The sequence below is a fragment of the Diospyros lotus genome, chromosome 14 (genome assembly GCF_014633365.1).
Source record: "Diospyros lotus cultivar Yz01 chromosome 14, ASM1463336v1, whole genome shotgun sequence".
NCBI lineage: Eukaryota > Viridiplantae > Streptophyta > Magnoliopsida > Ericales > Ebenaceae > Diospyros > Diospyros lotus.
Window position 1 is genome coordinate 136,403 of NC_068351.1, and position 121,896 is coordinate 258,298.

At 38.7% G+C, this 121,896-nt stretch overlaps 7 protein-coding genes across 9 annotated transcripts; 5 read left to right on the top strand and 2 right to left on the bottom strand.

Moving 5' to 3' along the window:
* The first annotated feature begins 17,841 nt into the window (after window positions 1-17,841).
* LOC127790288 (protein SCARECROW) lies at window positions 17,842-22,281 on the top strand. Its single transcript, XM_052319701.1, has 2 exons — window positions 17,842-20,511; window positions 21,457-22,281. Exons 1-2 carry the CDS (start codon window positions 18,572-18,574, stop codon window positions 21,956-21,958), a joined length of 2,442 nt encoding a protein of 813 aa, XP_052175661.1. The 5' UTR covers window positions 17,842-18,571; the 3' UTR covers window positions 21,959-22,281.
* A 1,105-nt stretch (window positions 22,282-23,386) lies between these two features.
* LOC127790289 (cell division control protein 2 homolog C) lies at window positions 23,387-42,620 on the top strand. Its single transcript, XM_052319702.1, has 5 exons — window positions 23,387-24,245; window positions 24,379-24,472; window positions 24,917-24,986; window positions 41,413-41,551; window positions 42,110-42,620. Exons 1-5 carry the CDS (start codon window positions 23,727-23,729, stop codon window positions 42,200-42,202), a joined length of 915 nt encoding a protein of 304 aa, XP_052175662.1. The 5' UTR covers window positions 23,387-23,726; the 3' UTR covers window positions 42,203-42,620.
* A 1,061-nt stretch (window positions 42,621-43,681) lies between these two features.
* Window positions 43,682-45,203, top strand: LOC127789662 (uncharacterized). Its single transcript, XM_052318605.1, has one exon. It carries the CDS (start codon window positions 44,215-44,217, stop codon window positions 44,854-44,856), a length of 642 nt encoding a protein of 213 aa, XP_052174565.1. The 5' UTR covers window positions 43,682-44,214; the 3' UTR covers window positions 44,857-45,203.
* A 2,344-nt stretch (window positions 45,204-47,547) lies between these two features.
* On the bottom strand, window positions 47,548-80,685 carry LOC127789871 (uncharacterized). 2 transcript variants are annotated; one of them, XM_052318924.1, is made up of 9 exons: window positions 80,106-80,685; window positions 79,284-79,974; window positions 60,925-61,001; window positions 60,652-60,817; window positions 53,708-53,796; window positions 53,450-53,614; window positions 53,213-53,290; window positions 51,531-51,634; window positions 47,548-48,469 (listed from the first exon to the last, which is right to left on the bottom strand). In XM_052318924.1, the coding sequence occupies exons 2-9, from the start codon at window positions 79,942-79,944 to the stop codon at window positions 47,722-47,724; spliced, it is 2,088 nt and encodes a 695-aa protein (XP_052174884.1). In that variant the 5' UTR covers window positions 79,945-79,974; window positions 80,106-80,685; the 3' UTR covers window positions 47,548-47,721. The 2 variants fall into 2 exon arrangements, with proteins under 2 accessions (XP_052174884.1, XP_052174885.1); XM_052318925.1 differs by lacking the exon at window positions 47,548-48,469 and adding an exon at window positions 50,059-50,550 and having other exon boundaries at window positions 80,106-80,669.
* A 10,251-nt stretch (window positions 80,686-90,936) lies between these two features.
* On the top strand, window positions 90,937-92,831 carry LOC127790538 (uncharacterized). Its single transcript, XM_052320090.1, has one exon. It carries the CDS (start codon window positions 91,541-91,543, stop codon window positions 92,528-92,530), a length of 990 nt encoding a protein of 329 aa, XP_052176050.1. The 5' UTR covers window positions 90,937-91,540; the 3' UTR covers window positions 92,531-92,831.
* A 2,806-nt stretch (window positions 92,832-95,637) lies between these two features.
* Window positions 95,638-104,940, top strand: LOC127789502 (KH domain-containing protein At3g08620-like). Its single transcript, XM_052318374.1, has 7 exons — window positions 95,638-96,233; window positions 96,444-96,535; window positions 98,696-98,847; window positions 103,081-103,197; window positions 103,324-103,440; window positions 103,620-103,763; window positions 104,287-104,940. The coding sequence occupies exons 1-7, from the start codon at window positions 96,142-96,144 to the stop codon at window positions 104,431-104,433; spliced, it is 861 nt and encodes a 286-aa protein (XP_052174334.1). The 5' UTR covers window positions 95,638-96,141; the 3' UTR covers window positions 104,434-104,940.
* Window positions 104,941-105,680: 740 nt separating this feature from the next.
* On the bottom strand, window positions 105,681-121,573 carry LOC127790025 (putative zinc transporter At3g08650). 2 transcript variants are annotated; one of them, XM_052319246.1, is made up of 6 exons: window positions 121,208-121,573; window positions 120,104-120,775; window positions 117,062-117,346; window positions 115,877-116,005; window positions 108,162-108,259; window positions 105,681-106,718 (listed from the first exon to the last, which is right to left on the bottom strand). In XM_052319246.1, the coding sequence occupies exons 2-6, from the start codon at window positions 120,575-120,577 to the stop codon at window positions 105,905-105,907; spliced, it is 1,800 nt and encodes a 599-aa protein (XP_052175206.1). In that variant the 5' UTR covers window positions 120,578-120,775; window positions 121,208-121,573; the 3' UTR covers window positions 105,681-105,904. The 2 variants fall into 2 exon arrangements, with proteins under 2 accessions (XP_052175206.1, XP_052175208.1); XM_052319248.1 differs by having other exon boundaries at window positions 121,111-121,573.
* Window positions 121,574-121,896: the final 323 nt, after the last annotated feature.

Sequence of the window (121,896 nt, forward strand, 5' to 3'; positions counted from 1 at the left end):
TGTCACCATGGGGAGCACCAGTACTCTTTGTTAAGAAAAAGGATGGGAGCCTGAGAATGTGTGTCGACTATCGACAATTAAACAAAATAACGGTCAAGAATAAGTACCCACTCCCCAAGATCGAGGAGTTGTTCGATCAATTACAAGGAGCCAAGGTCTTCTCGAAGATTGACCTAAGATCAGGGTACTATCAATTAAGGATCAAAGCAGAAGACGTACCTAAGACAGCTTTTCGCTCTCGATATGGGCACTATGAATTTCTGGTGATGCCGTTCGGACTAACCAATGCCCCAGCAGCTTTTATGGACACTATGAATCGGGTTTTCAGGCCATTCTTAGACAAGTTCGTGATCGTGTTTATAGACGACATACTGATATATTCTCCCTCAGAAGAAGAGCACGAATCACATTTAAGAATAATATTACAAACATTACAAGAACATAAGCTATATGCCAAATTTTCGAAATGCGAATTTTGGTTGTACCAGGTGGCATTTTTGGGGCATGTTATATCGGCTGAAGGAATATCGGTCAACCTGGCCAAGATAACAGCTGTAGCAAATTGGAAGCAACCTCGGTCGGTTACTGAAATTAAGAGCTTCTTGGGATTAGCCGGATACTATAGGAAGTTCGTGGAAGGGTTTTCCAAAATTGCGACACCCCTCACCAAGTTAACTCAGAAGGGGGTGAAGTTCGACTGGAGTAAGCAGTGCGAGGAAAGTTTTCAGACACTTAAGGATAAGCTGACAACCGCTCCAATACTAGCTATGCCAAATGGACCAGAAGGATTCATGGTCTACACTGACGCCTCGAGAAACGGTTTAGGGTGTGTGCTGATGCAACATGGTAGGGTCATTGCCTATGAGTCTCGACAGCTTAAAACCCACCAGCGGAACTACTCGACCCACGATTTGGAGCTGGCGGCAGTAGTATTTGCCTTAAAGATTTGGAGGCATTATTTATATGGTGAGAAGTTCGAGATTTTTACTGATCACAAGAGTCTGCAGTATGTCTTCTCACAAAAAGAATTAAACATGAGGCAACGAAGATGGATGGAGCTGTTAAAAGACTACGACTGTACTATTCAATACCACCCCGGTAAAGCTAATGTCGTAGCAGACGCCCTGAGTAGGAAAGAAAACCCCTGTATGGCCGGAATATTGATGGCAGAGTGGAATCTAGTTGAAGCTTTTAGCTTAATGGCGGTAGGAGTAGTTTCCCGAGGAAACTCAGTCTACGCAGTTAGTCTCACGTTGCAACCGGAATCAATGGACCAGATACGACAAGCCTACTCAGAAGACCCTCGAATAAAGATGCGGGTGAATGATCACGGGCGAGCAAAGAAACCAGAATTTGAGGTAAGAGAAAATATCCTTCGTTTTCAAGGAAGAATATATGTACCCCGTGTGAGGGAATTGCGACAAGTAATTTTGGGAGAAGCCCATCGATCCAAATACTCAATACACCCTGGCGCCACCAAAATGTACCAAGACTTGAAAGCTGTGTACTGGTGGCCGAGAATGAAGAAAAGTGTGGCAAGATACGTAAGTTAGTGCGACACGTGTCAGAGAATCAAGATCGAGCATCAGAAGCCGGGTGGAAGTTTGCAATCGTTAGAAATTCCAAAGTGGAAATGGGAGCACATCACAATGGATTTCGTGACTGGGTTACCAAGAAGTCCTAAAGGAAATGATGCCATCTGGGTGATAGTTGACAGATTAACTAAGTCTGCTCATTTCTTGGCCATGAAAGTAAGCCAACCAATCAGCAAAATAGCTCAACAATATGTAAATGAAATTGTCAGGTTACATGGAGTACCTATAAGCATTGTGTCAGATCGTGACCCAAGATTTACTTCTAGCTTCTGGGGAAGTTTGCAGGAAAGTTTAGGTACTCAGCTTAGACTAATTACAGCCTACCACCCCCAGACTGATGGTCAATCAAAAAGGACCATTCAAACCCTAGAAGATATGCTGCGAGCTTGTGCAATGGATTTTCCAGGTAGCTGGGAAGAGCATTTACCGTTAGTAGAATTCGCTTACAATAACAGCTACCACAACAGCATTGGAATGGCTCCCTATGAAGCCTTGTATGGCCGGAAATGTAGATCCCCGATCTGCTGGACTGAAGTAGGCGAACGACAAATCTTGGGACCCGAGATAGTTCAGAAAACGACAGAAAAGATAAAAATCATTCAAGAGAGGATTAAGGAGGCTCAGAGTCGCCAGAAGTCCTACGCAGATACAAGAAGAAGGAAATTGGAGTTTCAAGTAGGCGACAAAGTATACCTGAAGATATCTCCACTAAGAATGGTGATTAGAAGCAACAAGAAAAAGGGCAAGTTAAGCCCTCGATATATAGGGCCATACGATATAGTGGAAAGAATTGGACCAATCGCTTACCAACTCGCTCTACCCTTAGCTCTATCAAACCTCCATGACGTGTTTCATGTATCGCAATTGCGAAAGCATGAGCCAGATCCTTTCCAGATAATGCCAGCTGAAGCTATCGAGATTCAAGAAAATCTCTCGTATGTAGAAAAACCAGTCAGCATTTTGGATCATAGGGATCAAGTCCTAAGGAACAAATCAATTCCCCTGGTGCAAGTTTTGTGGAGAAACCCCGTGAGCGAAGAAATAACTTGGGAACGAGAAGAAGATATGAAACTCAACTATCCATACCTGTTTGAAGACCCTATAGTTAGAATGGGTGAGGAATGATCAAATTTCGAGGACGAAATTTTTGTAAGGAGGGGAGAATGTAATACCCTAAGTCATATTTGAATAAATTAATTTAGTCTATATGATATTAAGTTTATGTAATTAATTTGATTTAACTTAAATTTGATTAGTTTAAGTATGTATGTGAAATGTAAATAAATGTATAAATATGTAAATGAAAATAGTAAAATTTAAGATTTATGTGATTAAATGAAATTATAATATGATTAAAGGAAATCATAATTTATGTAAATATAAGTATATATGCAGGTATGCATATCGTGTATATATATGTATATATATATATAAAAAATCAAAAAATCGGATTTGCAGAAGCAGTGCGCGGCCAGAGCATGGCCGCGCCTGCAAGTTGCTTCTTGGGGGTAAAGGAAGGGTTTTTAATGCTGAAATGACCGGGGTATGGCCTCTGGGACGCGTGACCGTCGATGGGGAAGCGAAACACGTCGAAAATGGGCTATAAATAGCCGCTCCAAGACTGCCTAATCCATCCAAAAATTTCGAGGCTTAGATCGGCCGATTGGGAGAGAGTTTGAGAGATTGGTAAGTAGAGTTTTGATCTTCAAGTCGTGGGCATCGTTTCTGGAAACTTTGGCGACCAACGGAGCAGAGGAAGAGACGAATCGAAGCCTCGCCGGAAATCGCACGACACACTGGAGACGAGCCTTCAATCGGGAAATCGAGGTACCAAATGTTATTTTTTCGAAAATTTAATGCCATAATCGAGTTCTGGGGGTCGAGTTTAAGGGGGGAGGAGGCTTCTTTCGAAGCTTCGGGGGCTGGCAACATCGCCGGCGGCGTTAGAGCCGCTGAAGAAGATGATCCAGCACGGGCGCGTGGCTGCACGCGCCCGCGAGTAGGAAGACGACGCGTGCAGTCCACGCGCCCGTCAGAAAAATAGAAAATAAGTAAAGAAAAGAAAAGAAAAGGAAAGGAAAGAAATAAAGAAAAAAAAAAAGAAATAGAAGAAAGAAAATTTTGTAAAAAATTTTATTAAATCAGAAATTTTATTTATGGCATATTTTGTGAAAAATATTTCTGGAAACGCTAAATTTATTAATTATTAAGTGGATTTTTCTATTATGGAAATAGAGAAAAATAAGATTTTTAATTCCGAAAATTCCAAGAAAATTTCAGAATGTTATAAGTATTATTTAAGAAATATTAGTGAAGATAAATTTAATAAATTGAAAGATTAGGTAATTATTATGTAATAATTACATATTTGGCTATTATGAAATAAGGGAAACTAGGAATTAAAGTTAGAAAATTACAAGAAAAATTCCGGAATACTAAGAATATTATTTAAGGAATATTGGTAAAAAGAAAGTAAATTTTTATGAAGCCTAGATAATTATTATGTAATTTTGGAAGAGATAAAGTTTAGGAATAAAAGAAAAATGGAAGAAATTATGAAAAACTAGCAAATGGTATTCTAAAAATAAATTTATGTTGTAGGGGTCCTTGTGAGCAATGAGATTAAGGGATAGCCGCTTGGCACGTAGTTCGAGACAAATTAGCTGTAAGTATGCTGCCTGAATTTAATACAGTTATAAATGTAAATGCTTTTATTATATTGGCATGCTATGATATGAAATCATCACGTAGACTGCATCAATGGCATGACTATGAAATGCATACATGCACAATGATACGGTTGATCACATGCATATGAGGCCGTAGGGAGTACGAACTGACACCGCTGGCCTATCAAGGGTGCACCCATACACCCCGGCTTCGAAGAGGTGGCCGCTAAAATGATAGGCAGTATGAGGGGTGTAGTTGACACCTACGATGAAAGACATTGCATACACTCATAGTATTACATTTGGTATTCTTATTTGGATTATTCATCATCTAACATGGGTTCGCCCCTGGAACATTCAACGTTCCAGTCGGGACTTGCAGAGATGATTCAGAGAGTGGTGATGTGTAGTGACACGAGACACCAAGATGCGAGTAAATGTACCATGTTATAATATGATTAGTTTAAGATTTATGTATATTGTACCATCATCAAACGCTTTATGTATTAACTTGTATTAAATGCCATGTACAATTATTAAATTATGCATTACCATGAGCATGTTCGATTCAGCTTCCGCTTGTATTTAATTTCTAGTGTAAACATCTCGTCAAGCACTAGATAAGGCCTTAGGGAATTTCGAAAATAATGTAACAAACAAAAAAAAAATATATATATATATATATAGACCAAATTTCCTAAGATATAACACGTCCGAGAAGGCGGGCTGTTACAGTAATCATAGACAAAGACTTATGAAAACTAAACATAGCAACTACATCTCGACGACATCCTTTCCCTTGGCACCACTGCTTTCACCTGGAACGTTTGAATATTCCAGGGACATAATCCAAATTAGATGTTGAATCATATAAGTGAGAGTTCAAAAATATTTTCATGAATATATGTAAAATCATATATAAAACCGACAAATCCTGACATGCCCCAGCCTAAGAGAATCCCACATAGCACTTAACCCTAACCGGGAAAAATACAATCTCTCTAAAGGCGACACAACCACATCGACCCATTGGCAAACACAATCCTACTTAAGAGGGACAACCTCGACATATAAACCCGGGAATCACTCCATTATCGTTGTTAGGCATTACGCTCCTACTCAAAAGCATTCCCAAAATCCAACACAACCCTAGCCCTAAGAGTATCACATCAGCACTATCCCCGGAATTAGCGACACCTCAGTATTAATGCTATTGCTCAAAGGAACCTGGGGTGGTGTCCACTCTTTACCCCGCCACTTAAGCCAACAATCGGGGTGGTGTCCAATCTCTGCCCTGCCACTTGAGTACCATAGGGTGAAGTCCATCTTAACCCCGTCCTAAGTGGGTCATATAACATTAATCCTCTGTAAACATCCCGAGTGCTGTCACTCAAGGGCCACATCACATGTTAACAACCCACGTCCCACATGGGCAACACATAACATGCCAATGCTGAAAATCATAACATGCATAACATAAAATCAACATTTCAATGTATGCAATTTATCGTACGAAATTCAATGCATGTGTAAATAATTGTTTAGACGAACCATCTCACGATACCAACCTCTCACGATAAATCAAAAGTGATCAAAAGTAACAAGAATATGTATAGAAATTGGATTGAACAACTCATAGGAAACCATTCATATGCCACAAACAAGTTTTTCCGGTAGAACCACTCACATTGGACTAAATTCAAGATTTCTTGAAATGCATGCCCGACCTTGATTCTCGTGCCAAGCGATCTATAGTTCATCCTCGAGTTTCAACGATACCCTAGATGTCATATGCATTCAAAGGAAAATCAATATCTATTTTCTCAATTTTCTCATAATTTTTCTCTAATTTCTTCTTATTTTTCTGTCGATAATTTCAAGTAAATATCTCTTCAATCATTTTTCCAAATTTTTCTCCAAAAAAATTTATAAAATAATATTTATAAGCCTCTGGAATTTTTTGGAAATTTTTCAGATTTTTCTCCTATTTTCTCCAATTTCCATAATTACTTTTCCTTGAGAAAATTTATTTCTCTTTGATTTCCTTCGAATATCCTCCATGAAAATCCACCAAAACTCATAAAATAAACTTCTTATCCTTCTGGAATTTTCTCAGGATTTTATAAAATCCCTCATATTTATTTTTCATTTACATTTCCTTTTAAAAATCCAAATAATTATCTCCTCAATAAATTTCCAAGATAAAAATTCATCAAAATAAAATATTCATTTTTTTGAATTTCTGAATATTTTTTTAGAATTTTATTTCCTTTAATTCTATTTTTTCTCAAATTTTTTATATTTTTAGTATTTAAAAAATATAGAAATTACCTTCTATTATCTTCTTCGGCGACGGCGACTGGCGACCTGCTCCGATAGCTGATTCGACGACACAACCTTGAAGCCCTTCTCAAGACGATCACAATGGCACCCTCACATGGCTGAAAAATCCGCTAGAAATAGCCCGAATGGTCGATTTACAGTTCGACTCTGACGAAGCTTTGCGTTTTCGGCGAGTTTCGAAACACCTTCTGTTGTGCCATCAATTTTGAGGGAAAAATTAAAATGAAAATAATAATATATATATTATATATATAATATAATGTATATTATGTATATATATATATAATGGCCAAGGGCTGGCCGCAAGGGCTAGCCCCTCCAGTAGAAGACTCGCGGCAAGAGAGCCACGAGTCTGGCCGCAAGGGCCCACCTTGCGGCACCATGCCGCGAGGCACAGTCGATTGGCTGCTAGCCGCGAGGCTCGCGGCCGTGTGGCCTGCGAGAAGCGGCCTCGCGGCATGCAGCCGCGAGAGAGAGAGGCTCGCGGCACTCAGCCACAAGGCCCAATTGCCTCGCGGCACTCAGCCGCAAGGCCCAATTGTCTTGCGGCAAATGTGCCTCGAGGCACAAGCTGCCTCGCGACAGCCCTTGCCGCGAGGCCCAGCTGCCTCGCGGCAGCCCTTGCCGCGAGGCTCAGCTGCCTGCAGCTACATCGTAGCAACCCTCCCATTTTCTTTGGCTTTAACCCACTGAGAAAACGCCACGTGTCGGCACTAGACATCCTTGAGATCCGTGCCCTATAAATACCGAGCTACAGGGCATTAACGGGGACTTCGAATTTTGGTAAATCTGGTCACTTTGAATACACTTTTACTATTTTCCTGAATAGTCATTGGGATCCGAGACTGACTTTAGCATCGGAGGGCCTTCGCGGGAGAAGATTCCCGCGAGCCTTCTAACACATTTTTTGAGCATCAACAGGGTCAAAGTCTTGCGGCGAACCTAGCGACGAAGGCGAAGTCTTGCGGCGAACCTAGCGGCGAAGGCAAAGTCTTGCGGCGATCCTAGCGGCGAAGGCAAAGTCTTGCGGCGATCCTAGCGACGAAGGCAAAGTCCTACGGCGAACCTAGCGGCGAAGGCAAAGTCTTGCGGCAAACCTAGCGGCGAAGGCGAAACCTTGTGGCGAACCTTGTGGTGAAGCTCGAAGCTTGTGGCAAAACCTTGTGGCGAAACTTGTGGCAAAGTCTTATGGCAAAGTCTTGTGGCGAAACCTTGTGGCGAACCTTGTGACGAAGCTTGTGGTAAGGGCTTGTGGCAAAGGGCTAGTGGCAAGAGCTTGTGGCAAAGGCTAGTGGCAAGAGCTTGTGGCAAGGGCTAGTGGCAAGAGCTTGTGGCAAAGAGCTAGTGGCAAGAGCTTGTGGCCAAGGCTAGTGGCAAGGGCTTGTGGCAAAGGCTAGTGGCAAGAGCTTGTGGCAAAGGCTAGTGGCAAGAGCTTGTGGCAAAGGGCTAGTGGCAAGAGCTTGTGGCAAGGGCTTGTGGCAAAGGGCTAGTGGCAAGAGCTTGTGGCAAAGGCTAGTGGCGGTGAAAACTTCAGACGAATCCTTGTGGCGAGCATCCTAACAGCAAACTCCCTTGTGACAGCATCTCTAACGGCAACCCAACTTCACCCGACATCAAGCTCAAGTGGACCCCACACATCACAAATTTTAATTGTTGTATTTTGGCAACAACAATTTGGCGCCGTCTGTGGGAAACGCAACAAAAAGCCAATTTTAACATAAGATGCCGAGAGGGACAAGATCAGCCAGTTACACCTCAACCACTTCTTTGCCTTTGTTTCAAGTCCTAATTGGAACATTTGAATATTCTAGGGACAAAATCCAATTAGAAGATGAACCTTCTAGTAAGGGTCTAAAAACAGTTACATGAATGCATGATGCAAAAATATGAACAAACCTATGCCCTAGTGTAACTTCCATAGCAATCCAGCCTGACACAGAACCCTAGGTAGACATCTCAGCATGCACACAAGGCAACGGGATACTCTTATATGTTATTCCGGCAACACCCTTGGGAAATTACGGCTACACTATTATGGCGACATCCCATCCCAACACAAGTATCAATATGCCAATAATATCATGCCGAATGAAATACCACAACCATCGATGCAACAATACATGTACATATATGCCAAGATGCACATAAATTACGTATAACTTAGTAACCGTTGTGAATATCATGCTTAACATAGGCAAAACACAACACATAAATTTTTGGGAAAAACCACATGCAACAAAACCAATCTTTTTGCGATAGAACCACTCATCTTGACTTAGCCTCTCAGGCTTCTCGATATGTGTGATCTATCTTGATTTTTGTGTTAGGCTTCAATAATCGTATTATTTCTCAATCTCGAGCCTCAACGACCCCTGACCATCATATTTATTCAAAAGAATATCAACATCTATTTTTTCATAATATTTTTTCCTTGATAAATATAAAATAAATACCTACTCAAGGTTTTTCTCAAATTTTTCTCCACCATAATTCATCAAATAATTTTAAAAAAATAATAATTTTTTTTTCAAAAATTACCCATAAGCCACGCGCCCTCACGCGTTAGTACGCGTGATGATCAGCACGTGCACCTCATGCACCAGTCATTTTCTTCGACGTCGGCCACCGACGATGCTGGTTTTTCCTCCTACCATGCTCTATACATAAAGTTGATCTCAAAGGCACTTTGAGATGCCCGAAACACCAACCGAAAAGCCCTCTATCAATCGTTTAAAGATCTGGCTTCGACTACTGTTGCATTTTTCGGTTAAGGCTCGAAACACCCTTAAACCTCGATGAAAACACTCTAAATTCTCCAAAAAATGATCCCTAAGACATCTAGAGCAAAAGAAATTTATCAAATCTCTCAAAAACACTCCAAAACTTGAGCAATATGATGCTTTAAAATCGACTTAAACCCTCACCTATTTATAGGCGAAATTCGGCCATTTCTTGGCCAATCACCGACCATTTTGTAGCCCATACGCTTCCTAGGACGATGGTATCCAAGCCTTGATGAGATATTGTCGTCCTATCGCCAAATTTTGGCCCATATGTGACAGCTAGATCAGTTATACCTCTGGTAACCAATTCCAAAAATTACACTTTGGCCCCCAGCTTATTTCTTTTACATTTTGGCCATCTCCCTCAAGTTCTTAGACTTTGATATTTCACCACATGAACCCCTAAGTTCCATGCTTCTCAATTGGCCCAACAAATTTGGAAAAATATCATTTTTACCCCATTTTCAACTAGAATTAAAAATTACACTTAGGCTTCAAATGCATGTTTCTATCATAAACGCTTTTGTTTCATCCCGAAATCACTTAAGAGTTGTTCTATTCATGAAATATGAACCTTCTTAGGGTTCCGTTGACTTCCCAAAAGCCGCTTACCATTATTCGATTTTTCAGGCTATAATTTAGTTGTACCAAAAATTATCTCGAATTTGATTTCTTTCGGCATCATAAATCTCGCCTCAAGATGCTCGTCAATGACATACCTTTTTTTCTTAGGTACCGTCGACGTTCAAAATTGGTCGATAGAGATTTGTTAACCCGTACTTGTAAGGTAGATCCGAGATATGGGTAATGAGATATCCGGTCTGATTCGTCAAGCCGACCGCCTGTCCTTGCAAGGTACTCTGAAGCTCAAGTTAGTGAGCGAGTAAGCGAAAATCTTGGATGTTTTTAGGTTCGTCGTAAAGAGTACATACCCTGGCCCTTAAGAGGGCTAGTTGATATATATATAAGCAAAAAGCTTTCTTGCATGCTCCGTACGTGTAGAGGTGATGGGATGGAATAGCCGGCGGGGGTGTCCTTACTGCGGCGAGGTGTCGACGAGGCCCTCATTAATGAGGATGAGATCTCCCATTAATGCGGATGAGATCTGTCATTAATGAGAATGAGATTTGAGGGGGATGTTTGGAAATCCAGTTGCGGCTGTAATGATGTTGTTGCCAGAAGGCCAGGATGGGACTGGCATGGGCTGGTGAGATGGGCCGAGAGAATGGGCCCAAGGGGCCTAGTCAGGGTGACCCTTGGCTTGCTGGTACGCCGCAACACGCGCCTTTTCTGTGATGCGAGCTTACGAGCTAAGCCGATGAGCTATGAAGGTCGCTGGGAACTCGCCCAGAGTGTAGCTGGGGGCCATTTGAATATGCCAAAGAGTTAGAGATGCTACTGGGAGCTCGCTTGCCCCCGACGTTTGACCCCGAGCTTCAGTACTATCCGAGCTCGTTTTACCGAGCTCAGTTTGATCTATTGGGCCTCGGACGTTTGGGCCAAATCATCATGTTAAGTCTGGCCCACACAGAGTGAAGGGAGAAATACCCATAACAGGTACCTAAGCTCTAGGGCACTCTCTGCAGCCGATTTGGTAACTTGTTGCCCTTATAAGCCAATTTTTTGGTATTTCAAACTCACTTAAATTACGTGGCAATATCATGAAAATATGAGATATTACAACCTTGGCGAGAGGCAAGGCCAACTGACAATAATAGTTACAACATCGCGTGAGTGTGGCCCGCGCCCTCGCGTAACACGTTGGGCATGTCTGCATAATGCGAGCCCATGAGGGCCCTACACGCGAGCGCCACCGAGGTAGTTGCGACATGTGTTAGTCAAATGAGCCATGCATTCCAGTAGATGGTTTTCACAGGTCGTACATGTGACCCTTTTGGGTATAAGGGGACGGTTATGGGGCATAACCGCTTGTAATTATGTACTCTGTAACGCCCCATTTTCCCACAACGTGCATTACCTGGAGATTTCAGGAATATTTTTTTTTTATATCATATACACAACATAAGTCTCTCGATACATATACCTTCATCATAATCATTTCCCGTCAATCCCAATCGTACCTTCTTAGCATATCAAAATTTAATAATAAATAAACTAAGACAGGTATTAACAATCACATCAGCGGAAGTAAGATCGAAACCTCAATGATATATAACCGACAATTCCTTTACAATAACCAAATCGATGTTTCACATGAAAATATCAAAATATTACATAACCTCCGAACATTGTAATCATAGACAAAACCTACGAAATCTAAACATAACAGCTACATCTTGGTGATATTCTTTCCCTTGGCGCCACTACTTTCACCTGAAACGTTTGAATATTCCAAGGACATAGTCCAAATTAGATGCTGAATCATCTAAGTGAGTTCAAAAACGTTTTCATGCAGATATGAAAAATCATATACAAAATCGATAAATCTCGACATGCACCAGCCTAAGAGAATCCCACATAGCACTTAACCCTAACTAGGGAAAATGCAATCTCTCTAAAGGCGACACGACCATTTCGGCCCATTGGCAAAACAATCCTGCTTAAGAGGGACAACCTTGACATATGAACCCAAGAATCACCCCATTGTCATTATTAGGCTTTACGCTCCAACTCAAAAGCAATCCAAAACCCAACGCAACCCTAGCCCCAAGAGTGTCACATCAGCACTATCCTCAGAATCGATGTCACCTTGGCATTAATGCTATTGCTCAAAGGAACCTGGGGAGGTGTCCACTCGCAACCCCGCCACTTGATCCAACAATCAGGGTGGTGTCCACTCTCAGCCCCGCCACTTGGGTCCCGTAGGGTGAAGTCCGTCTCAGCCCCGTCCCAAGTGGTTCACCTAGCATTAATCCTTGGTACGCATCCCGAGTGCTGTCACTCTGGGCTACGTCACAGGTTACCAACCCACGTCCCACATGGACGACACAAAACAAGCCAATGTCGAAAAATCATAACATGCCTAAAATCAACATCTCAATGTATGCAATTTACCGTACAAAATTCAATGCATGTGTAAATAATTGTTTGGACAACCATAATAAACCAAGCCATAGGGATGAACATTCACAGTAAACCATTCACATGTCACTCAAGGTCCTTTCGAGTAGAACCACTCACAAGTCAAAACAAAGTTGGGGGCGAACACTCACCTTGACATATTCGGACTGCCTCGATCCTTGTGCACAACCTCGTTATGCGTGCCGAAACGCAGACACTTGAATTTATAGTCAACCTCGAACCACAACACTTCCTAAGTATCATAATTAATAAAGGTAACATTAAAATCCATTTTCCTCAATTATTTCACAATTTTCTCTATTTTCTCCTATTTTTTACCTCGATAATTCCAAAATAATTATTTTCTCAACTATTTTTCCAAATATTTCAACACCATAATTCTTAAAATAATTAATTAAAAATACTGGAGTTGAAATTACCAGAATACCCTTGCTCACGCGCCCTCACGCGCTTGGCGAGTGGCTGGACAATTTGGGCTGGCGCGTGGCAGTCACGCGCCACCGTCTTCAACCTCAAGCCGGTCGCCGGCGGTTGCTCCGATGGCCACAAAACTAGTGCCTTCCGAAAGACCTCGAATAGTCAATCACGATGCCACAAAAATCAGGCCGAAAGGCCACCGAAAAACGGCCCAAATGGCCAGTTGCAAGCGGCGGAAGGCGGTCCGCCTTTAACCCTCGGCCGAGCTCGATCGGCCACCAAACCCACTCCAAAATACCTCAAAACGATCCCAAAATGATCCTTGACTCCTAGAGATCCAAAGCCCTCTATCCAAGCTTCGAAAATCATTTGAAATCGAGATCGATTTGTGCTTTAAACTCGGCCGAAAGCCCTCAATATTTATAGGCAAAAATGACCCTCCACGTGGCCGATCTCCGGCCAAAACTTCTTCCCCATGCCACCTAGACCTCCCTAGGCCACTCCCTGACAATCCTAGGCTGCCAAATGGCCGGATTTTCTGGCCAAAATGTCGGTCAGATCGGCCATGCTTGTACAACTTTCTGAAAATTGCATTTTGGCCCTTTGAAATTTCTCTTTTGTATTTTGGCCCTTATCCTCAAGCCTCTTAATTATCCAACTATACCATTAAGACCCACCAGATTAGTACTTCTCATTTCTCCCTTGAAACTTTTGAAAAATTACCGTTTTGACCTTCATCGGGCATTTTTAGAAAATTACACTTAGGCCCGATTAATTTATTTGACCTCAAATCCACTCGATTCAACCTGAAACTACTTAAGGGTTGTTCTACACATCGAATACTAGTCCTTGACACTCTCCATTGACTTTTTGGACGTCGTTTATAACAATTCGGTAATACGAGCTTATTGGCAGCTGTATTTTTGCTGTATCAAAAATTCTTCCCGATCTCATTTCTTTTATCACTAAAAATCATAATTTAAATCACTTGTCGTTTCTATATAATTTTCCTTGGCTATCTACGGTCCGGGGTACTTCCTCTGACTAATTCGGTCGTCCAAAGCTGTGTTAGTGTGTCCTATAGTCTTATTTTTCCCACAATTCCATTTATGCTCTTTATCAAATGTCATTTTTATCCTCAAATTATTCTCGGGTATTACATACTCTATATATATGTGGCTAGAGGGGCAATTTTGGTAGTTTTTTAAGAGCAAAGCCTAGGTCATTCTTTGTATTCTCGAATCTGAATATAAAGTTGGGAATTTTCCCTTATTCTTTGTGTGCGCTTCCGTTTATATTGTGCATAAATCATGTAGGGTTGTTGGATGATCTAAGTGGGCGAAGTTAGAGCCATCACAAGGTTGTCGACCGAAATTCAAGGCTTGTCTTGTGACAAGTATGGTCTCTTGGAGAGTGCAAAACGACATAGTTATTTTTTCCTTTAAAAGACCCAAAAGAAAGAATGGAGAGTAATTGATGTGACAAACAAAATAGGCCCAAAAAATCCAAGCCTAAAACGAGTTCAAAGGCCTAAAAGATTGTACAAAAGTGCAAAAGGTCATCAGGAGACTTTCTTGATGGAAGACGTCATTGGGAGGCCTTATGGCAAACTTGCTTTTAGGGCTGAAAGGAAGGAGTCACCAAGAGACTCGAAAGTCTCGTGGAGACCTTCTAAATCAAATTCACGTCAAGAGTAGTCAACTCAACTCTGAAGTCCTCACTTTGAATGTCGAAACATAAAATGATGATCTCAATCCCAAAAGAAATAGGGGGCTCAACCATTTGTTAGCTCTCGTCTCTATAAATAGGAGATAACCCCTCATCTCTACGTATGCAAAAAATACTACAACAATTCTTTTAATTCTCTCCCTGTTTTAGTTGAATTAACTTAAGTATTAAAATATCTGCATAGGAAAAAAAGGCCATGAGCCTTCTTATTGCTAGTTTCTATTTTATTGACTCTTGAAGATCTAAAAGGTGATTTCCTAATTATAAATTTAATTTTATTGTTGGAACTAGACATCAACAATTATAGAACAATTACCTTTGATTTTGTACCTCAATCATGATGATTTTCTTAAAGTATGTGGTTGAACTTTGCATATATCAAATTAACTAGAAATTTTTCTTTCTTATGGCCATGGCACGGGGAGTTTTGGTGAAGGTGAGGCACAAATAGAGACAGAAGATAACGTAACACACCGAAGAAGAGAAACTGAAACAAAAATCTGATGAAAACAAAGATGAGCAGAGAGAGGACATACCGGGAAGCTGATTACAGAACTCCTGTTTGTGCTGTGTTTGTGTTGATGCAGTTGCTCGCCCGTGTACCAGCTCAAAGCATTAATATACGTGATTACCAAAATCTTGTTTAGCAGACGAGGGCTAACTTGTTTCTGGCAGTTTTGAGTGTTTTTTTCTATTTTTTGAAGGCAGGCACCATGTTTTTCCATTAAAAGAGTATTATTGAAAACAAAAATGTTAGTTTGACATTTTTTATGATATTTATATATTAATATTTTATATATTATATTAATATACAAGTGTTATTAAAAATATCACAATTAAATATTTAAATAATATTTTCGTATTAAAAAAATACTATATTAGCCAGAGTTTCATTGATATAAAAATGTCTTAAATTCTTAATTACTTGTAAAATAGAATAGATGTTTAGTGTTAAAGTTTGACAGTAAACTATTATTTATCTGTGATTGAGCAATTAAAAAGAAAGAAGACAATAGAAAGAAAAGAAGAAGAGGATTCAGAGAATTTCTCGTTCAAAAGATATAGATCTCAAAAGACTCGATTGAATACAATAAAACTATCAGAGTTTGGCTTTTAGAACAAAGCCGTGCAACAACTAACTAATTTTTGTAATAAACTCGTAACTTTTTACACGTCAACATGACAATCGAACTAAACAAACGAACACAAGTCTAAATATCCGAATTAAACCAATGCTGCTGCAACTGTACTTGCCTTCGCATCTTTAGGAATTGACGAGGAAAAAAAATCATTTATTGGGCTGTTTGTTACAGCTTAAAAGTTATAACTTTTAGCTTCTAATTTCAAAAAAGTTGGGATGTAGTGTTTGTTTTAACTTATGGAATTCTAACTTATAGCTTCTACTAGCTTTTAGAAGAGGTAGAAGCTGGCTTTTTTAAAGTTGGGATATCCTAACTTTTACAATTTTTACTTAAATAATTATATTTTTTTGACAATTTTACTCTTATTTTTAACAAAGAATTACCTTGTCTACGCAATCATAGATTTTTCTTCTCTACCGCCATCTTCATTTTCAGATCTCTTCCTCTTTCTCACCATCTTCCTCTCTCTATACTCTAATTAATTTTTTTATAATACTTAAAACTTATATATATACACTAATTAATTTTTAAATTATCATTCTATAACTATTAAAGGTATTATGGACAATTATATAAAAATAAATTATTTTATAGCTTATGATATCAAACACCACAACTATTTAACTACAACTTTTAAGAAGTTGTAATAAATAAGTTTACAACTTATTCTAAATTTTAGAAATTATAATTTAAAAAATTAAAAATTATAATTTTTTTAATTAAACAACAACAAACGCGCCATTGTATACATTAGTAACATTATGATACCGGTTTGGGTTTTATTTTAAGTGGAGTGGTGCAGATAGCAATCATGGCATAGCCACAAACATGGTCCAGCCCCCAGCGGGTACGTGGTGACGTGCAATTAAGTCCTGAAGTCAACCCAGTCCAAGATGGAGTTGGTCGAGTTTATGTAATTTTAAACATTTCTAGCCTCGTGGATCGTGTCTTCTCACGTGTCGTCCCTGCGACTTGCGAGGAGGAGGAGGCTGAGAGTTGGGGGAAAGCCTGAGAGAGAGAGAGAGAGAGAACGAGAACGAGAACGAGAACGAGAACGAGAACGAGAGAGGCTGTTTCAAGTCTGACAGAGAAGGTGTAAAAGACGCCCAACTTTTACAGACGCGAGCTGCCCCACGCCCTATGCTAACAAAGTCTCGAAAAGTATGGCAATCAGACCCCTTTTTCATAGAGAAGAGTGCTTTCATTTCTCGTGGAAGGAAAAATGTAAAAATATTTACTAAATTTTTTTTTCTTGTTGGTTAGTTGGGTTGTGTTTGCTGCCAGAGCTCGGTCTTCCATGCAAAGCGTATCGCGTCGATCGACTTGGTTGAGCCGAGACACCGACTTTACCTGTGCAATATTAATAAATAAATCCACTCTAAAACCACTTGGATTGTTAGATGCGTAGAGCCAGGATGCAGCGCCAAAATAAACAAAGGAACAAATAAATAAATCAAGGGAGAAAAGCCGATGATCATGATGCCGTTGAAAGCAAAATGTCAAACGCTAAGTTGCATTTTGGGGAACCGCGCCTTGACAACTGCTCCTCCCCCTCCTCGACCACACACACCATGGCTACACCTCCTACTGCTCCCTGTCCTCTCCCTCCTTGTCTTGTTTTAAAATCAGAATATATTTTACTATTTTGCATTACCTTTTCAGGAGAAAGAGCTTCGCTTAGTTTGCCCTTTCCTCCCCCCCCCCCCCCCCCCCCCCTCCCTCTATCATTTCTTCTGTATGTTCGATTCTGCCCCCACCACTCACTAAACACGATTGTTTTGTTTGTAATATATATAATAATAGTTACTGCGTTAACTTAATTAATACCCTCCCTCTTAATAATTCTTCTCTCGTTTCTTCGGACGACCCTTTTCCATTCATCCATCTAATTGCCCAAATTAATATGCCCCCACACCCACAGCAACGTCCTCTCACGATCAAAAGATGGACGCAGAAATAAATGCATGCGAAATGTCTTTTCTTTTTGCCTCTTGGCACATAAAACTTAATTTTAGCTACCCCAGGGATCGGAGGATTTTAGTATTATTAGAGAAAAAGGCAGGACGGACGCCTTTGACGCTAACTTTTTATGAGTCCGCATTAATTATTTGCGGTCACTCAGGCGAGCGAGCAGACTTTCTCAAAAACTCCTTCCGTTCCGGTAAACCCCTCTCTATTTCTGGGGAACTGCTCAATTCATTCCGAGGTTTCGTGTTCTCCATCGCTAAAATGCTACACCGAGGCCTTGTTAATTGATTCAATGTCTAGTCATCCCAAGGTCCCCTGACAAACAGCCCCCAGCACCCAGCCCCAGGTATATGATAAAATAACAATAAATGGAAAGGCCGCCTGCAGGCAGGGAGGTCATGTTGGATTGAGAGGGGGAGAGAGAGAGTGAGTGAGGGGAAAAACAAAGGAATCCCAATGCTCCTGTCTCAGTCCGTGCACCCGTTATCTGCTTGGATCCTCTCCCTCAGACGCGTCACAGGAGGAACTTAAGGATGGTGGTGAGTCGAGTGACTCCAATATTCTTGCAGGATAAAAGAAAATAAAAAAAGCTACAGGCACGCCAACTCCATATCGGATCTAAAACTTCTCTCTGTGCGAAGACCAAGCAAGTACGAGGGTAGCCTCTTCTATTTCCCGTTGTTTCCTTCCTAGCTGCTTCTTATAGCAGCAATATCAACAGTAGAAGTTCTTCTGGGAGTCCATTGACAAGCTAGCTCCGCCTCCTCCTATTGCAACGCACACTACTTGTGGCACATCGTCCTCATCCATTGGATCTCCTCATCGTCGCTCATCTACTGAACCGGCACATCAGGACCTATCTATCTATCAAACGGACGGGGAAGATGGTGAGGAAGAGGGCGGCTTCAGAGATTGAAGTTCAGTCAAGTGGACCGTACCACAGCAGGTTCATCCGCCGAACAGCCACCCCGACGAAAAGCCCTCTCGTCGGCGCCCCCGACAATATGGGTTGTTCTTATCTGGGTCCGGGTCTGCTGGTCGGTGGTATTCATTTGGATGATAATCAGTCTAACTCACATTCCACCCAGGGTCCCAACCACTCCACTATCATGAGTATGACTGTGCTACGTTCTTCCGCGAACCCGAGTGTGACGTCATCCGGGTCTGGGTCTGGGTCTGGGTTTTTCAACGCATACCCATCCTTCCTGGACCCCCTCTCGCCTTCTCCTCCCCATCTTCGACAAGGACCTCCATCCCAATCCCAGTCCCAGGCCCCTTCCGTTTGTGTCTTCTCCGGTCTGCCCTTGTTTCCGCCCGAAAGAAGTCGAAACGCCGACAACTCATCTCCAGTTGTGCTATCTACCGCTGCTACGGTTGCTGTTTCACCCTTCAGTAATATCGGTGCTACTCCTGCCACCGTTGGTGCTTCTAATTCCATGGAGGACTCTGCGGCGACTGCATGGATTGATGGCATCATAAAGGATCTCATCCACAGCTCCACCAACGTCTCGATTCCTCAGCTCATCCAGAACGTGAGGGAGATCATACACCCTTGCAACCCTAACCTTGCCATCCTTCTCGAGTATAGGCTCCGCTCTTTGACAGATCCAGTTGTACCCAGTTACCCCTCCGATGGTACAAGAAAGGAGGCGGAGTCTGGAGGATTGCAGTGGCAACACCAACACCACTACAACCAGCAGCAAGATCAGCAAGCCCAGGGGTCTTCTGCTGGGTTTAAACTCTATCTTGACTCCGCTGGCGGCGGGGGAGTCGAAAACTTGACATCTCCCCTTCCGGATTCCGCCCCCCCTTCGCACCCGATCAATCCGTACCTGAACTGCGGCCTAAAACTACCGACGACCTCCAACGCTGTCATCAGCCTAGGAAACTGTCAAGACCTAGCCCGCAACAATCCGCCGACCAGCCCTTCTTCCCTTACACCGGCCATCCTCTCGTCATCGAATCAAGTAGTTGAGCAGTCGCGGCAGTTACCTCCGTCTCAGACCCAGCAAGAAAAGCAACAGCATAATAATCCTCCTCCAGCAGACCTTCCCGCAACTAGCACTGCGACTGCAGCATCAACATCGTCGACCGCAATCGTCCTCACTCCCAGAGATATGAAAGAAGAAATGCGAAAGCAAAGGAGGGACGAAGAAGGTCTGCACCTCCTGACCTTGTTACTCAAGTGTGCGGAGGCTGTAGCTGTGGACAATTTTGAGGAGGCAAATAAGATGCTGCTTGAGATCTCTCAACTGTCGACGCCTTTCGGCACGTCAGCACAGCGGGTGGCCGCTTACTTCTCGGAGGCCATGTCGGCAAGGTTGGTGAATTCTTGCTTGGGGATATACGCGACCCTGCCGGCGGTGCCGCAAAGCCACAGCCAGAAGATGCTATCTGCCTTCCAGGTGTTCAATGGAATCAGCCCCTTCGTGAAGTTCTCTCACTTCACGGCCAACCAAGCCATAAAGGAGGCTTTTGAGAGGGAGGAGAGGGTGCACATCATAGACCTAGACATCATGCAAGGCCTGCAATGGCCGGGTCTCTTCCACATCCTGGCATCCCGGCCCGGCGGACCTCCTTTCGTTCGCCTCACGGGCTTGGGCACCTCCATGGAGGCCTTGGAGGCCACGGGGAAGCGCTTGTCCGATTTTGCCGATCAATTGGGCCTTCCCTTTGAGTTTCTTCCTGTTGCCGACAGAGTTGGGAATTTGGATCCGGAGAGGCTGAACGTCAGCAAGAGGGAGGCTGTTGCCATCCACTGGTTGCAACATTCTTTCTACGACGTCACCGGCTCCGACACTCATACGCTCTGGCTCTTGCAGAGGTAATAATAATAATTATATAATATTATTATTCAAATGCAATAAATATAATTAATTAATTAATGATCGATGCTCATGCATGCAAACCTTGAACCTTCCTCATGAAACGCCTTAATTTTAGTATGCTGGCTTCTCTAGTACTAGATCTCTCTTTTTTTTATTACTGGGGTAGTAGTAGTGCTGCCTAGCTATCTTGTCCGAACCAACTACTTCTACGCTATCTAATCTACCCACGCATCTAATAATATAGAGCACCTACTTATATAGCTATCGCATCATGTATAGATCTACGTACGTTATCATTGCTGTTTGTTGATGCACCTTCGTTCTAATTAATTTCCTTATAATCCGTCAACATATACCATCAGTATTAGAATATGACAAGAGCCACGGGATGTTGTGTGACTCTGTATGTGAAATTTTGTTCCTATATATCAAGATAGACCCCCCCCCCCCCCCCCCCAAAAAAAAAAAATAAAAAAACAATTCCTACTGGAATGGTGTTGTCTTTTATGTTCCTTTTATTTCACATTATTTAGATGCCCAAGCATGAACTTTACAACTATCCGCGCGCTGATCAGCTAGCTGTGTCACTAATTTCAGAATCCAGATGTTATTTTCTATAACATTTCTATTTGCATACCATCTTCCCAAATGACGAGAGCTGCGGACCCTTGGAATTTAAAGCTTAATATGTTGTTGTTGTTGTAACATCTTCCCAAATGAAATCATTTAATAAACTAACAATCCTTAGTTGGATGAGGGCTCTTGAACTGTCAAAATGATGCTCTTTCATAAATTAAATCATTGATCATCAGTTATGTTTTGTGCTTAATTAATTTCCGGCAAACTAATTAAGCTTTCTGGGCTTACTCTCGATTAAGCTGTAAATAACATGATCTAGTGGTATTGTGACTAATAATGAATTATGTTAATTTTGTGCGTAGATTGGCACCGAAGGTTGTGACAGTGGTAGAACAGGATCTTAGCCACGCGGGGTCATTCTTGGGAAGGTTTGTGGAGGCAATACACTACTACTCAGCATTGTTCGATTCGCTAGGGGCAAGCTATGGGGAAGAGAGCGAGGAGAGGCATGTGGTGGAGCAGCAACTGCTGTCGAGGGAGATCCGGAATGTTCTGGCGGTTGGGGGACCGTCCAGGAGCGGCGACGTCAAGTTCAACAACTGGAGGGAGAAGCTTCAGCAGTCTGGCTTCAAGGGGATCTCACTCGCCGGGAATGCTTTCTCGCAGGCTGCCCTCCTCCTCGGAATGTTCCCATCCGATGGATACACCCTGGTGGTGGAGGACAATGGCACCCTCAAGCTTGGTTGGAAGGACCTTTGCTTGCTCACTGCTTCTGCCTGGAGGCCCAACAGTAGCCCCCCTCCGGCTCCTCCTCATTTCGCAACCCAACCACCACCTCCACTCCTAAATTCACTCACCAGCTGACCACCACCACCACCACCACCACCACAACCCAGACTCCAATTACTACCAGGTGCTACTCTTGTCTTCTTCTTCTTCCTAAATTTGTCTCTGCCTCCTGCAGCAGCACGCGCCTCCTTGCGACTGTTTCCTGACGCTTTCGTGATTAGATTCGAGATAGCCCGTTTCCAAGGTTCTCTACGTGCGTCGTGTGCGTGGGCTTCCAACTTCACGGCTCATATCTGTTATCTCCTTCATCATCATGTATGACCGATCATGTTCAAATATCAAGAGTGAATTTACTTTTTAACTTTAGTTTAAATAATTTTAAAATGTGATTATTTGAAGTTGATTCTTTAAAGTAGTATAACATAGTTTTGCTTCATGTTTATTTAAGTAAACCCACTTAAACTTGAACAAATATATATGTGTGTGTGCAGTTTCCAAATAAAAACTGTAGCAAAGAAACAATCCACCTATAAATGTTTTTTCAGATATCACGGCCCTGGCCCTGGCCCGTGCCCCTGTTTTTAACTTTTAAGAGATACAAATTTTAGTGTAGATTTTCAATTTAGTCAACTGCATGCAATTAGAGGTATGATTTTTTTTTTTGTTTTGTTTTTATTATGTTGCGTTGCGCTTTAATGTCAAATTTCACATTTATTTTTTAACCATTCTAGTTCTAGTTTGAACCAGTTCTATTTTGATAAGTAATATCAAATTTCTGCTGATTAGAGGTTAACGACTCAGTGTGTAATAAGATTACCCTAACAATGACATGATTGGCACATTGGGTGGTTGTTACTATTCATTTTGAGTTTTAAATCTAACAATCATCATATATATTTTCAATTTTACTAGGCATGAACAAAGTGCAAGCAATAAGTAGAAAATAAACTGACTTTTTAAGGTTTATTTTGTTAGAATAAGATGAAAATGAGAATGGAATGAAATAATTATTTTATTTTGTTGTCATGTTTGATATAATTATTAATAGAATGGTTATTATATATATATATATTTAATTGTTATATTTTAAATTTCTGCTTTTACTTGATAGCAAAAGAAAAAAAAAATTGAATATTGACAGACAAAAACACATTATAAATTCTAGCAATTTTTTTTTTATAAAAATGAAATTTATTCCAAAAAGCACATTGATTTGGCTTATCACGCATAGCAGGTAAAAAAATAATTGAAAGTTGAAAGATATATTCTATTATATAAGCAAAGTGTTTGAAATTTTATTAATAATGTGATTTTAAAAATATTTTGTTAAAATTAGTTATATTAATAAAACTTGAAGTTAAAATAAAATTTGAAAATAATTTAACTTTTATTTTAATTTAATTAAAAAAATAGACTACCATTTAAAATTTTCTAACATATATTAATTGCGCGAGGCACTCTCTCTCTCTCTCTCAATGAATATTGATTTAATAAGAATTGGGAAGGTGAAAGGCGAGGGCAAATTCAAATTTCGAAAGAGGGAGGGAAACACGTGCTTCCACTTCCAGAGCCGTTGTGGGGACACACTCACTCCAAGGTCAAGAAGGCACGGCATGCCGATGCGGGGCTTGAAAAAGAGAATCGATTTCAAAGCATCAGAATAGAAGAATTTGGGGAAGGGTTTCCTTACCAATTGGAAGTCTCGAATTACTTCTTACACAGACAACAGAAGAATCATTCATCATCGATCGAGTCCGTATCGGGTGTAGTCTAGATTAATTATCATTGGTAGCAGGGGATTCGTTTGTTTATCATCATCAGTACAAGGACAGAGAACAAGAAAATGGAAAAGTACGAGAAGCTGGAGAAGGTGGGGGAAGGGACATACGGGAAGGTGTACAAGGCGAAGGACAAGGAGACGGGGCAGTTGGTGGCGCTGAAGAAGACGCGGCTGGAGATGGACGAGGAAGGCGTTCCCCCAACAGCACTTCGGGAGGTGTCCCTGCTCCAGATGCTCTCCCACTCCCTCTACGTGGTCCGACTCCTGTGCGTGGAGCACGTCGACAACAAGCACGGCAAACCCATCCTCTACCTCGTCTTCGAGTATCTAGACACCGACCTCAAGAAGTTCATCGATTCCCACCGTAAGGGCCCCAACCCCAGGCCTCTTCCTCCTTCCCTCATTCAGAGCTTTCTCTTTCAATTGTGCAAAGGCGTGGCCCACTGCCACAGCCACGGCGTCCTTCATCGGGATCTTAAGCCTCAGAACCTTCTTGTCGACAAGGACAAGGGCATCCTGAAGATCGCTGATCTTGGTCTTGGAAGGGCCTTCACCGTTCCTCTCAAGAGCTACACCCACGAGGTTCCTGCCCGAGACCCTTTCAGATCCCTTACAACCAACCCCCTTTTTTCTTTTGTTAATCCAATTATTACACACACACAAAGCAATGATTAGTACATGTGATCTTTTCTTCCTTTTCTGTTTGGTCCTGCAGATTGTTACTCTCTGGTACAGAGCTCCAGAAGTTTTGCTAGGATCAACTCATTACTCAACTGCTGTTGATATGTGGTCTGTGGGCTGCATTTTTGGTAATTTCCTCTCTCACACCTATACATTAGGCTTGGGATTTTTGAATTTGTATCCACAATCTTGCCCCTATCCAATCTCACGCTTGTGATTGTTTGTTGTACACTCAATCTATTGCCTCAAAAACATCTTGTTCATATCCATTTTAGCTTTCACACTAATAGACTACCTTTTATCCTATTCCAAAAATCACCACATTAGCTCTGCTCTCAACAAAATAAATGATGCCAGATTAAATATATATTCTCTAATATTGTTGTATTTGTTCCTTTATGGCCAAAACACCTGCTTTTGTATTTTTAGAACAAAAAAATGATAAAAGCTCAAAATCATGCTGGAATAAGACCTGGTTCTCGCCCTTGGTTCATTTCTTATACTTTGCTTTGCATTGTCTTTCTTACTTTCATGGTCATGGATTCCAATTACCATTCCCTGGATTTTTTTAGCTGAAATGGTACGAAGACAAGCTCTGTTTCCTGGAGACTCCGAGTTCCAGCAGCTGCTTCACATATTCAGGTATAATATTTGTCCTATAAAGAAACTTTGGCAGCCTGGTGATCCCAAGTTCCCATCTGATGCTTGCCGTTGTCACTTTTGGTTTTGTTCCAGAGCAGTAATTTTCTCTATATTTTGGCCTATGATGTAACTGTAAATATAATGTCCTCAAGCTATTTGATTTGCCATATAATGGGATCCATCTTTTTAGTAAGTAGGGGAAATTATACTTAATTAAATGTTCATTTTTGAGTCTTATGTACTTTTGCCAAAATAATTTATAAAGTTAATGTGTGTATGTAAATATTCTTCCTCCTATGGTTTTGGAGGTGTTGAAAGTCCTTCAAAGCATTATATTTAGTATTAGTGTCATGACCCAAAATCTAGAAGCCATAAACTCCAACAGGGAATAGTAAGCCTTACATGTAGCACATAATCCTTCAAACATTTAACAACCTCATATACACTACAAAATAAATGCATTTCTATTAACTGATATTAAAGTGCCCACTGGGCTATAAATCCATTACATGCTTACAATATTCAAAGTTCTCACTTTACATACGAAAGGAATATTAACTTCTCTATACTCAACCCGTGAGATGAGATGCATGTGTTGTAGCTAGAGCGTGATTAGAGTAAATAGAGAAGAATTGTTTACCATGACTCCTACTGTCAAAAATGATATCAACCTACAAAGTCTGAAATATTGAGGGGTAAGCTTGACACTGGCTTAGTGAGGAGTAAAGAATATTATAATGGGGGAAATGTAGAATCAATGCATCCAAGAATGATCATCATACCATGCTATGCTCAATAATACTTACAACAATATAGGAGATGACAAATAAACATGCACATATATATGAGTTAACCATCTAGAACCGAAGTTCACATATTCCATTCTCTTGGGGAGGAACAACTCTCACCCACAAGATTCGCTTCGGCGGAACCACTCTTGCCTACAAAGCATCATGGTGGAACCACTGTCGCCAAGTAAGGGTGGACCCACTCTCACCCTAATACATATACGTGGTGCACGAACAACTAACATTTACTGTAGTTAGCATACAGGGTTCTAGTTGTTACTTCTTTTAATACATTTTTCATACCGTCATTTAATATCATCAAATGCCATATACAACATATCACAAGTGTCAATATGCGCACAAGAAACAATATAGATTCCAATTTCTCGTATGCAACTAAGAATAAGATCATGAATAAGATATATAGAATAACCAAATAATAAGACATACGAATGTAATACCACCATAATACAATTTATCCACTCACAATATTATAGAAGATGCAGGATTCCCTTAAATGCCTCTTGGCTGGGGCGCTCCAAAATCACCTAACAAAATTATTAATTTACATAAGAATTAAATAAATACAAAATTTAAATCTCCTAGGATTTGGATCGACTCAAATGCTGCTCGAATAGCCCAAAACCCCAAAATAAAAATAATCTAGGCTAGCCACACTGCCTGTGCCCACTTTTCGGCTACCGTCGGCCGAATATTTCGATGATCAGAACATACCATTAGAAGCGCCTAGTAATGGAGGTCAATATATACAAAAATGAGATAGATCTAACGGTTGGATTTTTGTAGATTTGGTTTTTTAAATTCTTGCCAGATTTGAAAATAAGCTATTTGACAACGCCGACCACATTTTCCGACGATCCGAGACCACCACTCAACTCCTTTACCCTCATAGACCAACACACCCAAAAACCATCAAGATCTAACGGCTAGATCTTCGTAGATCTAACTTTTAAATTTCGGCCAGAATACAAAACACACTATTGCCGCCGTCAGCCGATGTTTTCCGGCGATCTGAGGGAGCCATTCAACACCCCTAACCTCATTGACTAACATATCCAAAAACTAGCAAGATCTAACGGCTAGATCTTTGTAGATCTGAGTTCAAACTTTCGGCCAACACACCCACACACATATACATACACCTCTCATGAATCTATGTTGAAAAATAAAGCTAAAGAAAATAAAAAGCTTACCTTGTTGTAGATCGGGGTTGATTTCACGATGAAAATGTGGTCAGATTTAGGATTCAACAGTTAAATTTTGCAAAATCAATTGAAAGAGAAAATGAGAGAGAGAGAGAGCTTGTTGGAACGACAGAGAAGATGAAGAAAAGGGGGGCTAATTTGGGAGCCCTAAGGCTTTTATATATGGCCTTATGGGCTTGACTTTGCCTTCTTGGGCCTTCTCAAAATAAGGCCCAAAAGTTGGGCCTTACAATTAGGTAATTTCTCAAATTCAAAATCAGATAGAGATTGGGTATCTTAAATGTAACTCAACTTGATTATGAATAGGGAATACAGATAGGTATATGACACTTGTTAATCCCATCAGAATTGTCGATATTAATAAGAATCCCTAGTATAATTGTTCATTGCTCACAATAAAATTATCTATTACTGTGAGATGATGTTACTTAATTATTGTCATTGCGTGTTCAAAGTGTTTAACACAATTAGATAACTAAAGTTTGCAGAGTTTGGGGATTAATTATATGGAGTTGTTAGGATTAAGATGGTTTTCAATTTTGTCCTGTAAAAGCCAGGTCGTCAAGGGGCATTATAGTTTCTCCATGGAAAATTGCACTTACAATGGATTGTTCTCATTGTGCAATCTTGGATGTAAGTTTATTAAGGTAGAACCATGTTAAATTTCTGTTATCTTTTCTCGTGATTTTGTGCGATTGTGCATGATCACATCCGAATACATAAGAAGATCGACATGACCTCTAATTGAAACAATTGTAATGCCTACTCTTTGTTTTGCATCATAGATGTCAGGGTTGCAATGCCACCCTTTGAACTATTAATTGGGCTAAACATCCTAATTTGCAAGTCAAAAAGGACTTGGATTGCTTTGGGTCACAAATTGGATGACTAAAAAATGGTGATCCAATGTTTAAAGGGATTTGGGGGGCTCAAGGTTAATTAAAAGCCATCACAACCTATTTATCAAAAAGAAATACACATGCACATAGAGGGAGGTGTGAGGGGGTTGCTCGAAGACAATGAGGATAGTTCCCTGTCCATGATGAAGAATACGATGACATCTAGATTCTCATAGTTTGTCTTTTATTAAACTTCTCCTTTGCACATTGTGGTCTCTTCATCTTCTATGATTAATGTTGTGTAAAAAAAAAAGAGGACATATATATTTATTTATTTTAGGCCCATTTTTCCTAGGATGAAATATTACAGTTAATAAATTTATACTTTGTTTCAAAGCATAAATTTTTATAAAAAAACAATAGGATATATAATTTGGTTAGTTTAAATTTAGTATTTACCTAAAGAAATGTTCAAAATGTACTACGATTCCAAATAACATACTGACTAAGCCAACCCCCACATTTATTGCCTATCATACTAAGTTACTTACCCGATCCCAATTCCTATATCACGACCCCTCGTATACTGCAATCCTAATAACTATGTTTTGCATAACTTTTACCTTTGTTTCAACAAATGTGCATGTCTTAGAAAACTATCCTAATGGTAAATTTGGGTTATCCTTTCAAATTGATGTGCTTGCCTTGTGCATGCAACCACATAGTTAGCCTTAATCCGTACATGAATTAACTTGCCAATTATTTATACCTATGGCCTTGTCTTCAGTAATCCCACCAAGTTTTTCTATTGTTCTATTCCATCCACTGTCCCATGACAAAACCATCCCTATTATGTCTCATGCATCTTATTTTTAATAAGAATCATTTTGATCTTATTACAACTTTCATTTTTAATTTTTATCTTTTTTTGCATGGTTTCACACTTATCATAGCATCCTAATTTCTGCTATGCTCATATTTTGTACATGTTGGTGTTTTATCGCCTAATTTTGTGTCATATAATAAAATTGGTCTTTTTGTTGTTTTATAACAAATTTCTTTTAGTTTTGACGGAATTGTACTATCTCATAAAATGTTGGAAGCATTTTTTTATTTTAACCATCTTGGCTTAACTATATATAAATAACATCCTCATTGTCTTCCCACTCTTCGGGTGAATTGATCTTTTCTTGGGATGGCTTAATATTCATGTTTTACAATAACATAATCCACACTTATTTTTATTAAACTCATATTCTATATACTCAGTTTTCAATATGCTCAACTCATTTCATTATAGACTTAGATTCCATTCCCCTACTAATCTCAAGCACAAGGGCTCTATTCAAACCCTTGCAACAATGGATTTGCCAAATTTACTTCACATATTAAATGGAGATGATTCCATTAGCCAAAAGCTTAAGCACACAATTGCATGTCATTTTGTATCATTTTTCTCCCCTATATTTTTGTTATAAACACCAATGCCCATAGGTTAATGTTGAGTGGCCAAGCATTCTCCCAATATAACTTTACAATCTTTATGACATAAGTATCTTTCTTCGTTTCAAAAGAAAGTATTTTATTTGGGTAGTTGATAAACCATTTTCATATGTGATCAAGTGTTCGTTCTGCGAGGATGAACTCATATGCCATGATAAAGTTCAAAATAGTTGTACTCATTCTTCCTTTGACCCAACGTGTGGTGCATATCAGCTAACAAATATTCATAGTCTCTACACATACAACAATTTCAGCTGCAACAATCCTATCCCATATTCTTTTCACATCCACTACCCTATCCTTTAAAGTCTTATCAATTATAATCCTCACTCCATTCTGTACTTTATCTTTCCCTGAGTATCAAAGTTTATATTTAAATTCTGCCAGCATTTTATCCTTCTCCCTAACCATTTTTGTCTCTTGGAAGAAAATAATGTTAATTTTTCGCACAATCATCATGTCCACCACTTCTTGAGATTTTCCTATTGAAATTGTAATATTTCTTGATCCAACTCTTAATCTATAATACACGATTAACTTCTTTAGTTGTTTTTGCCCATGATAATGGGAGAACCTTTGAAAATTTAACACTATATTTGGGCATTAATGCAGTGACTCTAGCTTATTTTTCACTGTAATATAGTAGTGCAACATGTTGCTAAGAGTGTCATGCTGAAATGATTTGCTCATTTAGCTAGAATTCATGTTGTTTGATCCTATGAGTTTTGCATTAACTATTACCTACCTAACTGAACCCTTTTCCTTTATCCAAACTTGGGATTGGTTATAAATAGGAATTCATAGGAAGAGTTACTTGTTTGCAAGATTACCATTCAAAAAAGTTGTCTTAACATCCATTTGGGTAGTGTTTGTTAACAAAGATATGGGGTGGAAAAGATTAGATATGGAAAACATTTTGGATGTTTGTCCTTCCCAACGTGTTTGTTAAACTTGTCTGACCTTTCTCGAAAAAACTCTCATGTGACTTCTTATCTAACTTTTTATAGATAAATTTATCCGGCCCCCCTCCAGATAAATTTATTTGATATTTTACAGATAAGCTTAAATTACGCATATCCCCCTTATAGGATAATTAATGTCATTTAATACATTTTTAAAATTTAAATTTCTCTCTTTATATACATATTTTATTATCTAATACAAATTCCTTTCATCGATTTTTTAAATTATTTTATTCAATTTTATATTTTATTATCTATTATGAAATTATGTTTTGACAATTTTTATTTATCTAAGCAGAATTATTGTAATTCCATCAATAATTATTTCTACTTTCATCTTTTTAGAATCTATTTTTGAACATGGATTTAGAAAATAAAACACTATTTTTAGTTTTAATTTTTTTGACAATTCACATTAATCATAAAACACTATTTTAATCATAGATTTGTTGTTGATGTTAACATACAGTTTTGAATGAATTTGGTAATAAGGATATTTTCGTAAAAAAATACTTATCTTAGTGCTTATCATATGCATTTAACAAACATATGGAAAAAAGGTACAATTTTCAATGGATTCCAAAAAATTTAACAAATAGTCTTATAAAAATCTTGGAATGCTGCTATCATGAACTTAGGGTTCATAATAGGTTTGGATTGGCAATCGGAAGGATCCGATTGAGTAGGATTGAGAACAGAATGTTTAGAGAGAAATTTGGACAAAAATGGGGGGAAAGATGTAGAGAGAAATAAGGGAGAGCAATAGAGAGAAACAAGAGGGAGAATAGAGAAAATTGTAGAGAGAGAATCAGATTTCCATTCCATTAACTCAAGCATACCTTTCTCTACATATTAGGGTTTAGGGTTTGTGCTCCTGACAACTCACAAAATACCTCCTACTAACTAATACCCTTCTAACTACTCTTGAGTTGTTTTTCCCTTTTCTTTTGCCTTTTATTTTCTTTCTCCTCAGCAGCAATAACATTATGTCTTGCTGCCACACCAATGGAAATATGAATAAGCAAAACAACAAGGGTCTCAGTCCTTTTAACAAAGAATCCCTTCCCTTTCTTCCTTTCATCTTGTTTCACTTTATCCTTTTGCATCCTACATTGCTCCAGATCAGAAACATACTGCTGGAAGGTTTTAGTGTAATCAATTTCATGCAAGCATCCTCCCTTAAGGTAACTGTTAGGCGGCAGCCCTTACTTTTTGTAAATGGCTTCTAGTGCTAACTTTTGCTGCCAAGCCTTCTCAATTGCTTGTTGTATCGTGGCCAAAAACATCATTCTCACCATAGGCCTCAGCATATTGTTGAGACCATTAATGAATCTTGATAAAAAATAGGACTTGGTCAAAGTTGGATGGGAATTGAGCACATTGTCATGTCCTTAGGAGTAATGGAAGGTCAATATTGTAATAGAGATATAATAATTGTTAAGATATATTTTAACAAGTGGTTAGAAGCACATGGGAGCATGTGCTAGGCTATTAGAAGGCAAATATGCCTATCTAAGGTTGTTGTAATGTGTTTGTTTCTTTATCCTGGAATTAAAGAATTGAAATCTAATTTCTCCTCCTCCGAATTCTCTCCCTTTCTTGATCTTTATCTCCTTTTCTGTTCTTCTAATCCCCCTAACACTTCTTCTAATTTCCCCCTCATTCTTTCAAATCTCCCCCTAATTTCCTCTTGTTCTTGGCCTTAGCCTAATTGAACTCTTTCGATTCCCAAACTGATCCTAGGTTAAGCCCTAGGTTCATGACAAATTGGTATCAGAGCCTGGAATTCAGTAGTTGTCCAATCTGATTTTGAAGTAAACAAGCCGATTTGAAGTTGAGCCTACAATTCTCGGTTGAAGACAAAGAAGAATTCCAGAAACGATTTCATAGGCGTTGTAATTCAAATAATTATCACGACGCTGTACGGTGTCGATTAATTTCGGAACGTGGTGGAGTTAGGCGATCTAGAGTCGGAATTGAAAGACGAAGTAGCATCAGGCTATTAGACGTTTGGGTGAGACAAAGGTGTTCATTCTGGCGAGAAAGGAAGGCACGAAGTGGAAGCAAGTTTGGGGGCAATCGTTGAATCTCAGCAATCACACATAGAGCTTGGGCAATCTTGAATTCGCTGTAATCTTGTGTAGAGAGCGATCAATGCAAATGGCTAACGGCTCGCGGCTAAGACTCCAATCTTGCTTATAATTGAAGGCGAGCAAGCCAGGTGGATTCTTAAGTGGAGCATGTGAACGATGATTGGGTGGCAACCAGTGCAAGGAGGAATTGGACTTGGATTGATAGAGTAGTGATTTCGACATAATCAGCGAATTTTAGCATTCCAGTGAGTCTGGGTGGGCTCTCGGTGGAGGATTAATTCTCAGCCTTCGTGATTTTAGTAGATTTTAGTTTGAGTATTGAACATGAGTCTGCTGTTCTGTCGCGAAATTCAAGAAGCGCAAGTTGCATCAAAGTCATGCAACGCGCCAGCCGAGTGGCGCCAACTGGATCCAAGTCGTGTGTGTGTGTGATAGAGGAAAAGCAAACCCAAGCGATCTTCGTTGTTACTCCTTAGCAACGGATGTTGGCCACTGCCCAGCTTCCAATTCCTCTTACTACTGCTAAATTTTGTGGGGTCTTGGCTAAATTATAAGAGACTAAAGTCCAAGATTGCAAGATTGATTGGGTGGTAGGAGGTAGACAAACAGTTTTCGCCTAGATTGAGAAGACTTAAGGCAACTTGTTTTGTGGCTCCGGTGAAGGCATTGAGCAGTGAATCAGTGAAGAGGAATTTCACAAGCAATAATTCCATTCAAATTCTAGGCTGCTAGTAAGGTAAAGAAAGGGTAATTTCGATTTTGAATTCTGGTTAACTTTGTTTGAATTGGAGAGGTAAAGAAGAGCAGTATGTATATAGCTCATTGGTCTTCAAAGTATGTTGATTGTGAAAATTTGACTAAGGGGAGCAATGCACGTAGGAGACCAATGGAGCCTCCAATGGCAGCCAAAGAAGGCTGCATTTTCAGTTGGCAGCAACAGGGATAAGGAGTAGTGTAGCTAGAAGAATCAAACATGGGGAAAGAAGTTTGAGAATGAGTTTAGCCGAAGGAACAAGTAGTGGGATTCATGAAGAGTGTGAGGAATTTGACTATATGTTCCGCGAGAAGTTGCGGGAGTTTGCAATGAAACTGATCAAAATGTATCATTACAACTTTTCTATTGAATACTTCGATGATTATCGGAGTTTTAACAAAGATGAATTCCTTAAAATGGAACAGTCGAAGGAGAAATTGAGGAGGCGGGGAGCAGATTCACTGCCTACCTCCAATGAGGAGTGGAAGAAGTATACTGGCCTAGGTGGAATGGACAAAAAAGGTAACGATAATGACAGTGCTGGCAGCAATAGCAACATTTGCGGGGGTTTGGTACTGGGTGTGTGGGCTAAAAGAGAATTAAAGGAACACACTGGTTCTTTTGTAAAAGAAGTTCCTGATGAGGATGTTCCAAATGATACTCATGAAAGGCCCAAACTAGAGTTAAATGATGCAGCTAGGAGTTTTTGGAGTTAGAAAAAAATTATTCGATGGAGATTGACAAGATAGAAGAAGAATTAATACATCAAAGGGCAATTACCAAAAGGTTGCAAGAGGAAAGCTAGGAAGTATTTGATCAAGTGACCAATGAAACCAAGGCCAACTTGTTACCCTTGGCATCTAATGAATGGACTGAAGGATTAGGTGGTATGCTGGATCAAAATTCTGGAAGAAATGGAATTGAGAGTGGAGTTCCTAAGGGTATTGTTCCATTGCCTTTGGTTTCAGATAACTTGGAGGGTTCTTTATCAAGTGATAAGAGGAAGACAACACCAGCAAAAGGAAGACTTGCTGATCCTAAACGATGCCATCGTGTTGCTCTCAATTCTTCTCTCATTCTACTCTCTAATTCTCCCTCTCCTACTCTAAATTCCCGCCTAAACTTCCCTACCAAAGGAGAAAACCCTGTCAAATCCAAGGGATACGACAATATATAATGGTCAGTTACGGTTATTAAAGTTGTTTTTCAATTTTTTTAAAATTGTAATTGTGCCTATGACTTTTTTACTCAATTTTTCACTGTGTTCGTTGTGCACGGTTACTGTTTTTTTTTTGTTAATCTAATCATGACTATCCCTAGGGGTGAGCAAAAGTTCGGTTAAACTGAACTAACCGAACCGAAAAGTTCGGTCGGTTCGGTACAGTTTTTCAAAAACAGCGGTTCGGTTCGGTTCGGTTATATTTTTGTTTAAAAATCGGTTCAAAATAACTGAACCGAACCGAACTTGTAGCAAATAGCCTCACTTGAACCGAACTGGCCACAACCCCCCCCCCCCCCCCCCACAAGTCACGCACATAGGCGCGACATTTCATTTTCTTCGTTCTTCTCTCTCTCTATCTCTCTCTCGCATCTTGGTATTTCATCTTCTCTTCAATTCGAGTTCGAGTTCACAGATCTGGCGATAGCAAATACGAAGACAAAGATGAAGGCTCTTCGATGCTTCGTAGATTAGGCACTGGCCGAAGGCTCTTCGATTTCATCTCTTCATTTGTTCTCTCTCCTTCCATCATCTGTCGCCATCGCAGATGCCGAAGAAGAAGACAAAGGCCAAAGACGAAGACTACGCCGATGGTTTTTCGATAAGTTTGCACTATATTTCTCTTTTACATTGAAATTTTGAAACCTAGATCTACTAAAATCCCACCATGTGAGTCACCGTGGTTGGGGGAATCTGATGATCGGTTCCGATCATCGGAATCGCCGGCTGGTTAGGTGGTCGGCAACAACAACAAAGCCGGTCTCTTGGTTAGTTTGTGTCCAGTTCAGTTTTCAGTTTCGATTCGGTTAGCACGGTTTAGGTTTTGGTTAGTTCGGTTTATTGGGGTTGGTTGGTTGGTTTGGTTCGGTTATTGCATTTGGTTCGGTTCTGTTCGGTTCATAATTTTTGGGCGGTTTGGTTCGGTTATAATCGATTGCACACCCCAAACTATCCCTACTTAGAGATGCATGCAGAAAATAGGTTAAAGAATGTAGAAGAAACAAGAACAATTTTATATTCTTCTTTGATTATGCACGGTATTACATTTCCTATTAATAGGGAGGGGGAATACAACATATGAAAGCTACATAAAATGGAAAGATATGTTGTACACTATACAAAGAAAGTAGAAGATACAAAACAAGAATAGGAAATCTCCAAAACAAGACTTCTTTCTAAATGCTAAAGATAAGATATGTTTTGATTTAGGAAAGCTAGATTCAGTGATAATTCCATAATTTTGTGATTTATTTAACATACTCCCTCAAGCTGGTGAATTAATATTTATCATTTCTAGCTTGCTAAGCAAGCTCTTCAAACCTCTTGATAGGCAAACCTTTTGTTTGTAAATCAGCTAGCTGATTTTCTGAAGTAACAAAAGGTATACAATTTTCTCCAATTTCTAGCTTTTCTTTGATAAAATGGCGATCAATCTCAACATGTTTGGTGCGGTCATGTTGCACTGGATTATGTGCAGTGTTGATTGTTGATTGATTGTCACAAAACAATTTCATTGGACCATGACAAGGGATTTCTAGATCATGGAACACAATTTTCAGCCATAGTAATTCACATAAACCAAGAGCCATTGCCCGAAATTTAGCTTCAACACTAGACCCAGCTATTACACTTTGTTTTTTGCTTCTCCAAGACACCAAATTTCCTCCCAAGGCTACACAGTAGCCTATAGTAGATTGTCTATCCACAAGAGAGCCTCCATAATTAGCATCGGTGTAACCTATAACTTCCAATTCATTCCCTGATTTGAACAAAAGACCTTTCCCTAGTGTTGATTTAAGATAACACAAAATTATCTTCATTGCTTGCGTCTGTTCTTCAGTGGGATTATGCATAAATTCACTCACCAAGCGGACAGCAAATGTTATGTCAGGCTTGGTGTGAGGTAGGTAGATTAACCTGCTTATGAGCCTTTGATATCTGCCCTTATCATCCATTGGATTGTCATTTGGTCCGAACCTTAGATTAGGTTCCGAGGGTGTATTTGCTGCCTTGACACCTAGTAGCCTTGACTCTTCCAATGGATCCATGGTATATTTTCTTTGGGAATGAAATATACCATCCTTAGAGTAGGCAACCTCTATCCCCAAGAAAAACTAAAGTCTGCCAAGGACTTTAATGTCACACACGGGCAAAATTCTCCTTCAATAGCTTTTGTTCATCATAATCATTTCAAGTGACAATAATGTCATCTACATACAATTAAAGTTGTTAAAGTACCTTTCTTTGAATGCCTGATGAATAAGGTGTGATCTCCCCTGCTTTGCCAATATCCCATTTCCTTCATAGCCTTTGAAAACCAATCAAACCCGGTTCTTGGGGATTGCTTCAGTTCATAATGGGCCTTCTTTAATCTGCAAACATGACCTACTATTCCATTAGTGAAACTAGGTGGTGGTTCCATAAAGACCTCCTCCTTTAAATCACCATGTAGGAAGGCATTTTTGACATCTAATGCATCAACTCCCAGCCATAACAACTAGCTAAAGGTAGGAGGATCCTCATTGTAGTCTTTTTTGCCACGAGTGCAAATGTCTCCAAATAATCTATGCCATAAGTTTGGGAATACCCTTTAGCTACCAATCGGCATTATACTTTTCCATTGTTCCATCAGCATTGTATTTCACATTAAACACCAATTGGGAATACGGGTTGAATTCAATTTGGTTTAGGCACCATTTCCTATGTTTGATTTTTCTCCAAGGACCTCATTTCTTCATGGATAGCTTGTACCCAATTTTGATTCTGTAATGCCTCTTCTACAAACTTAAGAATAGCTATGGAATCAAGGGAAGACAAAAAATGTGTGTTTAGGGGAGAGCTTGTTATAAGAAATGTAATGGGCTATAGGGTGATTTGTGCGGCTCCTAACACCCTTTCTAATAGCAATAGGCAAATCCAGATCATTGTGTATAGGATCAGCACAAATAGTAGGGTTAGGAAAAACGGAGGACTGAGTGAGTTCCAAACCTGATCGTGAGACAGATGATGGGCCCTGTTTGGCACATGGATTAGGTTGTTCCATCCTCTTGTACACATATGGTGAGCCCTTGAACCTAACAGGAGATGTTCTTGGCTGGACTGATATTGGAGGATCAAACAATGTTGCCAAGTCTCTTGATTTCGTTGACTTGGGGTTAGGAGAAGTAGGTAAACCAGAGGAGATAGAATTTGGAGAAGAATGTGGCTGATGTGACCGAGATTCTAAAAAAGAATCTTCCAATATAGGTAGATCATGATCATCAGCTATAATCTCCCCCCGAGGGCCAAAAGTAGGAGAGTTGGAAAAGGATTGATTTTCCACAAAAATCACATCTTTAGACACAAGGATCTTTTGAGTGGAAGGATGATAGCACTTGTACCCTTTTTGGGTAGAAGAATAGCCAAAAAAGACACATCTAGGGGCTCGAGGGTCAAACTTATCATTTTGATGTTTAGAGACATGAACAAAAGCCACACACCCAAATACCTTGAGAGGAAGAGGTATGAAGACCAATTTCTGGGAGGTGGGAAGAGAGACACTGAAATGGGGTAAGTTGATCTAGCACTCTTGAGGGGACCCTGCTGATTAAATAGATTGCAGTTATCACTTCTTAACTCCAAAAGGATTTAGGAATAGAATGTTGATGCAAGAGAACCTTATCAACATTTAAGAGATGTCTCATCTTTCTCTTATTCACTCCATTTTGCTAAGGGGGTTTCAACACAAGGGGCAATGTTCTAAAAATTGGCCTAGGCGGCCAACGAGGCACTAGGCGATCGTTGGCCACCGCGAATTTGGCCTAGTCGCCCCCTCGGGCGCCGACCCGATTAATCTGCTGTTGGTCGTGCCTAGCTACTTGGGACGCCTAATTTTTTGCTATAAATTTTAGCCGTTTTAGGGCTTCTTCATTTCTAAAACCCCTCATCTCTCAATCGTCTCCCCCTTTTATCTCCCAGTTGCCTCCCCCTTTTCTATCCCAAGGTCATCGTTGCCTCAATGCCTCCAGTACCTCATCGTTGCCTCCAGCTCCATTGTGACCTCCTTTACGCCATCTCCGCTGCTGGTACCTCTTGCAACCCCCCACCCCCCCTCTCTCTCTCTCTCTCTCTCTCTCTCTCTCTCTATGGTTATTGGGTGTTTGTGTTTTTATTTTATTTTATTTTTCTTTTTTATTTATATATTAGATATATATAGGTTTGTTATGCATATTTATACCTTTTACTTGATAAAAATCTACATCTAATATTAATTTTTAATTAGGGTTCTAATTCTATTCATATTGCATATAAGATGATAGATGGATGGATGAATATGCCATTCACCATGTTTGGAATTAAGGAACAAACTACAAGGAATGTAGCAGCACCTATAGCTATCCTACAAGCATCGGCCTTCAACATTTTACAACAATTTAATCTATGTATTTAATTTATCTTTGAAAAAAAAACAAAAAACTGGGAAAAAAAACTATGAAGTTTATGTTGCATTATTGTTGCTTTTGCATTATCCTTCGGATGTGGTTTATTTTTCTCAAACTTAATTCCATTATTTCACTTGTCTTTCCAACTTTGATTTACTTGAAAATAACATCAAATTACATCAAAAAAAAAAAATTTCCTAGGCCCTAGCTTGGCGCTCGACTAGTGCACTAAGGAAAAAGGAAACAAAGAGTGTTTATTGCTAATAGCATAAGACACCCGATGGTGTTTAGACAATTCACATGCATCACATGGAAAAATACTGACATCTACACCTTGAAACAAATTTGGGAACATGGTTTTTAACAAAGGAAAAGGTGGATGCCCTAATCTAAAATGCTGAAGCCAAGCATCAGATTGAGTACAAGTGAGCAGAGAAGAGCAGATTAGGCTAGGTTGATCATCCTCCCTGTGGCCAGATCCTGAAACACACAATCATGAGGTGAAAAAATCGCACAACAATTAAGACTTTGGGTAAGTTTATGAACTAAAAGAAGATTGGTGGAGAGACTAGACATGTAAAGCACATGTTGGGCATGTAGAAAGGGGTTTAAACATACATTCCCTGGCCCAACTATAGGAACAATTTGGCCATTAGCAACTATGATTTTCCTGGAGCTGGTTATTGGTTCATAATTTTCAAACACTTTTAGGTTAGGTGTCATTTGGTCAGTAGCTCTAGAACATTCTCCCTGAAGAGCCTTTAAGAAAGACTTCAGTTTCCCAATCTCCTCTGCATTCAATTCTCCCAGGTCTGAGGAGACAGTTGAGTCAGCTTTCTCAGTTGGCTCCTTTGGTTCTTTGGTAGAGAGGTAGGCTTTTGCTTGGTTCCTAGGCTGCAAGTTCTTGAAACCTCCCATTCAATTTAAAGCATGATGCTCTTGTATGTCTTGGCTTCTTGCAATAAGAACACCAAAGCCCCTCCTTAGTTTGCTTCAATGAGGACTGATATCTGCCTTGCAGAGACTTCATCCATGTACCCTGCACTTTGTTAGTTATCATGGCTGATCCCTCCATGTTACGAACATTAAACATGGCTGTCCTCTTGTGCTCCTCACTTGTTACTGTAAAATAAACTTCATTTAGTGATGGCATCTTTTCCCTGCTAAGTATTTGAGCTCTCACTTGATCAAATTCAGGGTTAAAGCCTGCCAAAAACTCTACTATTCTATCGCTCTCCAGCATAGAAGTCAAAACAATAGCATCCTCACTACACACCATTTGTATGTCTTGATAATGATCCAATTCCAGTCAAAAGCCATTCATCCAATTGTAATACTCAGTTACAGTCAAAGACCCTTGTTTTGTACTACTAATTTTTGTTTTAATTTCATAAACAACTTATGCATATCGCACCTTAGAGTAGGTCTTCTTAACTGTTTTCCAAATATCCCTAGCGGTAGATAAAAACATATAATTTTTGCTTACCTTGTGAAGCATTGCACTCTAAAGCCAGGATATTAACATTGTGTCCTCCACATCCCAAGCAGCAAACTTAGGATCTAAAGCCTTAGGGGTGCAGGTCTGGTGAGATGAGCTATTTTTCCTCGGCCCTTCAGAAAAGTTCTCACCAACTAAGACCACTAAAGATAGTTCCCACCATCTAGATGGTAGGAATGGTGCATTCATGTTAGCTTGCTAGCCGGAGCCCACTGGTAGATTGCTCAATTGGCATTGCTTCTCTTGTGATATGGGAGCAGCGGTTTCAGAAATTTCTGACATTATAGGGAGATGTAGCAGTAGGATAATGAAAGAGAACAATAAAGGCTCACAACTGATAATCAGAGATAATAGGGTCTGATACCATGTAGAAAATAGGTTAAAGAATGTAGAAGAAACAAGAACAATTCTGTATTCTTCCTTGATTATGTATGGTATTACATTCCCTATTAATAGGGAAGAGGAATACAATATAGGAAACCTACATAAAATGGAAAGATATGCTGTACACTATACAAAGAAATTAAAAGATACAAAACAAGAATAGGAAATCTCCAAAACAAGACTTCTTTCTAAATGCTAAAGATAAGATATGTTCTGATTTAGGAAAGCTAGATTAACTGATAATCTGCAATCAATTCCATGATTCCGCGATTTATTCAAGAATGCATAAACACTTTTTGAAAATAACTGAAACCTCTCTGGCGAGTAAATGGAAGAACCAATGACAACATTATCTTTGAGATTCAACTGAGTTCAGAATAAGTGTGTATATTCAAGAGAGTTGTTTTCTCAACTTGAATTGATGCAAGCACCTCTGACTGATGTTTCGTAGTAAAGTTATAAGGTTTACTTTCTAAATACTCCTTGAGAAACAATTATGGTATGCTTTTTTACTGTCTTCAAGGGCCTCTTTTATATGTTTTTGGGATTAATTCAATATAAATGATTGTAGAAGTGCAATTAACACATTTAAATATTTATAGCAGAATTCATGTACCAGAAAATGAAAAAACACGTTGAAAAATTCTTAAAGAAATTATGAACTTAGAATTTGTAAATTGAAAAGCATGTTTTAATTCTAATATAAATGTTTTACAAGCTTTGTTGTGTGCTTTTGAAGGTTGCTGGGAACACCAACCGAGAAACACTGGCCAGGAGTTAGTTCTCTACGGGACTGGCATGTGTATCCCCAGTGGGAGCCTCAAAGCTTGGCACGTGCTGTTCCGTCATTGGGCGCGGAAGGGGTTGATCTTTTATCGGTAACTTCTAGTGCTATAACTTGTGAGCTTCTAAGATATGTAGAACTTAGCTTACATGGAGAACACTTTCCAGTGATAAGTTTCTCTTATCCCTGTTTTGGGTAATTTCGTACATGGCAGTGTTTTTCCAAACCGAAGCTTTTATCTGTTTCTTTTACTGTTGGGGTAGGTGGGTCCCACTTTTTAGAAAACTATTATTATACAGAACCTATGTAATTTTGGGTGTTAATGTTGAAACGTGATTGTATTCTTGGCTTACTCTGAAGACAAGATTTAATTATTTAGGCAACTTGCAAATTGTGACCATTTTGTTTTGTAAGTCTGCCGTACTGGTTGAATTTGGATCAAAACTGGAAGTAGGCGGTAGGCATTAAACTGGTAGCGTGGAGATTATATTTTTTCACGTGCAGGTCTGTAGGACAAGAATTGACTGTTTTACTATTACCATAGACGTGCCTTTGATCTGGTTTTTTACTATTCTTAAGTGACACTGTCTTTAAGTGTAAACGCTATTGCGATAGTAATTCGTCTCCCGGTGCTGGAACTGTCAAAATGCAGAAGATGCTGAAATATGATCCAGCGGAGAGGATCTCGGCCAAGGCTGCTCTTGATCACCCCTTTTTTGACAGTTTGGACAAGTCCCAATTCTGAAGTTGCTTCGCCATGATGTGCATTGGGGACTGCTGGGCCGCTTGCTTCAATCTATTCACCATGATGGCAAAATTTGAACGCTCGGGTTGATGCTTGGTGAAGTCAGTTGTTATCACAATGGACGTCATCATCTTGGTGATTTCTACACTATCTCGTAACACCTTTACTATTACCTTTCGCTTGCATTGATCAACGTTTTCTTTCAGTGCATATGGAGCTCGTGTTTATGGATCCTAATGATCAACGTAGCGTTTGATGTGTGTGTGATTTTTAGTTGCATCAGGTGCTGTAATTGGCAAGCTTATGGTTGCCCACTTCTCTTTGTACCTTTGCTCATAAGGTGTCAACAATGGTGCACCTTTCGGTGTTTTCTGGATTGGTTGATGATGAGTGAGTCCATCATGATAAGAGTTATATATTCAGGACAGTAAGCAAAAAGAATATGAAAAATGGCAAATAAATGGAACATGTAAGACTTAGGGATCATGGTTTGCACCGAACTGAGGGAGAAGATGCATGATTACGTTAAGGTATAATGTTGGTGAGCTTTTTAGGCAAGTTATTCCTATTCTATGGACCTAAGGCCTAGGCTTAGACTCAAAATGGTTCAATTAGGGCTTTTATTATTAAATCAATCTAATATCTTGATTATGTTAATTATCTTGATTTTGGTTGGTTGTTAGAATTAATTTGAAGCAATTCATTGAGCAGTTTCAGGGGCTTGCGGGGTTGGCGTTGAACGTAAAGGGGTGGGAACTGGGAAAGGGACCCAATGTAGGCCCATAGCCAACTTGGTACGAAGAAAGGAATATGAGAGGAAAGTTATAGGCTTACGGGAATTATTATATAATATAGGAATAGGAGATCAATCCAGAGATGCTTTATTTTAATAAAACAATGACAAAACGAATATATATATATATATATAACATGCAATATTCGCTTTCTCCGCTACAAGTGATTCACGCAAAGTGGAAGCAGTGGGGGGGAGGCTTCCAGAGGACGTGAGCAATCAGGAAAACCAAGCGGAGTACAGCAACAGATTCACCACCCTAACTCAAACTGACTTTCTTCTTTATCTGGCCTTCTTCGAACCAAGGAATCACGTTCACGTGCCACGTTTCTATCCAACCAGAACGGGTCAATACATTATTAGACCACGTCTCTCTCTCTCTCTCTCTCTCTCTCTCTCTCTCTCAGTGCAAAGAATCATATAATTTTTTTTTAATGAAATAAATAAATCTTCTTCTTTCTCAATTAAAGAGAAATGACGTGAGAACTAAAATATTCTTCTTTAAATTTTATTAAAAGACAACTATGGAATTGTATTTCATAATTATTTATTTAGTCTCTTGGTAAAAATAAATAAATAATTTTTTTTTCTCTGATTGATTATTTATTTATTTATTCATGGTTCTTTTCTTCAAGAGCTTGTATTGGTGTGGTTCCAAAGAGAGATTAATTCACAGGTCTACTGCTGCGGCTACTACTACTGGCCACCAAAACGCATTTATTAAAAATAGCAAAAACAACAACGGGGAGTGAGTTGGTTGGTTGGGGTTGGGGAGGCGCTGGGAAGTCGGAGATAGAATAGAACCCTTACTTACTACTACTACTGCTACTACTACGCCTGCCCATCCCTCGAAGCAATCCCCCCCGCCCCCATCTTCTCTCAGCAGCATGTTCTTCATCAGCTCCAGCGTTTAGAGGATTTACTATTATTGGATCCATCCATCGGATCAGAACAAACCAACCATCCTCACAACCACAACCCCATCTTCTCTTCTCTCATCACTTCCATTTATCCCCACCCTACCACAAGGAAACCAATTATCCAAAACTCTCTCTCTCTCTCTGCAGTCCGTATGTTGGCTGGGCTATAGACTAGAAAGAGTATATAATCCAATCCCCCCTTCCTTGGGACCAAATTTCTGGTGGATAACGAGGGAGAAACACAATAATAAAGAATATTATTATTATTATTATTATTATTATTATTATTATTATTATTAATGGAGGTAGAATCTCAAGCTTCTTCCAAAGACCAGAAACCAATCGGAGGTCGTCCTGCTGCTGCTGCTGCTCGGAAGAAACGTGCTAGGAATATTTGTTTGGTGGCCATTGCCGTGATATTGGGCCTTCTACTCATACTCCTAATATTGGGATTTACCGTCTTCAAGGCCAAGCACCCCGTGACCACCGTCGACTCCGTCGCCCTTAAAGATTTCAAACTTTCGCTGGATATCGCCAGGCTCAGAGTGTTATTAAACGTCTCCCTTGACGTCGATCTCTCCGTGAAGAACCCGAATAAGGTGGGATTCAAGTACACCAACAGCTCCGCCCTCTTGAAGTACCGGAATCAAGTGGTCGGCGAGGCCCCACTCCCGGCCGCCAAGATTCCCGCTGACAGAACCGTGCCTATGAATCTCACCCTCACCTTGATGGCCGATCGATTGCTTACCAACTCCAAATTGTACTCCGACGTCCTCTCCGGTACGTTGCCCCTCAGCACCTTCACCAGAATTTCGGGCAAAGTCCAAATCTTCAACATCTTCAAAATTCACGTAGTCTCTTACACGTCCTGCGATTTGAACCTCGATGTCATGAGCAGAACTGTGGCTAACCAGACCTGTCACTATAAGACCAAGTTATAGCGAGATCCGACTCCTATTCTGGACACGTTCGTTCGGATCTGATCCCAAAATAACCGCAATACAGAAATCTGGATTTGGAACACTTGGGGCAATGGGATTCATGGTGGTGGCTTGGCTGGCTTGTGGTAATTAAACTAGATAGTTGTAGTTTCTTCCGATGCATTTTTTTTTTGGGGTAGCATTTGATTTTTGATTTTGATAGCAGCAGATCAGATGATACATGGTAAGGTATGGTATGATATGGTATGGTAAGAGTCTCTCTGTGCAGTGTAGTGCTGTGCTGTGCTGTCTTAATTTGTTCCTTGGTTGGCATGACCAGACCCTCTAATAATGTCTAATTATATGTTTGTTGGGCTTGCAGCTTTTTTCACAATTCTATTATCTTCTTTGCGTACGTATGTTGTGTGGGTGGTTGGTTGTTGGATGCGTTCAAAGCCGTAAATTTATCTTTCAGAAAAGAGAACTGTCGGTATTTATGAGATTGAGATGAGGACAAAGCTATCTGTCTATTGTTTTGCAGTACATTGCGAGTGAAGACGGACAAAGCTATCTGTTAATGGTCTTGTAACCTAGTAATAGGCACCTGGTACTACATACAATGTCATCACCCTTTCTAAGGTTTGACAGAGGACTGTTCCCGCCCCCACTCTAACCCTTCTGCACAAACAGGCGATACTCGAACGGGGCCAATATAAAGCCCTAATGAGCCGTTCAAATTTGTCAACGCTGGGCAGAAACGTAGCACTACAAGAGACAGGTTGATCACTAATAAAATTATTTTATTAATTGATATGAGTGTTCAGAGGCTCAAATCAAAGTATAGTAAAATTATTTTATTTAAAAATAATATGCGTCTAACATTACTCATGAAAATTTTCATTTGACTTATGGGTTGTTTTACCAAACACAATCTTACTTGAACTTAATTGAAGTTTAGTTTATGGTCCAACTGTATCAATCTTAAACCTATATGTGCTCCCCCCCGCCCCCTCCGTAGTCTTTGCACGTTGCAGGAGACTCACACATGTTCTACATATCTGATTTCAAGAAACCAGTCATAATCTTCGCACATTGCAGGATTTGTGTTCGCGTCTCGAAAGATACTACTGCAAGTGCAGGGGGTGGGGGGCTTACACTGAAACGCTGTAGTAGCAGTGGACATGGATAAAAACATTAATGCTTGTTGTTATGGTTCAGACTGCTAACACAGTGCAACAATATTCGAGGGATGCACCATCTTACAGCCAAGACCAAAGTGATATCTAAGTTAAGCCGCCCATTCCACCAATCTTAAGCAGACTACAGAGAGAGCAAAAAGTGCAGGACAGATTATGCTTGTGTTAAGCCACGCAGCCCGCATGATTGTGAACCGTAGGCTCAAGCGACAGTTGCAAACAAGGCACTGACATTCCAACATGACAGGTTACACATTCAACCAAAAAACCTACAGACCAGCAAATAACAGACAACATTCCAGCGAAGAAACATGGATCAAGATGGAACCCTTTTAACACAAACATAACGGGAAAAAATGGTCTAGAAACATGATGTGGACCAATTTTCCTTGCAGAGACACAGTAATAGAATAGTAGCCGTACCTAGAATTCTTTCTGGAAAAATCTTTAAGATTAAGCGCAAATTATGTGGAACGTGATATAAAGACTAGTGCATGCAGGAAAGAGTACCAACAATATACTATAAAAAAGCCCCAAAAGATGCAATTTATCAGAAACTGAAAGCGATTTAAAAAGAAATAACCAAAAGCCATTACGATGGATCTTAACAGTGGCGGTTCCAAATAGGCAGGTAATTTCGAAACATGACCCTCCAAGTAAAAAAGCTAAAGGTTTTTCTTAGCCACAAAAAAACAAAAACAAAAAAAAGGAAGCTAAAGGTTTATGGGATTTGAATCATAAAAATAAGAACGTTTATTTTCTACCAACGGAATTGAGTCTACCTGCTAGTGACAAAGACTCCAGCTTCAGTTCTGAAAGTGTGGCTTTGCTAGCATTTTTTACAACAATCTTTATTTTGGGGCTTTGGAGCTAAGCACAGAAACATCACAAGCATGAGAAATCACAGACCAGCCTGCAATAAGTTCCCATTTTGAAGTTGTTGGAGTGACTATGCCAGCAGCACCAACTCCATCACATCCTGCACTTTTCCTGCTGAAGAACCTAAAACAATGTGGCTCTCTAATTATCATTAACCCAAAAGACTTTATAGTCCCACTCTATTGTTTCATAACACCACCTCCACCTCCTCGTGTGATGCCGACAGCAGCAATTCTTAAACTTGATGCAACTGTGTCGACACCTTTGGGAAAAGGAATCCGGATCTATTTTCTTACCAATTGCAAACGTAAGAGATTGTTTACCCAATTTCTTCATTTCCAACAAATTTGGAATATTGCTGTTATAATGGTTAATCAAACAAATTGAGCTCCATTACATGAATCATACGAGAAGTAAACAAAATGAAATTGGGAAATGAAAACATACTAGAGCAGGTACTTCTCGGCAAATCCCGTGCAGTGATATTTCAAAATGATTTTTGCTTCAGAGGCAACAATGCTTACCTTACCAAATTTAATTAATGTCCAAAATGCTATACAATGTTATCCTATGGTATAAACTTGGTCAAAGAGAGGACTGCTTCTTATCAAAACAAACCTCTCCAACATCAAGTGTATAATTGCAACAAAAGGAAAGCATGTTACTGTTTCAAAGGAACAAGACTTACAAGAATGTCAATCCATGACAACCTGAGTGAGCATTACAATTATCAAAATCAAACTATCTGTAGATCTCAAAAAGAGTATGTCATCACCAGTATTTGAAGTTTAACTTTCTGCATAACCCAAGATCAGAATTCGAGCTTTCTGCATAAACTTTGGCTAATGTTCCTTAATTTTCTTGTCCCCTTCCTAGGAGCACCTGGACAGGTTTCAGCAATCCCACTAAGACGAATTGCAAAATTAGGGGTCTTAAGCCCATCAGTACCAGGATCCTGAGGTAAAATTTCAGCAAGAAGCCCCTCGGTCTGCTTTGTAACAATGGCTTCCAAAAGTGTCCCGTACATGGTTTCAAGTAATATTTCATCACCTGGCATGGTTTCAGCATCAGTTTCATAATTTCCATTTAGGGAGAACTTTATAGAAGAGTCAAAATCCAGCCGTCGAGAAACTTTGCTGCATGAATCTTCCATAAACTTCTTACAACGGGGAGCCAGCATAAGCTCATCTGGACCTGGAGCAAATGGGTTAAAAACGCCCTCCTTTGGGGTACTGAGGCTACCATTGACAGAAGCGGACGAGTCATCATTCGGGGGGGAATCAAAGCAGACAAACTTCTTAGAGGAAGAAACCAATGTTAGTGGAGAAGACAGATCAAATAGAAAGTCCCCGATCTCTTTCTGTGAATCTGGAGTTATAGGCCATAGAGAAGCAGCTTCCTCATCAGCGGCTGTGGATGGTCGAGACAGCTCAGTGACATTATACTTGGCTTTCTGAATAACGAAATTCTGTTCTAATTCGTTCATTGATTCCGGAAAAAGGCTTCCCACTTGATCTGGTTGATTCATGGCGTCTTCCGTATCCATTGATCTCTGAGAACTGAAAAAGCAGCAGAACTCTTAGCATACAAGATGAAGAGGGAAGAAGAAAGTAGGGATTTTGTCAGCTAATTTCTCTCTTTTTAAGTTTTTTTTTTTTTTTACTGGGAAGGAGAAAACTGGATAAGAACTTTTTGCAGAAAACAGCAGGCAAAATAATGCGATAAAAGACAAACAAGTCGGAAAACGAAAATTAGTCACGTAATACACAAGAAGTTAAACCCTAGCTCAGAATCACAACGGCTTGAAATCTAGGATTGGAAAAGAATCCACATAAAACCCAATTCGTCAACTACGAGAAAAAGGATGGAAAATTTGAGCGAAGACACTAGGCTAGAATGCAAGTAGCAGAGGCTTCAGAAGGAAAATCTGAACCACAAATAAAAAGTAAAAAAAAGGGGGGCATTTCCATGAAAGGAGATGAGACACTAGCTTACTTAACAATTCTAATAAACCCTAATAACAAAACAAACATCAAGGACAACATGTACACATATAGATTAAAGAAACGAAACGTACAGGAGAGCGAGCTGAGTACAATTCATAATGCCAAGAGGAAAAATTTACGAACTTGATGGGGTCTATTTGTAAAAGAAAATTTGCCAAGAACGTAGAAGCAGAAGCAGTAGCAGTAACAGTAACGTCGGCTGCAGAATGGGCAGGGCCAACGACGATTGACAGATGACTGCGGGTGGACTGGATTTGCAGCAGAGCAGCGTCGAATCGATTAAAAAAAGGGAATGAAGACGAATGGAACGACATATACAAAATCTTCTCTCTTTCTTCCGGTTCTGGACTGCAGGCAGAGGAGTGGATATAAAAAAAATAATAATAATAATGGAAAATAATTTTTTATTAAGTAATATTAATTAAAATTTTGATAAAAATATTTTTTATTTGAGATTGGGACTGCATCTATTTTTCTTTTCTTAGTTTGATTTATAAAATAATTTTAATATTATATATTTTATTAAAAAATATTGAAAACATTCCATAAATAACAACTCAAATACAAGTGGAATTAAAAATAGATAAAAATACATTATTTTTTCATTTTAAAACAAAAAAAATATACACATTCTCTAAAAATTAGATTCACTTATTGACATAACAAAAGAATTTTTATCAGAAAACTGAAGATAATTTTGTGCATTCATAATTGCACTCACACAGTTTGTCATCCCTTTTCTTTCCATCAATTCTGTTGTGATTTAAGGAAGATTGAATGAAAATACTTTGTATGTACACTGTTTCCTTCCTTTCATTTCATTATGTGAAAATGGTTTTTTTTTTAATTAATATCATTTAGATGCACGTAATCGTGCTTTTTATAATCATAAGTGTTGCAATAAGTTAAATTTTATTAACCTGCTTCTCATTTAAATTACTAAAATAAGTTAAAAAATTTACACTCCATCAATATTTTAAATTTAACATAATAATGAGCCTTGAAATTTTATTTTAAAAAGTTAAATAATTTAATTAAAATGGGAGTTTAGGAGGAACAGAAGCAGCAAGCAAAAAGTGGGTAAAATTCAAAATTCGATTTAAGAATCAAATACATCTCCTAAGCAATTGGAAAGGGACAGATGCATAAATTTTTTATTCCAAGCTTTCATTTATGGCAAGTGTACATTGGTATATTGTTGGACCTCCCCCCCCTCATGGTCACTTTGTATATATGGCTCCAGGGACCTGGTCGCTGTTACATACACTTGAAGCTTTTCAATACAAAATATTATCGACATCGACATATATAGCCAGCCAGTGGAGAGCAGTTCAGTTATATCTGCCACTTCACTCTTAACAATGTCCAGCTCCAGCAGCAACCCAACCCACCCTTTCTACACTGCCCAGTATTCGGTCAGATTTTCTCCGACCGTGCTCTTGATATATAATAATCAGGAGAAGGCTGCTTTGGAATAGGATTTAATCCCCCAGAGCAGAAAACCTCCTGGATGTTACCCTAGTTACTTTCAGAATATCTGAAAAAACAGACTAGTTGAACCATCACCAAATGATTTCAGATCTGGAGGTTTCACCAAAGCCCTGCACAGTGGGCATGTTCTTTCCCTCTCAAACCTACACAATGCATAAGATTATGTTAACCTTCTTTACATAATAGAGAAGAAAGCTCATACATAAGCAATGCGTGCTGTGCTAACCTTATAGCAGCCAAAGGATCTAATGCTATGCTAATATTATTGAATGCGGATATTGGCAGTATAACAACCAATTCCATCCATTGGATGAACATTGCTTTTAATGACCAGATTGGAGAGTGCTTGATGTTTATAGTTTTACTGCAATAATCACTGCAGTCCAGTGGGTGAAATTCACATTAAATTACTTTTTGTTTCAGTCGGACAGACCACGAATTGTGCCTATATACCTACGACAGGTAGACAGGTCCTGATGCCATTCTGAAACTAGGATGCTAGGTCTATCTGCTGCTCATATGTTCATTATAGAACTGGCTCAACCACATTATTGCCATGACTCTGATATTGCCACGGCACTGCAACTAAAAAGAACATTGCCAGCCTCCTAAATGGCATCAACATTAAGAAGGCTGTCATAACAAATCCAACACATTGACATTCACATTGTCTGTAGTGACTTTACTCTAGAATCATTCGAAAGATTAACACTCTTCAAACAAATTGTTACCACCAGGTAGCATTACAGAATTACTGATTATAAGACAAACAACTCCCATACCTTTAATGCCACACTCTGAAAATGAATCTTCTAGTGCTAGATTTAGAATACAGTTAATCAACCCCAAAGTACAAACAGTAATGATAGGCTTTAAATTTTCAAGTTCACAAGGGGATAGGCAACTAAAACAGGTCATTGTCCCACTCACTTCTTGTGTGCATGTGGAGAGACACATTTACCACTCACTTCTTGCTGACCCCACAGCGTGGGATAAATGTTTGATATGTTGTTTTAACTAGCAAGCCCAAAACAACCAGAAGTTTCTTAAATATGAAACGCAAGTGCATAACAAAATACACTGAAGTACAAATGCCGAGTAAAAAAAAGGACAGAAAACTAACCACTCTGAAACACAGTCTTCACAAAATATGTGTTTACAACGCAATAAGATAGGAGCACGCATTTTTTCCTGGCAGATAGCGCACAGATCACCAGCTGCACTGACCTGCATTAGATCATATCAGAATGGATGCTTTAACAACTTCAAGAACTAGGTCAAAACGTTATAAAGCAAAAGAAAATGGGCATCAAAATATGACAGAATAATGATAGGAACTATGAAGTTCTAATCATTCACTTTTTCTGCAGCATATCACGGTACACACACCATAGTCATCTAACAATAAAGCAACCCAGAAATCTCATCAATTGAAAGCCTAGAAAAATGCAACTCAACAATAATATAGACCGTTAGAGGAGATGAAAAGAAGATACCACTAGACCTTATACGCAAAGTATCATATATAGGAAGAAAATGTTATTAGATACTAACAAAATCGATTTTAGATGTGCATAGCACAAATGCTTTGCAACTTACCCACAGAAGAGACAAAGAGGAGGATATCAAGGGAGGTACATGGAAATCAATTATGAGGAACAAATTATGTAAGTCTACAATACACAAGTTAATAAGCATTATAAAAAAGATGAAGCCTTTAGTAAATAAAAAATAATTAGCCACAAGTAAATAAGCATTATAAAAACGATGAAGCCTTTAATAAATTAAAAATAATTAGCCACACCTTACAAGTAGCAATATGGAGAAGTACAATCATTTGGCTATGTTCCACGTATGATAGCAAAAATTTGCAACCCATGAAGTATACACAAACAATAAAATGATTCCTGTGGCTGCTACATCTTTTCCTTCAACTACAAATGCCACTCAGAACAGTTACCATCGCATCTAGCCTCTAATCCAAATAGATTACACAATCTTCGTTCTATGTCAAAGGTGATGAAAATTAACTACACAGATTGCTCCAGCAAAATACCTTTCATTACTACAAATCCATTAGTTGCCAGACTCACGCAAGAAAACCAATCAAACCTACTTGCTGGCTCTCTATGGCATCTTGTGTCGACCAAACTAAGTATGGAACTTTTAAGTTCCATAGTTATTTAGATTTCAGCAAGTTTTCTTTGATTGAATATGGAGGAAGAAATGCCATGAATAAGAAAATCATGAGCTTAGACATGATATCAAAGGCAGTTAACTGATTAACTGAATCAATTGGATTTCAGTGTTGATAATGCGAAAAGAAAAAGGTGAGCTTCAGCTGCAAGCTTCCCAGAGCTACAACCATCAGGTACATGAATGAGTATAATAGGTTAAATATCCAGGAAGTGATAACTTCTGTAACCAAATAGCCAAACCAAGTAGTGGAAAGACAAAACATCTATCCTGCCTTGGAAATATTCCCAATGCTTTCCCTAGCAAGCCTCCTGCCATATGTCAATATATAGACAGGTAGTAGATATGCAGAGCCACTTTTCTGGGAGGGAGGGAGGGAGGGGGGCCTTGACTAGAATCCATGGAACAGCATTGGAACAGAAGAGAAGTATCCATCAAGCAAATAACAACTTCCTAGCATCAGATTTAACTAACTATATTAAAGATACACAAGAATTTAGGGGATGATCAGGGGTACTCCATGGAAATATCTATTTGTGACAACCCAAGCATGATATTCAACCCACAGAAGTTGTGCCAAGAGGTGCACGAAAAAAGAAACCACGCTACCTGCTCTGACGTTGCATAAGCGCCATAATGAATCTCTTTGCGGGACAATGCCTTTAAAGCAGCAAAAAAGGATTGGGCCTGAACATTACCATCCAAAAGAGAATTTGAGGGGGGAGCCAAAAAGGAACAAGAACCATTTAAAATCTACTCTACCTACTACATATCGGCCACGAAAAGGAAGTTCAGAGATTCCCAACAATAAAAGGTAAAACCATACAGGCCAGTCTTGTATAATACCTTCTCAACTACAGATGTGAGCTTGAAAGTTAAGTAGAGACCCGTCATTAATGACGAAAAAAGGCTCCCATATTCTTTGTTCAAGAAGAAACGATACCAGACAGGTGCTGGTAACAAGGCACGATAGAGCAGTACCAGATACTCAACCAAAGTTAACATTTGACCCTGCAAAATGAACATAACTGAATTTCAAGACAAGCATTGTGCATATGAAAAGATGAACAAATTTGCTAAATGCACAAGCAAACCTGAACTCACCTGCTTACGGTAATTTCGTCCTCTGCTGTTTTTGTAGTAAATTAGTAATATACACTTTAGAACCATTGCTGCCTGCCGTACCAAGGTATCTGAGACAAACAAAAGCAAGCAGTTAACAAGGCAATGAGAAATGATTAGTGAAGCCACTTTAAAAGAGGAAAAAAGTAGATCACATCTGAACAAAGATCCTTAGGAAAAAAGTGGAAACTTTTTCTTCACAGTGAAAGGTTTTTCAAACGTAGAACATGAGAAAAGCCAATGGTGACAAGTCAACACTGTTATACAAAGGGAAAATACAAGTTCATTGTTTCCAATTTTGAAGCCGAGCAGCTAGTTAGGAGGACAAATCTGCAACACGAGTTTTAATTATTTACTATTTTAATCAGTTTCATATTAATTTCTCTTGGGAAAAACATGGAGTTGAACAGTGCCAGAACCGTGTTTCAGTTTTGACAGGTTTGTAAATAATTTAGAATGTGGGAAAAGAGGATCATCACAATTATCCAAAGAGCATATTAATAAGTTAAAATTATGAGGACCAATGCATATTTTAGCACACACGGAGCCTGTGCCCATTGCCTCATGTAGATAAATGAAATGCCTAACAACACACAAAATTATGTGCAGGAGAAAAGAAAACAATAATTCAAAAAACTTCTCCTTAGTAAATATTCTATTTCATTGTTGAGATTGAAGAGCAAAGTTCAGTAGGCCCAGATAGAGAAGTGCAATGTACAAAAAAGACGTCATTTCCAAGTCGGTTCAAGGGAAAAGCGATCCATTGTAACTCAACATGCTTTTGTAGATATTACCATGAAGTCAATATTACATGGACCTGGATACAGGTAATAGGGGCAGGATGTGTCCGCACATTGCATATACCTCATTTCCAAGTAGGTTCAAGGGAAAAGCGATCCACTGTAAATCAACATGCTTTTGTAGATATTACCGTGAAGTCAATATTACATGGACTTGAATACAGGTAATAGGGGCAAGATGTGTCTGCATGTTGCGTTTACCCAATTCTCTTGCACAAGATTTTAGCACATGGCCAGCTCCCAATTTTTCAAACACTTTCTTCTATATAAATAATCTTTCAAATATTTTTAGGGAAGATGGCATTTATGGACCAAGATATAGCATGTTATAACCGTCGGCAACTAGGGTTTCCCTTGGTAACAGGTGATGGCAGCTAGGGTTTGGTTTTTAACTTGGGAAAGACTGCGGCTGGTATTGATGGAAGGTTTCAATCAGTGTTAATTGATCGATGATTGATTGATTGTCTATACTTTCTAGAAGTAGAATTGTATCTTGTAGATTAGTATATGTTTCTTAATTTGTTTGTATCCTAAAATTGTATAGTTCCTAATCTAGATTTAGAATTCTTTCCTAAGCTAATTTTAGTAACTTCCTAATCTTGTAAAGAGTCTTGTATAAATCAAGCTCTACCCGTGAGTAAGAACTAAGATAAAAGGATTATTTTTCTCCTAATTCTTGACATGGTATCAGAGCTCTAGGGATTGTTTTAAAACTTCCTTGGGACATACAGAGCCTATCCATACCAGTCTTCCCCACCTTTCGTTTGAGGTCCAACCTTGGTTTAAAAATGTCCCATCCAAGATCCTACACCCGATACAACAAACTCCAGCCATACCTCAGAAGTTCCGGTTGCTGGAACTCAAAATGGGGCCTCGGGAGGAGAATTACAGAATCTCTAGGCAGCCTACCATTTGAACAGCAAGAATTACCTAAAGTGATCATAGCTGAACCAGACCTTTCTTAAAGGAAAGGGGAAGCTCGGCCACTTGTTAGGAATAGGCCCGAAGGAGGATGACCCAGCATTTGTAGTATGGGATGAGAAAGATTCTTCGGTGATGTCCTGGCTCTGTAATTCTATGGTTCTAGAAATCAGCGACACTATTATATTTTTTTGACCACAACCAAGGATATTTGGGAGGCCATAAACTTGACTTATTCAAAGGTTAAAGACGCAGCACAAATTTATGAAATACGAACAAGGCTCGAAGACCATCACAGAGTATGCAAATATGTTGCAAACTCTATGGCAGGAGTTGGACCACTTCCAGTGCTTGAAGATGAAGTGTAGCGAGGATGCTACACTCCATAAGAGGTTTGTTGAAAAAGAACGGATATGTGATTTCTTGGCTGGTCTCAACACAGAATTTGATATGGTCAGAGTGCAGATTCTTGGTAAGGAAGACTTGAATGAGGTAATCTCTTTAATAAGAGCAGAAGAAGGGAGAAGGGGTGTAATGTTAGAATCTATCCCTGGTGAGAGTTCTGCCCTAGTGTCTTTGAAAGCTCATTATCAAAATGAAGGCCCAAGGGATGAAAAGAAACCAGTGGATAGGGAGTCTCTATGATGTACCTTTTGTAAAAAATCGAGGCACACCATAGAGAAGTGCTAGAAGCTCCATGGAAAGCCAACCAACGGAGGACCAGCAAGGAGTCAAGTGCATGTGGCAATCAACGGCCAGCAGCCTGAACCAAGAGATTCAAAGCACGGAGAAGAGACGGGGCAGAGATTGAAAGACTCGAGAACTTTTTGGTATCTCTAGAAAAAAAGGTAGAGAAAGGTAGCTGCTCTCTTGCTCCTATAGGTAATTCTTCCTTCTCTTTTTCTTACATGCTTCAAAAACTTTACACCAAAATGGAAAATGCTATTGGTACACCTTTGTGTACACCTTGGGCTACACAAAAGTGTATCAATGACAAAAATATCCCTCTGAGGCGCATAGAGGCGCGTGAGGCGCATGGAGAGGTGCAGGGTATTTTTGTCATTGATACATCTTGTGTAGCCCAAGATGTACAAAAATGATGTACATGTAGCATGACTCCACCAAAATTGTTGAATCCAAGACTCGGGTGCTTCTGACCACATGACCTCCTATCCACACTTGTTTATTCCTATAATCCTTGTCCCAGCTCAAGAAAAATCACAATGGCAGACGGCTCACTCATTACTGTTGCTAGCCAAGGAGATATTCTCCTCAATGATCACCTAACCGTAAAGAATGTCCTTCATGTCCCCAAGTTATTTGCTAATCTTATATCAATCCAAAAACTTATCGAGGATACTAATTGCAGTGTATATTTCTATTATAATGTCTGTGAGATATAGGGACAGGACAAGAAGAGGATGATTGGGCTTGCTAGGGCTAGAGAGAGACTTTACTACCTCGAGGAACCAGGAGGACAGGACAAGAAGGAATTTTCTCCCCTCGTGTTATGCCTAGCCCAATCCAACGAGGACAAGATGTGGTTATAGCATTATAGAATGGGTCATCCCTCTTTTCTTACTCTCAAGTTAATGTTTCCTAATTTAGCCAAAGGTCTGGATTTTAGTCACTTTCATTATGTCGTTTATGAACTTGCCAAACATAAAAGAGTGTCTTTCTCTTCTTCTAATAAAAGGACTAATTTTCCTTTCTCCTTAATTCATAGTGACATTTGGGGTCCATCAAGTGTTCCCAATATTTCTGGGGCAAGATGGTTTGTTTTATTTGATGATGATTGTACTAGGGTGGTTTGGATATATTTATTAAAAACAAAGTCAGAAGTAAGCCATGTGTTTCCTAATTTTTACAACATGATTAAGACTCAGTTTGGGGTGAATATAAAACGGTTTAAGTATGATAATGCTAGAGATTTTTTCAATCAATCTCTATTTGTTTTCTTTCAACAAAAAGGTGTTATTCATGATTCTTCTTGTCCCTACACTCCTCAACATAATGGGGTAGCCGAAAAGAAAAATGGTCATCTTTTGGTTGTTATTCGAGCACTCCTTTTTCACCATAATGTCCCTCAACATTATTGGGGAGAAGCAGCTCTAACAGCCACCTCTCTTATCAACATATTGCCATCTAAAACACTAGAATCTCATAGTCATATTCAACTATTGATGAGTCATTTTCTTGACTTTCATGTGGCTAGTAATTGGCAACCCAAGATATTCGAGTGCACAACCTATGTTCATGTTTCAACAGTCAATAGAGGAAAGCTAGATCCTCATGTCTTAAAGTGTGTGTTTATTGGATATTCACCTACACAAAAAGGCTATCGATACTATCACCCTCTTTCAAAGAGATTTTTTGTATCTGCTGATGTTACCTTTGCTAAAAATGAATCCTACTTTAGATCATCAAATACTCAGGAACAAAATCAAACCTTAACTAATAGGGATTCCTATTTTATTCTTTTTGACCCTAATCTGTTATCCTTGAACCCATCTTCTAACTAGAAGGACTCGGTAAGCATGACACCTAAGGAAGTTTCACCATCTACTCCTTGGCCTCTACAGGTATACTCAAGGAGAAAGAAACCTGAATCTGACCCTATGCAAGCCCCAACATCCACTACAAGTCCCATAAGTCCTGAAGTCTCTATAGGCAGAAGTAACACTGACAATTCTGCCACCATTTCAGAGCCATTACCAAGGATTTTCTCAACCAACTCTCTTGATATAAGCTCTATAAAACCTATTGAACCCACTATTCAATTAGATACCTATGATCTTGATTGGTCCATTGCAGTTAGAAAAGGAACCAGAACAACATCCATTACACCTATTTCTTTCCTTTTCTAAGCTATCACCTACCCACAAAGCCTTTCTTACCAGTTTGCATACTATTCCTATTCCAAAAAAAAAAATTCTAAAGCTATAGGGAATAAGAATTGGAAGGATGCCATGGAAGCTGAAATGGCAGCCCTAGAAACAAACCAAACCTAGTATTTGGTAAAATTACCTAAAAGAAAGCATCCAGTGAGTTGTAAATGGGTCTAAACTATGAAATATAGGTATGATGGATCTCTAGATCGATACAAAGCAATATTGGTTGCCAAGAGATATACACAAGTGCATGGGGTAGATTATTTGGACACATTTGCACCAGTGGCTAAACTAAATGAAATTATGTCCTCATTTCTTTGGCTGCTAACCTAGGTTGGTCATTACATCAGTTTGACGTAAAAAATGTTTTTTTGTATGGTAACCTAAAGGAAGAGATATATATGGAATTGCCACCAAGTTATGGGACAGCCACACAAGGGCCGGTTGTATGCAAACTAAAAAAAGCCTCGTATGGACTGAAACAGTCCCCACGGGCTTGGTTTGAAAGATTAATAAGTGTTATGCTTGGCATAGGGTATAAACAAAGCTAAGGAGACCATACACTTTTTATTCAACATTCGGCCACAAGGGGAGTAACTATATTGATTGGGTATGTAAATGATATTGTTGTTATCGGCAACAATAACAAAGGTATGGCTCAATTAAAAGAGTGTTTGTTAAAGGAGTTCGAAATTAAAGATTTGGGGAGATTTAAAATATTTCTTGGGAATAGAGGTGGCTCATTCTAAAGAAGGCATATTTATATCCCAGCAGAAATATGTGGTGGATCTCTTAAAAGAAACCGGATTGCTAGGCTGCAAAGCAAGTGACACACCTATTGACCCAAATCATAAGTTGGAAGAAGCACTAGAAGAAAATATGGTTGGCAAGGGAGCTTATCAGAGGCTAGTTGAGAAGCTAATATACTTGGCCCATACTCGGCTAGATATAGCCTATGTTGTAGGAATGGTTAGTTAATTTATGCACAACCCAAGAGAAGTCCGTCTTAAAGCTGTGCATTAGATACTCCATTATCTAGAAGGGGCACCTAGGAGAGACATTTTGTTCAAAAAGGGAGGAGCTATGACCCTTGAAGGCTACGCAGATGCTAACTATGCAGGCTCTGTTGTAGATAGGAGATCCACTTCTGACTATTTTACTATGTTGGGAGGCAATTTAGTGACATGGAGAAGCAAAACGTGGTGGCTAGGTCAAGTGCTGAGGCCAAATTTTGGTCCATGGCTCTAGGTGTGTGTGAGTTATTGTGGCTAAAAATTCTACTAAATGATCTTAGGATTGAATGGACAGCGCGTATGAAGCTCTACTGTGACAACAAGTCAGCAATCAATATCACTCATAACCCTGTTCAACACGACAGGACAAAGCACATTGAAGTAGATAGGCACTTCATCAAGGAGAAATTGGACAGCGGGCTAATATGCATACCATACATCTCATCACAAGATCAATTAGCAGATATGCTAACTAAGGGCCTGCCTACACCAGTGTTTAACCGGATAATGAGTAAGATTGGGATGCAAGACATACATGCCCAATCTTGAGGGGGAGCGTCAGCAACTAGGGCTCCCCTTGGTAATAGGTGACGGCAACTAGGGTTTGGTTTCTAACTTGGGAAAGATTGTGGCTGGTATTGATGGAAGGTTCCAATCAGTGTTAATTGATTGATGATTGATTGAATGTCTATACTTTCTAAAAGTAGAATTGTATCTTATAGATTAATATATGTTTCCTAATTTGTTTGTATCCTAAAATTGTATAGTTCCTAATCTAGATTTAGAATTCTTTCCTAAGCTAATTTATTAACTTCCTAATCTTGTAAAGAGTCGTGTATAAATCAAGCTCTACCCGTGAGTAAGAAATAAGACAAAGGGATTCTTTTTCTCCTAATTCTTGACAATAACTTATAAGGAAGTCTCATGTCTAGCTATAAATAAATCAAACTATCTGCACAGACCAGTATGTTAAACTGATGCTTTACAAATTTGTCCATAGGGATACTAGAAAGGTTATCTAAGATTCTCAACACTTCTTGCATGACTCCTACAAAACCTCACATAGAACCCCCAAGAAAAATCTTCACTCTTTTTTCTCTGAAAAGAGAGATGTGTGCAAAGCATTAAAAAAATATAATAAAAAAAAAAGAAACAAAATCATGATTACCCTAAGACTGAAGGAAATCAAAGAAGTACTATGAGATGAAATATAATGCAGCATAATTTTCCTAACAAATCATCGGAAACCATGTATCAATGGAGACAATAGCAATCAGAACAACTCAAGTTACAAGACATACCATTTACCATAATGATGAAGACAGCATGCCAAAAAGGTATAGCTTTTGGAGGAAGCATAATGAGTGGATACAGAAGATCATCATTCCGATACCACCAATATACAATAATGACATAAAGCAAGAATGCCAAAGAGATACCAACTAGAACAGATATTTTCCTCTCTCCCTGCAAATGAGACCATTAGTATTTTAGGGCATTAAAAATGATTGTAATTCCCATATCAGCAAATCAAATCACACAAAATTCACAGCAGGCAAGAACAATTATAGCACCTTCAAAGCTGTTTGCTTCCGTAAAATATCATTTGACTTAAACATCACAGCAGCAATCAAAATGGTAACAAAAAACCCTGCAACATTGAGACCAATCAGTCATCAAATGTATAAAATTATGGTTAAAATCTGAATCCAACAGGGGTTAAAGCTCAATGGCCACAACAAACTAAGATATAAGGATACAGATATGGGCATGAGATACAACAATTTGAAAACAAATTTCTGAAGCCATGTCTATATATACAATATCAATAAATCACCAAGTGTTGAAAAAATAACATAACCTGACAAAAGAGTTATCACTTAGATCTATAAATTTTAACATCATTCAATGTACTAAATATAGGCCTTACAAAAGATAAGGTAATGGATAGAGATGAAAGGAAATCCAGAATTTACGTAACCAACCCCATGGTGGGACAAAGGCTTGGTATGTTGTTGATGTCAATATAGGAAAAGTAACACAACTAAGCCACTTCATACGACTATCTATTACATGACAAATTTAGAAAACATATCAGTGGTGATGTTGCATGAAGCAGATCTGCCTTATCTTTTACCTTGGCCACAATTTGATATTTCTTGAGATGTAGAGATCTATTCATTTAAAAGAAAAAAGACAACAGGCCATTGGTGCATCGTTAAGTTCTCATGTCAGGACTTGACCCATTTCTAAGAGAAAATGGAGCAGCATGAAGCAAGCAGCAGCATTCAAAAAAAAATGCAGCAGGGAAACAAAAGCAGAAACACAGCAACAAACAAGGTTACCAAAAAAAAAAAAAAACAACAACAACAACAACCTGAACAGACACTACAGGGTATGCATAATGCTTCGGATAAGAAGATAGAAATACACTCATAAACAAAGAGTCTTCTAAGGATGCAGTATGGCTTTTGCAAGGAGAAGAAAGAAATACAAGGGGACCAATAGTGGAGGCTGGAGGGGTCAGGATTTCAAAATTTAGCATGAATTCTCGCACAAATGTATCATATCAGAGGGTGAGAGCAATGGAGCCTCACCAGCAGTTTGCGCAAATGGTACAGGAAGACCCATAGCCAAATTTAGTTTCAAAGAAATAGAAGTTCAAATAATGCCACATCCAAACATTTCCAGCAATCATCTTCCTTCTGTAGAAGCTGGTTAAGGAACATGTGAACTCAACAGAGTCTGTAATGAGGTAATATTGCCAGAGCCACCTGGAATGGACGACAAGATATAAAGAAGAAAGTCCAGCTCACTGAACTCTCCATACATCAGAAAATCAACAATGGCTAGGCTATTTAATGGTCACAGTTTCCTGGTAAATGCTCAGAAGCTGAGCACTCAAGCCACTAAGTGTAACTCGCCAGTTCTCAAAGGTTGATTAGTTTGGATGGAGAAATTTTTCTGCTGGCAATTAGCAGTTTTGCAGAAAGTTTCAGCTGACTCAATTTTGCATGACAGTATGTTTTAGCAAACATGCTGCTGGTTTTAGGCCCTCCATAAATATATCAATCAAGTTATGCATCAAGTTGAGCACAAAAAGCATTATGGGTTAAGGTGAGAAGAAAAATAAATGAAACAAATTTGAGGTACTATCTAAATTAGATTTGTAGATTCGAGCTGTCAGGGCAGTAGAGATCACGGTATGAGATCTTATTGTATATACCTTAAACATGCTCCTGGATACAAAACTGAGTGCACTTAGGGTAGTGCATTGACTTAGGAATCACTGACTATCCAGTTCATGTATTTATTGATTTATAGAGTTATTGACATTCACATCTGTTATAAGATCTACTAATGATGAGCTTATGATATTCAGCTATTGTTATTATTCATATTACATGATGAGCCCACTGGTTAGACTGTATATGCATCGACATTGACCTTAAATTGTTTGATTGAGGCTACACCCTAGTGGGGTGCACAACCTTGTTAGGTGATGGTGCTGGTCGCAGCCCCCTAATTTGGGCTTGAGAAATAATACATGAGGCTATTCAGTCATATATGATCCATCTTGTTAATAGTCTATACATGTATGTGGAATGCAAGTTAGATATAGTTTTGCATCAATGAGGCTTGTCATGCTCCAGTTGAGCCCACAGTCCTAATAGCGGATAGCGCCAGTCACAACCCCCACCTTAGGGTTGTGACAGATTTTAACTTGCCAATCATCTTATATATAATTGTATCTTATTTAAGGCCAACGCATGCCAAATGGTTTCCTACTAAATTTTCTTTGGTCAAGTTCTATCCCTTTTACTACACATTTCTTCTATTCCATCCACCCTCTCACATGTACATTTATTACTTTTTGTGCCACACTTCCAAATCATCATAAACACATCTTGTGCATGTTATCTTCAATAGATCTCCCTGCAACCTTATAAAAAATAATCTCATTTCTAATTTTATATTTTCTTATATGATTTCAAATCTGCCATAACATTCTCAGCTCAGTCATGCTCATTTTGTACATGTTAATACTGAACTATCTAATATTATGTGTTATACAACAAAACTACAAACCACAAAATCATCCACACTCCTATTTTAATTAAATTACATTCCATGCATTCCATTATTAACCTGATTAACATGAAACCTTTATGGTGTTCTCCACAACTCAAGCATAATATTTACTTCCTTTTTTTGTCACAGTTAGTAAGACTATGTTAATTGCAAAAAAAAAACACACACCAAGTTACTCATTTTTCAACATGTTTAGTGAGTTCATCAATCACCAGTTGAAAAATAGATGAGGTAAAAGTTTAGTGCATATCCTTAAATACAATCCAATTATAATTGAAAAAAGGAAAAAACTTAGTATTTCCTCCGACTAATATGCAACCCCAGCTCTATTATGCATAGGACAAGTTGATAGGTACCATAAAGGAAATGGGGAAAATTCTAGAAGATACAAAAAATTAAAGAATGAGTACACCATCGGAGGGCAACTAATTGTCATGAACCTAGAGTTCATAATAGGGTTGGATTGGCAATTGGAAGGATCCGATTGAATAGAACTGAGAACAGAATGATTGGAGAGAAAAATGGGACAAAAGTGGGGGAAGAAATCAGAGGGAAATGAGGGAGAATTGCAGAAGGGAACGAGAGGGAGAATGAGAGAGAATTCTAGAGAGAAAAATGAGATATTCAATATCAATTCAAGCATAATTTATTATCCTTAGCTATGACTTATATATAGCCTAACAGCCTCCATATGCACTCATGTGCAATACAACAAATAGCTTAATTGCCTATAGCTAAGGACAAGGCCCTATAACAGAAAACACAAAAAGAAATTACAAAATATGGTAATGCATGTAAACTAAATACTATTATATTTCTTACTATATTCTTTGTGATCCTCAAGATCATGACAATTCCCCCCTTTTTGAAAAAGTTCTTGTCCCTAAGAACTTCAGCAATTGGTCACTGCTCTTACCCAATACCAGCTCTCTCAATCTGTTTCATTCATCTTTCCTTTTTTCTTCTTCTAGGCCTCTTCGTGTTCATTCTTATGTTTTTGTCGAGCCCCTGAAATGAGTTGGAGTTGGATCAAAATTTCTGGGAAATTCCGTTAGAACAGAATTTAGGAAGAGAGAGAAGGGAGATAGAGAGAGACAAGAGAAGAGAATTGAGGAAGAAGATAATTGGTTATTTCATTTCAAAATTGTCCTTTTGTTTCAACATTCCCTTATTTATTCATTGTCAGGTAGGTTAGTTAGTTCTAACCCCCTTTCCCGCCTTTCATTCCCCTCTTATTTATTACAATAATACCCCCAAATCCTAACAACTCACCCCCCCCCCCCCCCCGCCCGGCGGATGAATTAATTCTTGTCCTCAAGAATTTAGAGCAAGGTGATAGCATGAGGAAATCTTGTCAACACATCTAGCAGGTATTCCCAAGTCGACTGGTCTAGTGGTAAATAAGACCATCGGATTAGCACCTGAGTAATAGGGGCAGCTCCTCTATAGATCACCCTTTTATCTACAATTGCCCGAGGTTCAATGGACTCTTCCGATTCCTCTTCCATAAGTGGTAAGACAACAGGGGATAGTCCCTCATTTCCTCCCTCTAATGGTGGCAGTGAAGCCCCATTAGTGGCCGTTACTCCTCTAGACTTCTTTAATAAAGATACGTGGAATATTGGATGTATTCTCACATCTTCTGGCAGCTGCAACTGATAGGCTACCTCTCTTACCTTCTCTACAACTGCATAAGGCCCAAAATATTTGGGGCTGAATTTGGATACTGCACCCTTAGTAAAAGCAGGCTGCAAAAATCGTCTGACCTTCAAAAACACTGCATCCCCCACATTGAACTTTCGCTCACTTCTCTTTTTGTTTGCATAAGGAACCACCCTGCTCCTGGCAGTTGCTAATTCCCTTTAAGCTCCGCTAAGACTTCTCTCTTTTTCTGGAAATATTGTTCTACATCTGCCATTGTAGCAGTAGAACTGGAAATGGCAGGAACTAATTGATGCGGTCACCAATCAAGACCTGGCCCAAAGCCGACCCGACCACGCCGGAACAATATTTTAATACTTCTTAAGTTTTAGAATTCTACTTGGTTTAGGATTCTACTTTATGTTATTTTAATACTTCTTAAGTTTTTAAAATTCTACTTAATTTAGGATTCAATTTCATGTTTTACTTCATTTAGAATTCTACTTCATGTTGGATTAGGATTTATTTCTATTAGGATTCTAGTTGGATTTTGTTTTCCACATATTAGATGGATTTGGATTAGCCAAATACTATAAATATGCCTAGAATCTAGAGTTTGTAATCAAGTTTTAATCAATCAAATTTCAGCAACCTATTTGGGTTTTCTTAGCAAAACAGTCTTGTTTTTGCGTCTTCTTGAAAGCCAAGTTTCGGCCATTGAAGTTTGCTCTTTCAAGGGTTTATTTTGGTGTGTTTTTTTCACACGCGCTATACGCTGCGTCAGGTGGTATCAGAGCGGTTAATCAACCAATCAAATGGCCAATCTTGAAAGTAACGGTAGCAACTAGCCTCGTGACGGTGATCAGGGGTTGTCTGCAGTTTGGAGAGCAATCGAAGAACAGCGGGAAGTAACTCGTATTATCCAGCAGCGATTGGAGCAACATAGCAACCAATTGGGCACCTTACTACGAGTTGTTGATGACAGGAACCTGAATAATGGGGTAAATCAAGCCGAAGCGGGAAGACCACCCATTAATCATGTCCTTATTAATCCTAGAAGACCAGTGATTGAAGATAGCGATGAAAAGGATGATTTTGGTCGAGCAATAGCTAACCCTGGTGGTAGAGGGGTTGTTAGGAGGAATGCACATCAGCACAACCACTGGGGCAACGATGAGTATAAACTAAAAGTTGATATTCCTACTTTTAGTGGAGATCTTGATATTGAGGGGTTCATGGATTGGATCACTGAGGTTGACCGTTTTTTCGAATACATGGAGATCCCAGATGAACGACAAGTAAAATTAGTGGCTTACAGATTGAAGGGCGGTGCATCTGTTTGGTGGGAGCGATTAAGAGAGACGAGATTGAGAGAAGGCCGACAACCAGTTCAGACATGGAGACGAATGAAGCAGCTGTTAAGAGGTAGGTTTTTGCCCCCTGACTATGAACAACATATGTTTGAAGCTTATCAAATATGTGCACAGGGAATGAATTGTGTGAATGAATATACCTCTGAGTTTCTGCGATTGGCGGAGAGAAACCAATTGTCAGAAAGTGACAATCAACAAGCAGCTCGTTACTTGAATGGATTGAAGCTTGGTATTCGTGATAAAATTGGGGTTCAGATGGTTCTGAGTATGCAAAAAGCAAGGAACTTAGCTTTAAAGGTTGAGTTAATGTTGAGTGAGAGATCTCGTAATGACAACTATCGTCGGTATAGTGGGAATGAAAATAAACAACCAGCTTTTGATAAAGGCAAGTCGGTTCAAGGAGCGCAACCCTCCAATCCACCTCATACAGTCAACCCTAATAAGGCTACAACGGGGGGAAACATTCGAGGTACTACTTCTAATCTTCCAAAATCCCCTAATCCTTATGCAAAGCCTATTCTTTTAAAATGTTTCAAGTGCAATGAGGTTGGGCATCGATCTAGTGATTGTCCAAGGAGGAAAACAGTTAACATTGTAGAAAAGAAAGAGGAAGATGTTGCTGAAGAGGAAGTATATTGCGGGCCTGATGGGGAGGATGACGAAGAAGATTATGGACATGGGCAATATACCTGTGTAGTGAGGAAGTTAATGCTATCTCAAAAGAATGAAGATACTACTCAACGGCATAAGCTTTTTCGCACGAGGTGTACGGTGAAAGGAAAAATCTTTGAGTTGATTATTGATAGTGGAAGTCAGGAGAACATCATAGGATGAACGTTAGATGGATCAAAGAAGTTGGTGGCATACATGTGGATGAACGTTGCAGGGTGCCTTTCTCTATTGGTAAGTACTCCGACGAAGTCTATTGTGATATTATTGATATGGATGCTTGCCATATTTTATTTGGGAGGCCTTGGCAATTTGATGTGGATGCTAAGCACTCGGGTAGGAAGAACACATATCAGCTTGAGAAAAAAGGTGTGCGTTATACTTTGTTACCCATAGTGGAAAAAATCAAACCAAAGCTTCTAAAGTGGAGGGGCGAAATTTTCTTACCATTACACATAAACACACTGAGTTTGTGAGGGAGTGTAAGGATACTTGAGAGGTTCACTTATTGGTTATCAAGGGAGAGAGTGTGAGTGAGCTACTAAAGGTGAATCAAATTCCAGTGGAGGTGCAGGGATTGTTGGAGGAATTTCATGATGTGGTTCCTGAGGAGTTGCCTAATAAGCTATACCTCCTATGAGAGATATTCAACACCACATTGACTTGGTTCCTGGTGCTAGCTTGCCTAACCTACCACACTACAGGATGAGTCTTAGGGAGAATGAGATTTTGCGTGAGCAGATAGAGGAATTGTTGAGAAAAGGGCACATTCAGACTAGCATGAATCCATGTGCAGTGCCAGCATTATTGACACCAAAGAAAAATGGGAGTTGGAGGATGTGTGTTGACAGTAGAGCCATCAACAAAATTACTATTGGGTACAAATTTCCAATTCCTAGGCTCGACGACATGCTTGATCAACTTGATAGGGCTGTGATTTTTACCAAAATTGATCTTAGAAGTGGTTATCATCAAATCAGAATTCGACCTGGAGATGAGTGGAAGACAACTTTCAAGACGAGAGATGGGTTGTTTGAGTGGTTAGTCATGCCCTTTGGACTAACCAATGCACCAAGCACTTTCATGAGACTAATGAACCAAGTATTACGCCCTTTCATTGGTAATTCGTTGTGGTGTATTTTGATGATATTTTGATATACAGTAAGTCTATTAATGAGCATGAGGGACATATTCGAGAGGTGTTGAGTGTGTTGAGGGAAAACAAACTTTATGCTAATTTGAAGAAGTGTACTTTTATGAGTGAGAGCTTGTTGTTCTTGAGCTTTGTTTTAAGTAAAGAGGGCGTAAAGGTAGATGAGGAAAAAGTGCGACCTATTAGAGAGTGGCCAACTCCTAAAAATGTCAGTGATGTGCGAAGTTTCCATGGGTTAGCAACTTTCTATAGGCAGTTTATCAAACACTTTAATAGTATTGTGGCTCCAATTACTGAGTGTTTAAAGAAAGGAAAGTTTCATTGGGGTGAAGAACAAGAGCAAAGTTTTACCTTGATAAAAGATAAATTACGTACCGCTCCTGTCTTAGCTTTGCCAAGCTTTGACAAATTGTTTGAGGTTGAGTGTGATGCGAGTGGAGTGGGTATAGGTGCTGTGTTGTCCCAAGAGAAGAGACCAATTGCATTTTTCAGTAAGAAGTTGTGTGAAGCCAGAAGAAAGTGGTCTACTTATGATAAGGAGTTTTATGCAGTAGTGAGGGCTCTTAAGATATGGGAACATTACTTGATTGCCAAAAAATTTGTTCTTTACACGGATCACCAAGCTCTTAAGTACTTGAGTAGCCAAAGGCAATTGAGGAGTGATATGCATGCTAGATGGTCTGCTTTTATTGATAAATTTCCATATAAAATTATACATAAGTCGGGACAACATAATCGAGTGACAGACGCTTTGAGTAGGCGTGTGGATTTGATCAAGACCCTTAGTGTTGAGATTGTTGGGTTTGAGTGCTTGAAAGAATTATATGCGACAGACGAGGATTTCAAACATGTGTGGGAACAATGCATGTCTCAGCAACCATCAGGAGATTTCTATGTGCATGATGGGTTTCTCATGAAGGGAAATCAGTTGTGCATCCCTTGCACATCTCTTCGTGAGAAAATTATTCGGGATTTGCATGGTGGTGGCTTAGCAGGGCATCTTGGCAGAGATAAGACTATTGAAGTTGTTATGGGAAGGTATTATTGGCCAAGAGCAAGGAGAAATGTTTCTATTATTTTGGCGAGGTGTTATATATGTCAAACAGCTAAGTGGCACTCTTCTAACGCTGGTCTCTACATGCCATTGCCTGTTCCCAATGCTATTTGGGAAGATTTGTCTATGGACTTCGTGTTGGGTCTACCGCGAACCCAACGAGGTATGGATTTTGTTTTTGTAGTGGTTGACAGGTTTTCCAAGATGACGCACTTTCTCCCATGCAAGAAGATGGCAGATGCAGTAGCTACAGCCAAACTGTTTTTCAAGGAGATTGTTAGACTATATAGAGTCCCTAAAACTATTACTTCGGATCGTGATACAAGGTTTTTTGAGTCACTTCTAGATTACCTTGTAGAGAATGTTCGATTCATCTTTGAATTTCAGTAGCACAGCACATCCCCAGACTGATGGACAGACAGAGGTGGTGAATCGTACCTTAGAAAATCTGATTCGCAGTGTTTGCAAAGACAAGCCAAGATAATGGGACCTAGTCATAGCTCAAGCGGAATTTGCCTACAACAACGCCATGCATAGCTCAACAGGAAGATCACCATTCTCTATCGTATACATGAAAGTTCCTAATCATGCATTGGATTTGGTAAAATTACCAAAGGTACCAGGTTTCAGTGTTGCAGCTAGTGACTTAGCCGAACACGTTCAAGCAGTTCAGGAAGATGTCACGCAAAAGTTGCACGAGGCGAATAAGAAGTACAAGGCAGCAGCTAACAAGCATAGGAAGCACAAAGTATTTGCGGTTGGAGATGAAGTCATGATATTCTTGAAGAAGGAACGGATTCCTACAGGACAACAGAACAAGCTCAAGCCAAAGAAGTATGGTCCTTACAAGATTACAAAGAAGATCAATGATAATGCTTATGTTGTGGATTTGCCAAATCATATGGGTATTTCCAAAACATTCAATGTTGCTAATATTTCTTTGAATTTGCCGGACGTTGAGTTATCATACCCAGATCATAATTCAAGGAAGAATTCTTCTCAAGTGGAGGTGAATGATGCGGTCACCAATCAAGACCCGACCCAAAGCCGACCCGACCACGCTGGAACAATATTTTAATACTTCTTAAGTTTTAGAATTCTACTTGGTTTAGAATTCTACTTTATGTTATTTTAATACTTCTTAAGTTTTTAGAATTCTACTTGATTTAGGATTCAATTTCATGTTTCTACTTGATTTAGAATTCTACTTCATGTTGGATTAGGATTTATTTCTATTAGGATTCTAGTTGAATTTTGTTTTCCAAATATTAGATGGATTTGGATTAGCCAAATACTATAAATATGCCTAGGATCTAGAGTTTGTAATCAAGTTTTAATCAATCAAATTTCAGCAACCTATTTGGGTTTTCTTAGCAAAACAGTCTTGTTTTTGCGTCTTCTTGAAAGCCAAGCTTCGGCCATTGAAGTTTGCTCTTTCAAGGGTTTTTTTTGGTGTGTTTTTTTCACACACGCGCTATACGCTGCGTCACTTATGGTGGACAATACCCAAACACAACCTCAAAAAGGGTACGTTTAATAGCTGTATGATATGTAGAATTGTACCACCATTGAGCAAGTGATAGCCAACGGTGCCAACTTCTAGGCCTAGCAAAACACATATAGCGAAGGTAGGCCTCTAGACATTGATTTTTTCTCTCTGTTTGTCCGTCCATTTCCATATGATAAGCTATCGATAAGTGTAAACCCACCCCCAAACTCTTGAATAATTCCTGCCAAAATTTACTGGCGAAGATCTTGTCTCTGTCAGACACAATGGTCTTGGGGATTCCATGAATTTTAAACAATGAATCCAACAACAATCTAGCCACTTCTGAAACTGTAAAGGGATGTGTCAAACTAAGGAAATGAGCAAACTTAGTTAAGCGGTCCACAATCACCAAAATTGTATCCTTGCCCCCCAATTTTGGTAAGTCCTCTATGAAATCCATTGAAATGTCCTCTCATGCTTGATCCAGAATTGGTAATGGTTGTAATAAACCTGGTAGAGCCACTATTTCATGCTTGCATCGTTGGCACACATCACATTCCAGCACATATTTCACCACTGTTTTCTTTAATCCCAGCCAATAGAAAAAATGCCTTACCCGATGATAAGTGGCTCTTACCCCAGAATGTCAGTCCACTGCTGAGTCGTGCATGGCCCTCAAAATCTATGACTTCAGCTGGTCATCCTCCCCTACAACAATTCGGCCCTTGAACCGAATGAGTCCCTCAACAAAAGTATAGCCATGTTGTCTGTTAGGTGTTATTGCTAACTGTTGTAATAATGTCTGCAACCAAGGTGTCTAGTCATAGCTCCTCACCACTTCCTTCACCCATTCGGGAGTGACAACTGATATAGCCTAGCAAACTCCATTTTCCTTTCTTTTGGACAACGCATCTGCCACCAAATTCTCCTTCCCTCTTCTATATTCAATTGTATAATCCAATCCCAAAAGTTTAGAAACTCCTTTCCTCTGTAAATGAGTGCAACTGTTGTTGGAGTAGAAATTGAAGGCTTTCGTGGTCCGTTTTAATCACAAACTGATTATTCTCCAAGTAATGACACCATTTCTCACTAGCTACCAACATTGTTATCAGCTCTTTATCATACACACTCAAGCCTAGATATTTTAGGAGCGAAACCTTGGCTTATGTAAGCCAAAGGTTTCCCTTCTTGCATGAGAACTGCTCCCACCCTACTATCACAAGCATTTGTTTCAACAACAAATTGTTTTGAGAAATCCGGAAGGGCTAAAACAAGGGCTTGAGTCATGGCCTGTTTAAGGATTTCAAATACTGCTTCAACTTTAGGATTCCAATCGAAATTGTCCTTTCGCAACAGCTCTATCAAGGGCCAACTAATCACTCCATAATTTTTGACAAATTCTCTATAATATCCAGTCAAACCTAAAAAACCCCTTAAATCCTTCACATTCTTAGGCCGCAGCCAATTCACCATTGCCTCTATTTTTTTAGGATCTGAGGATCTGTACTCACCCCCTTAGCTGAAATTACATGGCCTAGATATTCCACCTCTCCTTGAGCAAATGTACACTTAGACAGCTTGACATATAATTGATGAATTCACAGAACCTCAAAAGTGGTTCGGAGGTGAGATAGGTGGGTTTGTAGGGATGGGCAGTAAACAAGAATATTGTCAAAGAAAACAAGAATAAATTTGCGAAGGTAGGGACTGAAAATCTAGTTCATCAAGGCTTGAAAGGTGACGGGAGCATTGGTCAAACTGAAGGGCATGACAGTGAATTCATAAAGCCCTTGGTGTGTACGAAAAGTAGTTTTAGGAATATCGGCTGGCCTCATTCTAATTTGGTGATAACCAGCCCTTAGGTCTAGTTTAGAAAAGATGGCAACACCATTGAGTTCATCTAATAAATCCTCAATGATAGGAATAGGGAATTTATTCTTTATGGTAAGGGAATTAAGCTACCTATAGTCTATACAAAATCTCCAAGTGCCATCTTTTTTCTTGACAAGAAGGACTAGAGAGGCAAAGGGACTTTAGCTAGGTAGTATGATTGAATTGGTTAGCATGTCCTTTACTTGTTTCTCAATTTTAATTTTCTGGGTAGGGTTATATCGGTATGAGCGAATATTTACAGGTTCTGTGTTAGGTTTAAGATGGATAGCATGGTCTAAAAGCCGTTGGGGTGGTAGGGTAGTCGGCTCTTGGAAGAGGTCCTGGAATTCATGCAATAATAAGTGCAAGGGATCATAAGTGTTTACGTCTTTTAGAAGTTACAGTGTAGCTGCTGCTGTTCCTGTGGATTGTCCCTTACTTCCTCCTCATACTCCATTGCATGAATAGAGTATAATTCCGCAATTTGATCACTTTTCCAGTTTATTAGTTTGTGTAACCTCCTTCCTGATATTACTTTGCATTCCCCCTAATCTAGGCTTCCCATCAATGTCAACTTTTGGCCTTCAACCTCCACTGTCACCTCCAGCTTCTTGAAATCAAAGGTTAGAGGGCTTACATTCTTCATCCAGTCAACCCCCAGCACGATATCACACCCCCCTAACTCCAAGACCCTCAAGTCTGCCACAAACTCTACTCCTTGCATTACCCACTTAAAATTCGAACATTTGTGGTTGTTGTACATTCAGTCCCCATTAGTGACGATCACTGATAGTGGGTTGGTTCTGGTCATTTCACACTTGAGATCTTGGGTTGTTTTCTTGTTCACAAAACTATGAGTGCTTCCGTTGTCAATCAACACCAATAATCTTCGTCTTCCCACCTGCTCTTTAACTTGAATAATCTTCCCCGTAGGGCCCCCTTTCAACGCATGAAAGGAGATTTGTCCTCCATCATCCTCATGTTCTTCCTCAGCATGGGGCTCTTCCTCTGTATCTTCTTCTGCCTTATCTTATTCTGCCTCTTCATCATCAGAAGCCTCCATCTTCAGCATTAATCTCCTACATTGATGGCCAAGTCCATATTTTTCCCCACATTTGAAGCATAGGCCTAATTGGCGCCTCCGCTCCAATGTAGTATTCTTGTTTGTTCCTACCCCATTCCCATTCTTAACGCCTCCTTGATTTGTTCCTCCCACAACCGATTTGAAATTACTTCCTCCGAAATGATTTCCCCCTTTGTTGACTGCCAACCCTCCTTGTGACCATAGCCTATTCTTCTTGAATACTGCCTCCCATGTTACTTCTTGGAGGGGTGCTTTTTCTACTGCTTGTCTTACCGACACTGGCCCCAACATCTTTACTACGGATCTCAAATCATCTCTGAATCCGCTGATGAAATTTGAGACGAATTAGTACTCGGGTAAGCTCGGATGAGCTGCTCCTATCAACGTCTTTAGTTCCTCAAACTGCCTCAGATATTTTAGTTTGTTAAATTCTTCGATCGTGTCCGCCAGATTCCATTCACCAAAACAACCACACAGTTCGTTGGCAAAATTGGTCCACGACACCCATCCCCCTTCTAATTGCGTCCAACTCTGGTACCACGCATCCGCAGTATCATCCAAGTAAGCCGCTGCCATAGTCACCCTTTGTTCTTCTCCTATCCTATACAATTCAAAGAATCTTTCACAGTGTCGTACCCACCAGCAGGGTTTAGATCCATCGAAGATTGGAATTTCCAATCTTGGTGTTAGCAGGTGTCCCCCATCCATCGACCCGTGATTTATGCCATGGGTTTCACGTTCCCATGCAGTCCTTTCCTTCGTTCCCCTCGATCTGCCTGGTCGCAGTAATATTCCATCGCCCATTACGTCTGTCTCCATTCTTGGAACAGACTCTTCTTGCAATCGAAATTGTGGCCATGTCGACATGATGGCAAACATGCGATCTATCTTTTGTCCATAAAAGTCGACCCGTTCTTGACCCTTTTCTAGCTCCTGTATACTGTCTTTGATGGCGACTAAATCTTCCCTCTGGATTGCCATATCCTCCCTTTGGATTGCCATGTCTTCTCGTTGGGCCCTCACGTCTTCTTGCGTCTGCCACATTAATCCATCAAGATTCTCAAGGCGAAGCTCCAATTGTTTCAGGCATGTTCGTTCCGCCATTCTGTTGTTGTTGCTGAACGAACCTTCCGTCACCTTCTAATTGTGCGCCAAAAGCCGCCGAAGAAGGCCTAGCTCTGATACCAGTTGTCCAACCCCTAAAATGGGTTGGAGTCGGATCAAAATTTCTGGGAAATTCCGTTAGAACAAAATTTAGGAAGAGAGATAGAGAGAGACGAGAGAAGAGAATTGAGGAAGAAGAGAATTGGTTATTTCATTTCAAAACTGTCCTTTTGTTTCAACATTCCCTTATTTATTCATTGTCAGGTAGGTTAGTTAGCTCTAACCCCTTTTCCCGCCCTTCCTTCCCCTTTTATTTATTACTATAATACCCCCAAGTCCAAACAATTTCCAAGATCAATTCTAGGCCTAAGTTGACCCAAAACTTCCATAGGGAAAACTTCATCGAGTTCAACCCCAATACAACCACCCCAGTAATAGTTATTCAATCAAGTTTGGTCTCCAATCTATGAACCAGATCAGCCACTTCCAAACTGAAATAGTTAGTAGCTGAACCTTGGAGTCCAACAGAAGGACTATCCATGTTCGTGACTTCCGTTAGTACTTCATTACTATCCAATACAAGTAAGGGGAGCAAATCTACAACCATAGTTGCAGTTATTGTATCCCCATTCACCCCACAGCCATGCTCTGCTGCAAAAATATTAGCAACATTCTAGAAATGCAGCAATGGAAATTTGCAGAGTTGCCTTAGATACTCAAACCAAGGCTGTTCGTGAGCATTAAAATTAGGAGTTGCTGCAACTTCAATTCCAGCTAACGATTTCTCAATGATTGACACCTGACCTCCATCTCGACCTTCTTCCCTAACATGATTTACAGCTAGATTAGGTTGTGCATCACTAGAATCATCAACTTCTTGTTCTTGTAAAATGTGGTCTACCCCAATCTCCTCATCCAATCTTCTTTCATCTTCGAAATCCTGAGTTTCCATTGACTCGTTCGCTTCATTTACAGCGCCAACTTCCTTAATATTGGCTGAAGTTTCAATCGAAATCTCCTGATTACATGCAAATAATTCAGCAACTCCTCCTTCCTTGTGTTTGCTAGAATTTCCCTCTATGTGAACTTCTCTTTTAACAATTTCAGATTGTCCATTTGCCTTTGTTGCCCTATCAATCTGTTCATCACAGATTCTCTTTGGATAATGCCATTCACCACCAATATCATCACTGATGCCGCACTCCTCCTTCTTGATGATTCTGCTAAAATCGGTATACTTCTTCCACTCCACATTGGAAATAGGCAATGAATCCGTTTCCCACCATCTCGACTTCTCTTTTGGCTGCTCTATTTTAAGGAATTCCTCTTTGTTAAAACTTCTGCAATAATCCTCAAAAAATTCTGCAAGAAAGCTATAATGATAACTTCTTAGTTAGTATCATCGCAAACTCCTGCAACTGCTCATGTAGCAGCCGGCCGAATTCATTACTCGTATTATGTATCACACTTCTTGTTTCCTTGTCCAATTGGTTGATCCCCTTCTTATGTTTCCTATTGTTTTCAGCTGAAAATGCAGCCTTCTTTTGCTGGCCTTGAGACTCCATTTGCCCCATGGTCGACTTCTCACCAACAGAACACTGCAAAGACCAAGGAGTAGAAGTCCTGTACATTGAATCCCTCATCTCCCTTTGATATATGCTTCCCAGCAAGCACCTAAGATAAATGATTGCCTTCAATTTCTCAACAAGATGAGCCACTTGCCTTCCAATTCGACTTAGACTCAATGCTAAGGTCACTTATGTCAGTAGTCACCAAAGAAACTGTTGCAAACTCGCCTATGTCGGCCTCAATTCAACAGAATAATGGGACTCCAGATCCTCCTCACTTAATTTACCGGAATTCCGCCCAAATTGTCGGAATTCACCACTAGAATCACCTATATCTGCTTCCACTATCAATAGAAGTATATATTTCTCAGAGTCGAAATCACAACCAAAGTGACTCACGATCGCCCCAACCAGCGCTTCCTTCTCGCGCAATCACCATTTAGCGTTGTCACCTGCTATTAATCGTCAATCCACACTTCCCAGTCGATCACCATGGGTAGTTGTCGGAACCTCCAGTTCCGTTGAGTTCACCGGACTCTGGAATTCGCTACTCAATTAATTCACAAAAGTTGCCGAAAACACCGTCGGGCTCGCCAGGCCAAGTCGCCTTCAAGCCTTCTCAACCTGGACCTTAACTATGGAAACTAATTTCCTAGCCTTCAACTCAAATCAAAATCACAGCCAAAGAACAACTACTGCCCAATTCACTATCCAAGGCTCTCAGCCCAATTTGCGATCGCTACTGATTCCAAAATCACCAAAACTCATTGCTAGTTCAATCGCTACACCCACTCTTGAGTCCAAATCACAACACCCACTATATCGAGACACTCCAGAGTCTAACCCATTGCCTCACGGTTAGCATCGACACCTACCGTGGATTGGTGTCCGTCACGGCAACGAAATTTTATTGGAATTCAGTTGGATCTGCTTGGCTTGTTCGTCCTCAATTCCGAACAAAATCACTAGAATCTTAGCCAAGCCAATCCACCTACCTCTCCTTCAGATTCGAGTTGACACTCACCCCCTCGCATGTCGAAATCAATTCCGAGATTCAACCATAAATCTTTTGGTTGTTTCTCAGTCACGAAAGTGCAATTTACCAAAATAGTAAGAGTTGCACCGGAAGAAGAACTAACTGCTAAGGGACTGCTCCAAGAGTCGCCTCTACCTCATTTTCTCGTCTACGCACTCTAATTATCACCTAGGCCTCCTTTCACTAGAAATCACTTCCAATTTCGAGGATCCGATGCTTCGAACAATAGCCGTCGATAACTGTTGGACCTTAATCAGCAACAAAAACCGGCGAGGAACGATGCTCTAATACATTTTGACGTGAACCTAGGGTTCATAACTGGGTTGGATTAGCAATCGAAAGGATCCGATTGAATAGAACTAATAACATAATGATTGGAGAGGGAAATGAGATAGAAATAAAGGAAGAAACCAGAGGAAAATGAGAGAGAATTGCAGAAGGGAACGAGAGGGAGAATGGGAGAGAATTCTAGAGAGAAAAATGAGAGATTCAATATCAATTCAAGCATAATTTCTCATCCTCGGTCGTGGCTTATATATAGCCTAATAGCCTCCACATGCACCCATGTGCAATGCAACAAATAGCCTAACTGCCTATAGCTAAGGACAAGGCCCTATGAGAGAAAATATAAACGGAAATTACAAAATATGGTAATGCATGTAAGCTAAATACTATCATATTTCCTACTCTATCCTTGGAGATCCTCGGGGTCATGACACTAATGACCCTTTATCTGGCTGAATAACCACAACCTCTAATCCCTCCATCCAAAATATTCAAGGAAAGCAAGAAATAGAGCATACTCCCTCTAAACAAACCCCCCTTAGCATAGTAGTTAGGAAAAGTATTCAAAAAACTATTGCCCCCCTAATTCTGTCTTTTTATCCAATTGTTGAGTATGCATGTATGATTCCTGGAGTTCTCACAACATTACTCTACTGCCTCTCAAACCCACTCCCTCCTCTAAGATCACCAAACATCTTCAATGCCATATCAGAAACTCATTCTCAAGCCCCCTTATTGAAGCCATAAGAAATCAAATAAAGCACTTTAACAAGGAATCCTTTTAAGCACTAAGACCTGTCACAAACTGGATGTAGGCAGACATCCAAGCCCTTGAATGCAGCAGATTATTACTCTTATTTTCAGTTATTAATTTTATTTTCTTGATTGATATTTTGGCACTATGTGTAGCTTTATATACAGTAACCAGCAATTATGTACGGTAACAGCAGTTGCCACTCTCACTCATTCAATACCTGTAAGAGAGGCTATATCAGCCACTCGAGAACTGTTTTGGATTATCATTGGAATATAATAACTCAAGTTTCTCTCTTACTCTTCAATTCTGTCCCAATTTTCTTCCTGTTTCTCCCTCATTTTTCTCTATTTCTCCCTCTCTTTCAATTATATCTTCAAAGAAATCATAGTTAGGACTGGATTCCTGACTTCCCACATGACAGTCTTTTCTAGATTCCTAAACCCCATCATGAAGAAGGAACTGTCCATTTGAAACCACTCCAACCTTCTAGTCAAAGGTTAAACCCCCATTACTACAAAAGCTACAAAAACAGACCAAAAAAATAAAAAGAACAAGTAAATATGGAGTGATCTCAAGAAGGTTCAAGGATAATATTATTTGAACATTTTTTCAACAAATGTAAAATGTCATCCCGACTCATTATCTTGGCAATGCTAAGAGCCTAAGAGATCATTTATGGATGCAAATGCTTGTAAAACAACTGAACAACGAACTTCGTAGCTAAAATGGTTAAGGTGAAAATTTGTGAAAGAGTACCTTGCAAATGCTGTCGGATAAAAACGACCAAGAGAAGCAAAGAAAACGGAAGCACCTGCTCAATCCATCTGGCAGCCTGCTGTATATCATATCTCTGGTAAGAAGAATCCCTTCCATTAGATGCAGACCCATCTGCAGCCTCCCCATCAACATCTCCTCCATTAAGTGACTGGGACACACCCTCCCCTACGCCCTGATCACTCCTCGAATCTCCCTGGCCATCCAGTGTTGAAGAAAGGGACAAGGCAGAAGCTGTTCTACCAATGGGATGAGCATATGCTTCATTCTGATGGCCAAGTGTTGAAGAAGGCAAAGAAGTCTCAATCCTGTCGAGTTCATGATCTTGTTCCCCGGCACCAATTATCCTAATAGAAACCTCCCCAGCGCCAACACCAGACACAGGAGAATCGTTATGAATGCGATCTTGGAAACCAACGCCGATGGTACTGTTCGTGGAGGAGGTATCAGATTCCGCGTGACTAGGAGGGGACCTGGGTCGCAGGAGGCCAGAGTACTCCAACAAGGTAGAAAGCGGTGAACGGAGCAAATTGGAGGCAGACAACTGGACTCCGAATCTTCTAGAATTGATAGTGCTACTCGGGGGAGAACCCCTGAAGGTATCCGAATTAGCAGCAGCAGCAGCAGCTGCAGAGGCTTCCATTTGCGACGAGGCACTAGACCTAACCCAGCCCTGAACAAAATTTGTCAAAGTTGAAAAGCATGATCATAGCCGGAGATAATAGGCGTTGAAGATGCATACAAAAAGAAGAAACATTGCATCGATTAACAGTGCGGGATAATGGAAATGGACAAAGATCTTACCTTGGAGATCGTTTCTTTCTCCGTGGAAGACCTTGTTTTGGTTTTGGTTTTTCCTTTTTCTTCTCTTAAAATAAGAAGAGAGAGCAAATAATCAATCAACGGCCAGAAACCCCAACCCTAGAAAACCGATCAACAAATTGCCTGTCTTTTTGGAATGGATCGCGGCTTGACCACCATAACCTATCTCATGATCTCCAGTTGGCAGGCAGATTGGGAGGTGGCGTTGCGAAACAGAAGAGATGGATGGAAGAAAGCTCCCTTCCCTGCCTCTTTCCAGAGTTAGATATTGAATAAGACCTCCTGCTCCTAACGCTCAGGAAGGACGGAAGGAAAGATCGGCGTCTGCTTCTTTCTTCCAGGCACACGGAGGAGAATCGAAAAAGAGAAACGAGGGTAGGCAGTTTGTTGTGTTGTGGGCATCCTTCTGCCCTTTCTCCTGCGGCTCGCTCGCTCGCTCTCTCCCCGCCCTCCCCTCTGCCTCTATCCCCGAGCGAGAGAGAGAGAGAGAGAAGGCGGGCAACAACACAACAGCACGCGGATGAAATAATAAAAAATAATTTTGATTGATGCCGCTGGCCGCACTTAAAATTCTCTATAAACTAAAATGACTTTGATGTGTATTCATTCATTCGCTCACATTCATTTAGCAGCCTTCAGGCAGGCACGTAGGTAGAGTAGGATTGGGATAACAAGAAACGCGTTCATTGTTATTTGTTTTTGTTGTTATTTGGTCGGCCCTACCGTTACCGTACACTAACTATACCATCGCTTTGTCCTGTTTTTAGTTTTAGAATTAATTATTATATTTATTTTTTAGAAAAATATAAAGACAACATCATTTTACTACTAATTTTTACAAAATAACAAAATCAAAATTTTACAAAAATTAATTTAACCACCCTTCATCCATCAGGGTTAGGCAATGTTGAGAGAAAAATTAATTTGACTAACTAGTGAGATATTAATTAAAATTAAGTATTAATTATATAAACGACTCGCTTAATTTAAAATTAAATTTTAACTCATAATAAATTAACATGTATATAAAACAATGAGTGGAGTGACTATATCACTCACAAAAGGAAATAAGGCTAAAATCCACTAAATCGTATCAAAATTTATAACTTAAAATACTTAATCCCTTAATAGTTTTATTTTTAACCTTCTTTGACATCATTTTATGGTCCCAAAAAAAAAAAAAAAAAGAAACTAGATTTACATGTTAGAAAAAGAACATGCCACAATGCTCCCAATTAATTTTAAACAATTCAATTATTACAAATTAATTAAAAATAAAAATACTAAACTTACCTTTAAATGGAGGTAAATGACTTCAATTAGTAATTAATTTGAAAAGAGAAATGGTAAACACAAAATATAACTAATAATTGCAGTCAGTCTCTAAATTCAAATAAGATTTTAGTTTATCTTCAAAGTAGTGCAAAAGCTAATAAATCCATAAACAACATGAAATCCAATTAATTTTTAAATCATAAAAGTAAATTAGTCTCTAATTTACTTTTACATTATTGAACCAAAATAATCTTCAAATAATTATTTTTTTTAATTTAATTTTCTCGTCTCTTTTCTTCAATAAATACAATTTTTGATTGATTTTTTTTTGTTCCGTAAATACAGTTTTTGATTGAATTTTAAAAATACCATATTTGTGTTTCTATTTCAAAAGTTGGAATTTTTATGTTTTCTTTTTGAGTTAGTGGTTATATTCTCCAACTTTTTTCTTTTTAATTTTCCTTTTCAAATCATTAGTTGGGGCTACTTTTGGTGAGTTTAGTATTTTTATTTTTAATTAATTTATAATAACATAATTATTTGTAATTGTTTGATATTAATTAAGGAACTATGATCATTTGTTTTGACATGTAAATTTATTTTTTAATTTAAAATAATATCAAGAGAATTTTTTTATTAAAAATAGAATTACAAGACAATTATTGCCTTTTAAGTTATAAATTTAAAGGGATTTAGTGAATTTAAAAAATAAATAAACAAAGACACAGCACCTAAACGTGACATCCTTTGCTGCCAATTAAAGTGTTGAGATGGAAGGAAAGGAAGGTAGTGGTGGGCGCATTCAAAAGATATTGAGTGAGGAGGGGCCCGACCTAAACAAAATGATTAAGTCATACATATAATAATAATAATTATTATTATTATTATTATTTATACATCAAATGTAAATAAAATGACATGAATTATATTATAATATATTTTTTTAAGAATATTTATGTTTTTTATTTATCTTTAATACATAAATAATAATTTTAAGTAATATTTAAAAAGTGAATTAGAGATATTAAACTGAAAATAAAAGAGATTTACGGTTCAACGGTGGGATTGAAGTTAATCTTATTTGAATTAGTATGTATTCTAAAGAAATAACATAAATATATTAATTAAAATTGTGATAATAAAAATATTTAAAAATAAAATATATCTTTCAATTTTAAAAAAAATTATAACAATCTTAACACAAATTTATGATAAAGTAAAATATAATTCATGATTATGATGAAACAGAAACTAAGAAAATGTATTTTGTTTAATAACCGTAAGCAGTAGAGGATATAGAGAAAGCAGAGGATAAACTTTCTACATACTCATTGATAAACAAACAGCCTATAAATAGGCTAATACATAACTGAAAGCAACATGAAAATAGGCACTATCCCACGTTAACAAACAAACTGCTATGACTGGGTAAACAACTGCTAGGACCACCCACGTACAAATTATTTAAATTTCCTCAACAATCCCTCCCTTAAACTGATGTTCCAGATATAACATCCAGTTTAATCAAAGTTAAGCTTTGAAGTACAAACACCAAGTAGCTTTCTGAGCTTCTGAAATGCAGGAAACTTGAGAGGCTTCATTAGAATATCAGCGATCTGGTCTTCACTTCTGCAGTAAATAAGATTAATGACTCCATCATTCGTGAGATCCCTCAAGAAATGATACTTCACATCTATATGTTTGCTTCGACCATGCAAAACTGGATTTTTAGAAAGCTTTATTGCTGAACTGTTGTCGCAATAAATCTGAGTAGGTCCATCCTCCTTGAATTGCAGCTCTTTAAGGATTTTCTTTAGCCAAATAGCTTGACAAGCACAAGCTGTTGCAGCAACAAATTCAGCTTCAGTGGATGATAATGTGACAATAGGTTGCTTCTTTGATGACCATGAAACAGCTCCTGTCCCCATCATGAAAACATACCCAGATGTACTTTTTCGATCATCTGAATCTCCTGCATAATCACTATCTGTAAAGCCAAACAGATTTGATTTTTCTCCATTCCTGCTAATCATACTTACAGCATGCATTATATCAGGTCTGGTTGCCGTCAAATACATTAAACTCCCCACTATTTGTTTGTAGAGAGTGTCATTAACTTTTTTTCCTCCATTATCTTTGTTTAGCTTCAAACCAAACTCCGATGGAGTATTTACAGGATTACAATCCTTCATTTGAAACCTGTCCAAAATTTCTCGCACATACTTCTTTTGAGAAATAAAAATTCCACTAGAAGACTGCACCACTTCAATGCCAAGAAAATAATGCATCATGCCAAGATCGGACATGTCAAATTCAGCCATCATGGATTTCTTAAAACTTCCAAACATGGCTGTATTATTTCCAGTGTAGATTAAATCATCTACAAATAAGCAAACAATGAGCATTTTTCCTCCATCTTCAATCTTTATAAAAAGTGTATGTTCATAAGGACATTTTTGAAATCCTTCCTTCAAAAAATAAGTTTCTATACGATTATACCAAGCCCGTGGAGCTTGTTTTAATCCATATAGAGCTTTCTTTAACTTATACACTTTATGCTCATTGCCAAGTTTTATATAACCAGGAGGTTGATCAATAAATACCTCTTCTTTCAAATCTCCATGGAGGAATGCTGATTTCACGTCCAACTGAAAGATAGGCCATGAGTTTTGAGCTGCCATTGCAATCACCAATCTGATTGTATCATGCCTTGCAACCGGAGCAAAGACTTCTTTATAATCAACACCAAACTCCTGCTTGTAGCCTTTAGCTACCAAACGTGCCTTGTGCTTGTCAACCTCACCATTCTCTTTCAGCTTTGTCTTGTAAACCCACTTTACACCAATTGTCTTCTGTCCTTTTGGAAGATCACATAGCTCCCATGTCTCATTTCTTTCAATGGCTGTTATTTCAGCATCCATAGCCTTTCTCCATTTAGGTTCTTTGACAGCCACTTCAAAAATGGTAGGATCACAATCTGAAAAAAGAGCAAAATGTGTAAGTGGGTCATCACCTTGGTTAACTCCAGTTACCTCATAATCAGTCATCCATGCTGGTCTTCTACGAACACGCTGAGGCCTTTGTGATTCAGCTGCAAGTGGGCTTTGATCAACTATTGGAACATTTTGAGGGACTTCCTCTTCTTGCTCATTCTCCATAGATTGCTGCCCTTTCTCATCATCATCAAAATCTGCTGGAATATTTTCCTTAACTCCATTTTGATTCCATGCCCAAGTGCCTGTTTCATCAAAGACCACATCACGGCTGATGATAAGTTTCATGGTGTTAGGATTGTATAGTTTATAAGCTTTTGACTTATCACTAACACCAAGAAAAATGCATTTTTCTCCCTTGTTATCTAGCTTCCTCCTCTTCTCATCTGGAATATGGGCATAGGCAATACACCCAAAAATCCGGAAATGATCTACAACAGGTTTCCTTCCGCTCCATGCTTCCTCCGGTGTCATATTTTGAACAGCAAGTGTGGGACTTCTGTTTAATATATGAATGCTCCAATTAACTGCTTCAGGCCAGAAACTTTTTGGAATGCCACTGGTTGTTAAAAGGCTTCGCACCATATTCATAATAGTGCGGTTCGTCCTCTCGCATACACCATTCTGTTGGGGCGTATAAGCTGCTGTAAGTTGTCTCTTGATTCCATGGTTCTCACAAAAAATTACAAATTCATGTGAGTTATATTCTCCACCACGATCTGTGCGAAGAGCTTTTATTGGGTTGCCAACTTCCTTCTCAACAAGTGCTTTATAGTGTTTAAAAGCTACAAAGGCTTCAGATTTTTCTTGCAAAAAATAAACCCATATCTTACGACTATAATCATCAATGAAGGTAATTATATATCTTTTACCTCCGTTAAAATGTGGTGTTATTGGCCCACAAATGTCGGAATGCACAAGCTCCAATGCCTTTTTTGCTCTCCAAGATTTTCCTTGAGGGAATTGATTACGGTGTTGTTTGCTAACAACACATTCTTCACAAACTTGAGAAGAAGTTGTGATTTGAGGAAGCCCTATCACCATGTTCTTCTGTTGAAGAGTTTTCAATCCGCCAAAATTCAGATGCCCATAGCGAAAGTGCCATAGCCATGCCTCATCTTTTAATTTTGTTGAGAAGCACGAATGAGTGGTGTTGTGGAGGTAAAGTGGGAACATACGATTCGCCGTCATGTTAACTTGAGCAATTAAGCCCAACTTTGCGTCTTGAATTTGGCATACTCCATCTTTGATAAAAATCTCGTATCCTTTTTCTTGTAACTGACCCACACTAAGCAGGTTGGTCTTTAAATCTGGCACAAAAAGAACATTAGCGATAGTGTGGGTGGAATTTCCTTTAGTTTGGACTGTTACCTTTCCTTTTCCCATAACAGAAATTGTGGAATTGTCACCAAACTTAATAGAGCTGCGAAAGGATTCATCCAATTCAGAAAATGCCTCCTTCTCTCCACACATGTGGTTGCTGCAGCCAGTGTCTAAATACCACATGTTTTGTTGAGTTTCTTCCTTCACGTGACACACCATCAAAAGAGACACCTCTTCTTCCTTTTCTGCATAGTTAGTTTGGTCTTCACTTTGTTTATTCAAATCAGTTTGACATTCTGATTTATAATGGCCATACCTATGACATCTGTAACATTCAACATTGGACTTGTCTGCTGACTTTGATCTATAAGTTGTTAAGTGGTGGCCTCCACGTCCTCTGCCTCTTACTTGAAATTGTCTCTCTTGATGATGATGATTCTGTTGTTGGTTCCTCCAATCATTATTGTTTCTGCCTCCTCTACCTCGACTTCTACCTCTGCCTCGTCCTCTATCAGCTCTACTGGGTGTAGAGTGACTTTCTGATACGGCCTTCAATGCTTGTTCTTCTTTTTCCTGCTGGTTAATCTTTTGCTCATGAACCAGCAAAGAACTTTGTAATTCATCAATTGATAGTAAACCAACATCATTAGCTTCTTCTATTGAACAGACAACAAAATTAAATTTTGATGTCAAGGATCGAAGAATCTTTTCAACAATGAGAACATCCTCTGTCTTGTCGCCATGGATCCGCATCTTGTTAACGATTGCCATCGTTCTTGAAAAATAGTCTGTAACTGATTCTCCTGACTTCATTCGAAGCATTTCAAACTCCGAACGAAGTGCTTGAAGCTGCTGCCTCTTAGCCCTTGCTGTACCTTGATACTTCTTCTTCATGGAATCCCAAATATGCTTGGCGATGTCCTTGCAAAGAATGGTTTCCAAGATTGACCGATCAATGGCTTGGAAGAGATAATTCTTTGCTTTAAGATCCTTTAACTTCAGCATGTCAAGCTCTATCCTTTGTGCATCTGTTAGCACAACACTTTCTGCTGGTTTTGCTACTCCAGAAACAACAACACTTTCTGCCGGTTCTGCTACTCCAGAAACAACAACCGTCCAATATTCTTTGGACCTCAAGAAGTTCTCCATGAGCATGCTCCAATGGTCATAGTGACCATCAAAGCGTGGAATGGCTGGCTGTACAAAACTTTCGGAAGCCATCAATTTCACTTCTCGGAACCAAGCTCTGATACCACTGATGAAACAGAAACTAAGAAAATGTATTTTGTTTAATAACCGTAAGCAGTAGAGGATATAGAGAAAGCAGAGGATAAACTTTCTACATACTCATTGATAAACAAACAGCCTATAAATAGGCTAATACATAACTGAAAGCAACATGAAAATAGGCACTATCCCACGTTAACAAACAAACTGCTATGACTGGGTAAACAATTGCTAGGACCACCCACGTACAAATTATTTAAATTTCCTCAACAGATTAAATATTTAAATTATAAATATAAAATTAAACAAAAAATTATCCATATATTATTAAAATGAGAGATGATATTCAAATATTTAAAAATATTATTATATTTTTTAATATTAAAAATACACTAAAAGGAAAATATATATATATCTTAAATATTAATCGGTTGAACCATTTAGTTCAATCAGTTCACTAATTCAACCATGATTAATATAAAAAACCAACTAATTATTTAATAATCAATTTTTAACCATGAACAAATTTAATTTTCTGACCGATTCCCAATTCAATCAATTTAATGTGTCAGTTCAATTCTTATAACACTGATTTTAAATATATAAATATATAACTCCCACATATTATATATTAAATATTAGATGGACACAAAAACAACAAAGGGACAAACAATAAAGTTTTTTTTTTTTTTTTTTCATATATGCTACATTGATTATTGTTGCCCTACTATTACACTAATGGTATGATGTCGTGTTGGATATGCAAACTAAAGTTTTACATTGACTAGACACGAAAAGGATCAAGATTATATAAGTGTGGATAATATATCTATTGGTATCAGCATTTTAAGTAAAATTTAAAAGTAAATTCATTAAAATTTAGGGTCAAAGTGGACAATATCATACTAATATGAAATTTTGAGAGGTCCATAGCCCTAACAGTGGTATCAAAGCCCATGCCCCAACCTTAACCAAGAGAATGTGTGGAGGAAATTCTCAAAATGCCAAACAAAGATGGTGAGCCTCAATTAAATTCATGATTGGATCGGTAGTTGAGCTTTATTTGGAACGGGCTCTTGAGGTAAGGGATATTTTGAAACTTCACGAACGTGTTGTTAGCCCATGGTGAAAATGAGTAATTGATCTCGATGGAGCAAACGGATAGATAATTATTGGAAGGGAAGCACCCAAAATAAATGCCACGGTCCTTTGAGGGGAGGATTGTTGGGTATAAAAATTAAAGTCTTATATTAACTAGAGATAAAAAGAATTAAGAACATATAAGTGCGGACAATATCAAATATCAATGAAGATATGAGGCAGCTTGCATAAAATTCAAAAACAAATTTATGAGAATTTAGGGGTAAAGTAAAATATCAACGTGAAGATTTGAGAGGTGCATATTCGTGACACATGAGCCTTCAGTACTCTTACCAAACTGACATTACCTAAAAGTACAATATAATAGCATTAATCATAATAAATAATACTGGTAGCTAGCTAGCTTTGGCAATTGGGAATGCTGGCCAGTGGCCACTCGTTGGTCAGGAGCTGCATTTCCTAGTCCGGTGGTATATACTTAATTTATTAGTAGTCTCTGCACTGCTGGCATAGCTTGGGTTGGGTTGGGTTGGGTTGGAGCAGAATGGCCATCGGAACTCCTCAGGCTGAGCTTTCTCCATCCAGTATCCTTCTCCAGAAAAAATAATAATCTTTATATATATATAAAAGTTAGATAGTTTGGTAAAGAATTTTTTCCTCAAAAAACTTATATTAATTACTAAAAATATTCATTACTGCAAAATTAATATTAAATTTCCAGTTTTTCAATGTTAATTATGGATTTTTCAGTGAATTATTTTGTGTATATTAAATATTTAATTAATATATACATAATAAAGTAAGATTATTTGCAAAATAATTTTGTCCCCAAAATTTATATTAATAATAATTAAATTATCTTTATATTTATATTATTATTATTATTATAAAAGTAGGATAGTCCGCAAAAAAAAATTCGCCCAAAACTTGCATTAATAATAATTAAATTATTATTGCTAAAAGTAATAGTAATTAATAATTATTATAAAATTAATAATAAAATTTTCAATACATGAGTTTTTCAATACTAATAATGAGTTTTTCATATATTATTATGTGTATATTAAATATTCAATTATTAAATAATTTATCGTGGACACAATTAAATAGATGAATATACATATGCACGTAGATAATTTTTAATCTGTAATAATGGATATATCAAGAAATTACATAAGATGTAGCCAGAATATCACTTTTATATTGATTTTTCATAGTTTTTCCGACTTACTTGCTGAAAAATTATTAAAAGTCATTTATAATGTGTATATTATTTATCCACCCGTTTAAATATTTAATTAGTTAACTTCGTATGAATTTTTCAATGCATTATTATGTGTATATAAATATTTAGTTATTAAATAGTTTGCCAAGCATTTTTTTCCTCCATAGTCTCTAAAGTATTTTTTACCTCTAAAATTTGTATTAAATTAAATATAGTAATAATTAATAATTAAAGTAAAAAATTAAGTATGAGTTTCCAATACTATTTATAATTTTTATTTATAACTTAATTTTAAACTCAATTAATTAAAAATATTTATAATATTATTTTTGATTAATTCTTCAATTAATCTCTCAATCAATTAAAAATAAATATTATTTTTAAAGAATATAAATAGACAACTTAAACTATTAATTAAGTCATTAAAAATTGTCCATTTGTATAAAATAAAAATAATTTTCATTTAGTACTTATTATTTGAAAGCAATTGGAGACCTCCTATAAAGTATTTTGGAATTTTTCACTATCAATTAAATAAATATTATTAATAAAAAATTTGAATAGACAATTTAAATTATTAATTATGTCATGTATAGATATATAATTTCTCAATGAATTAAAAATAAATATTTTTTATAAATATTATTAATCAAAAATATTTATAATATTATTTTTGATTAATTCCTCAATTATTAAAAAATAAATATTAATGTATGAGTTTTTCAATGTTAATTAAGATTTAACATATCACATTTGCAAGAATATGAAAGAAAATTAATACATAGTGAAAGAAAAATAAGTCAAAATTCATATTTTCAAAATTTTGTTATCACTGCAAAAATTAAATTTTAGGATCAGAAATTAAAAATTTCAAGTAAATTTTTAATTAGTATTGAAAAATTCATACTTTCCCACCTTTAGGAGTTTTAATTTATATTTATATTTATAATTTATAAATAAATATATAATATAATAAATAATTTTATTTTAATAATTAATCAATCACTACTTTTAATTAAATGCAAGATTAATGCATGAGTTTTTTAATACTAATTAAGATTTAAGATATTGTATTTTCAAGACTAATATATAAATTTTTAATATTAATTAAAATTTAATTTTTAAATTTATTGTGATTACACGTTTTGTGCATGGCACGGGTGAACCAATGGCGGAGCCATGCCTTGGCCAGCTGGGCATTGGCCCCATCTGATTTTTTGATTTTTTATATATATTATTATAGATAATTATAATTTTTATAATTTGACCTAAGTTATAATTATGATTTGGTCTGGACTAAATTTTTTTTTTTTTGACTCTGGCACTGGGGTGAACACTAGTTATAATAAATAGATGAAAAGAAAGAAAAAGAAGTGGACCTGCGAGCTAGCGACCACTGCGCGCAAATTAAGATTCAAGGGCGTTCCGGTCCACAAGGGGACTAGTTGAATGTAGATGAGCTGGCGTGATTAATGCTATCTAATACTTGAAGCCCCATTAAATACTCAAAGACGGTTCTTTTTGTATATATATTATTATTATTACTTCTATATATGCACCTCATGATTGCGAGTGCTGTTTTGCCAGAGAATGTTTAATTTCCAGCATTTCACACTGCTGCAGCCTGCAGCCTGTTAATTTTTCTCATTAATATTTCCTGAGGCAGATATCTGTATATATGGATGTTTAATATCAAATGCATATATGCCTTTGCAAACACAGATTCAGAAATGCAACGCTGCTTGGAAAGATAGATTCCTGCAGTGCAGGGATTCCAAAGAAGAAAAGTGAGATGTGAGCCACCGCAACGGCTTAAAATTAACCCTCTCGGTCTTGGCACATGCATGTTTGGTTTCTTGTTCGATACACCTTTCCTTTTTGCAAGTGCCCGTTGGATTTCAGATTTAGAAATTAGAATCCCGCCATTTGTTGGTTGTGAAGCTTCTGCGACTACTACTGAGAGACAAGACAGACAGACTACTTCCAAGTTCAAGAAGGTGTTGATTTTTTTGGATGACCGCACTTATGCGACTCCATGTGCTCGTGCTCTTGATTACACAGGTGTTGATTTCTTAAGAAGTGTTGATTTCTTACTCTGCATCTCACTAATCAGTTCTACAGGTGCAGCTAGCTCGACTTCAGAGCTACGCTTAAGCGTATAGTAGGACGTCCGGCTGAATTTTCTTTGTAATATATATCTATATATCTACATATGTATATGTATAAACACACATAATTACGTAGTCTACTCCAAATTAAGTACTAAGCGTGCAATGATGATCGATGCGATGGGGCTTCTTCCCACGAGTATTACTCTGGTGTTGCTTCTTGTCATCACTCGGATGTTCAGCAGCAGCTGGTTGCCAAATACCAAAGCTCAATCCACTACAAGTGCAACGGCCCTTGATGCACTTCTCCAGGACTACGCTTACAGGGCATTCGTCCGTGTTCGTCCTCTGAGGACGGGCATTGCCTACGATGGAACTGTAGTACTGCCATCCAACTTAACAGGCATTACGATCTCAGCAATGAGGCTCCGAAGCGGTAGCTTGAGAAGGAGAGGCGTTCCGGCATACAAAGAATTCCGTATTCCTGTGGGAGTTGTCGTGGAGCCATATGTAGAGAGGCTACTTCTTGTCTACCAAAATTTGGGGAGCAATTGGTCCACGGCGTACTACCCTTTACCCGGTTACACATACGTAGCTCCATTGTTGGGTCTGCTCGCTTACGACGCATCAAACCTATCAGCCAAGGATTTACCCGAATTGGATATGAGGGCATCGGATCAACCCATTTCAATCAAATTTTCAGACGTGAAATTGGTGCCTGGTGGGTCCTCAGTGGTTCCGAAATGTGTTTCGTTTGGCTGGCATGGATTGCCTAACTTCACCAATGTTGTATCTGGCAATATGTGTTCGACGTTCCAACAGGGACATTTCTCTATTGTGGTTGAGTCCATTGCGCCCACTAGTCCGACTCCAAGTGGCCGTGGAGGAAATAATAAGAATAATGGTAACAAGCGCTGGATAATTGCCGGGTCAGTGCTAGGAGGAGGCTTAGGCTTGTTGGTTTTGATGGGATTCCTGCTGCTGAGGTGCTATCGGAGGAAGAAATTGCGAGAGATGGAAGATGCTGCAGATGCAGGGGAAACTCTGCGCATGACTCGTGTTGGAAACACGAAGGTCCCATCTGCAATGCTTACGCGGACACAGCCGACCACAGAGCCAGAGCCAGAGCCAGAGGGCGAATATGTCCACGAATAACTAGTACGTACTCACGCACGCACGCGCCCTGTATTCTCCAATTCACATTCACATTCCATATTATTCATTCATGCGTTTAATATACGCATACATTCAGCCATTCCCACTGGTGTTTCCTTGTGATGCTTGTTCAGCCGTTCCCACTGGTGTTTCCTTGTTACGTTTGTTCTTCCCCCCCCCCCCCCGCGCGCGCGCGCAGAAATATATAGAAAAATGTTACTTGTACAAATAATTAAATTATTAAAAAAATGATCGAAAACACTAAATAACAAAAATATTCTCACTTAATTTATCGTCGTTGTCTCTGAATAAAATTTCGGGTTTCATGAAATTCTCCTTGATGATTGATGATGAAATTTGATTTATGAAGTTCGATATAGTCATTAAACTTCTTATCCTGCCATTACATATAAATGTTATGTACGGTTATTGTGTTGTGTAATAATCAATACTAGTTTTTGGAGGGAATTATTGTTTTTAAAAGTAATTTTATTTTGTTTTGTTTTTTTAAATCACCATGGATCAAAACAAAGTAATAACTTGCCCGTGGCAGAACACACCCTTTTCTAGCGAAAACAAGTTCAAATGCATCAATTGTCGAGTTGGAGGCGAAGCTCGAATGATTAGGATCATAAGCTGACATTGGGAAATTAATTCAAACTGTTGCCGGGCAAGCAGTGGAAATCTTCGTGGGAGCCAACAAACTATTATTGGTCGGCTTTCAGCGTCAAGCAAGTAAGGGAGAGTAATCTGGACATTATTGGAATAGGGGGAGAGAGAGAGAGAGAACTAAAGTGACCATCTATTGTTTTTGTACAACAGCAGCACTGAAAGATCCAACCAACGACTTTAGGAATAAAAATAGTGAGTTGAAGAATTTTCTCGGTACAATTTAAAACCAAAGAAATGAAACAAATATGTGTACGTTCAAAGGAGGCATAACGAGATTGAAGATTCTGTCTTTCATTTAATCCTTCTCTCGGTACTTCTAATTTATTGAACCCAGATAATACTGTTGGCCCATTGCCTTGTTGTACTCGTCAACTCTTCACTTTCATTCTATCTCTGGAGACCAAGGAGGATCCATCACCTCACCCCAAACAATTAATAGATTTTTCCTCGCTCTTGAATTTTTTTTGTCTCAGGCCGTTCATTATTTGCATCATATTAATTGTCCAACGGTTCATATACGTAGTGTGGTCATGCCATCGTAACTTGAGTTTTTGGGACTTTGAGACGAGACGTGAAAATGGAGCCCGAATTGTATAATAAAATATAAAAAATAAATAAATATTTATACCATAAGAATATATATATTTTTTAAATTATCAATTAAAAACTACCATAAACGAAACGAAAGATACTACCATAAACGAAACGAAATGAAGAAACAATTAACCGCTGAAAATTGGAGTAGATATGGAGTTAGAGCATCTGAGAAGCAGATTTTATCTGATGATCCAATCGACAATCAAGAGGTAGCAAGCCACCGGCCACAACCCACAAGGGCGAGCGACGGAGGGCGATGGCGAGCCAGCGACCGAGCAGAGCAACGAGAGGCGATGTTTGCTGGGCGAGCGCCCGAGCAGCGAGCCACCGACCACGAGGGCGAGGCAAGTCGTTGAGGACGAGCCATTGCCAATTGAGCAGCGAGAGGCGAGAAAGTGAGGGCGAGGAGCAGCAAAAAAAGAGAGAGGCAGCGAGCTACTGGCGACAGAGCAGTAGCGAGAGGCAAGAGCGAGGACGAGGCACGGCGGAGCTAAAGAGGTAAGGCTAGGGCAACGAGCAAATTAAAGAGAGAGAAGGAAAAGGGTCGCAAGAAGGGGGTGGGCGGGCGGGCGAAAAAAGCATGGAATCCTGAGTTGTGAAATTTTTATGGCCCCTAATTGTGAAATTTGCATGGGTCATTTTCAATTTATTGGCAATAAATTATGAAATTTTTATGAAACTGAGCCAGCAGCTGCCTCATGGAAGGTCGCCGGGGGGGGGGGGGGGGGGGGGGGGGAAGAAGCGAAATTTCTTTGAGTGCAGTTTGAACACCAAAGTTGAAATTAAGGCCGGAAGACCAGTCTATCTATACATGTTGGCTGGCTAATATCAAAATTAATTTAATTAGAAGAGAGAGAGAGAATCCAAGGCAAGCAACCAAATATATATATGTTAGTTTGACTGATTCAATATAAAGGAGGAGCTTAAGCTTACTGACTGAGATAGTGATGGACGCGTTAGGGTAAACGTAAACGATCAATCAATTAATCAATGCAACTGGCGCCACCATAGGAGGGATGATGTTGACTCTGCTGATGATCTGATTGTATATGGAGGGAAGGAGTCAGCTAAGGGAGGGACCTCCCCAGCAGCAGCCCCTCCCTGTCCCTGGCTTGCTTTCTATTGTCTAAAATGGCTGTGGCCATGCATTCCACGTGTTCCTTCCTCATTTTTGTATTATACTTTTATTATTAATTAATTAATTTATTTTCTTAAAATTATCACCTCTCATCATATTTTTAATTTCGATAAAAGAAATAAATCACAAGTAAATCAAGAAATTAAACACATGATTTACTAGTGAGAATTACAACTTATCGTGACCCAATCGCTTAACCTTAATCATAATTTGTCCTCTATTCTATACAAATACAACATATAACTGAATTAGTATTTAATTTTTTAAAAACCTAAAAATGATTAGGCATGGAGAATGATTTCAGCATTTGCTTACAATAATAACTTTCAAAATTACAATAACTAATTAACACACAACATCTTGTAAGTAATAATTGTATTTAATTTCAATCGTTTTCAGTTTAACTGTCAGGTAAAATTACATACATACAATAGGATAATGCAATATCACGTTTGTCGTTTGTGATGTGAAATAAAAGGTGATTCGATTGAAATTATAAAAGAGATCCTCCCCCAGTCCCCAGTAAGTACGTCGCATGAAATAGGCCGGCGAGTAGAGACTAGTACTGTAGTGGGTTGAGAAGTCTTCTCCGTGACTTCATCCCCTCCCCCCCCCCCCCGGCGTCAGACCAGGGTTAACATTTTCTTTCCATTTCCCAGCGTCTGTGGAACTTTTGCTTTAACCATCTACATAATTATTATTGTGTATTATTGTTATTATTATATATCCCCACCCCACCAGTCCACGCCATCATCCCAGACAGACTTCAAGTTATTTGTTTTTTATAAAACAATAAATCTGCTTAAAAAGCAACGACATATGCAGAGAAAGGGATCGATTCGTAGGTAGAAGTAGAACATCTCTGTTGTTGAACAGTGGTACTGCTGGTCGCGGTAAATCTTTTTGTTATGTGCGTGTGTGCGCGCCTCTCTCCCTCTCTCTCACTCTCTGTAGACTCCCAACAGACTTAACAATTTAAAAAAAAAAAAAAAAAAACAAGAGAAGAAGAAGAAGAAGAAGAAAGTTAAAAAAGATAATTTTGGCCCTCCTCCTCCTCCCTTCTGCAAACTTGAGAGAGCAAGCGACCCAATCTCATCCCCGTCTTTTTATGCTAGCCCTTTTTCTTCTTTGGACGGTCTACAACTGGCCAGGAAGATCCTTTCGGCATTCCATTTGAGTGCGTTGGTGAGGCAGGAGAAGCGACATGTCAGGTCTGTACAATCCCAATTTTTCTCCTGCTACTGCCAGAGCTCTTTCCCCACAGATTCGAACTACTCCGTCGGATGTTGTTGACAGGTACGATGTCCTTTCCACTCGTGCTATACTGCTATTATCCCTTTCTTTCTTTTGGATGTGTAGTGGATGCTTTTGGTTGTCCCTTCCTATATTTATCTGGAATCGATCGACTTGGATTTCATTCATTCGTTCATTTGTTTCCTTTCTTTTCTTTTGCTGCACATCCATGTCATAGCTTTCCTACCTACTTGCTTGTGTGTGTGTGTGTAGCAATCAGTACTTATCGGAGCTGTTGGCAGAGCATCAGAAGATTTCACCTTTCATGCAGGTCCTCCCAGTATGTAGCGGGCTCTTGAATCAAGGTCCGTCCTTTTACTTGGTACCATATCTGAGTAATATGGATATAATCTTTTCTGCCTTTCCTTTTTCTCTTTCGCTCAATATGGGGGGTTTTAACTGCATTATTACTTGGCAAACTACTTCCTTTGCTTGCCTGCGCTAGGTAGGTACATTCCCCCCCCCCCAGAATTTGTTTTAGCTTCATCCACCATGGTTAATTGCTTTATCCGGTAATTGGTTTTAGAACATCGACAATGTTTATGTAGAGTTGGAATACTAAAATAGAAATTTTCAAACTGGTCCAGAGCAAACGGATCCAGTAGATGCTTTTAAACTGGCTAGTTATTTTCTTGCTGCTATACGAAGCTCAATGGAATATGAGAATGCTTGGGACCACTTGCATTATTTCTGTTGCTTTGTGCCTCATTTTTGTTTCCTATTTCTATATATTAAGAAATAAAACTAATCTATGTTTTGAAGGCACAATTGTCTTCATATTCTCTTTAGTTTTACTTTATTTTTTGTAAACCTGATATTTTCAGGACATGGAAGCAGTTTTAGATGGTATCCTTTTGATGGTCTATTTTCAAGAAGTTTTCTCCATTACATACTATGGAACAATCCCTGCCCTTTTCCAGGATTTTTTTTCGGAAAAAAGAGAACGTCCTTTCAAAATGATGCCCATAGGGTCCTAATTTTTCTACATTCTTCAAACTTATGTAATGGACTGCTCCTAAGAATTCTGTAGTTTGTTTTATCCGGCCATACTTAGTCAACCCCAAGTAATTGGGAAAGTTCTTAGTTTACAAACACGCGAACTTAGAGACGTATGTTTAACTTCTCATAAAGGTCTGGTAACCATTTTGGTATGGGACACCCAGAATGTTGTCAAAGATAGAAGGAGAAGAGAAGAATTGGGGAAGAAAGAGAAGAAGGAGAAGTGCAGAGGGAGAAGGAAGCCACAGAGAGAGGGGGAGAGAGAGATTAAAAAAAATCAATAATTTTATTTTCAATCAATCAAAACATATGTTTGGATTACGCTAATGAGCCAAATATATAGGCTTAGTAACATGATTAAAGCTCTTTGAAAACTACTCTCTCTATCACCTGATCCACTAAAAGTCCTAATAAAACAAAAATGCCTTCAGATAAACGTGAAATTAGTATCTTTATTTGTTTTGGTTCCTATCACATTTGCTCCTAGGACGTTTGGTAGCATAATTACCTGAAATTATGAAATTGTGATATTCTTAGTTGAGTTGACTTTATGGGAACACACTTGACTTTTCATATGATATTTAGTAACCATTTACGATGGAATTGAGTGAACCTGTGACATATTCCATAGAGGGTTCGTATATAAAACCTGGTTGTTAAGGTTCCAAAATTTATTGTGATGGGCTTAAATGCTTTTGGCATTTGTGTTTTAGAAAATTTTACCATCCAAAACACTTGCCAGTATTTGACTTTTCATGTGAGGCTCGGTAAATATCTGCTTCATTTGGCTATTGAAGTTGTAATATATGTCATAGCAGGGATTCGTATATGAAAACGGTCAGTAATGTTCCATTATTTATATCATGTTGGATTTAAAATGCTTTGGCTTTTGAGTTTCAGTATGTTCTTTTATCCAAAGCACTTGTTAACTTAAAGGTGATGTAAAAACTGGTATAGCTTCGTAATAAAACTACAGTTCCATAGCTGGATGCGGCATTCACTAGTTTGGGTTCTTTCAGGTTTTCAATTAATAATGTTCTAGAACTTCTGTGTCTAATATACCCACGAGTGCTATGGTGGGTTTGAGTGGAAAATAGATGGATTTACTTAAAAGGATCTGCTCATTATCCTTATTATTCTCCCCATTCTGACCAGTAACCTTAAGGTTGAGAGGCTAAAAATCGTAAACTGATTCATCTTGCATTAGCTGGTATTGAAAATTAAATAATACTTTTACATGTGGTGGACTGGACTGTGGATCATCCCTAGTTACTTGATTTATTGTGCTATTTAGCTGAATTACCCCTTAGACATTTCTACTTCATCTCCAGCATTTCCTTATTAATTTGATGGTTGAATCAGTGAATTATTCAGCTGTGTGTATTCAGTTTTAAACACATATTTCAAGTGCTTTTATTTTTGTTCTGACTGTTAGTGTCTCATGTTCGTCACTTCTTTCTCATCAGAGATTTTACGGGTTTCTGGAATAATGCCTAACCAAGGTTTTGGTGAACTTGAGCGACTACAGCATAGAAGCCCCAGTCCCATGGCTTCTTCAAATCTTATATCAAATGTTGCAGGGACTGGACCGAGTAGTTGGAATGCCCTTCCTCAGGAGGTAACTGGTCTTTTTAGTCCAGCATCTATTTGTGTCAGCATTTGTTCGTTTTTTAGATTACAATTTCCATAGCTCTTTGTCATTCATTTCATTGATATTTACCACTTTTGGTTGTGTAATGTTGGATGCATGCTTAAGTAGCTATTAGCCTATGACCAAAGGAGACACCCGTATGAGGTTTTTTTTTATGATCCTACCTCAACATTATTACCCATAACTTCCTTTCTTTGTTGTATTGCTGAATATAGAATAGCTTCCAGTATACCGATCCTGGTTTATTCTTCTCATTCATCAGTATCGATTTTATAGCTTTGAGCCCCAATGTTTCTTTTGGGTATGTGCTTCCATATCCAAAAGTTTAGGCAACTCATGGACTAATTGCAAGCTTCAGGCTGTATCAGTTTATAGGTTATCAAGAGATGTGAAGGACAAATTTTCCTAATTTGAACTTTTATGATGTGTTCTATTAGATGGCTATGTTACTCAGCATGTTACAGTACTGTTGCTGACTCGAATACAGATATAATCAGATGAGGTGTTGCATAATTTCATTTTGCATTCCTTTCTCAAACTGAATTGCGTTTATCCAAGCTTTTGTTAGTTAATGTGATCATGTGAAGATTAGTACCCATTTTCTAACATGTTAATCATCTCCATCTATGACCATATTTTCTGTAAGGACATATATCCCATGTCATTCTTCAGAGTCTTGCTCTACCTCTTTTATTGCAAAATTCCCCATTCCATCTAATTTCCTCACAGACGTATCTATAGGTCTTCTTCTCAGATGCCTATATCATCTTAAACACATCTCACATCTTGTCTTTAATAGGCAGCACTTTAGCTTTATTATGAATATTCTCATTTTTCATTCTTTTTTCCTGTATGGCTGCACATCTATCTTAACATCCTCAACTAATTATGATCATGTTTTCCACAAGTTGTTGCTAAACTATTCAACATTCCATGCCAAACAATATGCCCTAGATTTCTACACTATTCTCTGTCTTTATTTTTCACGTCCAATGGGAAAAACTTACAATTTATGAATTGATATGTGCATTCCAAAACATTCCACACTTTCTTAAAATGGTTCATCCAACAATCTGAAGTGATCCCGTAGTTTTTCATATTTATTCTCTTAAATGGTTTTATAAGAGGATAGAAATTTGGGCTCGAAAAATTACAGAATATTTTGCCAAAGGCTTCTGGGAATGTATTTTGACATAATTTATTTACGAGAAAATAGACTAATTGTATTATTTTATTGACAAACTAGTTGAGAAAGTATTGATATAGAACTATGATAGTAAACTATACAAGTCTTCCTTGTCATACCACATATGCCAGTCCTCTTCCACATTAGGAACGATCCACTTCCAATTAACGTTGGCTAAAATACTGTTACGTGCCATGGAACCACCTATTTCTCAAATCAAAGGATTCTCAAACTTTTATGTTAAGGTGTGTTTGATTGCATTACTTAGAATTTAATTCTAGGTAATGATTGCCTAGAAAACAAAAACCACCCCACCCCCTTGGAAAATGAATTCCATGGAAAGAAGCTTCAAATGCTTGTACCATACACATATTTTTCATAGAAAATTAAGAGTGTTTGATTGTTTCCATAGAAAATATATATAACAATTACACATTTTCTATGGTAAATGTGTGCAATCAAACACACTCTTAGAAAAAAATTTAGTCTTCATAAAAAAATGGATTAATGAAGTTGTTGAGAATAATATGATCCTTTTGTTCAGTGTGGAGAGGGAATTAGACAAGTGCTAATTGTCATATGTTACTGGACATCGGGAAGCATTGGCCGTCCATGCAAAGATTAGTTTTTAGGTAGAATCACACACAAAGGGAGAAAGGTTAAACTGCTGGTGGACAAACTATTATATCATAAGTTCTCAGCAGAAGCAGCTGTATAATACAGTACAGGACCAAAGCACACATTCAGCATTTCCTAGATGAAAAATTAGGCTCCTAGTTTGAATTTTTTATCCTCCTGAGGTTTCCTTCAAAATTCAGCTAACCAAGGGTATCCAATTTGAAATGTTACATTTGATGCTCCACTGATGAAAATTAGGCAACTAATTGATGCTCCAGTTGCTTGATGTCAAAATTCCAATAACCATACCTCCATCAGAATCAGTAGCATGCTGCAAGCTCTTATAATTGCTACGGCTTTAGACTTGAGACAGTTGTCATTGAGGAATATAGCGATTAAGGACGGGAAGGAGAGAGGGAATTTCCTAGTATTTATTCCCTTTGGACCCAGGGTAATAGGAGTGGTAAGTGGAAACCAGCAATAAGTGCGAACTGAAAGAAAAATAGGAAGAAAGAAAAACAGGAGGAGGATGCCAAATTGCATCAATGGGATTCTAGTTATTGTTAGGTACATTCATATTCTGTATTCTGTTATCCTCCATGTGGAGCATGACAAACGTGTCTCAACCTTACACAAAAGAGTTACTACACTGCTACATGCTGGGGAAGCAATGTCTCAACAAATTCTGGAATTTGTTTTCAGCCATTGCTTTTTGTTGCTTTTTTCCCTCCTTTTCCTACTAACCTTGGTGCTTCTGTTTATTTGTCTTCTTGCAGATATATCTGGCTTGCAAGTTTATGGATTTAGGTATATTTTCTCTTTATCTAGTGTTGGCAAAAGAAAACTGAGAGCACAAACCACAAGTTCAACTGAAATTTTGGTGGATATTATCTGTACTAATGAGTGTCAATCAGCCTTCGATAGTCTAGGAGTTTGATAAAGGTTCTCTTGGTTCCTCTTTAGGTAACTTGTCTAAGAATAAATTATTGGACAAAGGAAACTGTGAATTTGATCATTTTATCAATTCCTATAAATTTAATCTCTTTGTTTGATGTCAGTTGTGTGTTTGGGAGTCCTTCAAGCCCAATTCTGTTTTCACTGTTTCTGCACCTTCCAATCTGCCTGCTCGTTATGATATCACGGTTGGTCCATTCTTTTGCACATAGTTTATGCTGACATGGTCAGAGGTTAGGAGGAGAACAGCTCCATTTAATTGGTGTAATAACCACATATCCTTGGTTTGGAGAAGTGATCTCTATCCTGAAATGCAATCAGACCGGCAATATATCTGATTTCATTGCCTTCTGATTTCTATTCACCAGCAGGCTAAGCAAATCATGTAATATGACATATCATCTGACAGACATGCATTCCATGGCTGAATTGTTTTTGTACCTTTCTCCTTACTGTCATTGGGGGGGGGGGGGGGGGGGGGGGGGTGGGCATTGCTGAATGAATTTGCATAAGTGATAGTTTTGCTCATTGAAATATCTTAGTTAAAAACCAAAGGTTATATCAAGTGCTCATTAGAAATAGATATAAGAGAAAATGTGGGAGCTAATAATCTTTGGACTCCATGTATATATGACCTCTAAAAATATCTTGGCTATGGAAAGTGGCATATAGCTTTACTCTTCGGCAATGATCATCAGGGTTCTACATTTCTCTGTTTTCTTTCCCATAAGAAAAAAAACTAGTTTATTTAGTGGGTAAAATATTTGATAGCTTCGTGGAAAGTCAGCATCAGATGGGTTTTTCTTAATTGGAATGGACTGTTATCTTTCTCCTTGCTTTTCAAAACTAGCAAAACACATGTTCGGCTTTCAGGAGTGTTAAAAGTTGTGAAACCATGATATTCGACTCTACCACTTATAGCCTCATAGTACCAGGTGATGCAATATGTATACAAGGTTCCTTTGCTTGCAAAGTGAGCTGACTGACTGAAAACAAGGAAACTTAAACTGACTCTTTAAAGCTGTGGTGTGATTCTGTAAACAAGCAAAGGATTGAATTTTCTTTCTTCAAGTTTGTGAGCAAAGCTTTAAATGAGTTGGTTTATTGTCTGATTTATCATGAGAAATTATGATTATTCCTGTGTAGTTATAGCATGAGTGGCAAGAGTTATGCTGTTACTTGTTTTTACGTGTGGCTGACATTGTTGCTACTTGACGGTGTAAAAGATTCTGAATAGAAGTTGAAGTCCATCATCTTTGGATATTTTAGTATTTGATCTTTTTTGTTACTTTGGTTTTATTAGTTACTTGCTACCAAGGAATTGATTTCCTTGTATTTTTTCTGCATGTAAGATTTTTGTTGTCTGGTCTGCTTTCCTTTACCCATTAACAAGGGAAAGATAATATTATAGTTATGGTATTAAACTCTTAACTGCACAACAGAGGCTAAGTGGTCCCCCTGGGATGACAATGGATTGGCAAGGAGCACCAGCAAGTCCTAGTTCATACACAGTGAGGAGAATTTTGCGCTTAGAGATTCCGGCAGATGCGTATCCAAATGTAAGCTTGTAGTTCATTGTTTAAGCTAGAAGTCTTGTTTATTTTTCTTCCCATTTTATTATAACAGAAGACTTCCATTGTCAAATGTTTTGTAACTGAGAGATTGACTTATCTATGGATGCGTAGTTTAATTTTGTCGGGCGGCTTCTGGGCCCCAGGGGCAATTCACTAAAACGGGTGGAAGTTACTACAGGATGCCGTGTCTACATTAGAGGAAAAGGATCGATAAAGGACCCTGACCAGGTTGTACATAAAATCTTACGTTTTTCTTTTTGGTTAGCACTGTACTAAATATTGATGATGACCCAATTGCCTGATGGAGAAGGCAATGTTCTACCAAAATGGATTTGTCTAGTTTATTTTAATTGTTATTGGTTACTGTAATTGAGAACTTACTTCTGGTTTTTGCTTCTCAATTTAAGGAAGAGAAGCTACGGGGAAAACCAGGCTATGAACATCTGAACGAGCCACTCCATATCCTGATCGAGGCTGATTTGCCTGCCAATGTTGTTGATATAAGGCTACGACAGGCACAGGAGATTATAGAAGAACTGCTCAAACCAGTGGTATTTATCTCAAAACTGTTTGTTCCTCGTGTATTCTGTACGGAGATTCTGCATAACTTTACACGCTCTCTAATTTAAAACCAGAGACTTGCTTTCAAAGACTAGATTTTTGACAACTTAAAATTCAAATGAGGAGGAATTTGAATCAAATTCAAATTCCAACCACTTATCTCATCACTTTACTTACTAAGGAACTTATTATCCCATAATAACCGCAAAGTCTAACAAAATGATTCATGCATATGATAGAATGTCTTTGCATAGGTGGTAATAATGCAGTACCCACTAAGTGGTTAGTGGGTTCCACATGGTAGATTGTGAATATGGCTGTAGAAATCGTTGAGCGCTGTTTGGAAGTTTCTGTCTCTGCAATTGTTCCTGAAAACCTTAGGAAGTTGAGTGGGTGTCTCATGTTTCTGTGATCAGTAGCTTGTGGAAGCGTTTCTTTGTCATAGAGAGCTGTATCAATAGTTTTGTATGCCTTGTTTTCTCATTTTTTTCCGTATACATGTTTATGTCGCAGGATGAGTCGCAGGATTATATTAAGAGGCAGCAGTTGCGAGAACTAGCCATGCTAAATTCCAATTTCAGAGAGGAGAGTCCTGGGCCCAGTGGCAGCGTCTCACCTTTTAATACTAGTGGAATGAAACGCCCAAAAACAGGACGTTAAGACATCATATTGGTTACTGCGCAAAATGGCTTCTTCTGTTGGCATTATTTATGAAGTACAGTTGCCAAAGATCAAGCTCAATTATGCGATCCAAAAAATATCTGAGTCCAGCTATAGCTAGCTACCGAAACAAATAGAAAGGAACCGTCAAACAGTCCTTGGTGGTGAGCTTTTCTGGTTGTGGTTGTGTTTATTCTTTGAACAAGTAAAATTAAAATCTAGGAGTAGAGATACCAAGAAGAAAAAAAATCGTGATCTATACAGTGGGTATTGGAGTCCGATCTTGTAAGCCTCGGCCATTGAATTTGATCTTATTGTTTGTAGCCTTTCTTTGTTCTGAGTGTGGAATATAGGAGGAGGAAATCTTCATGCAAGGGGATTGGGCATACATGTTAGTTGTAGGTGCATTTGTGTTATGTGATCTATGATTAAGGCCATACTTAATTCTGTTGGACATTTGATTGATAAAGAAAGGACGACGGCCATGTTGGTCGGTTTACTGTGTTAGGATTATGAAGGCGTTAGGAACTTTTTCTTGAGTGGTTAGCACTTGTTATTTCTTCTTATTTTTTTGCTAATTTCTTGTTATTTCTTCTGATGGTAAATAACAATGGCCTACTGGGAGGAGGATGGCGGCTCGGGCTTGTATCCCTCCCTCCCTCTGCCGCGGCATGTCATATCATGGTGGCGGCGGCGGCTGGGTTGCCGAGTTGGAGCCTCGGGCCTTTGTAAATGGGTGGGTGGGTGGGCACCCCGGCCCAAATGCCCAATTCGGGCTTGTGAGCTGACTTGGGTGGGTGGGGTCTTCTCCACTCCCACCCTGTGCTGCATTTTGAATATTTATATCACAACATGGCACGGTATTACCGAATGTCCATATCATGTCTACACGATGATATGATACTATTTGTTACATCGAATATTTTCTCCTTCTATTAGATGCCAGTTGCCTGAAATGAAATTGGTTTAAGCTTTGATTTGGGACTCCTAAAGTACAAACTTTTGGGGGATGTGAATTGTTTCCTTTCCTCAACGACATGCCACCAATTTTCTCCTGCAATTGGAAGTTTCATTTGCATTATTGAACCCAAGGCCATTTTTAACCAGACAAGTGAAAGGCAAGTCTGAGACTCAGGGCCAAGGACGGTCATCCCAAGTCTGGAGACCCTCCTCTGCCCAGCCCCACGCACAAATGCCGTTTTCTTGATCTTGAGGCCATGCACTAATAACGCACAAGTACAGCCGAATTAAACGCACAAACAAAATCATATCTCCCTCCCTGTGCATAACATATGACAAATTATCCTCCATAAATCGTTGCATTCTATCTTAAAATCTTTTTTACAAGGTTTTTTTAATTTTTTTTTGTGTAACTTCTCTCCTCAAACTGGTCAAACCCAACCTGTATCCTGAACACGCTGGTGTCCCAACTACGACTCTTTACTGGCTACCTCTACTACAAGCTCCATTGTCATCTAACTGCCTCTGGTGCTGAGTTGCAGTAAGGCGTGTGCAAGCAAACCAACTTAGTGCATGTTAGACACACAGTCGCAAACCCCATGCCCATTATGAGCCCAAAAGCGCCCCTCCGTCCATCTAACTTCATTGCTCTCGTAACTATGCTGCCAAAACACGGGATTAGTCCCCCACATGCCAACACCATTATATGGTCCAGACCACTGTAGTCAATTCCTGCAAGTATTGCTGCAATTGCAGATGATGGCCCAACGAACCCAATCAGCGCAGCAGCAGCAAGGGATCCATACCAGCTGTCAGTGGCCCCGAAGATGCAGCTAGCCACGGCTGCACCCCGAGGAAGTCCATGCAGAGAGACTGGAAGGACCATGTGCTGCCCAAGCCCATAAGCTTTCGGTGCAGCCACTCCTAATGCAAGCCCCTCTGCCAGAGCATGAAAAGCAACTGCTAGACATGACAAAAATGATCTGAGAGTAAGGGCACTCATGGAAAAGCCTGTTACTGCAGATAATGCATCGGCAGATGTTCTCTTCCGACTTGCAAGCTTCAGGACACTGGTAGCTGAAATATGGGAAAATCCAGATCCCAATACTAGCAACAAAATAAGGGGTAAAAAACCCATCTTAGCAGACAGAAGCAGCTGTAGGGGTCGCCAGGCACCAAGAACAAAGGCAATCCCAGAAGCTAACCCAGTAAGAAGAGCATGCTGGAGGCGGAAAGTAAGACCAAATGCTACAAGAGCCATGCCACCAAGTAATGGCCCAAGACCAAAAAGGAGTGAGACAAAAAAACCAGATACGTCTTCTGAACTGCATCATAAAGCAATTGAAATCTAGTTAATGAAATAGGAATGTGATGTCCCTTAGATACCCCAAATCAAGACAGGACACTGCTAAAGAGTCAACAGTAAAGGCATGAACCATCTACACTACTGGAAACAGGAAAATGCGGTTCTTTCATGGGAAAAAAAATTAGCTAAATATAACACTATTGTAAACTTTTATAGTCCAGCTTACATCTTATCACTTTCTGAGGCATAGGACACGAATTAATTAGAAGTAATTATGTTTATCAACTTGGGCTGTTATTAAGGCAGAGTTGATTGTTGTCCCTATACAAATATATACCCCTGCTGTTAGCTCCTTAGTGTAGGTATGGGTGAGGCATATGCATGCACCTTTGTTTGTCCATGCCACACACAAGGCATGGAAGTGTGCTAGTGGGTGGTCCCTTGGATGCACAGTCCTTCAATGGTTCCAAAGGTGCCTTACGCCCTTCATGACTCTTGGTCAGTGGGCCAGCACCCAGTACAGAGAAGCATGCATGAAAGGCAGCATCTGCACACTGCAGCATTACCCAGCATGTGCATAGCTTCGAAGACAGTATACGTATTTGTGTACAAGGGCGAGATGCACTAGTGGCATGGGCAGCCTCAGCAACTGCTTGTGGGCACATGTTGCTCCCTTTGGCAATGACTTCATGGGGGTAGGGTAAGACTTTGTGGGCCGGCTTCAGCAATCCCAGCTATGCTTGCAGCATGACTAATACATATTAGGTGTTTTGTAGACATAAACAGGATACATGCCAAGTGGTTGGCATAGACAAGGTAGTTGAGGGGCCATGGTAGAAATGGAGCTGAGGCAGGCATGACAATTGTGCTACAATGGTGAGAGTTGTCCCCAAGGTAATAAGGGGTGTGAACTGCTAAGTCCTTATATGGAGGGTCTCAAATGTCACAGATGACATATGCAAAAATTACCTTAATGCAATTTTCAGAGAGGTCAGATGTTGGCACTCCCGTAGACCATTCCTTTTGTACCCCGGGCAACTGATAAAGGTTGGGAAGAGATATGTCCCGTAAGGTGTTGTGCGATTATCCTTGTGACTAGCGTGTGTGTGTGTCTTTGGGGGTGTTTGTCTGACTGAGTGAGGAGCTTAGTGCCCTTCAATACCTATCGTGAAAGAATATGATAAAAATTCAGAGAACTTAGCTCCTTTGACACTTACCATTGAAGAACACAATATAAGTCATCTGTGCCAATTGAAAGGAGGGAAGGTACCGTCTTAGTAGCAAGGATAAGGAGGTACACACTTCTTAAGACAAAAAGAAAAGAACAAAGAACCAAACAAGTAATCTCCTAAACAGTATCTATGTGGTGGGGCAAGACTGTATAAAAAAACATGATGCATAAATCAAATAGTTCCCTGTTGAACCTTAGAAGATGGAATAAATTGGAAACCAGGTTACTTACTTGTAACTGTGATTAAAATGTTGGAAGACAGCACTGAGAGCTTCCATAAATGCAACAGAAAGCGTGGCTGCTGATGCAACATGTGATGCGGAAGCTTCCTATCGTACCAAAAAACGATATCAAAATTTTGACATGAAAAGCTAGATAGTTAAAACTGGGAAAAGTAAAATTCTGATTTAAATTAGAAGTAACCGTACTTAGATCCAGTTCCTTAACCCAATCCTCTCCCTACGTTCAATTTCTTATTGTTAGCTACAACAATTATATTTCATCACTTAACTCCATCCACCAACAGCTGTTTTTCTGACAAATCACAACCAAATAAGTCATCTAGGTTGTCACTACCTTGTCCTTCCACACCAAGAATTTAAATCAGTTGCTCCACTCTGCTGCCTATGGTCCTAAGAAGCATCCTAAGAATCTTTCTGATATCTATCCTGCAATTAGCACAACCTTTGACCATTGTATTTGTAAAATGTTAGTCTTCTATATAGACATCCTTCATCTTAGATAAATGCTTTGCATTTTATTTTTTTATTTTTTTTGCAGGGGGTGGGGGTGGGGGGGAGGCTGAATAAAGTCCACATAAGCACATAAAGGTGGGCCCAGCAAATTTCCACTTTCAAGCAATTGTTGACTGGAAGGAGCCCATAGCACCCTTATATGCATACATGAGTCCTTGCTCCTGGCTGATGGATGGCCTTGCCAATTTTCTTTTGTTAAGTAAGATGATTGAGGAGAGACAATCCACATGGCAAAGGCAGAGCACTTTGCATATGTTTTTATTTGCCTAATTTATCAAAGGAAAAAGGTGTCAATTGCCTAACATTTAAATTATTAAGCATGAGAGACTTTATAGTCATCGTACAAAATCTATTTTGATAGAATTCAAGGACATCAGTCATCACAAATATGGGATATGATCATATCCCAATCAGTAGGGGTACAAAGATCAAATCTAGATAAGATCAATGATTCTTTAGCTTTTGAACCACTACTTTCCTCCTTTCAAGAAGAATTAAAGAAAGATGGTGTTGTTGAAATATGGTCACAGGAGAGGAAGGTCGAAGAGAAGTATTAGATTAAAGCTTCTAGAAGTCTGGTAGTTAGGGATTATAACTGTAACTGCCATGCGGTTACCGAAGTCCTTGTAAATCCCACCATTTATAGTTTATAAATAGAGGGTTCAGGAGTCTTATTCCTCCCTTCCAATCAGCTTTTTGTTGTGTCTTGTGAAGAGTATGTGCTGTGTATGTGCGTGAGAGAAAAGTGGTATTTCTTTGTAATCTCCGGGTAGGGCAGCTTGGTAATAGGGCTGTAAGTGAAATCAGTGCATGTAATTTTTGTTTTCCGGTTTCAAGATAGTGAAGAACAAGATCATCTCAGTTTGGATGTAGGTTCTCCAACTAGGAGTTCTAAACCAGGATAAATCTCTTGTCTTGTGTGTGAGTGCTTTGATTTTGTGTTGTTTTCTTGTATTCTTTCTCTGTTTTATATGTGTGTGAGGGATTGTATTTGTCTTGAGGGAGATTTGAGTGTGTGTCGACAGGAATTGTTACAACAATCTAGTATCAGAGCGACCGTTCTTCCCACATCCAAGATTTCAAGAAAAACTCAAGAAAGGAGATGCAATCTAGTAGGCGATCATGGCTTCCATTTCATCCTCTTCCAGACACGATATAGAGAAATTCGACAGGCAAAATGATTTTTCCCTCTGGAAGATGAAGATGAGTGCACTCCTCGGCAATCTTGGCCTTGAGGAGGCATTGGAGGGAGAAGCAAAAATGCCCAAGACCTACACGACAAAACAATAGAAGGAGATCGTTAAGAAGGCATACAACACGTTGATCCTAAGCCTCGGTGACAGGGTACTAAGGGAGGTGTCCAAGATAAAGACGACTGCAGAGATATGGCTCAAGTTGGAGAGCCTATACATGACGAAATCCTTGTCCAGTCGTCTCTATCTCAAGGCCAGGTTCTTTACATTTAAAATGCAAGATGGTCAGAAATTGCAATATCATATTGATGAGTTTAATAGACTTTGCCTTGATCTTAAGAATATAGATGTAAAGTATGAGGATGAAGACAAGGCACTAGTCTTGCTTCATTCCCTCCCTAGGACTTATGAGACCTTTGTTGATATCTTAAAGCATGGTAGAGATACATTATCTTTAGATGATGTTATAGGGGCCCTGAACTCAAAAGAATTACAGAATAAGGTAGAAGGAAAATCATCCCCAGGAGATGCCCTCACTGCTAAAATCAAAACTGATAGAAGAGACACTAGGGGAAGAGGTAGGTTGAGGTCTAGGTCAAAATCTAGAAAAAGGCCTATTAAATGTTATTATTGTCATGACGAGGGCCACATTAAAAGGAATTGTCCCAAGAAAAGAAAAGATCATCTAGAGAAATCTATTGATGGAATTAGTGTTTGAGAATTTAGGTGTGACAGTGCTGATGCAATGGTTGCCTCTGGAAAAACTGAGAGTAATGATTGGATCATGGACTTCGGTTGTTTATACCATATGACATCTAAAAGGCATTGGTTCCAGAATTATCAAGAATGTTAAATCAAATCATTTGTATTAGATTAGTTGTTTGTCTTGGGTAAATCAGTTTATGTCGGGTGTATTTGTTATTTCACCTAGATGTTTGTTTGGTTAGTTATATCCCTAGTGTTCAGTTATTTAAATCCTTGTGTAGTCCACCCTTATGTTCTATAAATAAGGGGTCGGGGGCCTTTATTTTCTCACTAGTTCTTTATGCTATCTTGGGGAATTTTGAGCAATAATGTGTTGTGTAAGAGAAAAGCATTTGAGAGCTTTGTAATCTATTTTAGTTCTCTGTATAGCCTGCATAGTGGGTTGTGTGAGAGAGAGAGTTTATGGGCAATACATGTAATCGGTTATGATATTCAAGATAGTGGAGGCTCTAAAAACAGTCTGGATGTAGGTTTCCTTAAGGGAAATTGAACCAGGATAAATCTTTGGTCTTCTTGTGTGTTTGAATGTTCTTATTTTCAGTTTTCATTTTCTGTTCTCTAAGGCAGTTCGAGTGTGAGTTATTCCGTTAGTCTTGAGGGTAGAATATTTGAGTAAGGCAGAAGATTAAGTCAACAAAGAAATTAATGGGGGGAAGGTCTTGCTAGGTAATAACCATGAATGCAAGGAATTGGGCATTGGTGATATAAGACTTAAAATGTATGATGGATCATTTAGAACCCTAATAGTAGTGAGGCATGTTCCAGAACTTAAAAGAAATTTAATTTCTCTTAGTGAACTGGACAGAGATAGTCTCAACTTTAGGGGTGATGGTGGAGTCATGAAAGTTACCAAAGGCTCCCTAATATGTATGAAAGCAGTGCTTCAAAATGGTATTTACATTCGACAAGCAACCACTTTAAGTGGGGAGGCTGCAGTGGTCAGCAATAGTGCCCATATGCAAGCCAGATTGTGGCATTTAAGAATGTCATATATCAGTGAGTAAGGGCTCAAGGATATGGTCAAGAAAGGCATTTTGGGTAGAAGGCAGGTTGCAGGACTCGACAAATGTGAGTCTTGCATCTATGGAAAGGCTACAAAAGTTAAATTTAGCAAGAAAGCAAAATCTCCATTAGATTATATCCACTCAAATCTTCGAGGAACATCTCAAGCCCAAACTCATGGAGGCTCTAGGTATTTCTTATCTATCATTGATGACTATTCTAGGATGGTGTGGGTATATGTCTTGAAGACAAAGGATCATACCTTTGAAGCTTTTAAGACATGGAAAAAGATGGTAGAAAACCAAATGGGGAGGTCTATCAAAACTATTAGGATCGATAAAGGGTTAGAATTTTGTAACAAAGAATTTACACAAATGTGTAATGAAAGCGGGACAGTTAGGCACTTGACAGCCCCAGGAAACCCAAAATAGAATGGGTTGGCTGAAAGGATGAACATAACTCTATTGGAAAGAGTGAGATGGATGTTATTTCATGCAAAATTGCCTAAATCTTTTTGGGGGGAGATTGTATCAACTGCAGCACATGTGATAAACAGATCACCATCTGCTGCAATTGAGTTTAAGACACCTTATAAAAGATGGTCAGGCCATAAGCCATCCTTAGACCACCTTAGAGTATTCGGGCCTATGCTCATGTGAAGCAAGGCAAGTTAGAACCTAGGGCTAAAAAATGAATATTCATAGGATATCCCACTAGAGTTAAAGGCTATAAGCTGTCGAACCTTGAGTCAGAGGGGCCGAGGACTATTGTCACAAGAGATGTGACATTTGATGAAGGGACAACCATGGAATCATTAGATACAAAAGTCCATCCAGCCTTAGGAGAAAAGTCTAAGTCTATAGGTATAGAAGTCCAAGAAACAATATCTGAAAATGTCCAGGAAGACTCTCACGAGCAAGATTCTGCTCAATATGAAGAGAGTGAGGAAGAGAGTGATGCGGATTCTAGTCTAGGTGACCAACTTGATACCTCTAGGTATAGAGTGGCTAGGGATAGATAGCAAAGAAGTAGAAGGCCACCTCTTAGATATGGATTTTCAAATCTAGTGTCATATGCACTAAGTGCGTCCGAAGTTGTAAGAGAGGAGCCTCTCACCTTTGAGGAGGTAGTGTCATCAAAAGATGCAAAATTATGGATAGAGGCCATGAAGACTGAAATTGAATCTTCGAGGAAGAACCAAACATGGATACTAGTTGATAGGCCTCAAGGACAGCGGGTAGTAAGCTGTAAATGGATCTATAAGATCAAGGAAGAGGCTGGGAGCAATCCGAAACCTAGGTACAAGGCTAGGTTAGTTGCCAAGGGTTCACCCAAGTCCTAGGTATAGACTTTAATGAGGTTTTCTCACTAATTGTAAGACATACCTCAATTAGGATGTTGCTTGCTATAACAATCCACTTAAACTTAAAATTAGAACAAATGGATGTTACCACAACCTTTCTCCATGGAGATGTAGATGAGAGGATATTGATGGATCAACCAAAAGGCTTCGAATCTAGAGGAAAGGTGGAGTAGGTATGCTTGCTTAACAAGTCACTTTATGGGCTTAAGCAATCACCAAGACATTGGTATAGGAAATTCGACTTGGTAATGTTAAACCAAGGATATAGAAGAAGTTCCTATGATTGTTGTATTTATTTTAAAAATATGTCACCTAGTGTTTCAATCTACTTGCTCCTTTATGTGGATGACATAATTATAGCAAGTCAATCTGAGCAAGAAATTCAGCAATTGAAGCTAAAATTAAAGTTAGAATTTGAGATGAAGGAGCTAGGGGAAGCAAAGAAAATTATACCTTTCTCAAAAATCCTATCTAGAAAAGCTAATGAAAAGGTGTGGAATGGCAGATACAAAGACAGTAAATGTGCCATTTGCTCAACATTTTAAATTATCCTCAGATCAGTCCCCAAAAAATGAGGAAAGAATGAAGGAAATGATTAATATTCCCTTCTCTAGTGTTGTGGACAATCTAATGTATAGCATGGTGTACATAAGGCTTGATTTGGCTCACACAATGAGTGTTGTGAGCAGATTTATGGCAAATCCTGGGAGAGCACACTGGAATGCAATTAAATGGGTGTTTAGGTATGTGAAAGGGACTGGCAGCATGGTTTTGTCCTATGGTGGAGCAAATATAGGAGAATCAGCTAGCATCTTAGGGTATTCGGATGTTGATTATGCTGCTGATTTAGACAAAAGAAGATCCACAATTGGGTATGTATTTAAGTTATGGAATTCTACTATCAGTTGGAAATCAAGCCTCCAACATGTTGTGGCTTTATCAACAACTGAGGCAGAACATATAGCAGTATTAGAGGCAATTAAAGAAGCTATGTAGTTGAAAGGCCTAACCAATGGCTCTTAGGACCTGTAGTGCATGCCACTTTGATGTGTGATAGTCAAAGTGCCATACACTTGTCTAAAAACCAAGCTCACCATGAAAGGACGAAGCATATAGATGTTTGTCACCATTTTATTAGGGAAGTATTGGATAAAAAGGAAAATTTTCTAATAAAGGTTGCAGGTGATGATAATGCTGCAAATATCTTCACAAAAGCAGTTCCTATGGCAAGTTGAAGCATTGTTTGAAGTTGCTTCACACGGATAAAGAGGTTGGATAAGAAGATTAGGTCAGGTATGGTTTGTATGTAGGTGGCTACCCTGGAGCAGTCAAATCCTATGCAAATGGTGGAGAATTTGTTGAAATATTTGCCTAAAGATTAGACATATGGTCACGGGAAAGGAAGGTCGAAGAGAAGGTATTAGATTAAAGCTTCTAGAATTCTAGTAGTTAGGGATTATAACTGTAACTTCCATGCAGTTACTAAAGTCCTTGTAAATCCCGCCCTTTATAGTTTATAAATAGAGAGTTCGGTAGTCTTATTCCTCCCTTCCAATCAGTTTTTTGTTCTGTCTTGTGAAAGAGTATGTGTTGTTTATGTGCGTGAGAGAAAGTGGTATTGCTTTGTAATCTCCGGGTAGACAGCTTGGTAATAGGGTTGTGAGTGAAATCAATGCATGTAATATTTGTTTTCCGATTTCAAGATAGTGAAGAACGAGATCATCTCATTCAAGATGCAGGTTCTCCAACTAGGAGTTCTGAACTAGGATAAATCTCTTGTCTTGTGTGCGAGTGCTTTGATTTTGTGTTGTTTTCTTGTATTCTTTTTCTGTCTTATCCGTGTGTGAGGGATTATATTTGTCTTGAGGGAGATTTGAGTGTTTGTCGACGGGAATTGTTACAACAGGTGTTTGTGTTCATGCTACAACGACCCTCTCTCTAATTCCAAATGGACGAGGGTTCATCTTATTAACAGAAACAAAATTAATCACTTCTAAACCTCCTGCAAATTAGTTTTTTCTTTCCCTCAAAAGGTAAATAAGCCTCTACCTGCATATGTTATTTAAAAACCTTTCAGTCATCCAAGGACAATTCTAATCATAATTTGTTATACTTCAATTAACTAAATAAAGAAAACTTTTAATGAGTCAAGAAATTGTAATTCTGGTTGGTTCTTTTTGCTCCCTCGTCCAGCATTTTTATTTGACAGCTATGCTGTACATATTGATGGTATCTTTGCCTCTATTCTTTCTCCTATAAAACTAATCTCTTGGTAGTGAGATGTAAAAATCATTGATCTATCTCATGCAAGTATGGGCTTATACTGTTATTTTAACCTCATTAGAGGCTTTACAGAATGATACATCAAGTTGGTAGGATATTCATGTGGTTGCTGTCTTTCAATTTAAAGGCACTCAAACCAATCCTTTGAAAAGAAAAAAAACATTTTGCTGTGAATTCAAATGTCATATCACACGTCTCATTCAATTATTAAGATGAACATTTCAAACTACTAGCGACCTTCACTGTCACCCTCTGACAACTAAATTTCATGTTGCTACTGATTAAACTCATAGCCCTTGGCAATCCATAGGATAGAAGGAATTTGTGGTGACAAAAAATTTCATTCAACATACTCATCAACTTGAGGTGAATGTGTGCTATTTGATGTCATAATCTAACAAAATCAGAATTTTTAAGAAAAACCCAACATTTACTGAATAGCACAAAGTATACCAGAAACAAGAAGAAACAAAAGCCAAGTTATAGTTTTAGAGGAGACCAACTAACCTACTACAGAAGTTGCAATCACATCAAGCTAGAAAGAGACGTTCAAGATAATGATTCAACCAAAAGAAGGTATTTTACCTTAAACCCGTCAGGTAGAACCTCGGCAATCACCATCCAAATCATACACCCAGCTGCAAAGCCCGTACAGAATGGCAAGAGCTTGTTAAATGCATCTGCACATATAAACGAAGGAACTGCAACAATAGGCTGCAGCAAACAAGGATGCAAACAGCCATAAGTGGAGACAAATTAAACCCATCCAACCAAAAATTAATGTTGTTTCAACCATTAGCTATTCAACATTGATCATAAGTGGAGACAAACAAGTAGCTTTTCCCATTAGATTCGAGTGCAATGGAAAGAATCCCATTAGATTCGTGTACAATGGAAAGAACCAGAGCTGCATAAGTGGCTAGGTGTAAGAGCTTAACAATTGTAGTGAATTGTATGTGCTTGGGCAAGTAGAATTCTATATTCAGATGTGTGCTTGGAGACAATTGGATAGTTATGTACCTGGAAGTTAGCCAGACATGCTTAATGGAATAATTTTTCCCAAAAAAAAAGACTTTGGGAAGTGCAAATATTTTTGGAAAAACTTTAACTGGAACCATAAAAAATCCAACACAACTGATGAAACTGAAGTCCAATATTGTTATTTAGCGGAAAAAAAAGAGTCCAATATTGTTAAAATTTCCTACACGTATTGTGATTCGTAATCCTAAAGTTGATCGCCTAATTTATGAATCCCTAGGACCTGTTATAGCTCCTGCCTTCAATGATGTCCTGCAAACACAAATGTGGCGTGCTCACTTCAGGAAGATTGGGCTCGACCAGGACAAGGCTTTAATCTGAATCAATGGAGAGTTTAGTGTACAACTTGTTCTGAAAGGGGTTTATTCCATGGAGAGTCAAGAACCTGGACAGGAAAAATATGCAAATGGATGCAACCTGCTCCAGCAAGGGTGCCATGCTCGAGTTGATCGTAAGACAGAGACTGCTTGAGGTGTGTCCCACTAAGCAAAGGCTTGAGAGGAAAGGTATCATGCACACTTCCTAGAGCTACCAACTAGTTCAGTGGGCCACACGACATGACCACAAAGCAGTTATCATTGGAGTACCAGAAACACAAAGCAAATGCCTTCATAGATTGGACCCATTGAAAGAAGTGATGAGATCTTCTCCATTAAATGCTTCGTTGTTTCAGGTTCAAAAATGTAGTACAAACAAGTTAATATGAAGAACTCAAAAGCACAAATATATTACCTGGGGCAATGATGTAATTACACTCCACAACATTGCATTTTGCGGAGAAACTCCCCTAGATGTAAGCATCATGCTCACAGCTAAGCCCTCTGGTATGTTATGCACAGCAATAGCCAAAGTTACCAAGAGGCCCTGAGATATACCTTTAGATCCAGCAAAGGAAACTCCAACACCAGAACCCTCCCCAAAAGAATGAAGAGTCATTATTCCAACAACGAGAATGACTTTAGTAGCATCCGCTCCTTTTATGTCCAACATACTTACTTCACCATACTGTTCCAGGAACTGAATATCAAAATTAATGATGAAGTCAGTATACTGGAGAAAGCATGTGAACTAGCATAGACTCATCAGATTAAAAATGCAAAAGTTGAGAAAATGGATTAATGTTCTGACTCATGTTCATGATTTTAATAGAAATAACTAGCTTTAAACAAATGCTGGAAGCTTCCTCCAATGTCAGGGTTTTAGTGCTTCATTTGTAAATTGCCAAATCTGGACTCATAGTAAGCAGTGGCGGATCAATAGCTAATTGACCCCACTGAAATTTGGTTTTCTTTTTAGTATATATACTTTTAAAATCTTAAAATCTAAGTTAATTATAAATTTTACAATTTGACCAGTAAAAAAATTAAAAATTTTAATTGACCCCACTGAAATTATAAAAAGTTATTAAGAGTTCCTTTATACAAAAATATAGTACAATATAAAAGATTTTATGTGAAAAATGTAAGTTTATATAAAAATGTTAAAGTAATATAACATTGCAATTAAAAAGAGTTATCTGTATCTTTTCTATATATATATCCTCCTTATGTTCGGTTGGGTTTTTGCATGAAGTAATCTGTCTAAAAGATAAGAGAACAGCAGTTCCCTTTTAGGCGAATGAATGTGACTAGAATTTTCTAAGTTAGAGAGAAGATAACTTAGATGTTTTATTATAAAGGTTATTTTAGTCTTTGTTTAGGCTAAATATCAGACTTCGTAATTAACGCCCCTATGGTCTATAAATAGAAGGCATTGGCTAGGTAGTCTGATAGAACAAATCATTCATTCATTTATGTCTCTGTATACGAGTGAAATTGCCAAGAAAAGAGAAAAGGCTTTGAGAGTGGAAGAGTCTGTAATCTCTGTAAGAGGGCAGTGTACTTGTGTGAAAGAGAAGAGAGGGTTCTTGTAAACTGTTTTCTCCGGTTTCTAGTGGATTGCTCTCGGGATTTGAGGCTGGATGTACGACTGATCTTTGATCAGTTCGAACCAGGATATATCTTGCGCCTATTGTTTGGTTTGGTTGTATCTCTTTCATTCTTTCATTGTTAATTATGTTCTTTTCATTTACAGTTTATGTTTTTCTGTTGTTGGATGGTTTCGGGTGTAGTGCGTAGAGAATTGGCAATAAATTAAGTATTGATTGAGTATCTAAGAGCTCCTAATCCTAACATCTTCTCCTCAAGACAAATCTATTCCCAAATCCCAACGAATATTTCCTTTTCCCCCACTTTTCTCTCTCTCCCCTCACGTTTGCTATGCTCTTTCCTCATTTTCTACCACCAATCAATCACTTCATCTTCCCCCCAGAACTTTTCCACGGCTAATGCCTAACAACTTCAAAGATTTTAAACAGTTTCACCTTGCCTACATGCTCCATTGCCATCCACACTCTCACACCAAAAGAAATTTCTCCACTCTAATGCACTGTTCACAGTCAAGTAAGAAGGAAAGATAAGTGAACTATCAACATTTGATATTTTTGTAACTTTGTTTCCATCACCAAATTGAGTTATTTACTTTCTTGTTCATTATTTTTTTGTAGTTCACTGTCATTCACATGTGAATCAGTTTATTCTTTAATTTTCTTTTGATCACCTTCATCTCATGTTTGAATTAATAATTTTTCTTTAATTATTTTGTTCCATTATATATATATATATATATATATCTTTTAGGTTCTTTACTTAAATTTCTTTATTTTTGTTAGATTACAGACAAAGTTATATAAGAAAACCAAGATTAGAGAAACCCTCGCTTATTCATGACAATACCCAAGAACCTTAAAAAAACCTCAGCTTTAGAAAATCTTCTTGTGAATCCCAGACTTCAGATTAAAATTCAAATTATCATCCATGTGGTCTATTTGTACATTAGAAATATTATTATAAGCATAGAAACTATTTTTTTATTTCTTTACTTGGTTTGGTAATTATATTCACTTGGACCCACTGACTTGGCTCTGCCACTGAGTGTAAGAGGCATATTGTTGCATGATAAACAAAGATTTAGTAACCCAAATACCATTTGACAGTTAACAGAGAGATAATGTTGGAAATGTGCTACATACTTCGAAAGCATAATGAATAAATACAGACTTAGTCTATCAAGTAAAGAAACAAGCTCCTACGATCTAGATGATATCCTCCTATAATATAAGCCTTTTGCCAATGCCAGACCTTTGGAAAGGGAAATTACCAGTCACATGTCAAATTACTGTAGGTTTATAATAATTCAGGTACTACAAGATGAGTGATAGTGCCTGCTCAAAATCACATCAACATATTAGGAAATTAGTTAAACATGTGAACCAGTTTACAGGAGCAGCATCCTAAAATGATGAGAATATCAATGTGAAATGTATGATAACAAGGCCAATGATGGGAAGAACAGAAGGAACAACCAAGTCAGGAAAAAGAAAACGCGGCATAAATAGAAGTTTATGGTATTATAGAAACGGATGTCACTTGGGATTACCGCCCGTGCACGGTTTCCCGCCGCTCGTGCCCTCGATTTCAGCAGAGGAGATAAATCACAGGTGGAGGCTTTGCCTCACTGCGCAGGACAAGGAATCGAACCCATGACCTACTGGTGCGAATCTCAGCTTATCATGGCCCAACCACTTGACCTGTGCCTTGGGGCAGAAAGGGATGTCACTTCTTTTTAGTGATTGTTGTTAATATAGTTTTCTTTATAAAAAATAAAATAAAATAAAAACCAAGGAAGTGGAGGTGAAAATTTCCCATCATAATGCGAAAGGTTTAGAGCCATCACCTTCTTACAAAGCCAGATGAAAACGGCACCCATCAAAATTCCAATCACAACCCAGTTGCCACTACCACGCTCTTGGCCTTCCTGTATTAGGTCAAAGCTTGCAGCCAGCATCACTCCAGCAGCCATCCCATTGCATATTCCAGCCCACTGGGGATCAAGTTCCACAAAAAAGAATGGCACAGCTCCAAAACCAGTGGCAGCCGCCATTGCCAGGGTGAATAACGCAACTGTGGAGACTGAGACTCGGCCACTTCCAGCCTTCCTTTCACCCAGTCTATCAATAAAGTTATCAGATCTAAGGCCATCCTCACTTCCTGTGCCATCTATGACACTGCCCTCTGTATTCCTTAGTGGAGCGGCCCTCAACCTTGGAGGAGTTTCTGTTACTGACTCAGCGACGGCATAACTATTCAAAATCAGTAGAAATAGCAAAAAGAACAACAAATGTTTGGACCTTGACTCCATCCTTTCCATCAAAAGACAAAGATTTTTGTACTCAAGAATGTCAGATAGCAGTTACAATAACCTATACGTGCAATCAACCAAGAGAGAAGTTGCTCATATCCCAACTCAACCTTAAGGGAACTGCTTTAATTTGATAGCGAGGCATATTGAGGTTGTGGACCTCATTGACCAAAACGATCAGATCAACAGCGTTTGTTTGAATCGGACCTAAGTAAGGACAAAAGAATCAAACATTCTTTCAATAGCGAATCAAAATTTGCTTTCAAATATAACAGATAAAACTAAGAAGTAGCGGGAAGAAGGAGGCAACTGGAACAGGCGTTTCTCAATAAAACAGCCACACGGAAAAAATCCTGGCAAAAACCCCAAGTCCCCTCAACCAAATCAAACTAACTCAATCTCAGGGAATTAGCAAGTGCACAGTAGACGAAATCAATAAATAAAAGCAAAAACTCGAGGGAGGGGAACAGGAGATTAATCAGAAGCAAAGATTCGAGGTCAATTGAATCCAAAGGCAGGGCAACCAAATTACTTCAACTTACCGAAACAGACAAGAAAAGGATACGGAGCTTTGTGAGCGAATCGCATCCTAATCCACGGAAAGAAGGCCTAGAATCGACGGAATAGAAGAGAGATTACCTTTTTACAGTGGGGGGTGGAGGAAGCTGCAGAAGTTAATAAAATCGGGGCAGTGTGTAATGTCAAGCGAGAGAGACGAGATGCGATTGAAAGATAAAATAAGAAATTGGGCTAGCCGGTTCACTTGATCCGCGGACCAGCAGCAGCACGTTGCTTCGGGGGACGCAGAAAGGGAAGAAAAACGGAGAAAGGAAGCAGCGGCGGCGGCGGCTGTTTCGGAAATAATAATAATAATTATAGTACAAAAACCAGATCAGGTTAGAGTCATTGTAAATTTGTAATTGTATTGGCTGGCTGGCTGGCGTCGATCCCTCTGTGCACCCCAAGCCCTGGGTTGAGGTTTGGGGGAAGAAGAAGAAGAAGAAGATTAGTATATTCGAGGAGATCTTATAATGTATGTAATTATTAATTATTATTAATAATAATACAAACCAAACTAGTTTGGTTTTCCTCAATAATAATTAATTCTCGTCTCAAGCCTTGACAGACAGACCACCGTCTGCGAAACGCGTATCGTATGCGACCCATTATAATAAATGCTAATAACTTTATTATAAATGTTACTTCGAAATTTGGAGGATCTTCGTACATTGATATATTTTATTAATATAATAAATATATTATTATTGAGGAGCATTACCTCAAATATTAAAATTAAATATTCAAATAACATTTCAGTTTACTTCTAA

What these genes read in the sequence shown, in the direction of transcription:
- LOC127789502 (XM_052318374.1), top strand. Translation starts at nt 96,142, where the DNA reads ATGTCAGGTCTGTACAATCCCAATTTTTCTCCTGCTACTGCCAGAGCT. An exon ending in GGAATGCCCTTCCTCAGGAG is followed by an intron (nt 98,848 to 103,080) that starts GTAACTGGTCTT and finishes ACTGCACAACAG; the next exon opens with AGGCTAAGTGGTCCCCCTGG. An exon ending in CGGCAGATGCGTATCCAAAT is followed by an intron (nt 103,198 to 103,323) that starts GTAAGCTTGTAG and finishes ATGGATGCGTAG; the next exon opens with TTTAATTTTGTCGGGCGGCT.
- LOC127789662 (XM_052318605.1), top strand. Translation starts at nt 44,215, where the DNA reads ATGGAGGTAGAATCTCAAGCTTCTTCCAAAGACCAGAAACCAATCGGA.
- LOC127790538 (XM_052320090.1), top strand. Translation starts at nt 91,541, where the DNA reads ATGATGATCGATGCGATGGGGCTTCTTCCCACGAGTATTACTCTGGTG.
- LOC127790289 (XM_052319702.1), top strand. Translation starts at nt 23,727, where the DNA reads ATGGAAAAGTACGAGAAGCTGGAGAAGGTGGGGGAAGGGACATACGGG. An exon ending in TCAAGAGCTACACCCACGAG is followed by an intron (nt 24,246 to 24,378) that starts GTTCCTGCCCGA and finishes TTGGTCCTGCAG; the next exon opens with ATTGTTACTCTCTGGTACAG. An exon ending in GTCTGTGGGCTGCATTTTTG is followed by an intron (nt 24,473 to 24,916) that starts GTAATTTCCTCT and finishes GGATTTTTTTAG; the next exon opens with CTGAAATGGTACGAAGACAA.
- LOC127790025 (XM_052319246.1), bottom strand. Translation starts at nt 120,577, where the DNA reads ATGGAAAGGATGGAGTCAAGGTCCAAACATTTGTTGTTCTTTTTGCTA. An exon ending in TAATTACATCATTGCCCCAG is followed by an intron (nt 116,006 to 117,061) that starts GTAATATATTTG and finishes TGTTTGCTGCAG; the next exon opens with CCTATTGTTGCAGTTCCTTC. An exon ending in CATTTTAATCACAGTTACAA is followed by an intron (nt 106,719 to 108,161) that starts GTAAGTAACCTG and finishes TTTATGATGCAG; the next exon opens with TTCAGAAGACGTATCTGGTT.
- LOC127790288 (XM_052319701.1), top strand. Translation starts at nt 18,572, where the DNA reads ATGGTGAGGAAGAGGGCGGCTTCAGAGATTGAAGTTCAGTCAAGTGGA. An exon ending in ACGCTCTGGCTCTTGCAGAG is followed by an intron (nt 20,512 to 21,456) that starts GTAATAATAATA and finishes TTTTGTGCGTAG; the next exon opens with ATTGGCACCGAAGGTTGTGA.
- LOC127789871 (XM_052318924.1), bottom strand. Translation starts at nt 79,944, where the DNA reads ATGGAAGCCTCTGCAGCTGCTGCTGCTGCTGCTAATTCGGATACCTTC. An exon ending in CTTCATCATTATGGTAAATG is followed by an intron (nt 53,797 to 60,651) that starts GTATGTCTTGTA and finishes TGTTTGTCTCAG; the next exon opens with ATACCTTGGTACGGCAGGCA. An exon ending in GACGAAATTACCGTAAGCAG is followed by an intron (nt 53,615 to 53,707) that starts GTGAGTTCAGGT and finishes TTCATTTTGCAG; the next exon opens with GGTCAAATGTTAACTTTGGT.